The following is a 144,179-nucleotide window of genomic DNA, read 5'->3' as shown; positions in this document are numbered from 1 at the left end:
AGGTGCTTTGCACTCGGCAGAGATGATGCTAACTCTGAGCAGGTAAGGCGCCATTGAGAAAATCAGCAGCTCTAATTGGCTATGTGTGGGTGACAGCACGTTCTGACTGGCTGGCTGGTCACTGCTGTGGGATGACATACGAATGGAGTTTGCCCTTTGCAGCGTGCAACAGAACCTACACCCCAGACCGTGTGTCAACAAGGTCGCTTCAAGCACACTTCTTTTCAGACTTTCAACCACAAAGCGACTTTGCGCAGCCATAGGGTAATGTTTGAGGGAGCGGCTGGTGGAAAAAAAAAACAGGTTTTAGCAGGTACGGTGCTTTACCCCTTGTGGCGTTTAGGGCCTCATTTCAGTTACGGTATGACAAACCCCTTTAACCTTGGACAGGCATACCAGGGTGAAATTCACTCAATGATATTGCAACACTATATAATACAGATGGTTCCTTTATCCCCAGAACATTCTCTCTCTCAGTAGCTGCATTGTGTGTTGAGACTTGGTGTTCGGTCGGTGAGTGACGTTCTACACCTCGTTTACAATGTTTACAGTGGTCGTGTAATTTTCACCCAGCAATGCCTATTGTGTGAGTAGTATTTTTCACTTATGATTTTCTGATAAAAGAGGAGCTAGCAGCCTGTGTTTGGGAGGTTTTGAGGATGCACGCAAGGAGTTTTTACTCTTGTATATGAGTAGCTATCAACTCTCGAACTTTTTTTTTTTTTTTCAAAAATGATCTCAGGATTGTTTTTTACATTGCTACCTCTCATTAAATTTTCTTTAATACTTATATCAGTGTGAAGAAGAGAGGTTCTTCCACACTCATACCAAGTTTCACGAATAAATATTTATTATAACATTTTTATTTAATTTTCTTTCATGGCCGGGTGAATAATACCCAACTATGCCTGTGGTGTTACTAAATATATATATATATATATATATATATATATATATATATATATATATATATATATATATATATGCCTATCCAAGGTTACCTGAAGAAGGCAAAGGTCACTGCATCTAGCCTCTAGAATCAAATGTCTCCTAAGCTGCACATAGGAAGGCAATAAAGTCTTCTTCTTCTTCTTCTCCTTTCGGCTCTCCCCTTAGGGGTCGCCACAGCGGATCACCCGTCTCCATCTTACTCTGTCTTCTGCATCTTCTTCTCTTACACCTACCACACGCATGTCCTCCTTCACTACATCCATAAACCTTCCCTTTGGCCTTCCTCTCTTTCTCCTGCCTGGTAACTCCAATTCCAGCATCCCCTTCCCGACATACCCCTCATCCCTCCTCCGCACATGTCCAAACCATCTCAGTCTCGTCTCTCTAGCTTTGTCCCCAAACTGACTTACGTACGCTGTCCCTCTAATATGTTCATCTCTAATTTTGTCCAACCTCGTCACTCCTAGTGAAAAACGCAACATCTTCAATTCTGCTACCTCCAACTGTGCCTCCTGTCTTTGTGTCAATGGTACTGTCTCCATTCCGTACAACATGGCTGGCCTCATTACAGTCTTATAAACTTTCCCTTTCATTTCTGCAGAGACCCTTCTGTCACAGATCACTCCTGTCATCTTTCTCCACCCACTCCATCCCGCCTGCGTAGGACCCCGGGGCTTGGCATGTTGGTCCTGACATTTAAGATGAGAGTAACCAATCTCACTCATCTCTGAGTGGTATTACGTGAGCAATAAACCCCAACCACCCTTTGGATATAAACCTTCATTGGCTCAATCCGATTGGAGTGCCTTGATTACACACTAAACCATCAGGCACAAAAATATGGTTATATAGTTGCCACTCAGTGTAGTAAATGGGTTCCTGGTATACAGGAAACCATTTGGCTTGTCACTCAGTGTAGAGCCACCGTAGACAGAAGGAAGAGGAATGAAAGAAATAGAGACAGAGGAGGAAGGAAGGAAAGACGAAAGGAAGAGGAGAAAGAGCAGGCACCCGAGAACAACACTAACCTTTCATTTTTTTTTTTTGAGAAATATTTATTTGCTGAAGAGGGCTGCCCACTGTTATATGCATGATAATGCAGCTATTGTGTGGTGCAACGTTTCTGCAGCAGGGATTGAGCACCCCAGAATCATGAAGGGGAGGAGGCAGAGAGTCATGCTCTCCAAATATCGGTATTCAGTTTTTTTCTTGTACATTCAGACAAAACACAGAAACTGCATACCTAATTCTGAGATATGGACGCCGATTTCGTTGAAATCCATCTGCTTACCTTCCCCTAATTCTGATCATATTTATATATTTTTGGGAGAGGGTTGACCCCCCGAAGAATCACTGGGGGTTCACGCTATCCAAATATTGCATTACCGCTGGTTGTCCATCGCACAACATGCACTAAGATATCCACCCATCCATCCATCCATCATCCAATCCTACATTGCCCCATGAGGGGCGTAGGAGCCCGGGGCTAGACAGTTGGTCTCGACATTTAAGATGAGAGTGACCAGCCACACTCATCTCTGAGTGGCATTACATGAGCAATAAACCCCAACCACCCCTTGGATATAAACCTTCACCGGCTCAATCCGATTGGAGCGCAATAATTACCCACTAAACCACCAGGTGCCAAAATATGGCTATATGGTTACCACCCAGCGTAGTATATTGTTTCCTGGTGTACAGGAAACCATTTGGCTTGTCACTCTGCAGAATCACCTCCAGGCAGAAGGAAAAGGAAAAAATGAAGGAAAGACAGAGGAGGGAGTGTAAAGTCACTCGTAGGCAGAAGGACAAGGAAAGAATGAAGGAAAGAAAGACAGAAGAGGATGGAAGGAAAGAAGAATGGAAGAGAGGAGAGGGCAGACACCCGAGAGCAGCACTACATCCAGTGAGTGGATGGTGAGCGCCCCCACCTACCACAAACAACAGTCATATATTCAATCCTTTCACTGTTTCTGAGAATATTTTATTTGGTGAGTAGGACTGACTTCCTTAATGTCAGAGATGGAAAATTGTGTTTAGTGGAAAACCTTTGAATTAACGAGACGAACTCACCTGGGAAGTTTCTTTCACAGAATCTTCCCCTTTTCGGATCAGTTTTATTTTTAGGAGAGGGGAGTGATACCCCAAGAAATATTGGAGGTGGGGTCACTCTCCCCAAATATCGTTTTACGGATGAGTGTCCATTGTGGAACATGTACTAATGTATCAAAACCGTAACTGTAGTCCTATTTCGTACGGTATCCTTTATAAGTTTTGGTAGGGCTGAGCCCCCTGAAAGAATGGTCGAAACATATATATATTTTTTAAGATGTCTCGCTGAAATCCACCTGTTCACATTCCTGTATTTCTAATCGCTTTCATTTTTGGGACGGGGCTAACCCAGAAGGATTTAGGTTGGTCACGCTCCCCAAATATAATACTGATGCGAGTCCATGGTACGACATGTACTACGATATCAAAGCCATATCAGCTTTCCTTTTACCATTCCTGAGAATTTTATATTTGATTATGGGGGCTGCCTCCCCCTCCCCCCTAAAAATCATTATACAAATATTGTATATAGTGGAAAACCTTCCCAGGAACCCAACGAACTCACCTGGGAAGTTTCATCACAATCTATCAAATAGCCTAGGAGGAGCTAAATCATACACACACACACACACACACACACACACACACACACACACACACACACACACACACACACACACACACACACACACACACACACACACAGGCTGAATCTCGCGGAACGGTATAGGGCAAGTTGCCGAATATGACGCTCTCCAGTTTCACTGAATTGATTAAATAATGAAATAATAGCTATTGTTCTGGAAAAAAAAGCGTTTTTACAGAGGCACAACTGCAGTTGTGTAATACTTAAACTGTATGACAAAAAAGGGTTTTTACAGAGGCACAACTGCAGTTGTGTAATACTTAAACTGTATGACAGTTAAAAAAACCCAAGAAGTCAGCGGTTACGATTTACCAACCGGTGATTTGACAGCCCGTGTGGCACAGTGGTGGCGTGATTGCATCGCGATGTATTGTACCTGTGACCTTAGACTAGGCTGAAAACCCGAAACGTGGGGAAATGTAACGTGGATACCGGCAGTAAGTTCTTTCACAGACTTGCATATGCATGGACCCTATTGGTTCACTTCGATGTCATATTCCGTGACACACACAAATACAGCTAGGAAACAGAGAATGCAGATCTCCGCCATTGCCATTAAAAAAGGATCCAGATCCGCATCCGTGGAGATATTGTGTGGAATACATAAGATCCGGATCCGCCCGAAAATTTGTTTAAGTCTTTCTCGGTCCATGGCCCACCCTTCTACTAAATTTCATCGAAATTCATTGAGAATTTTTGGAGATATCATGTGAACAATTAAACATATGTGAATACATAACCTCCTCCAACTTCGTTGGCGGAGGTAACAAAAATTACATTTTCACGTGCACTGTTTTAATAACATACTGATGCCCAGTTCGTACTGGCTCGGATTCTGCCTTCAAAGAGAGGGTCCGCTCCCACAGTGGAACTCATGCGGACTGATTTGAAGAATCCAAGAGCACGTCATCTACTGTTTCAGCTGAACATGCAAATCTGGCAAATCCAGACGATATTTTTCAGCTGAGGAAAACTTACAACTGGTAAATGAACAGTCTTTGCTCAAAGAACAGTGAGGGACCACATACTGTACACACACCAGACCCTCCTATCCTTCACCTGACACAAAAAATCCGTGCCTCTCTCTCTCTCTCTCTCTTCCTGGAAAGGGAGATTATCATAAACTGCAAAACGTATCTTTAGCAATGAACGTACAATATAGCATGCATTCACGAGCTATATGGAGAGAAGGATCCTTTCATGAGAACTGTTTGTCAGTTGTTGGAAATCCGAACTCTGGGACTGTAGGGTATCCCTCATCAGTGCGAAAATATATGAATTACAACGCAATAGATGGATCTATCTAGCACGCGCGATGTCAGTGTGTATTGAAGTTCTACCTTTACCTTCTGAGATTATATATATATATATTGTTATGCTGGTGTTTTTATGGCGACTTCTCGTCGTAAAAACACTAGCTACTGAAGCGGGGTCCTCTTTCTACACCGGAAGTAAAGCACCAACAAAGGAACAGGACATAAAAACCAGGCAGTATACCTTAACACATCTATTACCTTAATTCTAACCGTAACAATACACGTAGAGTGATATTTGAGATACAGGGGAACAGAGACGCAGAGTTAATATTCAGCACCACAAAATAGAGTTACACTTAGCACACACTACAATGTTCATACAAGGAGATCTTGAATTATCTATGGTATTGTTTATGTGTCACTTTTAGGCAGGATATATATAGAATGATTCACAAAGGGAATAAACAAGATTGGGAGTCTGTATGGGAAGTATTACTATAAATGAGGTAGGGTGCGGATAGCGACACTTGACATCGTCACCTTGTCACGGCGACACTCACGCCTTTGACGGGCCCGCGCACCCTTACCTCAGGTGTTCACAGAAAGTTCTCTTATATGGGGGGACTTGGATAATTACAATAAAGTTCATTCTCTGCCATGCCAACACTGAGTTCTTGTGGGCTACTATCAACTACACTGTTCTTCACTTAGTCACTGTTCACTGTTCTTTTTCCCGACTTGTTCTTGACACGGGGGGGGGGGAGAGTCACTATTTTCCTATATCTCCTGGGTAACGTTCACTCTGGGTCACACTCCTAGGTGGGGTGCAGGGAGGCTCTCCCGTCTGGGGGCCTCGACCTGATAGGCGGCCCTCGTGCTGGGGCCGTGTTGGTGTGGTGCAGGGAGGCCCTCTGGTCTGGGGGCCTCGACCTGATAGGCGGCCCTCGGGACTGGGACCAAACAGCCGGAGTAGTCGGGCCTGTCATCTTTGGCTCCGTGGAGTGAAGGAGCCCAGATCGCCTTCGTCAGGAGCTGGAGAGTCTGGCCTGGGTGTCCTGGGACTGCGGGCACTAAGGGGGAGAGGCGCCATCAGGACTGGGCTGTGGCTTCGGGGCTCGGGCAGGAACAAGGAACTCCCGGGCGTGGGCGGTAAGTCCGATATTGGGCCTTGCCACCACTCTAGCGTCTCCTCCGGGGCTATATTCCCGGGTGGTGACGAAGGGCTTCCACAAGGGAAAGAGGCTGGAGAAGGACTCACGTCACTCGTGTCCTCTCTAGTACATCCTGAGGCCAGAGCCTTGGGTCGCCTTACCCTGGTACGTACTCTGGCTGTAGCCATGGCCTTGCCCGGCGTACGAGGAACAACTGAAGGGCATACAAGGCCGCTCCTTCCCCGCCACGTATATAGACCGTCGGCGCGGTGTTGCTCCCGAAGTAGGGGACAAGCCGGAGTGAGGGGCACAGAGGCCACACTCTCTCTAGTATGAACTGAAACTACCTTCAGGGGCTTCTCTACCCTGGTACGTGCCCCGGCCGGAGCCGAGTGCCTACCCGTTTTACCGAGAGCAACTGAAGGGCGTACGAGGCCGCTCCTTCCCTGCCACGTATATAGACCATCGGCGCGGTGTTGCTCCCGTAATAGGGAAGGGCTACACGTACGGTAGCAGGGGCTCTTTACCCTGGTCCGTACTCTGGCCGTAGCCGGAAGCTGATCTGTCCAATCAGGAACAACTGAAGGGCATACAAGGCCGCTTCTTCCCTGCCACGTATATAGACCGTCGGTGCGGTGTTGCTCCTGAAGGGGAGAACAGCAAGAGAGGGATGCACTGGGGTAACTCTCTCTCTCTGGTGTACTAAGGCCGGAGCCTTGGGTCGCCTTACCCTTTGTACACTTTGTTAGGCTGTAGCCTTGGGCCTCCTGCCCTTGGGCCTCCTGCCCTAGAGCGTGTAACAAAGCCGTCATTTCGGTGTTACCTGGGACTGAATCTTGTTCAGTCCCACCCCTATTCTGACGACCATTGCTCCGCCCGCAATGTAGTTTCCTTTCCCTGGTCACCTGGGGTTGGGGCAATTGCGGGGAACAAGGGCCCAGGATCGTGATGTCCTGGTGACCCTCTTGATCGGGGTCACTAACCCCACCGTTGTGTCCTCCTGGGGTGGTGGTGCTGTGGCGGCCGGGTGGGGGGGTGGGGGGTGGTGAGTTGGGAGGTCCGGCGGCGGGCACGGCGGGCATTTTATATATATATATATATATATATATATATATATATATATATATATATATATATATATATATATATATATATATATACCGCTTATTTTGGTGTTGGAGGTGAATATTTTCATGCGGTGGCATTGATATAGCTGTCTTACTGGATGTTTATACAAAAGTCCCTCATCCCCCTCCCTGTCCTTCGAAAGGTGGATGGAGAACTGCAAAGAGGAGGAGAATTTCAGCCTGCAGTCCACCGGGTTCACGTCCCTGTGAGCATAGGGTCATAAGAATAAAACAATTTATTCTTGAACCATAATCTACGAATCTTCATTAACAGCATCAAATTCTCTCGGTAAGGAGTTTTCAGAAAGGTTTTGCTGTTTTTTAATCAATATTTTGGTATACCTGAATCAGGAACAATTTATGCATATACTGTATAAAAAGTAAGAGCATCAAAATAATGATGAAGAAAGGGAGGTCTGACTCTCTTGACTATACCTCCATCTCGGAATCTCACTCTACTTCCACGTATTAATCCCACCATTTTTTTTTTATCCCCTGCAGAATCAATACGCTTATTACTTTTGTTTACAAGATTTCTTTAGTTACCTGGATTGTGATATGTGTTTCTCTTCCTGTGGAACCCGGCTGTCCGGGAAATCGGTTATTATGAACTGGCATTTCCCATATAGTCCGGATTAACTGGACTGTATTGTTTAAGTCTATATCTATATTTATGTGTGTGTGTGTGTGTGTGTGTGTGTGTGTGTGTGTGTGTGTGTAAAGGGAGAGGGGGGGGATATTTTTCATAGTTCATGTTTTGGGTCATTTCAGGGGCTACCGCGCGTATGGGATTGGGCGGGAGAACTGGTCCAGTTGAGTGTGCCTGGACGCCGTTTCGAGTTGCTGGCTCTGCTCAGTAACCCAGGAGACGAGACCGGGGGAAGACTGTTGCCGTCGTGTTTTCTGGCTGCAACCTCTTGCAAGTTAGGTATGAGTTTATCAGACCACCATATGCCTTTACTAAACTGTTGTTGCTTCCAAATCGAGATGTAATTTATGTCAGTGCCTGTTTAACACATTCTGAAGCAGTGGAAGCAATTAAGATTATATTTTGATTACCGCAGAATATTAATCGTTACATCGACTACCGCCAGACGATTGTGTTCAACCCCTGACTGGTATAGTGTCAGCGACCTGCAGCTAGCGTCATTAATTGGCCTGTCTTGACTTGCTCAGTATACAAGTAATTTCTGTGATTTGTTCTGCTGCGAACTGTTTGTGCACTTATAGTCACCGAATATTTTCGTTGTTTCCTCGTAAGTGTGTTTTAGTGTCCTGCGAGGCAAATATCATTTTCGGCAACTCAGCCTAAAACTTTGTGCGAGATTCAACCTGTATGTGTGTAAGTCTGTCTATCTGTGTATGTGCCTAAACTCAGCCTAGACTATTTGATGGATCGAATGAAACTTCACAGGTAAGTCTGCCTGGATACTCCGGCTTTCCATTATGCACAGATTTCCATTCATGGTGTTTAAGGGATCAGACTCCCCCCTTCAACAATTTACAAATTTTCAGAAACAGTAAAAGATCATATATGACTTTGATATCCAAGTACATGCTTTACAATGGACTTTCATATACGATATCTGAGGAGCGCGACCACCCTCATTGATTCTTGGGAAGGTCAGCTTTCTCTCAAAAATAAAAATTATCAGAAAAAAAGGGAAAGTAAAGACCTAGATTTCCACGAAGTTTCTCAGGTCAGTTCTCCTGTTCCTTGATATATCTTCCATTACATAAATTTTTCCACCATTATTTTTAGAGGGGTCAGCCCCCGTCAAATCTTATAAAGGACACAAAACAGGGGAGGGAGAACAGACATTGTTTTTATATCTAGTACATGTAGAATGAGTTACCATCTGCAAACTCCTCCTCCTCCTCCTCCCCCTCCTCCTCCTCCTACTGCTACTGCTACTACTTCCATTACTACTCACTGAGTGTATCCTGGATTATGGAATATCTCCCTTCACATATTGCCACAGCTTGTTGCCACCATTGCGATCATGTGGCTTTTTTTTACATTGGAGTATTGGCTTCTTTTTTGACGCAGAAATTGTATTTTGTGGTTCTTTCACATTAGCACACATATTGCATGACTGGGTATGCAGTTTCCATGTGCAGTGCATAGGAAGAAGCTGCGCGTCTATTTTATTATCAAAAGTAGGAGCTCGAATGTGTGGAAAAGGCACCCCATTACTAGACATATTCTGATGCTTGTGATGATAAAGTAACATGAGTGACGTTTCTGCGTCGTGGCTGACACCAAGCCGTAGTGTGAAATGCAGGTTGATCACAACTAACAGTGACAGGTGTTACATAAAAATGACCATCAGAATTTAAGATCATACATTTTCGCCCACTGTTTTAGTAATACCTCCATTTGTGTCTGAGACCTCTACTAGTACGTGCTTACTTAGTTAATAGCTGGTAATGGAATAACATAATCTATGGAGAGAGATGAAGTGCGCTTTAACCAATGACTAATAAAGAACGCATTTCCAAAAGTAATGAGTGCATTTATTCAGTAGCGGGGGGGGGGGGAGGTGGTGGCGACTGTCGATAGTGGGTGAAAAGGAAGTCACGATCGATAAGGTAAGATGGCCCAGGAAGTCTGATCTCCCCCCTCCTTCACCTTTATTCATTATCATGATCATCATCATCATGATCATCATTATCATCACTATCACCATCATCGTCATCATCATTCTGCCGCTTTTTTATTACCTTCGCATATGTTTTCCCTGCATCAACAATGAAAAAAAAAAAAAAAGAAAAACTTCAACACTTATCAAAAAATTCTTTATCGCGTGAAGTTGAGGCAGTTCATGAAGATGCATATTTTATGGTTGTAAAATAAACTCTGCAATTCTGAAGGGACCACGCGTATCAGGCCGTGAACCCAATGGACTGCAGGCTAAAGCTCTCCTCCTCCATGCAGTTCACCATTCTATTTTCGAGGAACAGAAAGACAGTTGAGGGACGATTATATAAATGGACAAAGAGACGCCAAGTTATACTGGTGACATCACGTGCAAATATCCCTACAACCCTAAAAAACATTTGTACACACAAGTGTAATGTGTCTCTCCAACATATATATATATATATATATATATATATATATATATATATATATATATATATATATATATATATATATATATATATATATATATTAAAATTACACTAGTATGTACGTACACTTGCGATCCAAAGAAAGTATCCAGGCCTTATCGATGCCGTGGCCAGGAAACCAACAATGGTCTGGTGCTCGGACATAGCTTGAAACCCCCTCCACTCCTCGTCCCTCCATTCACCCCAGTTACAACCACCTTCCTTGAACTCTTGATCGAGAGGTAGCTCACACCTTTGCTTCACGGTATGAAGCGCGCTCGCGCGCACGCACGCACGCACACACACAAACTGAAATGTGTGATAAAATAAGGAAAGAAGCAGGTCACGACGACCTTCACTCAATCCTGTTAAAAAATAATACCCGCTGCATCTGCGAGAGTTTCAGTAAGTAAAATTATCTGTAACGGGTGAAGCGTGTTCTACCCTAAGCTTAATAAAACAATCAGCCAGTAGCATGAATAAAACAGAAGTTTACTTCATGAATGAACTATTTGGAAAGTGTTATGTCTTCACATGCTTTACGACTTCCAGTCCGGGAAAGTCGTATTTTCACTTCAACTGAATAAAATTATCTGGCAGCAACAATATTGCAAGAGCAGTTAATGTGAACTAATATGTCCCAAACTATCTGCCTCACTTTCGTTTTTGTGTTTTTTACCTGTCTGTCTGTCTTTCACGTCTCCATCAACAGAAAGATATTATTCTCATTTATGCTGAATAAAATTGCCTGTTTTTAGCAGAAGTGAAGTAAGAATCCCTGTGAAATAATGACTGAGAGACTGTTTGCCTTCCCCCTTGTACGACTGCCCAATTGCCTATCACGTTTTCCTCAACAAGAAGGATCTGATTTTACTTAATCTGAATAAGGTCATCTGGTGATCTCAAGAATATATTGCAATAAATCAACGTAAATCAATAATCTAGAATCTGTGGCTGTCTGGTCATCTGTCTGTCTGCCATATTTAGGAGGCGATTTCTTTCCGAAGATGCATGTAAGTGTTTGTCTTCAGCAAGAATAAAAAAAAAATTATTCGTAATCTCAAATGGCGTGTCTCTGTGTCTTTCCTTTTCTTTGCGGGAACAGTTTATATTCAACCTGGCTTACTAAATGCGTTTGTTGATATTAAGGTTGGGTGGAAAGCTGATGACAGGGAGAGCTGGAGCTCCCGTTTCATCAGCCCTCAGGACTAGTTCTTGACCATCCCTCTGTGCTGAACTTTTTTAGTGTCTCAGTAACACAGAGAGTAGGCCAGCATGCTCTCCAATACAAATTTCTCTAACTGTCAGCACCAAACTACATGCACTGTACACACTACACTTTTTTTCCAAAATTAAAAATAAATAATGGACTCAGTTAACACAGACTCGGAGTCCCAAGGCGGGGGGGGGACCATAAATGCCCCCACCTTCCGCCCCTCTCCCAGTGACGACTCGAGCTGCCTGGAACCACTACCTGACTTACTTCTTCTTCATTTCTGCAACATTGGGGCCTTTCCTTTAACTTTCGCTTTGTTGAGCATCACCTCTCCTCCTCTAAACCTCACCTTCTTTTCCTAACTGAGACTCAGCTGTCTGAGGCAACTGACAGCAAACCGTTTCCTGTATCCTCCTGCTTTCTCAATACTCATTTCAAAGCCATAGGTGGCTGTTGTGTATATATATACGCAACGACTGATCTTGCTCTCGCGTTCCTGAACTTGATTCTTCTGAAATCTCTACACTCTTGTTTCGGCTTTCCTGTCATTCTCTGACTAAATATATCTGTGCTGCTTACTTATCTCCTAACTCTATTGACTATCAAAATTTCTTTGACTATCTTATTTCTACGATGGAACACATTCTATCCATTGCTTCTTTCTCTGAAATCTCCATTCTAGGAGATTTCAATGTTCACACCAGCTTTGGCTCTCCTATCCTTTCACTGATCCCCCTGGTGAACAAGCCTACATCTTTTCTATCCTTAATGACCTAGAGCAGCTTCTACAGCACCCTACCAGTATCCCTGACCGCCTAGGAGAGAGCTCCAACATACTTGACCTCCTCCTCACAACTATTCCTTCTGCTTACACTGTTAATCTTTTCTCTCCGTTGGGCTCCTCCGATCACAACCTTATTACCTTAACCTGTCCTATCGCTCCGGTACAGCCTGTGGACCCTCCAAAGGAACGTTGTCTGTGGCACTTTGGAGCTGCAGATTGGGAGGCCCTCAGGCAGTGCTTCTTTGATTATCCCTGGAATGGTTATTGCTTCCATGGTCGGGAGCCATCTGAGTGTGCCTTGCACATTACGGAGGTTATTCTCTTGGGCAAGGAAGCACATTCCTTTCTCATATCCTTTGACTAATGCAAGAAAGCCTTGGTTTACTCAAGCATGTTCTAATGCTGTCCGCAACAAGGAGAGGGCGTATAAAAGGTACCAGAGCCAACCCACCTCTGATCCACATCTTGTTTATGTTTCTGCCCGGAATCGTGCTAAGGCTGTTCTTCGCTCTGCTAAAAATAATTTCATCCGTTCTAAATGCTCTCAACTCTCCAACTCGAATTCTTCCCACTCCTTCTGGCACCTTGCCAAAAACCTTTCCGACAACTTTACTTCATCATCCTTCCCTCCTCTTTTCTACTCTGATGGTTCTATAGCTATTTCTTCTACTGATAAAGCAGATCTCTTCACTCAGACTTTTTCCTCCAACTCCACCTTAGACAATTCCGGTGCTGTCTCTCCATCACTTCCCCCCTCTGACTTCCTCATGGCTGACATAAAAATTTTTTCAGCTGAAGTATTTTCTGCCATCACAGGCCTCAATACTAGCAAGGCATATGAGCCTGATGGGGTCCCTCCTGTTGTCCTCAAGAACTGTGCTTCTGTGCTTACATCCTGCCTAGGTAAACTCTTTCTCCTTTGCCTATCAACTTGTACCGTTCCTTCTTGCTGGAAGTTTGCTCTCATTCAGCCATTCCCAAATAAGGGTGACCATTGCCAACCCTTTAACTATCGTCCAATTGCTTTAACATCCTGTATCCTAAAAGTTTTCGAGTCTATTCTTAATAGAAAAATTTTAAAGCATCTTACCTATCACAAACTTCTTTCTGATCGTCAGTATGGGTTCCATCAGGATCGCTCCACTGGCGATCATCTCACCTACCTTTCAGACTCCCGGTCATCCTCATTTCAGGACTTTGGCGAAAGCTTTCCCATTGCACTTGACATCTCAAAGGCTTTCAATCGAGTCTGGCATAAATCTTTAATTTCCAAACTGCCCTCTTAGGGTTTCTATCCTTCTATCTGTTCCTTCATCTATAGCTTCCTTTCTGGTCGTTCTATAGCCGCTGTTGTAGACGGCCATTGTTCTTCTCCTAGATCTATCAACAGTGGTGTTCCTCAGGGCTCTGTCCTATAACCAACTCTCTTCCTTTTATTCATCAGTGACCTTCTAAGCTGTACATCTAACCCTATCCACTCGTACGCTGATGATTCCACCCTTCAACTTTCCATTCGGTTCCCGCAACGTCCATCTCAGCAGTTACTTCAACAAACAAGGGATGAGGCTATGGCACACCTAATGTCTGACTTGGCTCGTATCTCTAACTGGGGTAAAAATAATCTGGATGTATTTAATGCCTCAAAGACTCAGTTCTTACACCTATCAACCCGACAAAACCTTCCACAGGTGTACCCACTAATGTTCAATAATATTCATCTTAATCCTGCATTATCCCCGAACATGCTTGGGGTTTCATTCACTCGGGACTTATCTTAGAAAGATCATATTACATCTCTTGTAAAATCTGCTTCCAAGAGATTAGGTGTGCTAAGCCGACTCCATTCCTTCTTTACCCCTCCACACTTGTTGACTTTATACACGGGTTTTATTCACCCCTGTATGGAGTACAACTCTCATGTGTGGGGAGGCTCCCCACATGCAGCTCTTCTCAACAGGGTGGAGTCAAAGGCTTTTTGTCTCATCAACTCTCCTCTTCTTACTGGCTCCCTTCAACCTCTGTCTCTTCACCACACTGTTACATCTTAATTTCTTTCCTATCGCTACTTCAATGGTCACTGTTTCTCTGAACTGTCTGCTTGCATTCCTCCACCTCTACAATGGGCGCATAGCACCCGTCTAGCGGCAAACTCTCATCTCTTTTCTATCCAGCTCTCTAATGCAAGAGTTAACCGTTACTCCCAGTCCTTCACTTATGCAACAGGTCAACTCTGGACCTGTCTCCCTCTGTCCGTATTTCCTGCTAGCTCTGATCTCCAGTCTTTCAAACGCAGTGTGTCCAGGCATCTCAAAATGATCGGATCTTAAATTTGGCTCTCTCTTGTATCTTGTTTTTTCTTGGAAGGAACAGTTTGCGGGATCGTGGCTTTTGGTTCCTTCTTCCTAGCATTAAAAAAAAAAAAAAATTCTAATATATTCAGCACTGCCGCCCATTCCATTCATTGCCAAGCAGCGTGCATCTGAGGACGTGTGCTTCTTGTTCGTCGCATTTTCGTTTTATGCCGCTATGACCGAGCATTTTGAAGAAAGTTATTAGATACATCAAATTCTGTCAAAAAAAAAAAAAAAAAAAAAAACTTGGTGGCATGCAGTCTGAATCCACCAGGAAGATTCAGCTGGATTATGACAATGACGCTATAGGTGTTACACAAGTTAAGGATAGGTACAATTGCTTCAAAACAAGCTGAACGTTAGTGGAGAGCAACAAGCGTTGCGGGATGCCTTCCACAAGCAGGAATCAGGTAGTGAATGAGAAATTACACACCTGATTGATGGAAAACCGCCGTATAACAATAATCTATCTATCTATATACCTAGGCTGCTTCCCCCAAGGAAAGTGAGGTAGCCGAGACAGGACAACACACTCCCCATTTACTCATTCATTCAAACACATCCATTCGCAACTTAGCCCCAAAGGGGAGAACGGACAGATCCTCACCGCACCACACTGCACAAGGGCCAACTGCGCAATACAATCAGTGACATCCGCAGCAGGGCCTGACAGCAGAGCTGGTTTACCCCTGCCACATCATAACGGACCCATCCCCTTACCCGCGCCTGACCTGACTAGCTGATCAGACCAAATGCGGGAGAATATCCCCTCAGGGCTGCGTCATCACTTATTCATTCACAATTTCTCTCCATTTATTTCTGTCACGCACAGCCACTCTTCCTTGCTTAACAGACATCCCTCTCGCATCCAGCACTCTCTTCACGCTGTCCATCCATCCTATTCGTGGTCTTCCTCTCAGCCTTACACCTTTCACATCAGATCTAGTTACCTTTTTCACCAATCGCTCATTATCCATTCTCTCCATATGCCCAAACCATCGCAACACCCTCTGCTCAAATCTACCAGCCATCTCCCGAACAACTCCAGTTCTCCTTCGCACTTCATCATTTCGCACTCAATCCATACGCGTCACTCCACACATATTCCTCAGACACCTCATCTCCATTACATTCAAACTTTTCCTCTCTGCTACACCCATATTCCATGTTTCAGCCCCATATAATGCAGTCGGTACCACAACACCCTCATACAGCCTTCTCTTTACATCCATTCTAAGCGAACGACATCTAAACACTTTATTCATTCCTCCCAGCACCTATCCTACTTCAATTATTCTAAACTTCTCTTCTGCATCTATTCTTCCATCCACAGCAACATGTGACCCTAGATATTTAAAACACTCTACCTCCTCAAGCAACTCGCCATTCAAAACTATATTCATCCCCCTACCATCTACCAACCTCGTACACTTCATCACTTTATTCTTATTCTCATTTGCTTTCAATTTCCTCGTTTCACACACCCTTCCAAACTCCTCTACCAACTGTCTAAATCTCTCCTCTGAATCGGCCACCAGTGCAGTATCATCTCCAAACAGCAGCTGCTTCAGATTCCACTCTCCACCATCAACATTCACCAGACTCAGACCTCCACCTAAAACTCTTGCATTCACCTCCCTTACAACACCATCCATGTAAATATTAAACAACCAAGGCGACATCACACATCCCTCTCGCAGCCCCACTCTCACAGGAAACCACTCACTCACAGCATTTCCCACTCTTACACACGCTCTACTATTTACATAAAAACTTTTCACCCTTTTTAGTAACCTACCATCAAGTCCATACAATCTTAAAACAGTCCACAAAGCCTCCCTATCATTTCTATCATACGCTTTCTCTAAATCCATGAATGCCCAAAACACATCCTTGCCTTTCGCTAAATACTTTTCACACACTTGTCTCACAGCAAACACCTGATCCACGCATCCCCTCCCTCTCCGAAAACCACACTGCTCATCACCAATCACTCCCTCTGTACCCTCTCTAACTCTCATGATTAACACTCTGCCATAAACCTTACCTACAACACTCAACAGACTTATACCCCTAAAGCTAGTACATTCATACTTATCACCCTTGCCTTTATACAACGGGACCACACAAGCACTTGCCCAGTCAATTGGCACCATACCTTTCACAAAGCACACATTCAACAATCTTACTAACCAGTCAACAATAGTCACTCCACCACCCTTCAGGCATTCCACAGCACACCCATCCATACCTGCAGCTTTCCCTGTTTCATCTCCTTTACTGCCTTCTCCACTTCCTCCTTCGTGATCAAAGAATCATTCAACTCTCCCAGCACATTTATTCCTCGCACCCTTCCATCTGCCACAATTTCAGCCACCCTTTCCTCCTCTACATTTAACAGTCTTTCAAAATACTCTGCCCATCTCTTCCTTACTGCATCCATCTCAATTAACATCCTTCCATCCTCTGCTTTTACTCGTTCTTCCTTCCCAGACTCCCCCTTTCGCACCCTTTTCACCTCCTTCCAAAACATTTTCTTATTCTGTTGAAAATTCTCTGTCAGCCGCCTACCCCACCTCTCATCTGCTGCCACTTTAGCATCACGCACAGCCCTTCTCGCCCTATTTTTCGTTTCCTTATACCTTTCATATGACATCTCATCCTTCCTCTGCAGCCACACTTCATGTGCACGTCTCTTCTCAGCCACAGCCATACTTACTTCCTCGCACCACCATTCACTTCCTTTTCTTACACCACCACCCACACGTCTCACACCACACACCTCTTCTGCATGCCCCACCACAGCACTCTTAAACAACTGTCATTCCTCCTCCACACTGCCATTATCCTGATCTTTCACTGCGTTCCACTCATCTTTCAGTTTCTCCTGATACTCTATCTTTTTCTCCCTTTTATCCAACTCACTTTCAAAACCTCCCTGCCACACCTAACCCTCCTAGCTCTCACCCATCTCTTACCTACTCTTAACTTTCCCTCCACCAGGTAGTGATGAGACATATCTCCACCCTCCCCTCTCAGAACTCTCACATCCAACAATCTTCCAATTACATTCCTAGGACTATCAACAACCCTTCCACCCTCCTGTCTCACCCATGTATACTTATAAATATTTTTCTTCTCAAACAGCGTATTTCCAATCACCATCTCTCGCTCAACACACATCGCTATCATTCGTTCCCCATTTTCTTTTCTTCCAGGCACACCATGCATACCAACTACACCTTCAACTGCTAAATTTCCCACTCTAGCATTCAGATCTCCCACCATTACCACATTAACATTCGCTCCAAAACTCTGCAGACACTCATCAACATCATTCCAGAAACACTCCCTCTCTTCTTCATCCCTTTCACTTCCAGGCCCATATGCACTCACAAACACCCACAACTCACGTTCAAATTTCGCTTTCACCCACATCAGTCTCGATGACACCTCCTTCCATTCAATCACACATTGTTGTACTTCCGGACTCCCTAACAAGGCCACACCTTCTCTTGCCCTTCCTCTATCAACACCTGACAATCTTCCATTCACACTTCCAAACATAGACTCACCCTTCCCTTTCATCTTCGTTTCACTCAAAGCTAACACATCCAACTTTCTTCTCACAAACATTCTCCCAATCTCCTCCCTTTTAGCCTCAATCGTACTACATCCACGCACATTCATAGACCCAATCTTCAGGGTACTGGGATAACTCCATCCCCCATCCCTTTCTCTGGCCTGTCCCTTTTTAGGAACTACAAAACAGAGGAGGGGGTCCCTAGTCCCCTCACCCCGCCCCTTTTAGTCGCCTTTTACGACTAAACAATATTTATTATAACAATAAACGAACTTGAAAATGAACTCAGCATTGGTTACAATTTGGCACAAGTAATCCTCTGACTAAAGATCTAGGCATATGCCAGGATGAGGGAAAATTTGTGACAAGGCTCCTGACACCCGAGCAGCAAAACCTCTGCCTTGATGTCGCATTAGATCAGGTTGAACGTTGGGTGAATAAAAACGACGGTTACGCAGAGATTCAAGGTGTTTTCTTATAGTCCTCAGTTCTCAAGGAAAATAATTTTAGCAATAGATACATCTCAGGTGATTAACATTTGTTTTTGATATAAAAGAAAATCGGAGAACAAATGAAATATATCTAATTAGTGATATAACTAAAAGCAGCCTGAACGTCCCCGATGGCGTGTTTACTGCCTATCCTGCCGAGGGACATGATGTCAGCACATCAAACAAACTCAAATGTATACAATTTAAAAACCATAAATAGCAGCGAAAGCCTAACTGGAATCGTTGGACTCTGAGAGGCTTCGCCCCCCCGACTCCCCCAATAATTATAAACTACCTCACAGCATCCAAACTAAAATGTGCATTAGGTAAAACTTGCGCCAAAACAGTATCGTGCGTTCTGAGTGTTCGTTAATCATGGCACGTTTGGCAAATCGTCACAGGACCATGCGACGGCGAAGGCAGGTGTGATAATAATGGAAGTCTTTGCATACATCACAGAGGAGATATCCATTAAAATATGATACAGGTTAGCAAAATAGCGCTCGATGTTTAAATTAAAACGCTCCATATTCCGTAAAATTTAAGATACAGGCAGTATGAAGTACATTAATGGACCCTCTAGTTTATAAACATTTTAATAAACCGATACTTTAAAAAAGCTAAATACATACACTAATCTGTAAAAAATAACAAAGGATTCTGTAAACATTTGTTTCCAAGAGGAAATTTGGAAATACCGCGTCACTCTCGTACATAATAAATAACATTTGCAATCAGACTCCAGATTTCATAAAGAAGACAATAACTGGCGATGAGTCCTGGATATATGACTATGACCTAGAAACGAGAGTTCAGCCGTCACAATGGAAGTCACCAGAATCTCCACGGGCTAAGATGGGACAACAGGTTTGAAGTAAGGGGAAGTTCATGCTGAGAGTATTTTTTTTCTTTTTCTTTACTAACACAAGGACGCTACTGAAGGCAAAACAATAAAGAGTACTACCTGGGAGTTCTCCATCGCTTGCGCAAGAGACGAACGTTGCGGGAGGCGGAAGGATGACAGCATCGCCGGGACAGAACGATTACTCAAGCCCACTCGTCCCATCTCATCCATGATTTTCTAGCCAACGAAGGATCACACAGGTCCAGTAGGCTTCCTAATCTCCTGATATGGCTCCCTGTGATTTTTTACTGTTTCCTAAACTGAACATGTCGGTAATGGGTTCGCGATTTGAGGACACAAAACAATGAGATAAAGATTAATGAGACAGAGATAATGGAGATCCCAAAAAGTGACTTTACAAAATGTTTCCAGCAATGGAAGGACCACTAAAGTATGTTAAGTCCCAAGGGGCATACGTAGAAGGAGATTAAAGACTGAATTCAGTAAACTTTTTTTTTTTTTTTCACCAGTTAATGGTCGCTTACTTATCGATCAGACCTCGTGTGTGTGTGTGTGTATGTGTGTGTGTGTGTGTGTGTGTGTGTGTGTGTGTGTGTGTGTGTGTTTATATAGATAGATACATACATACATACATACATCTATCTACCTATCACTTTAGCGATAGATAGATGGATAGATAGACAGACAGATAGATATATAGCTAGATAGATAGATACCGTAGATATTTACTTAAACATATTTGTCACAAATTCCGGGTCCTTCTCTATAGTGATGCAGGGTTTCCTTCATGGTGTGTGTGTGTGTATGTGTGTGTGTGTGTGTGGTCCCTTACTGTTATCGAAGGAGAATTTGTGTTAATAATTTCTCAGTTACATGCGTTCCTCAGCTGGAAAAAAAAAAAAAAAAACAGTATTAGGCACATGAGTATGTTCAGCTGAGAAAATTAGATGATGTGCTCTTGGAGTCTTTATATAGATCCACATGAGAGCCACTGTAGGACCAGACCTTCTCTTTGGAGGTAAAATCAGAGCCACAATTAACCATTCCTCCTGATGGCGAAGTACGAACTGGCATCAGTGTGTTATTAAAACAGTGCACTTGAAAATATATTTGTTTTATTTGAAGGTGTCACAACATATGTCATCGAGGTGAACCAGTAGGGTCCACGCACGTGCAAGCCTGTGAAAGGACTTACTGCCAGCACCCGCTTTAATTTTCTCCACGTTTCGGGATTTCACCCGAGTCTCAGGTCCCAAACACGCCATGATGCAATCACACCACCACCGTGCCACACTGGCTCCCAAGTCACTAGTTGGTAAACTCATAGCTGACATGGAAATTGGGTACCGCACAACTGCAACTTTACACAACTCGAAAGTTATTCCTTCGGCTGAATATATGTTTTTGTTATATTTCTTAATCTATTATAGCCCTTATTTTTATCACGAACTGCTTTCTTAACCTGATTTCATTCTCCACCTTGTATATAAGCCCTAATTTTTATCACGAACTGCTTTCTTAACCTTATTTCATTCTCCACCTTGTTCTCCCTCGTCACTCTGCTTGTTCCACTAGCTCGCGGTCAATATTTCAATGAAAATTCTAATGCTGTTAATGTTAAACTATGTCTTGCAGAAAGACGCTGATAATTACAATGTGTGATATCGTAACTAAATAATGAAGTGCCAAATTCCGTTTTGCACGAAAGCACAAATTCACCATTCCTCTCACCAGCTGAACCATGCACTGTCATCAGCACTGCGGCATTCACTTCCTTAGACCAGTAGTTGAAAAAAAAAAAAAAAAAAAAGGTATATTATCAAAATATATCGTAATGAGAAAGAAAAAACATTATTTGTGAACTCATTTAACTTTATTTGAAGTATATAGTAAAAATGAAACTTAGCCTCTGCCTGTTGCTGGTTGAGCAATATACGTGGAGGCAATCTAACCATTTTCTATCCTTGCAGGTGCGTCGTAATTGCCTTGACCACAGACTCCCAATAGTTGCCAATGTTCACCTGGTAAATCAGTTGAAGTCGGCCACCTCTTCCGGGCTCACTCAGTCACATACTTTCTATAATCCCTTCCATGATTATTATTAGGGAACTGTACATAAATTCCGCACTAATGCAATCATTAGTTATTATACCGGATTTCTAGACAGATTTACTAAGAAAAATAGTGCAGAACAATTACTAAAATACATAAAACAAGTGGTGCGATAGCATTCATCACATATTATGACAGGTCTCGCTGCATGTTTATTTTGAAAAGCCTATCACATAGTTTTCAAACAGATTAATGCTTCATCTGGCAAGTGCTGAAGTGAATGTACCGGATGTTACTTAAGAGAAAAGTATAATTTTCAAAACCGAAAACATGGGAAGACGAAACCGTTGTTCGAAATCGCGGGCACCAAATAAGCCTAACGCTTGGCGCGTGAGGTCGATGCAGACAGTCTATAGCTGGTCTGTACTAATATTTTGTGTTCAAACAGCTTTATATTACTCGTGTGTGTATATATATATATATATATATATATATATATATATGGTTGGGGGCGCCCATAATCCATCCACCTATTGTCGTGGTACCCTGTTTTTAGGGTGGCTCTACATCGAGTGGCAAGCCAAATGATTTCCTGCAAACCAGGAAATCATTTACAACGCTGGGTGGTAACCTCATAACCAACCGACACGTGTTCTCTACGTGACAGCAAGTGGGTTGGCGGAGGGTTAATGCCCCTCCCAGGAAAACAACGAACTAAAGTACGAACAAGAAGCCTCAGACCAGGACTGACCAAAAGATGACGACTAAGGACCGTACAAAGGACATGGTACGGATGGTGACCTGGAATGTAAGGGGTGCAAATGATGAGGTGTAAGAGAGAGAGAATGCCCATGTGATTGAGGGAGCGAAAGTGGATGTATGTGGATTAACTGAAACTAAATGGCAAGATGAGAGTGTGAGAGAATGGGAGTATGGATAGAGTGTACGTGCAGGAGTAGCTAAGAATGAGAGGGCAAAAGATGGAGTGCGTATTGTTGTAAAAGATGGAAGGAGAATATAACAGTGTATGGATCTGTTGGTTCAAGGATTGTGTGGATAAGCCTGAAAGTTGGACTACAAATGTGGGCAATTGTATGCGTGTATGCGCCAATGCAAGATCGTGCAAGCAGAGTGAGAGAAGAGTTCTGGACAAATGTGAAAGTGTGCATGGAAGTTTGGAAGGAATGAGAATGTTTTTGATTGGTGATATGAATGGTAAAGTAAGGAATGTGAAGGTGGATGGAGAAGTTAGTGAGTGGGGTGTGCCTGCTGAGATAGATGAGAACGGCAGTGCTTTAGTGGACATGTGCCAGGAGGGGGTTGGTGATAGACAATGCCCTCTTCAGGCAAAAAATGATCCACAAGTATACATGGCGAGTGATGAGAAGGGAGTATGGCGAACTGAATGAAAGGAAGGCAATGAAAGATTATGTGTGTGTAGATGAAACGATGCGAAGATGTGTAGTGGATGCAAGAGCATATAGAGGTTGGGGGAGTGGACTTTCTGACCACCACTTGGTGGTGGTCAGAATCAAGGTCCGAGTAAAATGGAGAAATAGAAGAAGCGAAGAACGGGTGGAAGAAGTAGATATAAGGAGAACGGGAAGGTTACAAGAGGATGAGAAAAAGGCAGATTATAAGAAAGAAGTGGAGGAACGATTGGGTAAATATGAGCTGCAGCAGATGGGGGACATGGAATGTGTGTGCAAGATATTCACAGAGGAAATATGTGCAGCATGTGAGGTGGTGTGTGGGGTGAAGAGAAGACGAAAGGGGGTGCAAGGAAAGCATGGTGGAATGAAGAGTTGAGACAGGCTGTGGCACAAAAGAAGAAAGCATATAATGAATGGATGAGAAATAGGGGCGTGAAAGAAGTTGAGGGAAGGAAGAGAGAGTTAAATGTAGAAAGGAAGAAAGAGGTGAAAAGATTAGGAAGAGAGAGTAAGAAGAGAGTGGATGAGGACTTTGGAAGGAATCTGAGTGTCAAGTGGAGGGAATGTAAGAAAGTGTTCTGGAAAGAGGTAAAGAGAGTCAGACAGGGTGGCAATGAAGTTAGTAGGGGAGTGAAAGATAAAAATGATAGATTACTAGTTCAGAAGGGCGAAAAAGTGAGCAGATGCAGAGAACACTTTAACGAATTGTTGAACATAGAGAATGAAAGTAAAGCAGCTGGGGAATGGCTGGGAGAAGGAGGGAAGTGAGAAGACAGGAAGAAATCAGTAGGATGGAAGTTGTGGAAGCAATGAAGAAAGTCAAAATGGGGAAAGCCCCAGGAATTGATGGAGTGTATGGTGAAATGCACAAGCATGGGGGATAGTAGCAGAATGGATGTGGAAGATGTGCAAATTGGCCTGGGAGGAAGGTGAAGTCCCGGATGATTGGAAGTCAGGTATAATTATTCCCTTGTACAAAGCCAAAGGGGAAAAAGAAGTGTGTGGTAATCAGAGGGGCATTTGTCTTCTCAGTGATTTAGGAAAAGTATACGGTAGGATACTTATTGAGAGTTAGGGAAATAACAGAGGAAGTAGTTGGAGAAGAACAGGGAGGCTTTAGGAAGGGAAGAGGTTGTGTAGATCAGATATTCATCCTTAGATCTTTAGTGGAAAAGTGTCTAGAGAAGAGAAAGAAGTTGTATGCGGCCTTCATGGATTTGGAGAAAGCAGATGATAGGGTGGATAGACAAGGATTGTGGAAAGTATTAAGAATATATATATGGAGTAGATGGGAAGTTGTTGACTGCTGTGAAGAGTATGTATGAGGGTGCTATGGCTGCAGTGTGTGTGGATAGTGAACTGAGTGAGTTTCTCTATTTGAAGGTTGGGTTGAAATAGGGAGGTGTCATGTCTCCATGGTTGTTCAATCTGTATGTGGATGGGGTTATAAAAGAGTTACAAGGTATGATGGAGTGGCCCTAATGAGAGAGGTCAGTGTTTGGAAACTCCCTGTACTGTTGTTTGCAGATGATACTGTGTTGTTAAGTGAAGACGAATGGGAGCTGCAAGGCTTGGTGGATGATTTTGGGAGAGTGTTTAAGAAACGGAATTTATAGGTGAATGTGGGGAAGAGTAAAGTTGTGGTCTTCGAGAGAGGTGACGCCAGTGAATGTACAGTACAGTGAGACTGGATGATGAGGAAATGGAAAATGTGAGTACGTTTAAGTACTTGGGTAGTGTGATGAGTAAGGATGGAAGTTATAGGGTGAAGTGCTTGAAAGGGTACAACAAGGAAAAAAGGTTGCTGGTTCCTTGAAGGCAGTGCTAAGAAACAGGGAAGTGAGCATGGAAGTGAAAAAGTTATTACATGACAGTATTGTGATACCAACTCTAACGTATGGAAGTGAAGCTTGGACCTCTTTGGAGGGACACAAGTCAAGAGTGAAAGCAGTGGAAATGAGTTATTTGAGAGGAGCCTGTGGAGTCACATGGAGAAACAGACTGACAAATGAGGAGGTGAAGGAGCGTTGTGGTGTGGATGTGGATGTGATAGGAAGCATTAGGAGAAACACACTGTGTTGGTTTGGCCATGTGGAGAGGATGGAGAGTGAGAGACTGACAAGGAGAGTGTGAGTAAGGTGGAGGAGGAGAGAGGGAGGGGAAGGCCAAGGATGAGATGGAGGGATGGAGTGGAGAGGTATATATATATATATATATATATATATATATACATACATAATGAGAGGGGGGGGTGAATCGGGAGCAGGGCAGTGAAATGGCGGGGGACAGGGTGACGTGGAAGCGATTTGTTTGTGGCCACCTCGCATAAGGAATTAAGGCGTCTGGCAATATAAATAAATATAAATATATATATATATATATATATATATATATATATATATATATATATATATATATATATGAATGGTAAATTCATCACATATTGAAATAGTTATGAGAGAGTATGAAACAGAGTAATTAATTGGTGTTTGGGCTAAGAAAAATGTTCGTCCTGGAAATGAGACGGTATGTTTATGTTTCATACCAACCTCGCCAGCTTGGTAGCAGACGACACTCTTAAAGGTATCCCATCACTCAATAGGATCTTCAACAGTGCTGAGCACCTCAAACTGATCTGAGACTGCCACTGCATACTCGTATGCACGCTCCTCAACCCTGAGTTTCTGAAGATGGAACCTTTTTTTGGTAGGATCTTGAGAATCTCTCAGTTTGATTTGTAGCCTTAGAGTAGCAACAACCACTCTGTGATCAGTAGCAAAGAACTATCACTCCTAAAAACCCTGCATTTCTGAAGGATCCTCCAGTGAGCACTAACAAGAATGTGATCAACCTCCTTAGCAACCCCTCCGGTATTGGGATACCTAGTCTGGCGGTGAAGATATGGCCACAAGAACCAGGATCCAGTCATTCTTAACTTCCCAGATTTTGCAAAATCCAGAAGGTAAGAACTATTGGAATTCCTGGCTCCAGAGCCATGGGGACCAATATAGTCCCTGAAGCCCTTCCTGTCAGTGCCAGTAACCGCATTAAAGTCACCCAAAACCACGAGTGTATCCTGCAAGGGGCATTGTTCCACAACAGAGTCAAATTTGGTGTAGAATAGCTCTCTCTCTTCAAGATCACTCATCTCAGTTGGAGCACATACTGCAATAAGATAGATGAAACCCAAGGAGAGCTTCAATCTCACCAGCATTATGCGCCCATCAACCGGAGTAACCCTGTCGATACAAGAGACAAAGTGAGCAGCAATTGCCACAACGACACCCCTAAGATGGGCACCATTGTTGCAGCCAGACCAGTAGTATGGGTCAACATCGCTACTGGTCTCACTATGCCCGGTTTGCCTCACTTCAGAGAGTGCACCTATGCTGACCCCCAATTTCTCCAACTCTCATGACAACAAAGGCAGTCCATCATCCTTTGAAAGGCTTAGAACATTCCAAGGCCTCACCTGCAATGCCTTATGAAGGTTAAACCAGCACTTGGAGCCCCAGGCTCGTGCATCCTCTGCACCACCACGATGCAAATCAAAAGGAGGGTCTGGACTGGGGGTCCACCCCCAACATTTGGTTGCTGGGATCCTGTAGTTACCCAGCAACCATCATGGTGCGTGCCACCATGATAGGGCCCCAAAAGCCCTGGCCTGGCATCCAAGGGAGAGTCCCTTGGAAAAACTAAGTCAGGGTCAGGCAACAAACACTGACCTCCAACCTTCTTCCTTCTCTCTTGTTATGTGCTTGGTTGTTTTTTTACAGAGAGGGGACGCAAACCCCACCCGAGCGTCCCACGGTAGGAGAGGGCTCATTACTAGCCTATGGACAGGGACGTGGACTTACTGACTATAGCTATGCAGGTTTTACCTTAGAATTTTCCTTCTTTGTGGATTACCAACCAAAGCCAATGAGCTCCACCTACCCTACTAGAAGGCCATTGGCATAAACTGCTAATAGATTGCTAATCCGCCCTTTGACACGTCTTGTTTTTCACCCTGCAGGGTGTCTTGTCACCCTTTTCACTGGCCTAGACCAGTGTGGGTGCCAGTGTAGTCGATGACAATCCGACCATGAAAGAGATAGTACTGGATTACAGGGTACAAGTAACAGAACAGTGTCTGACGTGTGTGTGTGTGTGTGTGTGTGTGTGTGTGTGTGTGTGTGTGTGTATGTGTTGAAACAAACTGTTTATTAAATCCGTCACTGCAAATGTGTCCACCAAAGCTGAACAAAATTGTCTGGGATGACCAGGAATGAATGAAAAATGATGTCCTTGACATAAAGAGGATAATGACTGTGCATTCTTCACCTACACACGTGCTGTGACGTGTGTGTGTGTGTGTGTGTGTGTGTGTGTGTGTGTGTGTGTGTGTGTGTGTGTGTGTGTGTGTGTGTGTGTTGGACGTGGTGAGTCAGTGAACATGTGAACGAGTGAATATGCCACTGCCTCATAATGATGTCATTTTAATGTTAATGATGCCACCATAAAGCTATTTCATGTAGGTTATGAGACCCCTTTAACTGAAAGAGGCAAAGGTCACTGCATCTAGCCTCTAGAATGAAATGTCTTCTAAGCTGAATGGAATGGTCTGCACATAGGAAGCTGATAACATAATGCCCCTAAAATGGTGTGCCAAATGGCCCCTAGTGGTTTAGTGAGTTATGGTGTTCCAGAGGGTTGAGGCTCGCATGGATCTAATTTCGCTGTAAGTCTGGGCTCCTTTGCTCAGGCAATGGCGCAAAGAGGCAAGCAACTGGTCACTGTTGCTCGTCCTGGAAATGTTTCATACCTACCTCGCCAGCTTGGTAGCAGACGACACTCTTAAAGGTATCCCATCACTCAATAGGATCTTCAACAGTGCTGAGCACCTCAAACTGATCTGAGACTGAGAAGGTAGCCCAGAGCCCCTGCACTGCTGCTGAGGCAGTGCTGGGTTTTATGATGAATGGATGGCCACTGTGTAAAAATAGCCAACAAGTGGTTTAGGGAAATGGCTGTAAATCATTTGCCAAGGAAAACATGTCACTAAATTAGGTAAAAATGGAACTTAAAATTGGAGAGTGTCTTTTCTTCAATGGGTGGTTCAATAAGCAGAGCAGTGATCTCTTTCTGGGAATGATCTATTTCAAATCCAGGTGAGAACAGTAAAATGCTGGCAGAACTTTCATGTAATGGAATCCAACATGGGACAAAGTAGAAGCTTTTATTTAAATAACAAAGTTAATCCTGGACACAACAAAAACAATATTAATGTCACTGAAATGACTGAGTCATTGTTGGTTTGAGGTGAGGAAACAATATGGAGCATGTGATTGATGAGGGATGTGAAAAGGGCTAGACAACACTTAACCCCTTCATTCCGATGCTTTATTTTTATACTATATGCCTTCTGCCACCGAATGATTTTGTTTAGCTTAGGAAAGATCCCTAAGTGAAGGAGTTAATGAATGCTGCTTTTAACTCTTCAAAATCGAAAAAAAGTTGAACAAAGTCTTCTGCTGGACACAAAAATAGAATACCAACTTACTGGTATACGAGTATATTTGGGTATTATAACAACTTCAGTAAATAGTCTTCCCACAGAAACAGTTTGCTCAATCCATATGATGAAAAGCTGCCATCGTTGGAATCCGGTTAGGGGTCAGTGCCTGTTACCTGACCCCTACTCAGTTTTGTCAGGAAGCCCTCCCTTGGGTGCCAGGGCAGGGCTTTTGGGACCCTTTCATGGTGGCACCTACCAAGATGATTGTTGAGTAAAGCCTACGGGACCCTAGCAACCGAATGATGGGGGACGGGACCGTTCGTCCAGACCCTCCTTTTGATTTGCGTCATGGTGGTGCAGAGGATGCACAAGGCTGCGGCTTCAAGCACCGGTTTAACCTTCATAAGGCATTGCAGGTGGGGCCTTGAAATGTTCTAAGCCTTTCAAAGGATGATAGACTGCCTTTGTTGTCATAAGAGTTAGGGAAACTGTGGGTCAGCATAGCTGCACTCTCTGACGTGAGGCGAGCCGTGCATAATGGGATTGGTAGCGATGGTTACACATACTACTGGTCTGGCTGCAACAATGGTGCCCATCTTAGGGGTGTTGCTGTGGCAATTGGTGCTCACTTTGTCTCTTGTATCGACAGGGTACTCCGGTTGATGAGCGTATAATGCTGGTGAGACTGAAGCTCTCCTTGGGTTTTATCTTACTGCAGTGTGTGCTCCAACTGAAATGAGTGATCTTGAAAAGAAAGAGCTATTCTACACCATACTTGAGTCTGTTGTGGAACAGTGCCCCTCGCAGGATACACTCATGGTCTTGGGTGACTTTAGTGCAGTTACTGGCACTGACAGAGAGGGCCTCAGGGATTATGTAGGTGTCCATGTCTCTGGAACCAGGAATTCCAACAGTTCTTACCTTCTTGATTTCATAAAATCCGGTAAGTTAAGAATTGCTGGATCCTGGTTCTTGTAGCCATATCTTCACCGCCAGACTAGGTATCCAATTAGTTGCAGCTTCTTAAATACGACGAAAAGAAATGTAAAAGTGTTAGGTTTTCAAATTTCCGGCTTCGTTTTCAGGTAAATAAACCAACGAGAACAATGTATTCTCCCCTGTTACATTTTTATGATATTTTTTCAATACGTCAGTAATGTATGATGGTCTTTTGCCACACATGTTCTCACGTCAACAGAGAAAAGTCACGGTAATTTAACACTTACTCAACGCGGACAAGCTGTTAATTGTGCTGGCCTCTAGCGATAGGCAGCTTCACAAGTTCCCCATTGCCTTGGACACAAACTCCCAAAAGTTGCCAGTAATCACCCGATAACTTAACTGAATACATTAAAAGTCGGTCAACTAAACTACTTTCTTTTATGTGCTTCAAATGTCAGTGTAGTCTCAAGTAAAATATTATTAACATACCTACTCACTACAGTGAGGAAAAGATGATCTGTTATAAAAAGTAAAAAATAAAACCAAACTACGTTAGCATACTTTCTCATTTCCGGGACCAGCCTCGTCCTTAGCTAAATCCATCGATGTTCATGCTCTCATTATTTGAATGAAATGAAAAATTCATATCCATATATCTACCGTATATATGAAACTAAGATAAAGTAATTTGATAACAAGACTGTTAGACCTCAGGTGAAAACCGTATGCAATGACTCTGTCGTCCTGCGAATGAGGGCAATGCCGTAGGGCGATTAAGCATCATATCATGGATTGTAGGGCCGTAGGGCGATTTTAGAGAAACAGAGCAAAACGTAGGGCGATTGTGAATTTTTGGTATGAGTTATATTATATTTACTTTCAACAAAAGATCATTTATATAAGCGGAATGGAAATCTGTTCTAAAAAGGTCTTAGTTTTTAATATTCTCTAATATCCTTAAAAAAAAAAAAAAAAACTGGTTAAATGATAACTAATAAGTGGATCTGGCAGCTGACAGCGCATCAGCTGCAGGGCCGCTGGTGTGACTGTAAAGTGAACAGGAATGGGACAGGATATGATCACATATGTATACATATACCTTGCTGACTTCCCCAAGACGGGGGTAGCCATGACAAGGCGCTCACACAATACTCACACTGATTACATATTAAAATAATTTTTAAAGGATGATAAGGTGTAGGTCTAGTCCTGCACTAAACAACAGAAACTATAATAGCCGTATGCCATTATATATATATATATATATATATATATATATATATATATATATATATATATATATATATATATATATATATATATATTGTTATGGGGTGTATATTACGGTGCACTCTTAACCCATAATTCAGCACCAAAAGGGATAAGATAAAGTTTAAGAAAACTAACTTAACTTTACTGTACACTATAACATACACAGCCAAAGAAGAAACCAGGGTTCGTTTTACAAAAGGGGAGGATTCTTATAGGCCTCAGAATATAAATATAAAACAAGTTATTTCTTACCTAACCAGTATACACTCAGTGGAAGCTAAGTGCTCACAAAGATCGAGGAAACATGGAGACTTTGAGGGTTAAATCCAGATATAAATCACACACTAGTGTAAATGGAGGAGTGAATAAAAAATGGGAAATTGTACACAAACAGTGTGTTTTGTAATTAAAGTCAAGTATTGTGTAGTGTTGGGGAAAAGTGCAACACAATGTGACAAAAGTGTAACGTGACAGTAAATGTGCACAAATGTATACAAATGACAAAATGTGTACAGGGATGCGTGTACAAAATGAGATAAAAATCTGTCTCTTCACACTTTTCTGGAGCTTATAAAGGTTACTTACTCCGCCTTTCTCAGCTAATTAGCCACTAGGCTGTCTTAAAAATAATCTCTGTCCATACAGAAACAATAGAGCCACCTGCTACCAATAAGGGGCCTCATACACTTCAGACAGAACCAATTGCATGCCATCAAGAACGTGACGAAAGCGCCATTTAGGCCTCTAATTGGCAAGCATCCCTATTTTGCTCCTCCCACACTATGTCACACCCACAGTTCAAGGACAAGGGGAACTTTCTGCGTAAATTGTGAGAAAAACAACTGGTGTCTTATCAGTTCAGAAGGCAAAAGTGACCCCTTGGGTTTACCCTTACAGGCGGGAAAACTGATAGGTAAAATGATTAACTGTTCTTGTGGTTCGTTTCTCTCTCCTTTCATTATCATCCTATTTCTATTTCACCCATTCGCTACTGGGGTAACTACGCCAGTGACACCTCCCTTCCTGAGAGAAGAAATTTCCCAAGGGGAAAATTCTGGATACTGTACAATCAAGTTCTGGACAGGTAATCTGCTAAAACATTACTAACACCTTTTACATGTCTTACATCAAGGGAGTATGCTTGCAAAAATAGGGTCCAGAGGGTCAATCTAAGATTTCTGTCCTTAAATCGGGACAAAAATTTCAGAGGATGGTGATCAGTGTACACTACAAGATCACCTGACCCTGGACCAACATATACAGAGAAGTATTGAAGGGCAAGTATGAGTGCAAGGAGTTCTTTCTCAATAGTTGAATAATTTCTCTGGGCCTTATTGAACCTTTTTGCTAAAACAGCACACAGGCATCTCAAAGCTTTCATCATTATCCTGAAGCAAAACTGCGCCGGCCCCTAGGCCACTGGCATCAACAGCTAATTTAAAGGTTTTATCAAAATTGGGGGCTTGAAACACTGGGTGACTTGACAGGATGGCTTTGACTTTGGAATAGGCTTCCTCACATTCTGGCTTCCACTCATACTTGACTCCTTTTCTTAACAAATCAGTGAGGGGAGCTACAAGATCAGAGAAGTTCAGGACAAAACGTCTGTAGTACCCTACCATACCCAAGAATCGTTGCAACTCTCTCTTATTTTTGGGTTGGGGGGAATTGACTATGGCCTGAACTCTAATATCAGGTGGACTCACTTTGCCTAAACCGACCACATAACCTAGATACTGCACTTGAGCCCTCACAAATTCACATTTAGCTAAATTAAGCACTAAATTAGCAGAGGACAGTCTCTGAAGCAAGGCATCTAGCTGGCTCAAGTGTTGTTCACAGGTGTTGCTAAAAATAACATCATCATCAACGTAAGTAACAACGCTCTCAACATCCTTGGTGAGATCATTCATCAGCCTTTGGAAGGTGGCAGGAGCATTCTTCATACCACAGGGCATGACCTTACATTTATAAGTCCTGCCACCAACCACAAAACAGGAAATTTCTTGGGCCCTTTCTGCGAGTGGGACTTGCCAATATCCCTTCATTAAATCTAATTTTGTGATAAACTTAGCACTGCCTATTGCGTCCACACAATCATCTACTCTAGGAGGTGGGTAAGTATCAGTCTTGGTAAGGGAGTTGACTTTACAGTAATCAATACAAAAGCGATGTGACCCATCGGGTTTTGGAACCACTATGACCGGGGAGCACCACTCACTTTGACAGGACTCGATTAACCCCTGCTGCAACATGTAGTTCAGCTCCTCTCGAATGATGGTCTGCTTCTGAGGACTAGCCCAGTAGGGGGGACTGCTTTACAGGGCTGGCATCTCCAACGTCCACATCGTGCTGTGCCACTTCCGTCTGTCCTGGGGAGTCCCGGAAGACATCAGGGAACTTCCTGAGAAGGGCAACAAGCTCAGCACACCGCTCTGCAGTCAAGTGGGAGAGTTTATCTGTCAGTGTACTCCAAGCTTCCTGGTTTTCTCTCCAACTGGTCATCTGGTCCAAAGTCAAAGGGCAGCTCTCGTCCTCCGCCAACTCGACAGCCGACACCACGCATGCAGCACAAGGGGGGTCCGCAAACTCGACAGCCGACACCACGCATGCAGCACTAGGGGGGTCCACGTCTCGCCTGTGGTACTCCTTCAACATATTTATATGGCACAATCTTCGTTCCTCCCTCCGGTCTGGGGTTAAAATGACATAATTTACTTCACCTACCCTCTTTTCCATTAGATAAGGGCCTGCAAAACTTGCCTGCAGAGGCTGACCATGAATGGGAAGCAAGACAAGAACTTGATCGCCTGGGTGAAACACTCTATGCCTAACTTTCTTGGAGTGGTCATACTACCTCTTCATCTTCTCCTGAGAGGACTCCAATTGTGCTTCCATACTATATGCCAGTCTTTCTCTAAATTTTGACACATAGTCTAGCAAGTTAATTTGGTCATCATCCTTGACCCATTGTTCTTTCAGGAGTTTAAGAGGACCTCTTACTTCATGGCCAAAGATTAACTGAAATGAGGAGTAGCCCAAGGACTCGCTCAGTGCCTCTCTGGATGCAAAAAGTAGGAAAGGCAAACACTTGTCCCATTCCTTTTCATCAACACATAGTTTTCTAAGCATACTCTTCAAAGTTTGGTGATACCTCTCTAATGCACCTTGACTCTGAGGATGATATGCTGAGGAAGTGATCTGTGAGATTCCTAACCCTTTAAGGGTTTGTCTGAACAGTTTGGAATTAAAATTACTGCCTTGGTCCGGCTGCACCTCCTTAGGGAGACCAAAACGGGTAACGAATGTTAGCATCTCCTTTACAACCAATTTAGCTGAAATATTTCTCAAGGGAATGGCTTCAGGATAGCTAGTGGCCATGTCTAACATTGTGAGGATGTACTGGTGGCCTGAAGAGGTTTTAGGCAAAGGGCCAACAATGTCCACAAGGACTCTAGTGAATGGGGCCTCAAACACAGGTAGAGGAATCAAAGGAGCCGCAGGGATGGACTTATTGCTCTTACCGACTAGCTGACAGGTGTGACATGATCTACAGAATCGGGAGACATCTGGACAGATTCCGGGCCAGTAAAAATGCTGCCAGATGCGGGAGAGAGTCTTCCTCACCCCTAAGTGACCTGCTAAAGAAGAGTCATGAGCAATGGACATAATTTTTTGCCTATAGGGTCTTGGAACCACCACCTGATGTACAGTCTTCCACTCGTTATCATAAGCAACACGAGGAGGTCTCCATCTTCTCATTAACATGTTATTTGGCCTTAAATAATAACACTCTGTCAGTTCAGACTCACATTCACTTTTCCTAACTGCTGAGTCAATTAAAGTGGCAATCTCTGGATCAGATCTTTGCATATCAGCTAACTTTGCACTTGCATCAGTTTGGGGAGATTCATCAACCTCTGAGTCATTTAACTGGGCAAAAAAGGTATCACCAAGCCCAATATCATCATCGACATTGCCGGTGCCATTACTGTCAACATTCTCATGGCTGGCATTTGCCATCATAGCTCTAGTTACAGCACATGCAGGAAACAATTTAGGACATGTATCTTCCAACTCTTTAGTCCTATCCTCACTCAGGGGAGTTTTTGACACGCAGGGAACAGCACTCACCTGTCCTCCCGCCAGGTCATTACCCAAAAGGAAAGTGACCCCTTGTACAGGAGGCTGGTCAACAACACCCACACGCACTGAGCCAGTAACTAACTCTGATTGGAGCTTCACCTCAACTAGGGGAACAGATACAAACTCAGCTATACCCTGCAACAAGACACATTCATTAGGGTCAGCTACATCAACAATCCCCTTCAACATTAGTGACTGTGAAGCTCCTGTGTCTCTAAGTATAGTGACTTCCTTACCACTTTTTCCATCAACTGAAACTAACCCCTTAGAAATAAATTTAGCAAATAAATGACCTGAGAAGGAGTCACTTTGAGTATTGCTTGGGGGAGGACACTCTGATGGAGTCTTATCACCACTCTCACCTGAACCTGACGGCTGCACTGCCCCAGTCTTACTAGTGTCTAACAATGGCTCTACAGGAGTCTGTCTATCCACCACTGACGACTCCACTCTGGCCTTATCAACAATATGCACCTGCTGAGGTTGTGTCTGACTACCGCTAACAATATCTCTGGGTGGCTCCTCTCTGTTGGTGTCAAAAGATCCCCAAGAGTTTATCAGAGTAATTGGTTTTACATTAGAACTTTTCACTCGTTTCTTCCAACACCAATCCTCCAAGTGCCCCGTTTTCTGGCAATACTGGCAAAACCTGACGCTTTTTCTTGACCCTCTGGCAACACTGTCCTCACTTCCTTTCGTAGAACTAACATGCTCTGGGGTTGCAGTGTTCCCACTAGTGTCACTTGACATTAACATGCCTTTACCAGAAGAAGGGTTCACAAAAAATGGTTGGTTCACTCTCCTACCCTTAACAAATACAGTAACTGCGGCTTACGTTCATGCTTATGAATTATACTATAGTTATCTGCTACAACAGCAGCCTCAGCTAGGGTATCTAAATCTTTTTCCACTAGGTATGTAGCCACATCCCTGTCTATCTTACCAGTGAAGTTCTCCAAGATCATTAATTCTTTAAGTTTATAGAAATCATCAACTTTCTTAGAACGCAACCATTGATCAAATAAGTCTGTGAGTACTCTAGCATATTCCACATGAGTCTGATCTTTCTGTTTAAAGGTGGATCTAAATTTAAGCCTATATGCCTCTGGCACGAGTTCATATGCTTTGAGAATGGCATCTTTTAAACAGATCAACAGATAAAGAAATATAAGCCTCTTGAGCCTTTCCTTTCAAAATACTCTGCAGCAGTACTGTCCAAGAGTCTTTTGGCCACGAGAGACGACCTGCTACCTTTTCAAACATATGGAAATACTTGGTGACATCTTGCTCATTAAAGGGAGGTACTACCTTAATGTTCCTAGCAACATCAAAAGATTCCTTGGCAGATGAACCACCAGCTCTAGGTAAACCATCAGGGTGCTTCAGTCTGAATTCGTGATCCATTTCCTTTTGTCTCATATGAGCCTGTAATTCTATTTCCCTCATTTTGGCATTCCATTCTTGTACTCTCATTTTTGCTTATACTTCATAACACCTAAACCTATATATGTATATGTAACCAGTACAGTTGACATTTATCAGCAAATTCCTTTAAACTGCTGACTTAAGCTAAGGTTCCCACGCCCACTGCTCGCTGAGAGTTAGTCAGGGGTTAGCCATCCTACAGAACACACCTATAGCAGTTCCTCATAAATAAACCTCCGTTTTTCATCACCTCAGGACTTTGAAATTATCCTGAGTGGGGAACAAGGGGGCTGAGAAACAATTTGGTAGCAGCGGTGTGTCGGACCTTATCTCGCCTCTACCGTGAATTAGTGCCACGAGTCGACATGAGTAATTACTACAGGTGCTTGTTCCTTCACCACCCCTACCATACCTGTCACACGCCTGCCTTTTACCTTCATTGTGTTTGGGACACCTACGTCTTCCTTGGTGAAAACTTCCAACAACTTCTGTGCAGTTTAAACTACCACCGACGTGCAGGTCACATCGCTTCTCATCGGCTGCTATACAACTGAAATTCAGTAAGGAACTATCGAGTGCCAGTTCTTACGCCCCTCCTGTTGTTTATAATTATAAAATTACCACCCCATCACACCCCCAACCACCCTCTCCAAATCCCACCTTCCAACTTGCTGGCAGAGCCAGGTGAGCAACACCGGCTCCATCCGCACCGCCAGGCAACCGCGGCCCTCCACTTCCTTGCCCAGGGTATATGTCTCTACGTCATCGCCGGCACTCTCCAATCAACGTCTCGCTGGTGATCATCTGACCCTCATCCGGCCTCCCATTCGCCGACCGAGCTTGTGACGTCATTACCCACTCCCCGCCGTCACCTCCGCAGCCGGGGAGAGATACTTAATTCAAGTAACGTCTCAACTTCTCTTCCGCCAAGCAAGACTTCACTTCATTCTCAAAGCTTCGGTATTCATTATATGTAAATATATAGTTTATTCTAGTAAGCTCAATCCTTTTCTTTCTATAGAGATTATTCTACGGATTTTCTCTACAGATTGTGCCTCATATTACCATTCATATGTCCTTTATTCCCTATCGTGCATCCCTTATATTTATCTTACTTCTCAGCCACACTAGCCACCTCGCTCACCTCTCACCTCATTTCTTTTCACCCGATTTATTTTTCCTTTTGCCTCCATTGTACATATTCACTCCCATTACCATTGTAAATAATATTCCCTCACATTACCATTGTAAATATTCCATATGCCCTCATTCTCACACTGTATATGAAACTTTTTCATTCTCATTACTATTTAATATTTCTCCCACTTCACTACATGTCATATTTTGCAAAAACTGAGCTCTCACCCGTTCGCCAGCGACAGGACACCGACAGTGAGCAGGTAGATCCCAATAATGACGGTTCCGTGACTTACCTTCGTAGCGGTCGGTCGTACCAAAATTATTCTTCATCTACCCAGACAACTCCTAAACCTGAACATTCTCATACAACTCTCATTACCATCACCACAGCTACTACTACCGCTACCACTACTACTACTCCTGCTCTAGAGAACCCAGATGTTTTTCTTTCAGATAAAATAAATCCAGATACACCTTCATCTTTAAATGACTCTCTAGGACTTCCTTAAACAGCCATGGAGACATCACACAACCCTGTTTCAGTCCCACATTTAGATCAAAGACCTCACTCGGCTCACCATCCACTCGCACCGTGGCCCTAGCTCCTTCGTACATACTCTTCACAGCACTCAACAATTTCCCGTCCACTCCATATATTCTTAACCCGCCCCATCCCAACGACGTATGGGTACGTTGCAACGATTTGCATTTGCCAGTCCCGGCGACGTACCAGTACGTCGTGCGATTGCAAGGTCGCTAATTTGCACAATTTTCAATTTTCGCACGTGATTTTTCGTATGTATACACGGGACACCTTTCTCTATTCCTGTACAAGATACCAAGCAGGGACAATGCCTTACACTGCATAACCTCCCCCCTCCCCCCCTCACGCCATTGTCTTGGCAAAGGACCTGTTACCAGTGACCTGGCTAGTAAAGTTATTCAGGGCCAGAGTGATTCCCCAATCGATGACAATGTGGAGGACAATGTTTACATAGCATTAGAAGAAGAAACAGCCAGAAATAATGATCAGGTAGTGTGGCAAAAATAGGTCAGGTATGGTGATTAGTTAGTGAGTGAAACAATGCTTATAATGCCTTTGTTACTGCTTGAAAACCAATATACTGTCATACTACATATACATTCGTACCAAGTAAATAAATAAATACCGTTTATGAGTGGATAAAATAGTTACCCTCCCATAGAACTCGTTTTCTTTGGTGCCAGCATGTTAGAAAACCCACTCAGGTAAGGAGGAACTCCTACCGGGATTGGGCACTTTAAACCTCAGGTCAGCGATTTCTCTATGAATTTTCGATGTTTCTCACCAAAAGCGAAGGTTTTAGCCCCCCCCAAAAAAAATCGAAAATACCTCGGGACTGGGGATGTCGGAGGTGCGGAAAACCTCGGGACGTGACGGGTTAATACCTTCCACATACCTTGCCAATCTATTCTGTCATAAGCTTTCTCCAAGTCCCTGAAGGCAGCATATACTTTCTTTCCCTTCTCTAGATACTTCTCCACTAAACATCTTAGAACAAATATCTGATCTACACACCCCCTTCTCTTCCTAAGTCCCCCTTGTTCTTCTCCAACTAGCTTCTCTGTTATATGCCTAACACTATCAATGAGTATTCTGTCATATATTTTTCCAGTCACACTAAGAAGACAAATACCCCTATGGTCACCACATACTTCTCTATCCCCTTTGCCTTTGTATAAAGGAACAGTTATACCTGATTTCCAGTCCTCCAGAACCTTCCCTCTTCCCAAGCTAATCTACACAAACTTCTATATCTACTCCACTACAATCTCACTCCCATATGTCAGCATTTCACCACACACTCCATCAATTCCTGGAGCCTTTCCCATCTTGATCATCTTCATTGCTTCCACTACTTCCGCCCTAGTGATCTCTTCCTCCCTCCTCTCATCTCTTCTTCTTCTAGCCATTCCCCGACCAAGTATACTCGCACTGCGCTCACACTCTACATTCAACAAATCCTCAAAATGCTCCTTCCATCTCCTCAATTTCTCTTCTCCATCAACAGTCTCTTATTCCTATCTTTCACTCCTCTACTGTTTCCCCTTTCACACTGCCTTACTTTACCTCCTTCCAAAACAATTTCTTACTCCCCCTCCATTTCACACTCAGATTCCTCCCGATTCATCAGCACTCGAGACTAGATCCCGACCATCCCCCTTTGCTGAACTTTTTCAGTGTCTCAGTAACACAGAGAGTAGGCCAGCATGCTTTCCAATACAAGTTTCTCTAAGTGTCAACACCAAACTACATGCACAGTACACACTACACTTTCTTTTCCAAAGTTAAAAAAAAAATTCATGGCAGCGCAACACGTGGCCTCGGAGTCCCCAGGGGGGGAACCATAAATGCCTCCACCATCTGCCCCTCTCCCGGTGACGACTCGAGCTGCCTGGAACCACTGTCTGACTCTCTTCTTCTTCATTCCAGCAACATTCACTGCCTTTCCTCTAATTTTCACTCAGTCGAGCACCACCTCTCCTTCTCTAAATGTCACCTTCTTATTCTGAGATTCAGGTGTCTGAGGCAACTGACAGCAGACCCTTTTCTGTATCCTCCTACTTTCTCTATTCTCATTTCAAAACGAAAGGTGGCTGTTGTGTATATATATGCAATGACTTATCTTGCTCTCGTGTTCCTGAACTTGATTCTTCTGAATTCTCTACAGTCTGGTTTCGGCTTTCCTGTCATTCTCTGACTAAATATATCTGCGCTGTTTACTTATCTCCTAATAGTACTGACTATCAAAAATTCTTTGACTATCTTACGTCTACGATGAAACACATTCTATCCATTTCTCCTTTCTCTGAAATCTCCATTCTAGGAGATTTCAATGTTCACCACCACCTTCGGCTCTCCTCTCCTTCCACTGATCCACCAGGTGAACAAGCCTACACCTTTTCTATCCTTAATGACCTAGAGCAGCTTGTACATCACCCTACCCGTATCCCTGACCGCCTTGGAGAGAACTCCAACATACTTGACCTCTTCCTTACAACTAATCCTACTGCTTACAATGTTAATCTTTTCTCTCCGTTGGGCTCCTCTGATCACAACCTTATCACCTTAACTTGTCCCATTGCTCCGGTATGGCCTGTGGACCCTGCAAAGAAACGTCGTCTGTGGCACTTTGGAGCTGCGGATTGGGAGGTCCTCAGCCAGTACTTCTTTGATTTTCCCTGGAATGATTGTTGCTTCCATGGTCGGGAGCCATATGAGTGTGCCTTGCGCATTACGGAGGTTATTCTCTCAGGCATGGAAACATACATTCCTTTCTCATATCCTTTGACTAATGCAAGAAAGCCTAGGTTTAACCACGCTTGTTCTTATGCTGTCTGCAACAAGGAGAGGGCCTATAAAAGGTACTGGAGCCAACCCACCCCTGAATCATATGTTTTATGCGTTTCTGCCCAGAATCATGCTAAGTCTGTTCTTCGCTCTGCTAAAAATATTTTCATCATACTGAATGCTCTCAACTCTCCAACTCGAATTCTTCCCACTCCTTCTGGCACCTTGCCAAAAACCTTTCTAATAACATTACCTAATCATCCTTCCCTCCTCTTTTCTACTCTGATGGCTCTGTAGCTATTTCTTCTACTGATAAAGCAGATCTCTTCTCTCAGACTTTCTCCTCCGATTCCACCTTAGACGATTCCGGTGCTGTTCCTCCATCACTTCCTCCCTCTGACTTCCTCATGATTGACATTAAAATTTCTTCAGCTGGTGTATTTTCTGCCATCACAGGCCACAATACTAGCAAGGCATATGGGCCTGATGGAGTCCCTCCTGTTGTCCTCAAGAACTGTGCTTCTGTGCTTACACCCTGTCTAGGCAAACCCTTTCACCTTTGCCTATCAACCTGTACCTTTCCGTCTTGCTAAAAGTTTGCTCTCATTCAGCCAGTCCCAAAGAAGGGTGACCATTCTCAACCCTTTAACTATCGTCCAATTGCTTTAACATCCTGTATCTTAAAAGTTTTTGAGTAAATTCTTAATAGGAAATTTTTTAAGAATCTTTCCTATCACAACCTTCTATCTGATCGTCAGTATGGGTTCCGTCAGGGATACCCCATAGGCGATCTTCTCACCTACCTTTCAGACTCCTGGTCATCCTCATTTCGGGACTTTGGCGAAATCTTTGCCATTGCACTTGACATCTCAAGGGCTTTCGATGGAGTCTGGCATAAATCTTTAACTTCCAAACTGCCCTTTTATGGTTTCTATCCTTCTATCTGTGCCTTCATCTCTAGCTTCCTTTCTGGTCGTTTTATAGCCGCTATTGTAGACGGCCATCGTTCTTCTCCTCGATCTATCAACAGCTTCCTTTTATTCATCAGTTATCTTCTAAGCTGTACATCTAACCCCATCCACTCATACGCTGATGACTCCACCCTTCACCTTTCTATTCGGTTCCCACAACGTCCATCTCAGCAGTTACTTCAACAAACAAGGGATGAGGCTATGGCACACCTAATGTCTGACTTGGCTCATATCTCTGACTGGAGTAAAAATAATCTTGTTTTTAATGCATCTAAGACTCAGTTTTTACACCTATCAACCCGACAAAATCTTCCACAGGTGTACCCACTAACATTTAATAATATTCAGCTTAAGTCTGCATCATCCTTGAACATGCCTGGGGTTTCATTTACTCAGGACTTATCTTGCAAAGATCATATTACATCTCTTGTAAAATCTGCTTCCAAGAGATTAGGTGTGCTAAGTCAACTCTGTTCCTTCTTTACCCCTGTACAATTGTTGACTCTATACAAGGGTTTTATCCGCCTCTGTGTGGAGTACAACTCTCCTGTGTGGGGAGGCTCCCCACATACAGGTCTTCTCAGTAGGGTGGAGTCAAAGGCTTTTCGTCTCATTAACTCTCCTCCTCTTACTGACTCCCTTCAACCTCTGTCTCTTTGCTGCACTGTTGCATCTTTATCTGTTTTCTGTTGCTACTTCTATGGTCACTGCTCCTCTGAACTGTCTGGATGCATTCCTCCACCTCTATGACAGGCGCGTAGCACCCATCTGGCAGCAAACTCTCATCCCTTTTCTGTCCAGCTCTCTAATGCAAGAGTTAACCGTTACTCTCAGTCCTTCATTTATGCAATAGGTCAACTCTGGAACTGCCTCCCTCTGTCTGTATTTCCTGCTTCCTATGATCTCCAGTCTTTCAAATGCAGTGTGTCCAGGCATCTCGAAATGATCGGATCTTGAATTTGGGTCTGTCTTGTATTTGTTTTTTCTCTTGGAAGGAACAAGAATTGCGGGCCTGTGGCCTTTGTTTCCTTCTTCTTCGCATAAAAAAAAAAAACTAAATTAATCCTCAAAGTGCTCCTTCCATTTCCTCAATTTCTCTCTCTTCTCCACCAACAATCTATATTCCTATCTTTCACTCCCCTACTATTTCCCCTTTCACACTGCCTTACTTTCTTTACCTCCTTCCAAAACAATTTCTTACTCTCCCTTCATTTCCTACTCAGATTCCTCCCATATTCTTCATTCACTTTCTTCACACTCTCCTTCACCAATCTCTTCACCTCCCTTCTTCTGCTCACATATACCTCTCTCTTCTCTCTCATCTTCTCTCTTCTCTCTACTCGCTAGACATTCACTATATGCCTTCTTTTGTTCCACAGCTCGTTTCACTTCATCATTCCACCATGCTGTCACTTGCACACCTCTGCATCTCCTCATTCCATAAACCACCTCACACGCTGTACCTATCTCTTCTGTGAATATCTTACATATGTCTTCCACCCCTACCATCTGCTCTAACTCATGCCTCCCCAATCTTTCTTCCACTATGTTCTTATACTCTGCCATTTTCTCACTATCTTGCAACTTTTCCACTCTTCTCACAGGAGCTGTTGCATCCCGCCTTCCCCTTACCTTGGCCATCACTAAGTAATGGTCCGAGAGTCCATTCCCCCACCCTCTCCACACTCTTGCATCCAACACTTGTCTTCTCATTCGCTCATCCACATACACGTAGTCTATCATTGCCTTTCGTTCAACAAGTTCACCATCCATCCTCCTCATGACTCTTCATGTATACCTGTGGATCATCTTATGCCGAAAGTAGGTGCTGGCTATTGCCAACCCCTTACTAGCACATCCCTGATGCATCATATAAGAAAGAATCCTGTGTGTGCAGACACACACATACTGACCGACAGTGCGAGTCATATCCTGTATTTTATTAATTATAAAAATATATATTTTTAATTCGATTATAGGAGACTTGTAGTTTGATACCTGAGGCGCAGCAGTACTCATACGAGCCAAACATCTTCAAATGTCACCACTTAGTCATAAATACCCACTGTTCATACTGGATACATAATAAGGGTGTCTAGTCCAGGATTACTGTTATGGTATTAGCGAGGTTTTTAATGACATGTCGGCGGGTCATGTACAAGATCAGTAACATTTGTTTTAAGGAAGCTTCATCTTGTCAAATTGTTCTAGGCACCAACGAGGGTCGAATTCGCATCTTTTCAAATAGCAGATCACTCTTCTTACCACTTGACAAACACTTGTTGAGCACATGGATTCTGCCAGGGACGCTCCGCTGGCGATCTTCTCATCTTTCTTTCAGGGTCCTGGTCAGCTTCCTTTCGGAACACTGGCGAAAGCTTTGCCATTGCACTTGACATCTGAAAGGCTTTCGACCGAATCTGGCATAAATCTTTAATTTCTATACTACCTTCATACAGTTTCTGTCCTTCTATCTGTGCCTTCATCTCAAGCTTCTTGTCTAGTCGTTCTATAGCCGCAGTTGTAGACGGCCATCGTTCTTCTCCTGGTGCTATCAATAGTGGTATTCCTCATAGCTCTCTCCTATCACCAACTCTCTTCTGTTCATCACTGACCTTCGAAGTTACGCATCTAACCCTATCTACTCATACGCTGATGAGTCCAACCTTCACCTTTCCATTCACTTTTCACAGTGACCACGTCAGCAGTTACTGCAACAAAATAAGGGGTGAGGTTTTGGCACACTAAATCTGACTTGGCTCATATCTCTGATTAGATAAAAGCAGTCTTGTTGTTTTTAATGCATCAAAATCTCAGTTCCTAAATCTTTCAATCTGTCAAAGTCTTCCGAAGGAGGATCCTCTAATTTTTAACATTATCTAGCTCAATCCTACATCATCTCTGAACATACTTGGAATATTGTTGTCTCTGGATTTTCCTTTGAAAGATCGAATTACCTTTTAACATATCGAAATGAAAGGACCTTGAATTTGGCTCACCGTTGTCTTGTTTTTCTTTTTTATTCTAGGAGGGAACAATCTTCCGGCCTTCTAGTCTTTGGTTCCATTTTCTTTACATAGAAAAAAATAATAATAATAATACAAATGGCAGGTGGGATTATGTCCATCTGTATAGCTATCTTTTGCCTAACGATGCTTCTTATGAGATGTATTCACGAATAAAGTACCTCCAGGCTATTCTGTCCCTAATCAGTGTCAATTCCTCTTCCCACGACACACCATCTTCCCTAACATACCTTACTCTTGCGCCCTTTTTCCACAATGTTGTTACATGTCTCCCTCTCTTCCTAACGTACTCTTGCACTTTGTTTTTCTATCTTGTTAAGGGTCTCGCTCTCTCCCTAACGTACTCTTTCACCTTGTCCCTCCATTTTGTTACAGAACTACGTCTCCTCCTCCCCGCTCTTACTCCTTCCACGTCAGTCTCTCATAGTCACTGTTCCATCAATATGGTCAAAGAATCTCAGAATGTTTCTTGTTACTTTTCCCACATCACCTACTACATCTGTGCTCCATCACTTAATTTAACTGCGATTGTGGATCAACATTGATATTTCTTAACCAGTTCAATTTTTCCTGCCATACTCAGGAGTTTAACTCATCTTAAAATGTTGGAGAGGAACGCCTCTATGTGGTGGCACTGATACAGCTCGGCGGTGGAGACGCCTGGTTATATAAATATCTCTCAACTCCCTCCCCATCCACCAGAAAGTAAGATAGTGGTCTGAAAGAGAAGGCTACTTCGGCCTGCAGTACAGCGCGTTAACATGAAGATGAGCCTGGGGTTGGAACTATTACTACTATTGCTACTAGTCTTCGGAGAGTACCTAAGTAGTGAAGAGGCTAGTGAATGCTGTGCTTAACCCCTCCAGTGCTGGTGGAGAGTAACATCATCTCGTGATGGTACCGATATAAGGGGTAGCTTCACTATCCGGTTATACAAACGTCCTTCACTTCCCTCTCTATCCCACAAAAGGAGGATGATGGATTGCGGACAGGACAGATTCAGCTTGAAGTTCACCAGGCTCACATCGAGATGAGCCAGAGAGCAAAACAACAACAATCCCTCTAGTCAGAAAAGTCTCCCAAACTGGGGCAAAATAGCCTGGAGACAGCAAGAATGAAACGAAGAAGATATCATCGTGTTGGACAGGTGAGGTATGGCTTTAGGATCGGATAAGTGAGATATGGATGTGGAACAGACAGGTGAATTATGGTTTTAGGATCGGATAAGCGAGATATGGTTGTGGAACGGGCAGGTGAGGTATGGCTTTAGGATCGGATACGTGAAGTATGGATGTGAGACGGGCAGGTGAGGTATGGTTTTAGGATCGGATAGGTGAGATATGGATGTGGAACGGGAAGGTGAGATATGAAGGCAACGACGGACAGGTGAGGTATGGATGACAGAAGTGTGTGTGGGGGGGGGGCGGGTGGATGGGTGGGGGTGTGCAGAATCTCTCGTGTCCTTTCTTCTTTCTGAAAAAAAAAAAAATCTTAGCAATGATGTAAAAAAAAAAAAAAAAAAAAAAAAAAGTAACTATCTAAGTCATGTTGAGAACCGCAGTCCCACCTGAGCGTCACATCCCCGGTTCACATATTGATTCCTCGAGAGTTTGGAGAGCGGTAGATCCCCCTTCGCCCCCGCTCTCTCTCTCTCTCTCTCTCTCTCTCTCTCTCTCTCTCTCTCAAGAATATGGGTCAAGGATATTTGCCTAGTGGAAACTCACCCCCTCCTCTCCCCTGCATTGATGAAGATGTGGCTACATTATACCTCAATACTTTATTACCTCCACTGTTACGTCACCAGCAAAGTATCAGGCCTTGGCGTTAGGGGGGGGGGTGAAAGACAAGTTTCCTAATTGCAGTCGTTTAAGCATTTTACCTTTTCCCGGACGATATTGGTAAGGTTTGATTATTCTCGAGAACTAAATTACGTTACTCTGGTTGGGAAAAAATGGATTTGATTAAGTTAGGTTCGGTTTACGAATAAAATATAGTAATAGGGATCATCCAAGAAAAAATACGTAGCGGGCAGTGCTGACATATCTAAAATTCACTATGGATAATACTTACGAACAGGAATCCCCGTATACATGCATACCTGTACATACATACGGTCATAAATATATAAACCTATACATATCCACCCCCTTATATATATATATATATATATATATATATATATATATATATATATATATATATATATATATGTATATATATATATATATATATATATATATATATATCATCATCAGCCGTTTTAGTTTCCACTGCAGGACCGGCCTATCCTGACCGAAGTCGGAACGATACAGCCAATGTATCTCTACCAAGTGGCTTAGGCTGTCTGGTAGAGATTGTATGTAGGGTGAGAAGTGCTTGTAAGTGTAATTGTAGTGCTGGAGTGGCTTTGGATGTGTGTGTAGTCTGAGAACCAGGTGTAATCGGCCCGCGCAAGCCGATTGTGTGCAAGCATACTTTATAGTATGCGACACTGGTTCAACCACAGCACCCCTTGTGTCCGCCAACGCATTACTTGGCCGTATGAACACTCCCAAAGTTTATTACCCTGTCGGGGCGCGAACCCTGGTTCACCCGTGTACGAAACGCACACTCTACCATTGTACCACAGAGGCTTATATATATATATATATATATATATATATATATATATATATATATATATATATATTGTATTATACGTACACACACACACACACACACACACACGTGTTAGGCTGTCGTGGGAAGGCTGCTGTTTACCACCTTTCCTCTGATGATTTATCAGGCACAGTCCACCTTTGAGCATGATTAAGTTTGCTATAGCGCGATACCGAGCCTGAAAAAAGTCCATAATCCCCTTTAATTCGGTTGATGGTCAGTCGTAGTCGAGTAGTCGATTTGTCCAGTAACCAAAATGACTCGTTTTTGCCTCATAACCAATGCTCGTCGAATATTATACGACCAGTACTTACTTGTTATCCAAGCTGTGGGGATGGGCCACTTGGGCCTGGTAGAAAAAAAAAAAAAAAAAAAAAAAAAAGATTACTGAATGTTGATTTTGGTTAGATTTGGTTCTTCTACTCTGCTGTTTTATGGACCAAATTATTTCATACTTAACCTAACCCATCCCATGCAGATCTAATCCATCCCACAAGTATAGTGTTATTTTGAGTAATTACGTTTAATAAACAGTAAGTACTTTTATCCTTTAATTTTTATTTACCATTTAGCAGAATTCCCAACATTCTGGGGAACGTTGTCTCCAAAGGCCAAACAGGAGAGGTGCGGTACACCAGCAGACTTTTCTGGGTTGAACATCTGGTGACAAATTCGATGCCCAGAGAGTGACACTTGTGATGTCGAAGAAGTTGCCACATAGTAATGTGTCTGGCAACTGTATTTGTGGAATGTTGGGCGGGAAGGTATGGGAGAGGAGGTAGGAGTTGGGGGTGATTGGTGCGCAGTTTGCGCGATTTGCAGCTGTTGCTTGAGGATGTTAATGACAAGTGGTAACAGATTGCATTGCCGTTCAGACGAGCTTGTGGTGCAAGAACGACGCATGTTCTGGTTCTCTTCCTTCCCCTAATGCCCGCCTCTCTCTAACTACCTTGCTGGTTATGCCAGCTACAGTAGATGCAAGTGTTGGGCAAATCAAAGCTAGACAGACACTCGTTAAAATTCTCTTCCCGGTTTACTTGTGGAACAGATACTCTTTTGTAAGAGGGGCCTACATCATTCCATGAGTATCAACTTATGAGACTGTAATGAGAGACACCAGATCTGAAACTGCCTGTGCTCACGAATCCAGAGTAGGCTGGAAGTGACTTGAGGTGCCACAAGCACATTATTCACCTTGAGTTAAACTTGCAAAAGAAAACAAACACCGATGCTGTTTGAGCTAATTCATAACTCTTACAAACTCTCACGAAGACAAATGTGTGTGTGTGTGTGTGTGTGTGTGTGTGTGTGTGTGTGTGTGTGTGTGTGTGTGTGTGTGTGTGTAATTCATCGGGTCGGTCAGGATCACGTGATGGTTTTGATCATCAGCTTTATACCCTCCCGGAAGAGAGCTGAGAGCTCATATAGTCCAGTCTAAGGGCAAAGCCTTGACCTTCACACACGCACACCCTCATCCCCTTGCGCAAGGGGGACAGTGACCACCCGTTTCGTCAGTGAAGCTTTTCGAATCCCGAGCAAGGTGCGAACCCCCGTCTTAGCAGATGCTAGGCGAGAGCAATACCACTGTGCCGGCGAGCGGTGTGTGTGTGTGTGTGTGTGTGTGTGTGTGTGTGTGTGTGTGTGTGTGTGTGTGTGTGTGTGTGTGTGTGTGTGTGTGTGTGTGTGTGTGTGTGTGTGTGTGTGTGTGTGTGTGTGTGTGTGTGTGTGTGTGTGTGTGTGTGTGTGTGTGTGTGTGTGTGTGTGTGTGTGTGTGTGTGTGTGTGTGTGTGTGTGTGTGTGTGTGTGTGTGTGTGTGTGTGTGTGTGTGTGTGTGTGTGTGTGTGTGTGTGTGTGTGTGTGTGTGTGTGTGTGTGTGTGTGTGTGTGTGTGTGTGTGTGTGTGTGTGTGTGTGTGTGTGTGTGTGTGTGTGTGTGTGTGTGTGTGTGTGTGTGTGTGTGTGTGTGTGTGTGTGTGTGTGTGTGTGTGTGTGTGTGTGTGTGTGTGTGTGTGTGTGTGTGTGTGTGTGTGTGTGTGTGTGTGTGTGTGTGTGTGTGTGTGTGTGTGTGTGTGTGTGTGTGTGTGTGTGTGTGTGTGTGTGTGTGTGTGTGTGTGTGTGTGTGTGTGTGTGTGTGTGTGTGTGAACTTATTCATAACACTGACAAACGCCAAATTAAGTACTATATATGCGGGGTCGGATTGCGAGATATAGGCAAAATGGGTTACTGCTTACCAAGCCACGGCCTGTCACAGGCCATCCAGACTTCCAGAGCTGAATAAATATACGTTTTGGGCATCCAAATAGGTGCCATCACCCATCAGGCCATCAAAAAAGGCCATTATAGGTCATGCCAAAATTTCACTTGAAATAACGGAAAAAAGAGACCTGTATGTTGCAGGCCAACTGTCGGCGTTGCCTACCAAGCCACAGCAGGGTTAAGCTTGCCCCGCATATATGCCACATATGCGTATCTTTAGCCATCTATACATAAACTTTTAATATTGCTGCACACTTGATTGATGGTTTGCATAACCACAGTAGTATTATGTGTGATCCTTTTAATGGGATAATTCTCTTACTTAGTCATACACTGCATTATATTGCTGCAAAACCATAATATCTAAGCTGTTACTATGCACTTAACAGCGGTGCAACGAAATATTGAATCGGCAGTCATTTGCCGGAGCGGCACCGAATCGGCACTTTTTAAAGTGGAGAGGTATATGAGAGAGGGGTGTGTGAATTGGGAGCAGGGCAGTGAAATGGCAGGGTGACGTCGAGGAGATTTGTTTGTGGCCACCCCGTATAAGGGATTAAGGCGTCTGGCAGTAGAGAGATAAATAGGATTCAAGGCAAAAATGTGTTAAAGTCATCGGTTTTTCTCCTTTATATCACCAACACGGCTTGACAGACGTCTGTTTTGCATTAATATTAATTTACAGTGCAAATAAATATACCTGCATATTAAATAAGCATTTGTACAAAGTAGAAGTCTATCGAGGCGAGTTGTCAAGCTTCAACTAACCTTAGGAAGTTTTTGCTGTAAATCATGATCTTTTTTTAACAGTAAAAAAAAAAAGAAAAAAAAAAAAATTCAGATAATTAGGTGTGTATGAACCCATGTTATGATAAATATCATAAGAAGCCTACTTTCCAATTAAAAGCGCCGATTCTGTGCCGATTCGGTAATTGACCGCCGATTCGGTATTTCGTCGCACCCCTTGACAGCTTATTATTAGCTTGCCACTCCATCACCTCTTACCGTCTTCTCCACCCTTCTGCCAACCCGTCCACCCCCAACTCAACAAACAGTTGCCACACAAATGATCCCCTGGCAGCAACTCCTAATGTAACAAATCTTTCTCTCAGGGCTTCGAATGTACAACTGTTTAACGTGGAAATTTCCGGGGGTGTACATGAGCGCAAAGGGATACTCATACTGAGTATTGTTACAGACACAGAATTGAAACACGATATTGCATAAACAAGAGTAAACAAACGCAGTCCGTCTTTTATATTTTATAGTATGTGCTATATCTACTAAATGCATGCTGCTAGCTCTCTTTTGCTGAAGGGGTGTGTGTCAAGACGCACCACCTCTTTTTGCTGTTCACTGTATGCACAGATTTGTAACCACTGGCTGTGTAGAGCTGCGTTTTGCTGAAAGTGTTTTGTGGTTATGACCCGCCACCTTCATTTTGTTGTACTGTATACAGTAATTATGTACTCTGTATACCTTAACAATACATTTTTTTTTTAAGTTCTTGATTTACCATTCAGTACAAGCCCCAATAATCTTGGGAACATCGTTCTTGCAGGACAAGCAGGTAGGGGTGCATGAGAGAGAGAGAGAGAGAGAGAGAGAGAGAGAGAGAGAGAGAGAGAAAAGGGCATAAAAAGTTTGGAAGTAAATATCATTACAAGCACAATAATGAAGCAAGTCATTCAATGACACATACATGGCACAATATCGCTATAGTAATTATCATTAAATGTTTTGAGATGAGCAAAGTGGTATATAGATACACACGTATAGACATACAGTACGTATGCGGCGAGAGGCACATATGCACACATACATATATGTATATATCTATGCATATACAGTGTGTATATTTTCACGCACATGTAGCCATAGACACACTGCATGTACTGGATAGGTACGCATGTACAAAGATACGGGTATGTGTACAATTGGGTTGTAACTTTTTTTTTTTTTTTTTTCAGATAAAAGGTAGCCTATATCATAAATTGATGAACTTTTGTTTAAAAACAAAGAAAAAAACCTTATTCCTCTGTTTAAAAAAAAAAGTCATCCCCAAATCAAAAAATGGATTACCATATATTTAACGTTACCACACGCAAGTTTTATCACTTTCTTAATCTTTATATAGGTATTTTATAACTTTATAGACTTGCACAGAAGTTGTTCTAGAACTGTTTAGAACTTTCTAAAACTGTTTGTAACGTTCTAGTATGGTTTAACATTGTTTAGAACATTCTAGAATAAACTAAATATTATAAAACGGGACGCAGTTTTCAGCATCTAACAGTTTGCAGTTTGCAGGTGTACAGCCAGCAAAATGATTGCTTAGTGTGTTACTGTTATATATATATATATATATATATATATATATATATATATATATATATATATATATATACTGTATATATATATATTCAGATAGGCATGATGTCGCACAAAAGAAGTGAAACTATAGTACAGAAGAACAAGGATGTCTGGGCCAAATTTGGTGCGGTTCCAGCAGTCACACAGAAGAGGAATTGTGCCTTTAGAAGAATCTTCATTAGACGAAGAATGCAGAATGCCAAACCAAATGCAAGTTGTTGGACGTTATCGGTTTCTTGGAGCAAAAATCGAATTAAGAAAAGAACGAATAGTCGAAATTTCCAAAGAAGTTACAAAATTAAGGGAGAATAAATTGAACTTTCCACATGTGACAGATCAAGCAATACAAGCAAAGCTTGACAAAGTGCTAAAATTTTACGATAAATGTGTCAACAAGGGAAAATATGATGCCCTAAATAAACTTTATGACATAACAAAAGTAAATGTTCAGTGGTTATCCACTGAAGATAAACAACTCTACCACCAAGGCTACAAGTGCAAAGCAAAGGAGTAGTGGGGTGCCCAGTAGGTCAAGTTGCAAGAAGGAAACCATTCAGCCTTCAAAAAAACGAAAACTGCCTAATGAACCTATATTACCATCAACATCTTACGATCTTTCATCTAGTGGTAGTTGCACTGAATCTGTGACAGCGAATATAAGGATGAAAATGAGATTAAGCATCCAGCAACCAGAAAACACAACAGAAGTTGCAACTAACTTGGTGACATCTGCTGGAGTATCGACAAATAAAGCTGCTAAAATATGCAAACAATATCACATGATTGTGTGCAGAACGTGCAATCAAAGTGATGCTAGAACTTAATTCATGCTGCCTGCAGAAACATAGCCAAACTGCAACTTTGATTTATTCTAGGTAATAAACACTGAATTTAAGTATTAATGCTTTTGTAAAAGGTCTTATTATTATTATTATTATTATACATGTAAATATACACAAAAAAATATCGATTTTTTTTTTTTATTTCGGGGTGACCACTTTTTCAAACTGAGAGGAATAATGGCTTTTTTATTTGTTTTTAAGCAAAGGTTCATCGACTGGAGGTACAGGAACCAGTGTTATAGGTCTCGAGACCGGTCTTGGTCTTGATCTTGGTCCCGCTTGACGTGGTCTTGGTCTTGATCTTGGTTTCGAAGTTTCTGGTCTCGGAGTCGTGGCTCGAGACCAGGTCGAGACCAGCATTACAAAGTGCATCGCGGCGTGGGGAAGGTCGGAATTTATGATCATACATGGAGAAAAATCATGACTGATTCGATTCACGGCGCGCCACACAGCGTCTGTAGGTACTGCCTGGCTAGCGCTACGGTGATGATGCATGAGCTGAGCCCTGCGAGCGCCGATAGAGTGCGTGCGAGTCGAGAGAGCATGCATGACGTGGCCATTCTCGCAGCGATAAACTCCGTTTGCAAACACGCATGTTTGAAGCTCTGTTCACCTCCGTGTACTTCATATACGTGTATGGTGTATGCAATCACCGCTTCCTTCATACACATACACCACAGGTTTCGCTAGTTCGCTCAGAAAAGTAACCACAAAAATTTCTATTTTCCTGCGTTTATTTCTTCATGCCAATGAAGCAATGAAAGCAGAAATATTTTACCTAGATGTTCAGTTGTTCACATATATTAAATTTGGTAAATTTATTTCCTCCCTTACAGGGGCTTGCCAGGATTTTGGAGAGATGGGGGCCAAGTCAGACATCAGTGGCTTCCAACCATTCAAATTGTGACCCCTCAGAGCTTCCAAAGGCTATCACGGAGGCATGGAGTGACTTCTGTGACCTTTTTAGAAGAAATCAGAATATTTTCTAGTGTTTCACAGCCACCCTCGTATTTCATACAGCTTATTCACATATGAGCGGGGGGCCATGGCCATGTGGCCCAGTGGCGTTTGTAGTCCCACTAATGTGGGGGGGGGGGCTGATAAATCATCTGTAGTGGCAAGAAGGGCAGTAAGCAGACTCGAATGAGGGCCCCTTTCAAGGGAGAAAGTTAGTGAAAACTGTTCTCTTAAATAAATAGTGGGTACGACCGTAAGGTATTTGGAGCACTTTTGGAAGTAAAATACATACTTTATACTTATGAAAATTTTTTGCTTCCCACCTCTGTATCCCGAAACCCCTTCGGTCTTTTGTGTAATTATCCAGAAAAATAGGTAGTTCCCCTCGACTGTTCACGAGAAACGACAGATGAATATGTTGTGTATGGAACGTTTGGGAATGGGTAAAGCTCGGAGACAAGTGTGAAAATTAGTCTTCCGAAAACCAGCTTTCGCATGAGGAAGATACAGCTATCCATGAGTACGATGGCACTGACAAATTATGCAACACCATACATTGTAACTTCAAAACTGTACTTTCAAAAGTTTAAAAACTTAAAAAACTTTCAAAAGCCGTAACATCGGTGTGCAGGGCTGTAGAGAGCTATGACCGCGCCTTGGGGTGCATGGAAAACGATTGACACGGGCCAGAAAAAGAAGCAAAATTGTCACAGTCCTGGTGTTGGCCCTGGTCCCTCCATACTCTTGAGTTTTGGACCCGGGAATTATCCCCATTGCCCTCTTCTCTCTTTCATTCTTCTTAGTAATTGTCTTCCCAGAAACTCGACCTCATTCAGCTCATGTTCGATAATCAAATTCGTTTAAAAGGTGTTGAGTATCGTATCGATACATAATCTGCAACTGGGTGATTGGGGCACTAGTGCACTCATTCGAGGGGCCGAGACGCCCGTGACAACTGACTAGCAGTGCAGCACCTGCAGGCTGCAGCTACTTTTCATTCATTCAACAGATACATAAATTCTTGGTCTTGGTCTCGGAGGGTCTGGTCTTGGTCTTGGTCTTGGTCTCGGAGGATCCGGTCCTGGTCTTGCTCTTGGTCTCGGAGGGTCTGGTCTTGGTCTTGGTCTCGAGGTGTCTGATCTTGACTACAACACTAACAGGAACATAAGGTTGTAAAAAGTTATAACCCAAGGCGTGCATACATAATATACATTATGCTACATGCACATATATGATGTATTCATATATACCTAGACAGGGAGACATATATATATATATACATATGCACCCTAAATAGATACATATACATAGTCACAGACACAGGTAGATAGCTAGAATTTCAATAGATCAATCACACAAGTTAGCCATGCGGCAGTCATAGAAAACTGAGCCACACCCTGACAACATAGAAAATACCGACCCAGTCATGGTAAATTTTAGTATTTTATAGCTGGTGGTTCTCAAATTTTGCACCTTACCTTCACATTAGTTATTGTTCATTAGTCTACGATCCAGTCCACCATTGCTTTATATTTAACCATGAATATGTAGAAAGAGCCCGCCGCCTCCTTTATTCCCCCCCCCCCTCTCTCTCTTGTATCTTTTCCTGCGGCTCGAATGACTTCTCTGAGGTATCCCTCTGTTCAAACCTTGTCATGCATCGATCCTCATCTCGGCATCATTTTGACATTTCCTTGGTATCCTTCAGTTTAAAAATTTGCACTGAAAAAAGTTATACTAATGTGAGCCACACAAACCAAACCTAATGGAAACTAATTGATCCAACAACGAGGAATCGAAAAACGAACCTCATCTGTTACTATGGCTCCCATTTTCCTCTTTGCCTCTGCGTTTAAATTGTAGGTCCTTAACAGAGTAAATAAATAATCCCACATAAGTGCATATTGTTACTCAATTTTATTTGTTCTGAAACAGGCCTCTCATCAGTGGTGTAGCTAGAGCAGTGTGGCTATGGGGAAGCGTGTGTGGGGCTGAGTGGGTGAGGCGTGAGGTCAATGTGGCGTGTCCATATATATATATATATATATATATATATATATATATATATATATATATATATATATATATATATATATATATATATATATATATATATATATATATATATATATATATATATATAACCAGTAAAGTGCGTTTTGTGAGCACTTGAGAGAGCGAGGGTTTGTACATAGCCTACACCTGTCATCAAAATTTCATATTGGTGTAAACTTTTAACATTTCTGGTGAGGTAGTTGGACAATACCAGAATAATAACTGAGCTAAATTATTTGCTTTCTCACGTTTTATCTATGGATGTGCATATAGCGAGGAGTCGTAGCATTTATCACATGCGCAATGTTCAGGCCGGTATGCACAAAACTCCGTCGGATGGCAGCCTTAAGGCTGACCTTGTAGAGTTCCGCTTTTTGGACGTCCGTCCCGCTTTTTTAATTGTGACTAGAATGTCCCGCTTTTTTAGCAAATTATCTTAATTATCCCGCTTTTAGAAACTTACTACTGTATTGTATTAGATATAACATGACCTTCTTTTATGAAATTAGGATGAATTAGAAAAATTATACATAATCCTAACCAAATGAAATACCGATTAATAAAAAATCTGTAATGCTCACTAGCTGGCAACTTTGGTCGACCCATTCACTACCGTACGGTATGTTCGGAGTTCGTAGGAGACGTTAGTGTTTGATTAGCAGCCTCAGGTTGAGGTGTAGCGCAGCAACGGTCGCTGTCACATTAGTCAATATCTATCTGTCCATCTATATATCTATCTATATCTGTCTGTCTGTTTATTTGTCTATCTACCTACCCATCTATCTATCTATCTATATCTATCTATCTATCTATCTATCTATCTATCTATATATATATATATATATATATATATATATATATATATATATATAGACACACACACACACACACACACGCGCAGGCGCGCGCGCGTCCCTCTTTTAGCTCCAATAAATCACCTTAGCCTTGTATGAAATATTAAAGGCGGCCCTACGGCTGCCTCTAAGGCCCATGCACGACGACCCCTTGCCTTGTCTTAAGGCTGACTTATGTTTCGTGCATTGGCCTTAGATAAGGCTAGCCTTAACTGTAGGGAAAGTTTTTGGGGAAATCTCGTGCGTCAGCTGCGATCCTGCCGACCAATCAGACGGCAGAACACAGAAACACTGGGGCAATCACAGACCTTCATGAATCAGCTGGGGGTGAGAGGCGAGAGCGAGTGTTTTATGTTACCGCCAAAGTGGGAAACCGTCATTGTATAGAATGCCTAGGTAAACTGTGTAATGCCTAAAACTTCAAGACAAGGTATAAGATAAAATCTTTTGTACACATTTCCTTGGTATTGTGTAGATACCGAGTTTGTTCTAGGCAAAGTGAGACACGACCAAACTGCAGCAAACTGGCAAACTGTGAAATCATTTCATTTACGTCAGGTTAATTTAGGCTGCTGCGGTTAGGTTAGGCTGGGATAGTTCGATGAGTGTACATTAGGTTAGGTTAATTTAGGTAAACGCTTAATATAGCGTTCTTCTAAATTAACCTAACCTAACCTAGCCTAACCTAACTGAAACTTAACCTAGATTATCCCAGCTTAACCCCCTGTTGTTTGTTATTATACTTTGGCATAAAATGCTAGACATTCTACAGAATACCTAGGCATTCTATTGAAATCCCTAGGTAAAATATATAAAGTCAGAATGAAATAAGCTTAATTCATACTTTGCCCCCCAAATGCTAGACATTCCGTAGAGTACCTATGCATTCTGTACAATACCTGATTTTCACACATTGCCGCTAACATTTACACAGCAGTCAAGGATAAGCAAGTGAAGTACCGGTAATTAATTGAAAACACTGTCGGGTGCAATGAAAAGACGTCCCAATATTAGTGATGAAGAGCATTACACCCACACAGCCTTTAAAACTTTAGTAAGATGAGAGGGTTTAGGATTAAAAAAACAAAACAGCAGTATGAATGGGAACTTATTATGTTTGCCATTTTTTACCTAACCATTGTCTGACTTACACAAAGTAATCAGCAACCACAGTTACCTAGCAGAAAACTGTCACCATAGACACCTTGGTTCAAATCTCTAGTAGAAGTTACAATTAGCCCAGGTATAAGCAGCGTGAGTGCTGCCAGGATATTTATAATTAAAGCTCATTATCATTTAGTTGCTGTCATGAACAACTTGCTCATCCGGTGAATGGAACCTTTTGCAACTGATAAATAAATGTTCTTTGTGAACGGGGGCCTTAACTGGTATCAGGGTTCAATCTATTGCTCCAAGCACGTTAGGAAGTTAGGAATAATGACGAATTATCACCAACTCATAATATGGCTGCATGGCAAAGTAAAAGGAGAGGGAAAATAGACCATAGTAAACACACAAACATAAAGAAATGGAGTAGGACAGAAGAGGACAATAAAGAAAGAAATACTGGAGACAAAACGGCCCCTCTTATTGCCTCTTACAAGCAGGGATACTGGGGATGTATGCTTTCCCTTCCTCCCCAAGCACTTAAGGATATATATATTTTTTATTCTGTGGAAACCCTCTAGTCTCTGCCCTTCTCAGCAAACCACTGGGCGGCTTATTTTTTCTGAGTCCTTTTCTGTTTAGCACCTGTCACATGTGATATCACTTTGGATACACTTGACTGATGACTACCACTGGAATCTCCAACAACACTCTGATGGAGTCCCTCCTGTTGTTCTCAAGAACTGTGCTTCTGTGCTTACACCGTGCCTATGCAAAATCTTTCGCCTTTGTCTATCAACTTGTACCTTTCCTTCTTGCTGAAAGTTTGCTCTCATTTAGCCAGTCTCAAAGAAGGGTGACCATTGCCAACCCTCTAACTATCGTCCAATTGCTTTAACATCCTGTATATCAAAAGTTTTCGAGTCAATTCTTAATAAAAAATTTTAAAGCATCTTTCCTATCACAACATTCTTTCTGACAGTCAGTATGGGTTCCGTCAGGGACGCTTCACTGGTGATCTTCTCACCTACCTTCCAGACTCCTTGTCATCCCCTTTTCGGGACTTTGGCGAAAGCTTTGCCATTGCACTTGACATCTCAAAGGCTTTCGATCAAGTCTGGCATAAATCTTTAATTTCCAAACTGCCCTGTTACGGTTTCTATCCTTCTATCTGTGCCTTCATCTCTAGCTTCCTTTCTGGTCGTTCTATAGCCGCTGTTGTAGACAGCCATCGTTCTTCTCCTAGATCTATCAACAGTGGTGTTCCTCAGGGCTCTGTCCTATCACCAACTCTCTTCCTTTTATTCATCAATGACCTTCTAAGCTGTACGTCTAACCCTATCCACTCATACGCTGATGACTCCACCCTTCATCTTTCCATTCAGTTCCCGCAACGTCCATCTCAGCAGTTATTTCAACAAACAAGGGATGAGGCTATGGCACAACTAATGTCTGACTTGGCTCGTATCTCTGATTGGGGTAAAAATAATCTTGTTGCTTTTAATGCATCTAAGACTCAGTTTTTACACCTATCAACCCGACAAAATCTTCCACAAATATACCCACTAATGTTTAATATTCATCTTAATCCTGCATCATCCTTGAACATGCTTGGGGTTTCATTTACTCGGGACTTATCTTGGAAAGATCATATTATATCTCTTGTAAAATCTGCTTCCAAAAGATTAGATGTGCTAAGCTGACTCCGTTCCTTCTTTACCCCTGCACAGTTGTTGACTCTATACAGAGGTTTTATCCGCCCCTGTGTGGAGTACAACTCCCATGATTGGGGAGGCTCCCCACATACAGCTCTTCTCAATAGGGTGGAGTCAAAGGCCTTTCGTCTCATTAACTCTCCTCCTCTTACTGACTCCCTTCAATCTCTGTCTCTTCGTCGCACTGTTGCATCTTTATCTCTTTTCTATCGCTACTTCAATGGTCACTGTTCCTCTGAACTGTCTGCATGCATTCCTCCACCTCTACGACGGGCGAGTAGCACCGATCTAGCAGCAAACTCTCATCCCTTTTCTGTCCAGCTCTCTAATGCAAGAGTTAACCGTTACTCCCAGTCCTTCATTTATGCAACAGGTCAGCTCTGGAACTGTCTCCCTCTGTCTGTATTTCCTGCTTCCTATGATCTCCAGGCTTTCAAATGCAGTGTGTCCAGGCATCTCGAAATGATCGGATCTTGAATTTGGCTCTCTCTTGTATTTTGTTTTTATCTTGGAAGGAACAATAATTGCGGGCTTGCGGCCTTTGGTTCCTTCTTCCTCGCATAAAAAAAAAAATGGGGAGGCAGTGGCTGAATCGGTACAGAGGTGGCCTGCATTCCAAATGGAACCAGGTTCGAATCCCGGCTGGGGCAGGGAGAAGTTTAACGATCTGAATTTCATTAAGTACACTTTACTGATCTGCCAGAAGACCAATCGATATGTAAAAATACCCCCGCTAACAGCAATATACCAGTTCTGTATGACCAGCCATAGCATGTATTCAACATGGACGGTGGGTGTTAGCGCCGAAATGGTGACATATGGAGGTGTATGGTATGTAAGAGGACTACTTGGGAACAGACTCTGAACCCTATGCCTGGAGTCGGACACACACACACACACACACACACACACAACTAAGAGAACCCGATGGTACTGAAGACACTAAAGAAGGCTGTATCTAACCACTCTAGTACGAGAACTGTCATAAGGAAAATAAACTCATAAGGAGACAGAAAAAATAAATTACAGGGTGGTCCATACAGCATATAACATACCACTTCTATTCCGTCGGGCCATTTCTCGTGTGTTGTGGGAACGGCTCAGTTTCATCAGCTTCTACATTGAAGCATTTATTAATTTCCGACTAGAGCTGCCACACCCACGCCCATACTAGCAGAATGAGGTGTCCCTACAACGCATATGAATAATATACTGCACTTGAGTTGACTGAAGGGAATGTTTCCTTCTGTCCGAATGACGCATTTTCTAATTTATTTTTTTTTGCACTTCACAGTTTTTTTTTTTTTTTAATAATTTTTGGGTGGGTTTTCGAACATGAAAGGTCAGATATAGCTTTCACTAACGTCCGTCATATGGAGCTCTCTTAAAAAAAAAAAAAATCATTGGACGATCACAAAAATATTACCTATATAAATTACGTAACTGAAATGAAAGGGTTAATCTAAGAAGAAAGAGAGGATTAACAACAATCAATTGGCCGTTTTTATAAAAGATCTGTACCAATAATCTTGTGATAAACAAGTCTCAATAAATTTACATTATTATCAGACAAAACGTTTGTATGATCGTACTTTTGACTTAAAAATTCGCCCAAGTTTGGTTGTGAAGTGACTGCTGAATACGAGTGAAGACAATCGTATAAGCCAACGTTCGTAAACACAGCTTAAGATTCAAAAAGTAATAAAAGACATTTATGACTATGACCTCTGAAGTGGTGCTGGTGTAGCTGGGAATTCGCCGTTAGGTTTGGTAATATCCATCAAGGCAGGTGTTGAGAGTTAGTCTCCATGATACCTTATCTTTGGTGTACTTATAACCATAAGTTCGCCTACACTTTTCTGCCGGCTATAACAATGAAAATGTGTTTACATGAACTAATTTTATGTGATAACAGTATGAGGCACACAACAAGAGTATGCGATGGAAGAATACTCTCTGTTGTTTGCGGAGGAATAAGTAACATGGATGATGGGACACAATGCTGGCAGGGGATTGTCGGCGAACTTTTGCTCATGGCTATGCATCCTCTCCCTCCTCATCCCGGTTATTATACACAAATCATAGGCCTACTGTGTTCAAAGGTTTTCCGTCTTTATCATATTTTCTTAGTCACTCAGTTTTACAGTAGCTACCTGACCACTAGAATCCGGGTGAAGTAATTTGTAGATTCTTGCTGGTACCAGGCGATGTTACTGAACTTAGGAAAATCTTCTCGTATGGACAGGGTTTATCAAGTCAATACGTAACCTGTCCACATAGAATAACCTATTCCGAGACGAAAATAATCAAAAGGAGATGGTCAGAAAGAAAGATATCCTAGGGTATATGGGGTTAATATGGGTCATCCAGTTTACTGTCGTTACCTTTTCTCTAATGTCCTTATGTAACAAAACTACACATAATATACCATATTACATACTCATTTCACAGACTCATTTGCCATATAATTGTGTGAATAAACGAGGTGTGAAGGTTGATTTTTTTTGTTTTTTTTATGTGTCCGACTCTGGGCATAGGCTTCACAGCCTACTTTCAAGGCCCAGTAGTCCTCCTTCATCCTATACACCTCTACATGTCACCACTTCGGCGCTAACACCCACCGTCCATACTGAATACATGCTAGGGCTGTCTCATACAGGACTGGTGTGTTGGTATTAGCGGGGGTATTTTTACGACATGTCGGCGGGTCTTCTGGTAGATCAGTAAAGTCTGTTTTTATTAAATTCAGATCCTTAAACTGTTCCCTGCCCCAGTGAGGATTTGAACCTAGGTCCGGTAAGACCGCAAACCACCTCTCTACCGACTGAGCTACCGCCTCCACCTATGGAGCTAGAGGCTTGACAATGGATCGAGCTGGCTGGAAAAGTTTGAAAATCATGATTTGTAATGTAATGTAATGTAATGACAACAAGTTACTTGTAGCCAATCACCTTTTGTATAAAAAGAAATTGCTGGGAAGAAATCTGTCATTCCGATGGTCGAGGTGATAAGAAATTGATCTATGTTTTGTTAAGTAGAGTTTTGTTAACGTGACTGAGGATGTCAGTGTATGCCAGGATATTAAAGGATTGACTACGCTTCGCCGGCAGTAGCTCATAACATGTAGGACTGTCATGTTTTATCCCCATCCCTCCTTGCAGAATATGCGAGTAACTTGAGTCAGTCATACTACAGGTTAACGGCGAATCATCACGTACAAAAAGAGCCAGCTTACAGTGAAATAAATGTGGAGTTTAGTGCTAGGAGGTCACAACATTCACCACTCAACCTTGATGTAATGGACCAAGATCATATTTCAAACAGTTACTGTGGGATGTAATACCATGGATGCTACAGCTGGAGAGTGTATTAGAAGAACTAGCAATCAAGGTGAAGGGTGGCATGTTGCACAATCTCGCTGGAAATCTATCTATCTATCTATTGCCAGACGCCTCAATCCCGTTTGGGGTGGCCACAAACACATCGCCTCCAAGTCGCCCTGTCCCCCGCCATTTCACTGCCCTGCTCCCAACTCACACCCCCCTCTCTCATATACCTCTCCACCCCATCCCTCCATCTCATCCTCGGCCTCCCCCTCCCTCTTCCCCCCTCCACCTCACTCACATACACTCTCTTCGTCAGTCTTTCACCCTCCATCCTCTCCACATGGCCAAACCACCTCAGTGTGTGTGCTGGAAATCCTAGAGGAAAATGATTCAAAGCGAACTTGGAAAGCAATAGATTGGAAAGGTGGAGTAAATAGTTGTAATGTTCATCAGCAAGAATGCCAACAATTTAAAGTACATTTTGAGGAGCTGTTAAACTGTGGATACTGAGATGAGGAAGATGAGGACCCAGCTGATACTGTGTCCATTCACTCAGTCCTGGTATTAGATGAACCCTTCACTCCTCGTGAACTGGATGAGGCAATTAAATCAATGAAGAGAAATGAAAGTTAGTCTGGAATTTGCCCGGGACCACTGGCCAGACATGTGGTATCGTGGTTCTTCTTCTGTTTGGGCGTGTTCAATGCGGTGTTTCAAAAGACTTGTTACTCTGTAATATAGTATTGCAATAGGCAGATTATCTTGTTTATGCCAGGAGACAGAATGACACGTGGAAAATACAGAGGTATTAGCATTATGGACACATTAGCCAAGATATATGATTTACTGATTTTGAATAGACTGCAACTTAGGAGTAACACTGACAAATTTCAGGCTGGGCTACAAAGAAAAGAGGATACTAGAATAGATAATGCCATTTAGGTTGTTGTGTTACAATGCCATTTATATGAAATCAAAATTGTTGCGTTTATTGATTATGCAAGGCCTATGATCGAGTTCCTAGAAATAAATGTTTCGAGCACTTAAAGGCATTAAGATGTGGGAAAGTTATGTTAATAGCAATAAAAAATATGTATTTGTGTACAAGAATATTCTGTTAAAAGCTGCTCCGGTAGTAACCACAGGAGTCAAGCATTCAGCGTGCGCCTTCCAGCTGTTTGCTTTTCGTTACATACATAAACAAAATGGTTCAGATGCTGAAACAAGCAATTACATCAGATGGTTTTCTAGGTGCTCTGCATGTGCTCCTACTGTCATTTTTGCGACATCATGGGAGACGTGTATGAAAAAGTTAGATGTGTTGAGTTATTGTTACTAATGAGTATGGAATAAAATTAAGTGAAAAGAAAACGATTTTCTTTTCCATAAATCACCACGAGAAAGATACAGCTAAGTTGTCGATCCCATGTCATGTAATACGTTACTGTCAAAGATATTTGTACTTGGATGCTTGATTTATCGATAAAAGGAAAGTTGATGATGTGGTGAGGCTGCATGAAGCGTTAGAGGAAACTTTAATAAATATGCAGTGTTTTGTTCTGCTAATACAAATATGACTTACTGTTATAAGCGAAATGTTATCGATGTAACTGTGACATCAGTACTGCTCTACAGTACTGAGACCTGTTTAACAAATAAATATGTACACATAACAAGTCAATAAATTAGAGTGAGAAACAATATAAGAATTAGCCTGTGTTTATGATAGCAGGAGTAGGAAACGTTTCTTGGTGTCTAAACTTCGGGTAAATGATTTTGAAGAACTATTTCATATTATTTTCAATTTCTGTCGAGAAGCAAATACACAAGGATATTGCTTTATGCATAGGGTATTATAGATTGATACTAACATTAACCCGTTGGCTAGAATAACTGAGTGAACGAAAAAAAGCCAATCATGTCTAGAAAGTATACCACATATAAATCAAAATTAAATTCCTGACTGTGTGTGCAGGAGGTATATTCCGACAATAAGTACATTCCAGATTACGCACAACAAACGTTCACAAGGATACGTTTGACGTCTCATAATTTAAAGATTGAAGCAGGCAGATGAAATCACACGCCACGAGAACAGCGACTGTCAGAGTAATAGCGGTCGTATGCAGACAGAGCGTCATGTGCCACTGGAATTTCTGCTGTCTGCGAGCTTGCGTGATAGATTTGTGCAGCTTGATGTAAACAGCTTAGGCAACATATCTGTTGTTATATATATATATATATATATATATATATATATATATATATATATATATATATATATATATATATATATATATATATATATACGAAGTTTTTAAACTGGATAAACTAGAAGCTTAGCAAATAATAAACCAGTAATATAAAGCTGTGCTATAATATTTGTATTGCGGAAGATTACTATACCGCTCTGAATATAATTTACTTTATTGGTAGGTTATTATTTATATGGCTTCCAAGGTAAAACAAAAAAATTGTATTGGACCGATTGTATATGAGTTATGTACTGTGAATATTTGTAATGTCAAGCACATGAGGAATATATACCGATGAGGTCAAGTTAGGAGCAGTGGGGAAAGTACAGTGGAGTCTCTTTTATCCGAAAATCATGCACTTTAAAAATTTCGTTTAATCGATTTTTTCGGATAAAAGGTACTGTAATAATATGTAGGAAACAAGAGAAGAATATTGTACTCACCCATCACCCATTTCTGGCGACGTCTAGCCCACCACCACCACCAGCATCCCAAAAGCCACTCAACCATCACCAAAACATAAAATACACTGTAGTAACTACGTATGTAACTGCACTTTTGTAACTGTAATAGAAACTGTCAACTTAAATAAATCTTCACTCAAACAAACTTAAATAAACCTTCACCAATTACGTAATTCACTGTTAACAATTCGAACAAATAAAGTCTTAAACGTAATCGTTTTTTCATATCTTCTGTTTCCTTATTCAGTCATTTCCACATCATCCACATCATCTACCACATCATCCAAATCTTCCAGGTGGTGGATGCAGGTGAGGGAGTGGGCAACTCGGTCGCTCTAGTGACTAGCAGAGCAACCGCAAACTAACGCTAGTGGCGAGAAACAAACCCGCCCTGTTTAAATTTTCGGATAGATTTCAGATTTTTGCGGTTAATCGATATACGAACGTTTTAGTAAAACTTACGGTTAATGGCATATTACGGTTAAAAGAATTTCGGATAAAAGAGACTTCACTGTATATTATTGCTCTCTCGAGACAACTAAATTCAGCTCAAGAGAGCCTTTTGGTAATGGAGGGGTTAGATACATTAAATACAACTGTCATCAACTCGTTCAGTGCAGAGGATCAGCAGTCGAATATAATCATCTGTCTGTAACAAGAAAACAGTGAAAGCAGACGTCACCAAAGCTAACGATATAATTTCCACCTTTAACTTTTCTTCTATGTATTTTATTTTAAACATCGACATAGTTTGCATTAGTAAATGTACCAGTAAAGTGTGCTTTGTGAGCGGGTGACGTTTGTACAGTTGCGGACATATCAAATAGAAACACCCCGCCACCAGCAAGGTGGTGTTATGCCCTCGGCATCTGGTAACACTGGTAGGTAAGGAACTTCACCAGGTTCCATTCGGTCGCTAGAACGAACCGAACGCTGTGGTCATTGCCGCTGTGCACAGTTGCTGGTGGTAATATACAATAATATATGAGCAATGTCCCGCCAGAAAATGTACTAACAATAGCATGTCATGATCAAGGTAAGTTTATAAAACTGTAACACAATACACCCTCAACATAATGGCAGTTATTATGAATGACATGGATTTCATGAGTGGTTTAGTTTTGAGTCATGTACCAGGCAACAGTTAACATATTATCATATACATCATAGTTATCAGCTTCCCCATAGCTATCAATGAACAGAGAATTATCGTGACGCCCATCCTCCCTATAGTGAACCTGACACTGGTAGACTTCTGAAATCGAAGCAGGTTAACTAAATACAGGAGGTGGCGCAAGAGGAGGCGGCAGGGTGGGGGTGGGGGACCTGGGAGACAGGGGTAGGGAGGTGGGTGAGGAAGGGGGCAATTATGGTTGAATTGGGGCAAGAGGAGAAGGGTGATGGGGTAGGGGGCGGTGGACTTTGGTAGACGACAGGAGCTACAGTAGAAGGGAGTGATTACAATATGATGACTGGGCCAAATCATTGTTTCATGGAGAATATGGAATTTTACAGGCAGCCCATGAAACGTTATGTTGACGTTACCAGGTGTTGTAACTGATCGTCATGGTTTGTAACAATTCACGACACACTTTCCACTGGTTGGCTCAGTACTCCTGTATTATGAGCATGGTGACTATTTGTTAATGTGCAAATATATGACGTCCCTACAGTTTGTAAGTTGTTACAGCTGTTGTCATAGTGATTGGGAATTACTCTTGTAGCCTGTTACGTAGAATCATCATGGATGATACTACTGATATCGCAGACAGAGTAGGGATAGGCTTATGTAGGTTTTACCTTTATTACCAACAAATATGAATAGTCTGACAGGATTGATGGTCGCTATGGTTCTCATTAAATCGGTATGGCACCGATGTAAAATAATGGTGGATTTACTTAACACAGGTTTGTTACCGTTTTCTGTATGTCATGCTTGGCTGTTGATTTTACACATCGCCAGTGGTTATCAGTTACATTTAGGTTCATATTGGGCAACTGTCGTGTGCCCCAAGCATTCCTACACAAATCCTCGAGCCAATAATGGTGGAACAAGGTTGCAATGTCAGCAAATATCCAGTCTGAGCACATGCATATTGCATCAACTATGCCATTAGTTCCAGAAATCGCTTGTAGTAAATGAAAACACACTTTATCGGGAGTGTGTTTTGTTATGAGCCACACAACTCAGCAGTGTCCGAACATGGAGCTGTTGCCTTGGCTGAGCAACGATGAACATTGCAATCCACTACAGAAGACAAGTGAACCACTGTCTTTGATGTATAAACATGTGATCCGCTGTTCATGATGTAGCAGTCACCATCTCCCCTCCCAGTCAGTACCCGTGTCTAAGTGCAAGTAGTTGTGGGGAAGAGGGAGGGATGGACAGTAAACTGGATACTGAGGCTGTGATTCAGACTGCTGAACAAATACACGTCCTTCATGCCACGATTTACTCCGTCATTATAGGGTTTACAGTAATCCGACATAAAGATCATGTAATACAGCTGGTAAGGCAAACCACCTATTAGTCCACCCCAGTATTGCCACCTAGGTTCTGGGACCAAGTCCATCCTCCTCTAGTAAATCACGTTTTCGTTTACATCGGAGCCATACAGATATTAACGAGAACCTTAGGCACGAATCACTCTTGTTAGCTATTACTTTTTGTGGCACGAGAAAATTCCTCCCCCCCCCCCGTCTCCTCTGCTTTCGATATCACAGTCGTCATCCATGATGTTACTACGTAAACGCAATAATTGCTCCCACTCGCTATGACAATAGGTGTGACATCAGACAAACATTCTGGGGATGTTTCATACATCACCATGTGATGACACAGTCGTCATCATACGCTGATAATGCAGGGTTTGTGTGGTGTGTCACCCCGTGGGAAGTGTCGTCCTATAGTCGATATAACAAAACATGTTGGTAGACTGGGTGACGTGCCAGTCTGCATAACGTTTAACAGCCTGATTATCAAATTCCATAATCAACGTTAAACTATGGTTGATTTGGCACCATGTCACCAGCGCATTATTTATCCATCCAATCCCTGTTAAAGTCCACTCTCCCCCACCCCATCATTCGTGTCCTGTGGAGCTCCCCTACCCCATCACTCGTCTCCTGTGGAACTCCCCTACCCCATCACTTGTCTCCTGTAGAGCTCCCCCACCCCATCATTCGTCTCCTGTGGAGCTCCTCTACCCCATCACTCGTCTCCTGTGGAGCTCACCTACCCCATCACTCGTCTCTTGCAGAGCCCCCCTCCCACCAGCCAGATCATTATTGCCCCCTCCTCACCCACCTCCCTCCTCCTGTCTCCCAGAAGCCTCATCCTGCCTTCTCCTGCTGTGCTACCTCTTAGGAAATTGCGTCAGTTAAAGAGGTCTACCAGTTTCATGTTCACGATCAGGGAGGAGGGGGGTCACGGTAATTTTGTGATTATAATGAAAGGTGTGGGAATGCAGATAATGTTATAATGGCTTAAGTGCTGGCCGTCGGTTAATGTTGTATGGTTCGTGATGTTTGTCGAAAGTCACTTACGAAACATGGATGTTTCATGTGAACAAAATACGAATGTCTAGTGTGAAATAATTTGATTGTCATATTCACAAAACATTGTTATTTTCAATAAATTGTCAGGCGGGACATTGTTTATATTCCACCAACAACTGTGCACAGCAGCAATCACCACCGCATTCGGTTTGCCCTAGCGACCGAACCAGACCTGGTGAAGTTCCATACCAATCAGTGTTACCAGATGCGGAGAGCATTACATCACCTCGCTGGTGGCGGGGTGTTTCTGTTTGATACGTCCGCAACTGTACATACGCAAATCAAAATTTCAGCTTGGTGTAAAGTTTCATCATTTCTGGTAAGGTAGTTGAACGATAACAGGAGAATAACTGAGTTAAAATGTTTGCTTTCTCACTTTTTCTTTCCCTCACGTTTTCTCTCTGGATGTGCATATTCCAAAGCGCTGCAGCACTTATCACACAGGCAATGTTCAATTGTCTGCTCCCGACTTGCCGTGTCAACGAACTGCGTCGGTAAACGTATGGCTATTGATCGAATGATTTACTTCAAAATGGAGCGATTACCCTTGGTGATTTCATCCCCTAAACATAGACAAATATATATATATATATATATATATATATATATATATATATATATATATATATATATATATATATATATATATATATATATATATATATATAAAATTATCAATGCAATATCCGACATTTAACTGTAAGAATTCATGTGAGAAAACATAATATTACAACAGGAAATCTTTTTTAATTCGATTTCATAGTGGACAGTCTCAACTGAAGTTCTCAGTACAGTCGTCAGCATAAATTCGCTGCAAGTCTACTCGTGTGATGTGAGTCCTTTTGTCTGGCAACAGTGTAAGGGGACTAGTTGCCAAGTAGCCTTTTATACACTTTAACGATGTGTTTTTTAAAAATGGTACTAGAGGCTGGCTAGAGTACAATATTATGTATACCGTATTTAATCAGTATAAAAAAAAGTGCAAAAGCTGACAGAATGTTATGAAACGACATACGAGCGTAATACTCTGACATTCCTCATAAACGTGTCTAAACTCCCTTCCCCTCTCTCCCCCTTTCTCCTCCCGATGTCCCCCCACCCCTCCTTCCCCCTCCTACTCCCCACTCACGTTCATGCCTCTCCACTTTCTCCTCTCCTCACTCTCTCTACCTTCATTCATTTATCCACGGCATTAACCCGACTGGTGCATCACAATTCTCTCGACTGTTTACCAAACCAATATTGTCCTGTTCTCGATTGCTCGAAAAGCTTTAATAAAATGTATCCAAGGCTAATTACCAATATTCCTTCCTGTTCTAATCCCATTCTCCCCCTCCCCCTCTGATTCCCACTCTTTTTATTCCAGTTGTCATTCTTTTCTCCATCCTTTGTCACTACCAACTCTCTTCCTTTTATGCATCAATGACCTTCTAAGCTGTACATCTAACCCTATCCACTTCTACGCTGATAACTCCACCCTTCACCTTTCCATTCGGTTCCCGCAACGTCCATTTCAGCAGTTACTTCAACAAACAAGGGATGAGGCTATGGCACACCTAATGTCTGACTTGGCTTGTATCTCTGACTGGGTTAAAAATAATCTTGTTGCTTTAAATGCATCAAAGACTCAGTTCTTACGCCTATCAACCCGACAAAATCTTCCACAGGTGTACCCACTAATGTTTAATAATACTCGGCTTAATCCTGCATCATCCTTGAACATGCTTGGGGTTTCATTCACCTGGGTCTTATCTTGGAAAGATCATATTACATCTCTTGTAAAATCTGCTTCCAAGAGATTAGGTGTGCTAAGCCGACTCCATTCCTTTTTTTACCCCTGCACAATTGTTGACTCTATACAGGGGTTTTATCCGCCCCTTTGTGGAGTACAACTCGCATGTGTGGGGAGGTTCTCCACATACAGCTCTTCTCAGTAGGGTGGAGTGAAAGGTCTTTCATCTCATTAACTCTCCTCCTCTTACTGACTCCCTTCAACCTCTGTCTCTTCGCCACACTGTTGCATCTTTATCTCTTTTCTACCACTACTTCAATGGTCGCTGCTCCTCTGAACTGTCTGCATGCATTCCTCCACCTTTACGACGGGCGCGTAGCACCTGTCAAGCAGCAAACTCTCATCACTTTTCTGTCCAACTTTCTAATGCAAGAGTTAACCGTTACTCCCAGTCCTTCATTTATGCAACAGGTCAACTCTGGAACTATCTCCCTCTGTCTGTATTTCCTGCTTCCTATGATCTCCAGGCTTTCAAATGCAGTGTGTCCAGGCATCTCGAAATGATCGGATCTTGAATTTGGCTCTCTCTAGCATTTTGTTCTCTTGGAAGGGACAGTTTTTGCGGGCTTGTGGCCTTTGGTTCCTTCTTCCTAGCATAAAAAAAAAAAGTTATTAGCCTCTAATAACAGCCGTGGTCAGGCCGCGTCGTGTCGGACCAGGCTGGGTAGTGTCAGGCCGTTCATTTCTCAGTTCAGCGTAAAGTATATATCACTTCACTCGCAGCGCTCGCTCGCTTGTAATAAGAGGATAATCAGGGTTTCATGTGCAAAATATATCGATAAAGACAAGGGGTAAAGAAACGTCCAACGTCGGCTTTCATATATATATATATATATATATATATATAATCTATCTATCTATATATATATATATATATATATATATATATATATATATATATATATATATATATATATATATATATATATATATATATATATATATATAATAAGCAATTGATGAAAAAGATAACTAGATCTGATGTGAGAGGTGTAAGGCTGAGAGGAAGACCACGAATAGGATGGATGGACAGTGTGAAGAGAGCACTGGATGCGAGAGGGATGTTTGTTGAGCAAGGAAGAGTGGCTGTGCGTGACAGAAATAAATGGAGAGAAATTGTGAATGAATAAGTGATGATGCAGCTCTGAGGGGATATTCTCCCACATTTGGTCTGATCAGCTAGTCAGGTCAGGTGCGGGTAAGGGGATGAATCTGTTATGATGTGGCAGGGGTAAATCAGCTCTGCTGTCGGGCCCTGCTGCGGATGTCACTGATTGCATTGCACAGTTGACCCTTGTGCGGTGTGGTGCGGTGAGGATCTGTCCATTCTGCCCTTGGGGCTAAGATGCTAATGAATGTGTTTGAATGGATGAGTAAATGGGGAGTGTGTCGTCCTGTCTCAGCTACCTCCCTTTCCTTGGGGGAAGCAGCCTAGGTATATATATATATATCTATATATCTCTATATATATATATATATATATATATATATATATATATCCCATTGGAGCTCAGTGTCCTCAATATAGGACAGAACTGGGAATTTCCAACAGTTAAGAAAGTAGGGAACCCCCGGGTAGGGACCTATGAGCTAAGCAACTATGAACCGATGGGCCGAGGGCGGTACACTTAGTACCCTGCCAGCACATACCCTCGCCCAAGAACTCTGGGAGTCAATGGGATATACTGTATATATATATATATCATCAGCCATTGAGGTCCACTGCAGGACCGGCCTATCCCTACCGAAGCTGGGACGATACAGCCAACGTATCTCTACCCAGTGGCTTAGGCTGTCTGGTAGAGACTGTATGTAGGGTGAGAAGTGCTTGTGAGTGATTGTAGTGTTGTAGTGGCTTTGGATGTGTATGTAGTCTGTGAACCAAGTGTAATCGGCCCACCTTAACCAGCAGCGTCCCGTCGACGTGTATTAACGTCCACATGTTTTGTCACTGCTAATCCTGTCGACGTACATAAACGCGAATCAATTGCAAGGTCCCTAATTTGCACAATTTTCAATTTTTGTGAGTGATTTTTGGCATGTATACACGAGACACCTTCCTCTACGAGATGCCAGGCAGGGACAATGCCTTACCCAGCATGACCACCTCCCCCCACTGCATGCCCTTTTCTCAGCAATTCATCTGTTATCAGTGACCTGGCCAGTAAAGCCATGTCATGCCACGGTACGAAATTCAGGGCCAGAGTGATTCCCCAATCGATGACAATGTGAAGGACAAACATTAGAGGAAGAAACAGTCAGAAATGATGATCAGGTAATGTGGCAAAACAAGGTCAGGAATGGTGATGGGTTAGTGAGTGAAACAATGCTTATAATGCCTATATTACCATTTGAAAACCAATATACTCTCGCACTACATATAAATTCGTACCAAATAAATAAATAAATACCGTTTATGACTGGTGTGGAATAGTTATCCTCCCATAGAACTCGTTTTCTTTGCAGCCAGCCTGATAGAAAACCCTGTAAGGTGAGGAGGTACTCCTACCTGGACCCAGTATTTTAAACCTCAGGTGAGCGATTTCTCTATGAATTTTCGATGTTTCTCACCAAAAGCGGAGGTTTGAACCCCCCCCAAAAAAAATCCAAAAATGGTCGGGATTGGGGGAGTCAGTGGTGGAAATGTGGTCGGGATAGGGCGGGTTAAGCTGATTGGGTGCAAGCATACTATAGTCATGGCGCGCAACTCTGAGGTTGTTATTATCGTGCCCTGGCAACCTACCATTCAAAAGTGCGTCTGATTTCGTGTATAATACGAGATGCATGTGATTCATGTATAATATGTTCGTGTATAATAACTCCTGGGGGTAGGGTTTGTTTTCAAGAATACTCCCCCAGTATCCCTGCTTGTCGTAAAAGGCGACTAAAAGGGTTGGCAGAGGGTTAGTGCCCCTCCCCAGAAAACAACTAACTAAAAAGACAAACAATAAGCCTCGGACAAGGAATGATCAAAAGATGACGACCAAGGACCAGACAAAAGACACTAATCGGAACGTGGAATGTAAGGGGAGCAAATGATGAGGTGAAAGAGAGATTGTCAAGGTGCTTGAGGGTACGAAAGTTGATGTATGCAGAATAACTGAAACGAAATGGAGAGGTGAGAGTGTGAGAGAATGGAGGTATGGATGGGGTATATGTGCAGGAGTAGGTGAGAATGAGAGGTCAAAAGAAGGAGTATGTATATGTCACGAATCAATTCGCGACATTTCCTTTTTGTGAGAAGCCACGAACTATTAGTGGAAAACTCACTGTGTATCGCTCAGCTAACCGTTTCTCCCTCCATTACGGAGTATACTTTCAAATCATTCGTCACCGTTTTCAAAAAGGTGACCGATTTAATGCACGTCACTAAGTGCTGTACTGAGCGATACTATTGTTTTTTATTGTTCGCCCCTGCTCATTCGACCGTTAAAAAATGCGGCCGAGTGCTCCGCTTTCCCACGACTTACTCAGTCTTGTGTTTGTTGTGACGGAGGAAGGTCCTGTGCCGCAGTGTGAGAGGTCAGCTAGTACCCAAACTCCACTTCACAGTTAGTCCAGTCTTCCCCACCCATCTGGTGATACGCAGCATTCATCGACTATAGTATTTCTTTTGTGTATTCTCTAGTTATAAGAGTTTAATTAAGGTGTTTTTTTTAGACGTAAGTATTTAGCTCGTGTGAGAGTGAGTGAGTGCGTCTCATTGATTTGAAATGTAACGATTAAATTTATTTTTTGGGATTAATAAATTTAACAGTTCTATTTCTTGAGCTTCAATGTAAAGTACAATCTTGTGTCATTTAATCCAAATTAAGCTTATTTTCATATAGCTCCTAGCTTGCATAAACGTTTGCTTTCATAACTGGTACTTAGACCAGTCTTGTATTAACTTAATATCCGTTGTGCCATCTGGGAGTTAAGCATCGGCAAGAACCTGATGTTAGTATTAGTTATTTATTGTCAGGGGTGATGTAACTTTCTCCAGAGGCTAACAGTACAGTAATTCAGCAATTGTGAGTAATTAGTCTCTGCTGTGTACTGTTGAGAAAGTTTATAAATTCTCGTTCTCAGAGAATCGTGCTAAGCCAGCGTAAAGTAATCGTTGCTTGATGTAGCAAGACAATCATTGTCTCTGCTCTTCAATATTATTGAATATTATTATCAATTTAAATAATATTTAACCATTTATATCTAAATTACCCGGATATCATAAAAACCCCGTGACAATTGGCGACCTCATTCCAGGATATTAACTCCTAGCTCTAAAGCTATTCACGAGATAGTGCTCACTCATTCATATTTAGGTATTTATCATTAAAGTTTATAGGCACAAGCTTACTGGTGTTTACCGTTAATTTAGCAAGTGAATTTTGCTTTATCAATCCATAGAGTACTTAACTCTAGTTTATTTTGGTAACGCCAGACAATTTTATTCGCTTCTGGGAAGTCGCCGTACCCATTGTGTTTATTATTGAGTCTTCCCAGTCATTTACACTTTTGATTTATTCTTTGCCAGTTAACTGGATAAGACTGGTCACCACTAGCTTGTGTCTGTACTCTTTACTTGTGGTTATTAGCATTCGTTTGCGAAGCAGCAATCAGTACTGAGTCGCTAGTTATTTAGATTGAGTTAGCGACATGGCTACCACCGTATTTTACAGGAAGCCAAAGATATGGGCCTTACGGACCCAACTGAAATCAAAGAATACATACTCTCACGGTTCAATTACGAGCAAGAACGAGAAAGATGCTCGTGAAGAGCGTTAGAATTCAGCGCGATTACGAGCAGCGAGAACAGCGTGAACACGAGCAAAAACAGCGCGAACTCGACTTGGAACACGGGCGAGAACAGCGCGAACAGCGTGAAGAAGGCGTGCATATGAACAAGAGCAGCGTGAGAAAGAGCGCGAATACGAGCGTGAACAACGAGACAGAGAAACGAGAACACGAACGTGCCGAAGCGAGAAGCACGAGAAAAACATGAACTTGAAGTGCTGAAGCTCAAGCGAGATTCCTTGGCTTCAGACACATCTGGTGCAGTTGGTTCAAGCTCCACGAGCGCTCTCCCTGCACATGTTATGGCGACCCCACACATCAAGCTTCCCCCATACAAAGATGGCGAGAAGCGAATCAGGCCATACATAGCTCGATTTGAAGACATGGCTCAGCTTTACCAGCTCGATGATGCAGCTAAGCGGCTTCAGTTTCTTAGCCTGTTTGAGGGCCCTGCCCTCGATATTCTCCACAAGAATTCGTGGAGACAATCTCACGTATGAAGTGATGAAAGCTGCACTCATTAGGGCGTATGGTCTCACAGTAGGCGAGCGCGCCAAAGCTCAGTTCATGCGAGCTCGTCTCCAAGACAAGGAGACAGCTGTTCAGTTCCTCGACCGTCTCACTGCTTACCTAGGTGAGTGGATGGAAAAGATGAAACTCCTTCCACGCGTGAGGGGATAATTGACCTTATGCTGCGTACACAGCTAGAGAGGTCGTGGCCTGCTGAGCTCATAGCACAGCTTAAGATCTGCCAGGTGAAAGATGCCAGCCAAATGGTAGAAGGCTGACGCATTCTTTACTGCATACGGGTATCAAGCTCGTAAGCAAAACACCTGGAGCAGAAAAGATACTGCCAAGTCTGGGAAGCCGTCTCAGACTGAATCCCAGCACCAAGGCCGTTCTCAGAGTAATGGCCAAGGTCCAAAACCGCAGTGGAAGGACCAGGGGCAAAACACTCAGAAACCTGAGTGGAAGAGGTACAACAAGTACCCTAACCAGCAGCAGTATCAGCCACGCAACCGACCGTCGGGACAAACTTTTCCACCACCTGCTCAAAAGAGGCAGGAAGCGAATGCAGCCTTCATTCCTCAGCAGCAGCACGGTGGTCACGTCCCTACCAGTGTGGGTACTTCCCCACAGTTCACTAGTTCCACAGTGACAGTGAACCCCCCTCCACAGATGGCCAATGTTCCATCTTCCCAATATAACCCTCAAGGCACAATGTTTGCCACATCAATTCAGCAGCCTCATGAGTGGCTAGCTGCTTCCTCCACAGGCCCTCCCACAGGTGACAGTACCTTCCTTGTACAGCCAGGGTTTGTGGGAGGCATTCCTGTGAAGGTCCTGAGAGACAATGGTTCCTCAGGTTGCTCTGTCAAGCAGAGTTTAGTTCGGCCTGAGCAGTATACAGGTCGACAGATCCATGCAAGCCTTATTGATGGATCAGTGAGATTGTTCCCTGAGGCATGTATCAGGTGGCATCTCCATTTTATACTGGTACGACACTTGCAGTTGTCATGCCAGAGCCTCTATTTGACTTTATAGTAGGCAATATTAATGGAGTCAAGGATAGTTGCTCCGATGGCCTTCTCAGACTTCGGCTGCTGCGGTAACACGAGCCATGGTTGAGGCTCCAGATTGTGTCACCCCAGTGATCATTGAATCGCCGCAAGATCTGATGTGTAGTCAACTTGTTGTGCAAGAACAACATTCTGACCCGACACTTGCTGCCGTGCGGAACAAACAAAAGGGTCGAGTGATAAAGTATTCACGGGAGGTCAAGCCAAGTTCCTTCGTAAACAGGACGGCTCCTACCGTGAGTCACGAACACCCGAGGGCGAGGTTCGATTGCAGTTTGTCGTTCCCGCCAAGTACCGCCTAGCAGTGTTACAATGGGGTCATTGTTCAGCCTCAGGAGGTCACATGGGCAAAAGGAAGACCCAGGGCCGTATCCGAGCTGACTTTTTCTGGCCAGGGATGGGACGGGACATAAATAGTTTTGTCCGTTCCTGCAGTGTGTGTCAAAGTAACACCACTAATCAGGGACATGTCCTTCCTGTGCCATTTGAAACCACACCTGTAATCTCTGAGTCAGTTGAGAGACAGGGTAGTGGTAATGTGGGTGTAGACCTGATGTCTCACCTACTAGCTGCTTACTAACTAGCAACTGTTGTATGTTGGGTTCCGTAATAGGCATCCTAAGCGATTTGAGTAATCCAAGGACCAGCCTGGTTCCCAGTTAAAAGTGTAGACCAGACGTCTCACTCGTTGGCCCTACAGGACACAGTATATCCAGGGCTTGTACATACATGTATACCATAAGTTAAGGGGAAGTTTGAGAACCTTGCAGAGACAGTCCGAGGCTGTGTATGAATTACCTTGTGGAATGTCTCGAGCTGTGGGCCTCTCTGAGGATTCCCGGAGAATGCACATTACCCACATGAGTGTTCACACCCATGGTGGGTGTTAAAACGTGACCTGCCGAGATTGCGTAGCGATTTTCAGCTTCCTGTATTACTCGTAAGTGTAGAGTTAGGTTAACCAGTAAACTGCCCGTTCTAAGCAATTTGTGAATTCAAGAACTGGCACGTTTCCTGGTTAATAATGTTAGGTTAACCAGTAAACTGCCCATTCTAAGCAATTTGTGAATTCAAGAACTGGCACGTTTCCTGGTTAATAATGAAAGCGTTAACCAGTAAGCTATAAGGGTTCTAAGCAATTTGTGAATTCAAGAATTACGTTTCCTGGTTAATAATGACAAGTACTGATTGCTAGGCAGAGAGAGAGAGAGAGAGACAGAAATAACAGTTTTGATGCTCCACCTTAATTCTTTTTCGCAGGTGTAGCTGGTGGGTGCAACATTGCCGTGCAGATCAGCTGGCCGTTCCTGTTGCATGCTGCCGCCCCTTCTCTTCTGCCTCGTCATCATTATTTTACTATAAATTTGTATTACTGTGTCATTTTACACGTAGGTACAGTTACACTACAACTGTCACACCTACACCGTGTATTACATACACAACACTACATAACAATTAGTTGTTAATGTAAATGCGAACTTTTCGCTCAGTTTGACCTGAGTACAGGATTTTCACAGTCGTCACGGAGTTTTCCCTCAAGCTTGTTTCTATTAACGTAAATACGAGGTTTTCGCTCACTGGCGACTGCGACTTTCTCCTGTAGCAGGATGGCACACACACCACAGTGTGAATCTCGTGCGAATGACTTAGGATGTGTACACATATATATATATATCCACAAATTTTTTCCCATAAGGAAAAAATTTAACATTCTAAGGGCGTAATGTCACGAATCAATTCGCGACATTTCCTTTTTGTGAGAAGCCACGAACTATTAGTGGAAAACTCACTGTGTATCGCTCAGCTAACCGTTTCTCCCTCCATTACGGAGTATACTTTCAAATCATTCGTCACCGTTTTCAAAAAGGTGACCGATTTAATGCACTGCGTCACCCTAAGTGCTGTACTGAACGATACTATTGTTTTTTATTGTTCGCCCCTGCTCATTCGACCGTTAAAAAATGCGGCCGAGTGCTCCGCTTTCCCCGACTTACTCAGTCTTGTGTTTGTTGTGACGGAGGAAGGTCCTGTGCCGCAGTGTGAGAGAGTCAGCTAGTACCCAAACTCCACTTCACAGTTAGTCCAGTCTTCCCACCCATCTGGTGATACGCAGCATTCATCGACTATAGTATTTCTTTTGTGTATTCTCTAGTTATAAGAGTTTAATTAAGGTGTTTTTTTTTTTAGACGTAAGTATTTAGCTCGTGTGAGAGTGAGTGAGTGCGTCTCATTGATTTGAAATGTAACGTTAAATTTATTTTTTGGGATTAATAAATTTAACAGTTCTATTTCTTGAGCTTCAATGTAAAGTAAAATCTTGTTTCATTTAATCCAAATTAAGCTTATTTTTCATATAGCTCCTAGCTTGCATAAACGTTTGCTTTCATAACTGGTACTTAGACCAGTCTTGTATTAACTTAATATCCGTTGTGCCATCTGGGAGTTAAGCATCGGCAAGAACCTGATGTTAGTATTAGTTATTTATTGTCAGGGGTGATGTAACTTTCTCCAGAGGCTAACAGTACAGTAATTCAGCAATTGTGAGTAATTAGTCTCTGCTGTGTACTGTTGAGAAAGTTTATAAATTCTCGTTCTCAGAGAATCGTGCTAAGCCAGCGTAAAGTAATCGTTGCTTGATATAGCAAGACAATCATTGTCTCTGCTCTTCAATATTATTGAATATTATTATCAATTTAAATAATATTTAACCATTTATATCTAAATTACCCGGATATCATAAAAACCCCGTGACAGTATAGTTGTGAGTAAAAGATGGAAGAAGAGCATAAGAGAGTATGGATCAGTTGGGTCAAGGATTGTGTGGGTAAGATTGAAAGCCGGAATACAAATGTGGGCGATTGTGTGTGTGTATGCGCCAACGCAAGATCGTGCAAGCAGAGTGAGAGAAGAGTTTTGGACGAATGTGGAAGTGTGCATGGAAAAGTTTGGAAGGAATGAGAGAGTGTTTTTGATTGGTGATATGAATGGTAAAGTAGGGAATGTGAAGTTGGATGGAATAGTTGGTGAGTCGGGTGTGCCTGCTGAGATAGATGAAAGTGGCAGTGCGTTAGTGGACATTTGTGCTGGGAGGGGGTTGGTGATAGCCAATACCCTCTTCAGGCACAAAATGATTCAGAGGTATACATGGTGAGTGATTACAAGGGTGGGTGGTGAACTGAATGGAAGGAAGGCAATGATTATGTGTGTGTGGATGAAAGGATGCGAAAATGTGTAATGGATTCAAGAGCTTATAGAGGTTGGGGGAATGGACTTTCTGACCACCACTTGGTGGTGGACAGAATCAAGGTCCAATTAGGATGGAGAAATAGAAGAAGGGAAGGACGGGAAGAAGGAGTATTTGTAAGGAGAGTGGAAAGGTTACAAGAGGATGAGAAAAAGGCAGAGTATAAGAGAGAAGTGGAGGAACGATTGGAAAAATATGAATTGGAGCAAATGGGGGACATGGAAGGTGTGTGCAGGATATTTACGGAAGAAATATGTGCAGCATGTGACGTGGTGTGTGGGATGAAGAGAAGACGGAAGGGTGTGCAAGGAACAGCGTGGTGGACTGAAGAGGTGAGACAGGCTGTGGCACAAAAGAAGAAAGCATACAGTGAACAGATGAGAAATAGGGGCGTGAAAGAAATTGAGAGGCAGAAGAGAGAGTTATATGTAGAAAGAGAGAGGTGAAAAGATTAGTAATAGAGAGTAAGAAGAGAGCGGATGAGGAATTTGAAAGGAACTTGAGTGTAAAGTGGAGGGACTCTAAGAAAATGTTCTGGAAAGAGGTGAAAAGAGTAAGACAGGGTGGAAGTGAAGTTAGCAGGGAAGTGAAAAACAAAAATGGTAGATTACTAGTGGAGAACGGGGAAAAAGTGAGCAGATGGAGAGAATACTTTAAGGAATTGTTGAAAATAGAGGATGGAAGTAATGCAAGTATAAGTGGCTGGGGAATGGCTGGGAGAAGGAGGGAGGTGAGAAGACAGGAAGAAATCAGTAGGATAGAAGTTGTGGAAACAATGAAGAGAGTTAAATTGGGGAAAGCCCCAGGAATTGATGGAGTGTGTGGTGAAATGCTGAAGTATGGGGGAGAGATGGTAGTAGAATGGATGTGGAAAATGTGTAGATTGGCCTGGAAGGAAGGTAGAGTCCCGGAGGATTGGAAGTCAGGTATAATTATTCCCTTGTACAAAGGAAAAGGGGAAAAAGAAGTGTGTGGTAATCATAGGGGCATCTGTCTTCTTAGTATAATAGGAAAAGTGTATGGTAGGATACATATTGACAGAGTTAGAGAAAGAACAGAGGAGAAGAACAGGGAGGCTTTAGGAAGGGAAGAGGTTGTGTAGATCAGATATTCATTCTTAGGTCTTTTGTGGAAAAGTTTCTTGAGAAGGGGAAGAAGTTGTATGCGGCTTTCATGGATTTGGAGAAAGCATATGACAGGGTGGATAGACAAGGATTGTGGAAAGTATTAAGAATTTATGGAGTAGATGGGAAGTTGTTGAATGCTGTGAAGAGTATGTATGATGTTGTTAAGGCTGCAGTGCGTGTGGAGGGTGAACTGAGTGAATTTTTCTCTTTGAAGGTTGGGTTGAAACAGGGATGTGTCATGTCTCCATGGTTGTTCAATATGTACATGGATGGGGTAATAAAAGATGTACAAGGTAGGGTAGTGGATGTTGGAGTGGCCCTGGTGAGAGAGGTTAGTGTATGGAAACTCCCTGTATTGTTGTTTGCATATGATACTGTGTTGTTGAGTGAAGACGAAGGAGAGCTTCAAGGCTTGGTGGATGAGTTTGGGAGAGTGTGTAAGAAACGGAATCTAAATGTGAATGTAGGGAAGAGTAAAGTGATGGTCTTTGAGAGAGGCGAAGTCCGTGAATGTACAGCGAGGTTGGATGGTGAGGAATTGGAAAATGTGAGTACGTTTAAGTACCTGGGTAATGTGATCATTAAGGATGGAGGTTTGGAGGGTGAAGTGCTTGAAAGGGTACATCAGGGAAGAAAGGTTGCTGGTTCCTTGAAAGCAGTGATAAGATGCAGGGAAGTGAGCATGGAAGTGAAAAAGTTACTACATGACAGTATTGTGATACCAACTCTAACGTATGGAAGTGAAACTTGAACGTTGCTGAAAGAACACAAGTCAAGAGTGAGAGCAGTGGAAATGAGTTATTTAAGAGGAGCCTGTGGAGTCACATGGAGAGACAGACTGACAAATGAGGATATAAAGGAGCGTTGTGGTGTGGATGTGGATGTGATAGGAAATGTTAGGAGGAATACACTGAGGTGGTTTGGCCACGTGGAGAGGTTGGAGGGGGAAAGATTGACGAAGAGAGTGTATGTGATTGAGGTGGAGGGGGGAAGAGGGAGGGGGAGGCCGAGGATGAGATGGAGGGATTGGGTGGAGAGGTATATGAGAGAGGGGGGTGTGAGTTGGGAGAGGGGCAGTGAAATGGTGGGGGACAGGGCGACGGTGAGGCGATTTGTTTGTGGCCACCCCGAACGGGATTGAGGCGTCTGGCTTTAGAAAGATAGATAATAATATTCGTGCATAATATATTCATGCATAATAATATGATTTGTGTATAATATGATATGAAATCGGACGCACATTTTGAATGATAGGTTGCGAGGGTACGATACTGACAACCTCAGAGTCGTGCGCCGCGACTATAGTATGCGACACTGGGTCAACCACAGCACCCTTTGTGTTCGCCAAAGTAGCAAGTGGGTTGATGAATGCTTCCCAAAGTTTTTACAACTCTGGCGGGAGGCGAACCCGCGCTCACCAGCTTGCGAAGCACACTCTACCACAGAGTCTCTCTCTCTCTCTCTCTCTCTCTCTCTCTCTCGAGAGAGAGAGAGAGAGAGAGAGAGAGAATGTCTCAATCTCCTAAGGGGTAACCAAAAAAAAAAAAAATCACCTCCATATCGCCTGACCCCCGCCATTGCCATTTCGCTGCCCTCCCCTCCCCTGCCATTTCGCTGCCCTCCCCTAAGTCACACCCTACTCTTTCATGTACTTCTCCACTCCATCCCTCCATGTCGTCCTCAATCTTCCCCTCCCTCTCCCTCCTGCACCTCACTCACATACACTATCCTAGTTAGTCTTTTCACTCTCCTTCTCTACACTGCCGAACCACCTCAGTGTATTTCTCCTAATGCTTTCTATCACACCCACATCCACACCACAATGCTACTTCACTTCCTCATTCGCCAGTCTGTCCCTCAATGAAATTTCACATACTCCCCTCAAATGTCTCATTTTCACTACTCTCACTCTTGACTTGTGTCCTTCCAACATGGTCAAAGTGACACTTCCATACGTTTTAGAGTGGGGATCACAACATTGTCATGCAGCAACTTTTTTTTTTTTTTCATGTTCTTCCCTATTTTCCATCACTGTTTTGAATGAAACAGCAACTTTCTTCCTTGCTGCACCCTTTCAAGTAGTTCATCTTCCACACCTCCATCTATACTCATCACACCACCCTTGTATTTAAAAGCACTCACGTTCACTTTCCCACTCCAACCTCATTGTGTATTCACTGATTAACTTTCTGTCTACCTGTGTATCTATTGCCCGACGCCTCAATCCCGTAAGAGGTGGCCACAAACATATCCCCTCCACATCGTCCTGTCCCCTGCCATTTTATTGCCCTGGGGTACCTCTGTACTCCATCCCTCCATCTTATCCTTGGCCTCCCCCTCCCTCTCCCCCCTTCGACCTCACTCACATTCACTCTCCTCGTCAGTCTCTCACTCTCCATCCTCTCCACATGTCCAAACCACCTCAATGTGTTTATCATAACGCTACCTGTCACATCCACATCGACACCACAGCACTCCTTCACATCCTCTTTTCTCAGTCTGTCTCTCCATGTGACTCCACAGGGTCCTCTCAAATAACTCACTTCCACTGCTCTCACTCTTGACTTCTGTCCCTCCAACAAGGCCCAAGCTTCACTTCCATACGTTAGAGTTGGTGTCACAATACTGTCCTGTAGTAGTTTTTTCACTTCCATGCTCACTTCCCTGTTTCTTATCAACTTCCCTGTTTCTTTTCACTGCTTTCAAGGAACCAGCAACCTTTCTTCCCTGCACCTTTCTTCCCTGTTGTACCCCTTCAAGCACTTCACCCTCTAAACTTCCGTCCTTACTCATCACACAACCCAAGTACTTAAATGCACTCACATTTTCCATTTCCTCCTCATCCAACTTCACTGTACATTCACAGACTTCATTTCTCTCGAGGACCATAATTTTACTCTTCCCGACATTCACATTTAGATTCCGTTTCTTACACACTCTCCCAGACTCATTCACGAAGCTTTGCAGCTCCCCTTCGTCTTCACTTAACAACACAGTATCATCTGCAAACAACAGTACAGGTAGTTTCCAAACACTGCCCTCTCGCAGTAGGGCCTTTCCAACATCCACTGTCTACCTTGTATTTTTATATCCCCACCCATATACGGACTGAACAACCATGGACACATGACACATCCCTGTTTCAATCCAACCTTCAAATAGAAAAATTCAGTCTGTTCACTATCCACACGCACTGCAGCCTTAGCACCCTCATACATACTCTTCACGGCATCCAGCAACTTCCCATCTACTCCATATATTCTCAATACTTTCCACAATCTTTGTTTATCCACCCTGTCATATGCATTTTCCATATCCATGAAGGCTGCATACAACTTTTTTTCCATCTCTAGAAACTTTTCCACTAAAGATATAAGAATAAATATCTGGTCTACACAATCTCTTCTCTTCCTAAAACCTCCCTGTTCATCTCCAACTATTTCCTCTGTTATTTCCCTAACACTGTCAGTTAGTATCCTACCATATACTTTTCCTATTACACTAAGGAGACAAATGCCCCTATGATTACCACACACATCTTTTTCCCCTTTTCCTTTGTAGAGGGGGATAATCATACCTGGCTTCCAATCCTCCGGGACTCTACCTTCCTACCAGCCCAATCTGCATATATTCCACATTCATTCTCTCGATGACCAAAATTTTGCATTTTTCCTAGAGTCACCTTTAAGTTCCGTTTCTTACATACTTTCCTTAACTCATTCACCAATCCTTGCAGTTCCCATTCATCTTCACTTAACAATACAGTATCAACTGCAAACAACTGAACATGCAGTTTTTAAATGTTCCCCTCCCTCAATAAGGTCATTCCAACATCAGCTGCCCTACCTTGTATCTCTTTTATAACTCCATCATTACAAAAAATGAACGGAAATAAAGACCTGATACATCCCTGTTTCAATCCAACATTCAGATGAAAATTTTCCCTCAGTTCACCATCCACACGTACTGCAGCCCAAGAGCCCTCATCTATATTCTTCACGACATTCAACAGCTTCCCGTTTACACAGCATATTTTTGGTATTTTCTAAATTCCTTGTCTATCCACTCTGTCATGGGCTCCCTGCAAATCCATGAAGGCAGCATACAACTTCCTTTTCTTTTTTAGAAATTTTCCTTAAACACATTATGATGCATATCTGATTTACACAGCCTCTTCCCTTCCTGAAACCTTCCTGTTCTTCTCCAACTAATTTCTCTATTACTTCCCTAACTCGGTCACTAAGGATCCTACGATATATGTTTCCAATTACACTAAGAAGACGAATGCCCCTATGATTACCACACACTTCTTTATCCCCTTCCTCCTTTGCAGATGGTAGAAATTATGCCTGCCTTCCAATCCTCCGGGACTCTACCTTCCTCACAGGCCAATCTGCACATCCTCCATATTATTCTGCTACTATCTCTCCTCCGTGCTTTAGCATTTCACCGCACACTTCATCAATTCCTGCTGTTTTGCACACTTTGACTTGTGTCATTGTTTCCACTACTTTTCGTCCTACTGATCTCTTTCTCCCTTCTCATCTCTCTCCTTTTCTCAGCCATTCCCCTGCCATTTATTCTTGCCTTAATTTCATTTTCTATGTTTAACAGTTCCTTAAAGTGTACTCTCCATCTGCTTACCTTTTCTCCCTTCTTTACCAGCAATCTTCTATTATTATCTATCACTCTTTTACTACCTTCTTTATTACCCTGTCTTTCTCTCTTAACCTCCTTCCAGAACATTTTCTTACATTGCCTCCACTTTACATTCAGACTCCTTCCAAACTCCTCATCCACTCTCTTTTTGCTCTCTCTTGTTGGTCTTTTCACCTCTCTCCTCTTCCCTACGCATAGCTGTCTTCCGTCTCTCAACTTCCTCCATGCCTCTGCTTCCCATCCATTCGCTATATGCATTCTTCCTTTGCGCCACAGCTTGTCTCACCTCCTCATTACACCTTCCTGTTCCTTGCACCCGCTTTCGTCTTCTCTTCACTCCGCACACCACCTCATATGCTGCACAGATTTGGAGAGGTGAGAGAATGAGAATATGGACTGGGTATATGTGAGGGAGTAGGTGTGAATGGGAGGGCAAAGGAGGTTGTATGTATTGTTGTGTGCAAGAGATGAGAGAAGAATCCAAAAAAGTAAGGGTCAGTTGCTTCAAGGATTGTGTGGGTAAGATTGAAAGTGGGAGTACAAGCATGGGCGATTGTGTGCATATATGCACAGAAGACCGTGCTAGCAGAAAGAAGAGTTTTGGGCAAATGTGGATGCATGCATGGAAAAGTTGGGAGGAGAGAGAAAGTGTTTCTGATTGGAGATATGAATGGGAAGGTAGGGGATATGAAGATGTGTGGAGTAGTTGGTGAGTGGGGTGTGCCTGTATATGTGGATGAGATTGGTTGTGCTCTAGTGGATGTTTGTGTGGGGATCGAGTTGGTGATAGCCAATACCCTCTGTAGGCACAGAATGATCCACAGGCATACACGGCGAGGGATGAGAAGGGAGGATAATGAGCTGAATGAACGGAAGGCAATGATTGACTATATGTGTGTGGATGAGTGAATGTGAAAATATATGCTGAATGCTAGAACATACAGAGGTTGGGTATATGGACTCAGTGACCACCACTTGCGTGCGGTTAGTCAAGGTACAGTGCGATGGATGATAAGAAAGAAAGAATGACAGGAGGAAGCAATCAGTACGAGGGTAGACAGGTTGCAGGAGGATTTTTTTGAACGGGCAGGATGGTGTGTGGTATAGGGGATGTCTGCTGGGCCTCAGGAAAAGGGTTGCTAAGACTATGCTCTGACTGGGATGCATAAAAAAAAAAATACAGCTTTCATTAACCCTTTTTGTTATGCGGATACTCTCCTAATCCTCACTTCTTCAATCCAAGAGCGTTATTTTCAGAGTAATCGTATTCTTTTTTATATCAAAGTAATTTGATTCATATTATTTGAGGCATTTCTAATTTAAGCTATATACAGCTTAACTCCATTACCAATGCAGATCCTTCCTAAATTAAACAACATCATGTTCATGCAGCATAAATGAAAAGAGCCTAATTGTACTGACGGCGTTAATAAAATCGAATTGTAGCAGTCAGAATAACCCACAGATGCCGTCCTTCCATCCCTCCCTTCAGGAAGTGGCCATTGCCCTCAATTACCGCCTATTTTTCCCGCGCCCGCACTCCCTCTTGCCTCATCGCCTGGTATTCGCCTCCGCTTATATGACTTTATAACATCATTTTCTTTATGAATTATCCATAGTAGCATCCTTCTCTTCTCATTTGTTTTATATAAATCTTCATCTTTCTATTTCCTTCTATAATATTATTATTTAGGGAGTAAAAGCAGAGGATGGAAGGATGTTAACTGAGATGGATGTAGTAAGGAAGAGATGGGCAGAGTATTTTGAAAGATTGTTAAATATAGAGGAGGAAAGGGTGGCTGAGATTGTAGCGGATGGAAGGGTGCAAGGAATAAATGTGTTGGGAGAGTTGAATGATTCTTTGATCACGAAGGAGGAAGTGGAGAAGGCAGTAAAGGAGATGAAAACAGGGAAAGCTGCAGGTATGGATGGGTGTGCTGTGGAATGCCTGAAGGGTGGTGGAGTGACTATTGTTGACTGGTTAGTAAGATTGTTGAATGTGTGCTTTGTGAAAGGTATGGTGCCAATTGACTGGGCAAGTGCTTGTGTGGTCCCGTTGTATAAAAGCAAGGGTGATAAGTATGAATGTACTAGCTTTAGGGATATAAGTCTGTTGAGTGTTGTAGGTAAGATGTATGGTAGAGTGTTAATTATGAGAGTTAGAGAGGGTACAGAGGGAGTGATTGGTGATGAGCAGTGTGGCTTTAGGAGAGGGAGGGGATGCGTGGATCAGGTGTTCGCCGTGAGACAAGTGTGTGAAAAGTATTTACCGAAAGGCAAGGATGTGTTTTGGGCATTCATGGATATAGAAAAAGTGTATGATAGAATTGATAGGGAGGCTTTGTGGACTGTTTTAAGATTGTATGGACTTGATGGTAGGTTACTAAAAGGGGTGAAAAGTTTTTATGTAAAGAGTAGAGCGTGTGTAAGAGTGGGAAATGCTGTGAGTGACTGGTTTCCCGTGAGAGTGAGGCTGCGACAGGGATGTGTGATGTCGCCTTGGTTGTTTAATATTTATATGGATGGTGTTGTAAGGGAGGTGAATGCAAAAGTGTTAGGTGGAGGTCTGAGTCAGGTGAATGTTGATGGTGGAGAGTGGAATCTGAAGCAGCTGCTGTTTGCAGACGATACTGCACTGGTGGCTGATTCAGAGGAGAGATTGAGACAGTTGGTAGAGGAAGGGTGTGTGAAAGGAGGAAATTGAAAGTAAATCAGAATAAGAGTAAAGTGATGAAGTGTACGAGGTTGGTAGATGGTAGGTGGATGAATGTAGTTTTGAATGGTTAGTTGCTTGGAGGTAGAGTGTTTTAAATATTTAGGGTCACGTGTTGCTGTGAATGGAAGAATAGATGCAGGAGTGAAGTTTAGAATGAATGAAGTAGGTAAGGTGCTGGGAGTAATGAAAAAAGTGTTTAGTTGTCGTTCGCTTGGAATGGATGTAAAGAGAAGGCTGTTTGAGGGTGTTGTGGTACCGACTGCATTATATGTGGCTGAAACATGGAATATGGGCGTAGCAGAGAGGAAAAGTTTGAATGTAATGGAGATTAGGTGTCTGAGGAGTATGTGTGGAGTGACGCATATGGATCGAGTGCGAAATGATGAAGTGCAAAGGAGAACTGGAGTTGTTCGGGAGATGACTGGTAGAGTTGAGCAGAGGGTGTTGCGCTAGTTTGGGCATATGGAGAGAATGGATAATGAGTGACTGGTGAAAAAGATAACTAGATCTGATGTGAGAGGTGTAAGGCTGAGAGGGAGACCACGAATAGGATGGATGGACAGTGTGAAGAGAGCCCTGGATGCGAGAGGGATGTCTGTTGAGCAAGGGAGAGTGGCTGTGCGTGACAGAAATAAATGGAGAGAAATTGTGAATGAATAAATGATGACGCAGCCCTGAGGGGATATTTTCCCGCATTTGGTCTGATCAGCTAATCAGGTCTGGTGCGGGTAAGGGGATGGGTCTATTATGATGTGGCAGGGGTTAACCAGCTCTGCTGTCGGGCCCTGCTACGGATGTCACTGATTGCACTGTGCAGTTGACCCTTGTGCAGTGTGATGCGAATGAATGTGTTTGAATGGATGAGTAAATGGGGAGTGTGTCGTCCTGTCTCGGCTACCTCCCTTTCCTTGGGGGAAGCAGCCTAGGTATATAGATAGAATAGAGATCTTTTTTTTTTTTTGCTTCTGTCCTATTTAGGTGTTCATCTTTCTGTTCTATTCTATCTTACTTAAGTCATCTTTCTCTTCTTTTTTGTTTTGCTAAAGTCAGCATCTTTCTGTTCTCTTCTTTCTTATCAATATCTTGCTCTTTCTGTTGTGTATCCTATTTGGGCCTTTAATTACTGACATGGTGGTGAAGAGGGACGTCTTCATGTGGTGGCACTGATATAACCAGGTCGTTCAAATGGGTGAAAATACAAATGATCCGTCAACTGCTTCCCTGTCACCTAATGGAAAGTGGTGCTCTGCAACAGAGGATCAGCTCAAGCCAGCAGTCCACTGCATTCATGCTTCAGATGAATATGAAGCTGCACCTACTACTACATTATTGCCATAATTTGTACAAACAACATTCATACAAGACAATATTAATACGCCCATTGCAGAAATAAACTGGCCGGGATGAGGAGCTAAAGAGCATCCTTGACCGACATGGCTAGGGGCCTTTATACAGGTGGCCAAAGAAGTGATGGGCAGAGTCTCCAGAAGTTTTCGGTCAGTGATACGGTTGATACTCTTCCTTATGTCTTTACAGGATGAAACCTACTTTGTAAAACTGTAACAGAAAACAATAAGTAAATGACAAAGTACCAATACATTTCAAGATTGTAGGGAGTAATTCGTTGGTTACGATAATACAAAATTCTAAAAGGAGCTAATTGAAATTTCAGAACTATCGCTCACAGACAGTCAGGAATAATTTGCATGGTTTAAATCTAGGTAAGAAACTATTTTGTAACAGAGTTAGGCAAATGAAAATGGTGTCAAGAATCAGTTAGAATCGATTAACTAATATTTATGAAAAAATTTCTGTTAGAAATGCAGTGAAGAATTTAAAATCATTCATCTCCACTTCTGTTGTCTTCATGGACAATGAAAGAAAGCAGGAAAGTGGAGTGAGTTAGCAGGCTGTATTAACCCTTAAGTGTCGGCTGACGTGTATAGCCTCATGATTCAGGGCATGGAGTGCCACTGGATGGTGGGATATACTGCAGGCACCTTCCCGCCAACCTTTGAACTAGCAACCATTTTCTATGACACCCAATGGGTAGATAGGACCCCCAGGTGCCCCACGGATGCGTGGTTCTGTCTATACACGGCACTGGTAGCATGAGGAGTCATGTCTTCTTCTTTGTCATCATCCATTTCCATACCACTACGCGCAGGGCCGATAGCCTCATCGACCCCCATGAAAGTTCTGCCCTTAGTGCTGGGGAAAGGGCTCAGTGATAGTGCCATCAGTCGTGCCTTGGATGACACCGTGTCCTCACGGACACTTAGTGAAAGCACATCCTCGCAGGAGAGAAGGAGCTATCATGTCGAGAGTGACCTCTCTCGCCCTCCAACCCCTGCCCACATTCAGACACCAGAGAAAGCTCTCAAACCCCTACATGAGGAGGGCAGGGCCTTTGACAGTGACGAGTTCCTTGAGGAGGAGGTAGATGACTCAGCACACCGAGCAGGTGAACATGGAGTTGGCGGTGATCAGTGGAATAAAAGCCAACGAGCAGTTTCACCATCATGCTCGCTGCCTGCTCGCCAACGTCTCGCCCTTGAACCTTCACCTTCACCTCAGCCGAGCACCTCAAGGGCAGAATCACCACAATTGGACCCTTCAGGAAGGAATTTTCCACATCGGCCCCACGTGGTGTTGCACAGCACCAAATGTATCCCCAGGGAAGGCTGGTGTCAAGTTATCAACCGCTTCTCCCCCACATCCCACACCTCTCTCCTTCCTCCTCACCTCTGCCCAATGGGCGTGCACGCACGCCGAAAGAACGTCCTGCACATGGCAGACGGGTCGCTTTACCAGGTGTGGGTAGAGTGGATACCATTGTCTGGGAGGATGAAGCAGGATCTGAGGCACCTGTGTTGGTGTTCAACGAGGAAGGAGCAGGTGTTCAGGAGGATGAGCTTCCCCCCATCCCCTGGACTATTAGCTGTCTATTCAGGGCTATTATCATGACTGCTATTATGCAATACCTGGTGGAAGAAATTAATTTCCACCAGGCTATATGTGTGAGGTGGCTGGACATGGCAGCCAGTGAAAGCATGCACATGAGGGGCTGGATACATGTGGAGGTGGGGGAGTTGTTTGTGTGGCTAGCCCTTACCATGTTGATGGCACAAGTACGGAAACATGTGCTCCATGATTCTTGGTAGGTAGATGTACTCGTGGGCACTCCTGTCTTTGGTAAGTATATGGCCCTTGACAGGTACACCCGAAAGCACTAATCTCTCACCCCCTTAGTAGCCGGAGTTGTGGCCAGTGAGCGACCAGGCGATTGAACACCCCACATCCATCGCCCCTCTCCCAATCCCAGTGTAAGCATTGTTGGACAGATGTGGAATGGCCCAAGCTGGTGATGATACAGTGTGTCATGATCGTTTTTATAGACAATCAGAACCAGTAGGGGTAAGTATATAAAGGCATTAAATGGGTATTGCTGTGCTGTTATCCACAACATATGAGAAAGGGATGAAGATAAAAGAAGACCTACAATGTATTATATGTTATTGTCTATTTACTTATGTTCTGTATTATAATGTTACAAATATGTGTAGTATAGTGAACAACATCTATTGAAAGAAATGATGTTGTATCTCATACATTCTCGTTCCCACCCCGACTACTCGTCTCTCTGGGTTGCTGTCTCCACCAAGCGCCTCTCATACCCTCCTGTCCCCCACTCCTACCCGTTGTTAACCAACATAAGAAAAGATAATGATGATCCATCAGGTATTGATCATATTGATATTTTCATACATCTTTGTATTAAGCAACTCAGTAACATACAATACTCCGGTATACCTGCCAACAATTTTATCACGTTGTAAGCTGTTACATGATATACAGACTGCAAGTTGGACCCTGTGTTACAAAGACATACTGTTGTCTATCGTCTACAGTTGTATGGTTTCGGACGTCCATTAATCCGTATGAATGTGGCATTTTAAGCCTTACATTATAAACACGTATGGTTAATGTTCCTGTCATTATTGGATGAATAAAACGAATCAGGGATCGGCTGTGACGAACCACAAACTCTCTGCTTTACTGAAAATATTCCGACCTCTTTTCACAACAGTGACACAGTGTCATTATGTATACGACTGAATGTGGGTCAGTCGTATACATACTGACATTGTGTCACTGTTGTTTCAGGTCAGCATATTTTCCTTTAAGCAGAGTTTGTAGTTCATCAGAGCCGATCCCTGATTTGTTTTGTTCATCCAATAATGACAGGAACATTAACCTTATGTGTTTATGATGTAAGGCTTAAATTGCCATGTTCAAATCAATTAATGGACATCCAAAACCACACAACCTGTGTCAAAGATAGACAGCAATATGTCCTTGTAACGCAAGGTCCAACTTGCAATGCATATGTCATGTAACAGCTTACAACAGGATGAAATAATATTGTTGGCAGGTATACCGGAGTACTATATGTTATTGATTTATTGGTGCTTAACCCCTCGACCCACGATGACACGCTTGTCGTCATTTGGGCGTGTCTGCGACTATACTCGATGACGCATTTGTCGTCATAAAAGCATAAAAACCTTCGTCAGAGAAAAAGTTTTCGGCCGCTATACCAGTAGTGCCTGTGTTTACTTTTTAGGCACTATTGTGATTAGATTTGATGTTTGCAGTAGGGAATTAGGTTTTTGTGAATCATTCCTGGCAGTTATCAACCGTTGGCCCAACAAAGGTTGTGCTAGGCCTACTCTGTTTTTCTGTGTGTCCCAACAACTACACTACCTCTACCCTGCACCCAATGTGAGTATTCAACCATTAAATAATAGTGACAGTGAATAAGGTGAATATACTGTAGTGTGCAATAGCTAGAGAGGAAGAACATGATGAAACATTTAGCAGAGGGAGGTGGGAAACCACCTGATGACATGGCATTATCTTGAATGGAACAGTTGGCAAGGTGTTGATGAAGTCCTTGTTTTATGCTGATATATGGTGGATAGTGTTATTGTCCAATAGATAGGAGTATAGTGCAACGAGTGTATGTGATGAAATATTGGCTAGGGCAGGAGTCACGTACGCCTTACAGCCAAGGCACGCCGTTCTCAGGAGGGGATAATATAGGGATATTTGATTTTATCATATTGTTATATTTATTCTGTATGCTTTCTGTGTGAAATAAAGCATGAGTGTTATTGCTATGTTAATCATATGCTTGTGTGGATGAATGTAAACACTGCACCATGTACTCGTCGGAAAATATCGTCTGTGATACCTTAGGTATGGCAGATGTGACATACAGAGCACGTTCAGGTACTGTTGTGGTGAAATATACTGTATCTCTCATAAAATGATGGATTTGATAATGTGTATTGTGAAATAAAATCGTAAACACTGCAGCGTCTTCAGGTAAGGGAAACATCATCTGCTATACCTTAGAGGACAGGTAAGGGCCATGTACTTGTACTTGTTGTGGTGTAATATAATGTTTATCTCATATACTGATAGATTTGGTTATGTTTTATGTGAAAGACAGTAAATGACTGATCCAATTGCTCATAGGAATGAGTGCGTCCCGTACATCTGAGTTAGCACAAAAGGTAGCAACATGCAACATGAGGTTAGGAACAAGTGCGTTTACATTTAATTGGTGAAATTTACTGTGTATCTCATACAGTGATATATTTTGTTATTTGTTTATACGAAAAGAAAGTGAAAGTGAACCACGTGCTTCTCTAGAAATCATCGTCTGTTACACCTTACCGTCCAGGTATGGGCCACGTAATTGACCTACGTAGGATGTGCATTTACATTTTATTGGTGAAATATACTGTGTATCTCATATAATGATAGATTAGGCTATGTATTATGTGGAATAACGTGAAAGACTAAGCCACGTGCTCCTAATGAAGAGTGTGTGTCGTACACCTGAACTAGCGCAAAGGTAGCGAAATGCAACACGAGATACGTAATTGTAGATGGTGGATATACTGCTCCTAATACACTGATATGTCTTGTTATTTGTTTATGTGAAAAGAAAGTGAAAGTGAACCACGTGGTCCTCTAGAAATCATCGTCTGCTACACCTTACCGCCCAGGTATGGGCCACATAATTGACTTATGTGGGATGTGCATTTACATTTTATTGGTGAAATATACTGTGTATCTCATATATTGATAGATTAGGTTACGTATTATGTGGAAATAACGTGAAAGACTGAGCCACGTGCTCATAATGAAGAGCATGAGTCGTACACCTGAGCTAGCACAAAGGTAGTGAAGTGCAACACGACATTAGGAACACGTGCATTTTTTTTTTTTGGTGAAATATACTGTGTATTCCATGTATTAATATGTTTGGCTACGTTTTATGTGAAAACACAGTGATAAAAATGACCTACGTGCTCGTAATGAAGAGTGTGTCGTACACCTGAGCTTGCACAAAGGTAGTGAAATGCAATGCTAGGTTAGGAACACGTGCATTTACATTTTTTGGGGGGGTGAAATATACTGTGTATCCCATGTATTGATATATCTGACTATGTTTTATGTGAAAAGACGGTGAAAAACTTACCCACTGCAGCGTGTTCTCGTAAGGGAAACACCGTCTGCTACACCTTAGTGCACAGGTAACGGCCTACGGAACACGTCCATTTACATATTACCGGTGAAATGTACTGTGTATCCCATAAAAATTATAGATTTGGTAATGTGTAATGTGCAAAGAAAATGAAAGAGGTAACCACGTGCTACTGGCCCCTACCTGTGCTCAAAGTCAGGTTTAGGAGAAGATGTTTTTCAAGGACATTCACATATACCATGAACCCTTGAGTTGTGCCAGTGTTGAGCTACACTCTTGGCTGGCTGTGAATAAAATATCTTGACTCATACAAAGTGATAGAATGGGTTATGTTTTATGTGTAAAGACAATGAAAGACTGACCTACTGCAGTTGTTCTCGTAAGGGAAACACCATCTGCCACACCTTACTGCACGGGTAACGGCCTATGGAACACGTCCATTTATGTGTTACTGGTGAAATATACTGTGTATCTCATAAAAATGATAGATTTGGTTATGTGTAATGTGCAAAGAAAATGAAAGAGGTAACCACGTGCTAGTGGCCCCTACTGCACATCATGAACCCTTGCATTGTGCCAGTGTTGAGCCAAGTTCTTGGCTGGCTGTGAATAAATTATCTTGACTCCTTTATTTCAGTTCACATTCCTACCACAGCATTGGACTGCCACAGGGTCCACAATCCCACAGACAACAATTTGTTCTCCAGTTGGCTTGCAACTACAGCAGTCTTGCAAAGATGAAACGTGGGTTGGCACCACATGAGAGGCATCAGATCCTCGATGAGGTAGAGTTGGAGAGCGACATTGAGAGCGACTGTTCTGGGGTGGAGGAGGTTGAGCTGCCACCATCTGGTCAGCAAGTGGAGCTTCGCTACTGGCTTCCATCGCGGGAGACCACACAACCATCGTTGGTCGGCTTCGCCGGAGAACCCACCCCGCTGTAGGACCTGCCGATCCCACTGCTCTCTTCGTCGGCTCCCAATCTCCAGAGCCCTCTGCCCCCCTTGGCGAGCCAGTGTCACCGGAAGCCGGGCCATCGTTCATTGTGATGGCCCCTCCACCTGCATCTGCCGTGCAGGATGCTACAGTGACATCCTCGCTGGCCAGGCCGAGAAGACTGGTGTCCCCAGAGCCCTCTGTCTTGTCCTCGTCCTTATCCGAGGCGTCCCCTCCCAGACGAGGGCGCCGTAGTCCGCTGCCTGGACACGGGGGATGTCCATGGGGTCAGAGGGCAGGCTGAAGGGTGTTGACAGGCTGACCCACTGCCACTGCCACCACCACCGTTGAAGAGGATCCTGGGTGGAGTAGTGGCCCGTTCACACTGAACCATGGGCCATTCACTGGCTCCTCAGCGATCCAGGTGGATATTCCAGCAACTCCCCTGCAGTTCTTCCAGCTCTTTTTCACGTGGGAATTGTTGTCATACCTCACCATGGAAACTAACCGGTATGCCACATTCCTGGGGACTCAGCTGGATGCCTGGTTCTCGTACAATGAAGAGAAGATGGCCAAGTTCCTGGGGTTATACCTTTTCATGGGGGTCGTGCACATGCTGACCATCAGGCACTACTGCCGGAGCTCCAAGCTGCATGACTACCCTATGGTTCGGTGGGCGATGAAAGGAAGGCACTTCACCGCCATCCTGAAGCACCTTCCAGGCCTTCAACTTGCTCGCCATTCCCCGGGACAACCAAGATTAGCTCGTCCACGTTCGCACGGTCATGGAGTACCTCCTTCAGCAGTTCCAGTCAGCGTACCTACCCAAGGAGCAGCTCAGCCTGGATGAGGGTTCTCTGGGGTGGAAGGGCTGGCTGTCCTTCCGTGTGTATAACCCCCAGAAGCCCACCAAGTATGCCATCAAGATGTACATGCTGGCTGAGTCGTCCTCAGGCTACATCTGGAACCTCGAGGTCTACACGGGGGTGCAGCATACCCTCCAGAATACCGTGTTGGGCCTCGTGGAACCAAGGCTACAAGTTGTTCATGGACAACCATTACAATTCTGTAGCCCTGTGTGAACGACTCTTCACTGCAGGATTTTATGTGTGTGGGACCCTACGGCTGGCTAGAGGAGTGCCACGCCAGCTGCAGGCCATCACCAGGACTGAAAGCCTGCCCGAGGGGGGCATGGCGTACAGGTACAAGGACAATGTGCTAGTCCTGCTGTGGAGGGATAAGCGCATTGTGAACATGGTGTCCACCTTCCACACTGTGGACACCATTCCGAAGAGGGTTTGAGGAAAGGTGTGAGGTAATGACGGGCGGACAACCTACTTGGAGAAGGTCGTTCACAAGCCCATCGTTGTGGAGGAGTACAACAGGTACATGGGTGGGGTGGATCATTTTGATCAGATGGTCCAGTACTACCCCATCCAACACCGAATTGTCAAATGGACGAAGAAGATCACATTCTACTTCGTCCACATAGCACTGTTCAACGCTTTTGCCTTGTATAAGAAGTACAGACGCGTGCAAGTAACTCTCCTTGAAATTGTGGAGCAGATCATCTGTGATCTTCTGCATTTCCATGAAGACGACTGGCCGGCATCTGGACACACACTCCACCATGCCCCAGACCTACCTACCCGGCGGCCAGCACCAGCAACACCTGGCACTCAGCATGCACAACCACCAGCGCCAGGATGGGCCCAGCCACTACCAGGACTAACACAGCCTGCAGGACACCCACCACCAGCACCACCAGAAGTGGGACCATCACAGGTGCCACCATCACTACCAGCACCACCTACAGGAGGCCCATCAGGGGTGCCAGCACCGCCCTCACCACCAGTTGCTGGTCTGTCGGAAGAACCTGTACCTGGGCCTGCAGCTCCCACGTGACAGGACCACAGAGCACGAGGGTATCCAAGCAAGCGTCAACGGGTGATTGATGACGACATGAGGTTGGATTGCACTCTGGGCCACCACCGGGTGAGGGTCCCTGACAAGAAGAGGGTCAGGTGTACCTTGTGCTTCAAGTTGGGGGTGAGGAAGGACACAAGGAACATGTGTCCAGTATGTGATGTGTCGCTTTGCATAGATGATTGTTTTGACCGGTACTATACCAAGCGATACCTTCACTAGTGGAGCACACACACACACACACACACACACACACACACACACACACACACATACACAGTACAAAACTCATCACCTCCCAACCGATCTGGTCCTGCGGGATCATCACCACTGGAGAAGTATGTGATATTCTTTTTTTATTTATCTGTTTACCCCTGTTTATGTCAGTATATTTACATATACATATATATTGTTATTTACCTCAACACAAATGTCAGGGAAATAAGTACAGCTTCAGTTTCAGTTGCTAGCAACAGGTTTAATGTTCATGTGTGGTTTCTGAGAGGACTAGAAGCAAAACAAAAGTAATTATATAAAATAGTTGTTGGTATAAGTTCAAAGAATGCATAGCTAGCAAGCATAAAAGTGTTAGCGTGCTATGGGAATATAACGTAAGTGAGCGCAGCTGATGGTGAGCCAGTGCATGGCAAAATACACCATACTTTTTTGCATTTTTCTTGAAAACTATGAGGCCTAGGATCACCGTTCTTTAATGAGATGAAAGGGAATGAAATTGTGCATAGGATGATGAAATAAAAACATAATGGTGGTAAGAAAAGTTCTTCACAAAGGCTCCCCGAATAAAAAAAAGTTGTTGTCTGTCGAAAATGGGTTCTACTTTTTCGCTTATTACTCGAAGACCATACCTCATATCAAACTGGGACCCAACCCATTCGAAAGCTAATAAAATTAACTTTCGATTGATGGTATAAGATATAGAGACTGATTAGTAAACACTCAGACTTATGATGTTGGGAAGTGAAATCTATGATCCCGAATGTTTATTCCGAAGGCCCTAACGTACGTATAGTGTGTTTTTCAGTGTTTTTTTTTTTTTTGCTTATCACATAGAGCAAACATTGACGAAAAGGAATATGTGGGTTTTGTGGCAAAATAAATATGTTTGGGTGGTGAAAATAAGCCGAGAATACACATTTTTGGAGCGCGCAGCGGCCGGGGGAGAAGGGGAGAAAAGCCCGCACGTCATATCCCAGAAAACTTAAAAACTTATCAGCACACAAAAGGGTTAATACAAAGGTGTATGATAATATAAATATGATCAATACCTGACGGATCACTTCAGCATTATCTTTGTTTATGTTGGTTAACAATGGGTGGGAATGGGGGACGAGAGGGTATGAGAGGCGTTTGATGGAGACAGCAACCCAGAGAAAAGGGTGGTGGGAGTGGGAGTGAGAATGTATGGGTATCGACATTACATCTTTCAACAGCTGTTGTTTACTATACTATACATATCTGTAACATTATAATACAAGATGTAAGTATATAGACAATAACATATAATACATTGTAGGTCTTCTTTCATTTTCGTGTCTTTCTCATGTGCTGTGGATAACAGCACAGAATAACACATTAAATGCCTTTATTACTTACCCCTGCTGGTTCTAATTGTCTATAAAAATGATCATGACACACTGTAACATCACCAGCTTTGGCCGTTCCACATCTATCCTATTGGGGGAGGCGGTGGCTCGATCGGCGGAGAGGTGACCTGCAGTCCTACCGGACCCAGGTTCAAATCCCTGCTGGGGCAGGGAACAGTTTAATGATTTGAATTTCATTACAAGCAGACTTTACTGATCCACCAGATGACCCGCCGACACGTCATGAAAATACCCCCACTAATGCCAATACACCAGTCCTGTATGAGACAACCCTAGCATGTATTCAATATGGACGGTGAGTGTTAGCGCCGACGTGGTGACATGTAGAGGTGTATGGTATGTATGAGGACTTCTGGGCCTTGAGAGCAGGCTGTGAAGCCTATGCCCAGAGTCAGACACATAAAAAAAAAAAAAAATGCTTACACTGAGGTTGGGGGCAGCAGATGTTGGGTGTTCGATCACCTGGTCGCTCACTGGCTGCAACTTCTGCTACTAGGGGTGGAAAGATTAGTGTTTTTGAGTGTACCTGGCCATCCTAAGGTTCCTCCATTTCAATAGAAATTATGGGTCTGGACCGAGTGATAGGTTGTGGAAAGTTAGACTCATCCTAACAATGCTCAAGGAGTAATTTTCAAGGGATTTTCGTCCGTTTCAGAAAGCCGTAATTGACCAGTCACAGGTGTTACTCAGGGGCAGGCTGACATTTTTTCAGTATGTGCCGTTCAAGCAGCCTGAAATTCTTTGTCTTTTGCAAATGCAAAACTGGATATGTGCTTGATGTGATAGTTTATTCAGCAACAGATGTTGATATACAGTACCTAGTGATGATCCTCACGGTTTCTCGGCATCAGTCATGAAAGTGCTGATGGAAAGGTATTTCCACAGGCACCACATTCTGTACACTGATAATTATTACACTGCCCCGGCATTGATCAAGGATTTCCTTGAACAAGGGACTGCGTCCTGTGGAATTGTTAGGACAAACGAAAAGAATTTCCCTGTATTCCAGAATATACTGAGAAAGGAGCCCTCCTTACCAAGAAATGTGGCAACATGTTAGCCCCTCTCTGGCATGACAAGAGACGGGCTAAAATGTTGTCAACAGTACATAAGGGTGTGTTTGAGGAAACTGGAAAAACAGACTACAGGACCAGGGAGCCTGTGTTGAAGCCAGATGATGCCAATGATTATAATATCAACATGCGGGTTGTTGATAAATCGAACAAGCAAAATGGTGAGGTAGACTGCCTATGTAAGTCCTGCAGGTGGCACAAGAAGGAGTTTTTACACCTTCTTGATATTGCTGTCCTGAACAGTTTCATGCTGTTCAAGTAGCTCATCAGGAAACCTCTCTCTCTGTGAAAGTTTGAGAGGGAGCTTGCAGGTGAACTCCTTGAAGAATATTCAACTGCATAGGTGCCAGGCGGGGGTCAGCGGCTACAGTGGACAGGCTAGGCTGTGCAGAGTATTTTTGCTGGCACAGGCTGGTAGAGATTGGCCGTACTACAGCGGGTCATCAGGCCTACAGGCAGTGCCACATCTGTAACATGACCAAACGCCGTTCCCCAGCACGAAAAGAGACAGCCTACGAATGTACAGAGTGCAAGGTCCCCCTATGCCCTAAATGTTTTTACAAGTATCACTCCGAGCATGATTACTAAGCAGGTGTGTGGAAAAGTGGAAATGGTATGTAGGTGTGCACAGGTGTGTGTTTTTTTTTTTTGTAAAAGTTATGCCACGTACCCAGAAATCAATTTCTTGCCCTCTGAGTGTGTGGGTCTCATATTGGGTTCTTTCTAAGACCGGGTCCAGAGCATGCAACCAAAGGAACAGGGCTTAAAAACACAGCCTAACCATTCTTATGTGTATAGTACCCAAAAAGAATACAGTGACTTGACACAATACAATATGAAAAATTACACACACTATATGAATTACAAGGATCTGAGTCTGGGACTAATGGGCTGGTAGGATAACTGCAGGTGGCACCCAGCTGTGGGAGGTGTCTCATCAGGTGTGCCCTCTCTGAAGGGGCGCAGGACCACTATTTTACTCTTCATCATTGGGTGAGGGCTGCTGGGTGGTGTAGAAGGAGGCTTTTCGCTGGAGGGGCCTCAGTCGGAGTGTCAGCCCTTGGGGCTGGAGCCAAACAGGTCTAGTATTCGCGCTTCCTTGCACCTACCCCTGGTGGAGGAGGGTTCGCCGGCCTATCTAGGGAGGTCTCGGCTGGGAGTTCTGGGGGCGTCCCTCTTCACCTGGTGTCTGAGGTCTCGCCTTCGTCAGGAGTCCGACAGGGGCTACCTGCAGTCTCTCCTTTCCAGGGAGCCCATCAGAGGTTTCCTGCGGTTTCGCCTCCTTCAGGAGTCCGACAGTGACCGGTGACTTAGGGGTGTTGGCTGTAATGAGTGTACCCCAGGACTCACTATAGGGCCACTCCAGACCTCTTCCAGCAGTGACTCCGCTGGGGGGCCTGCTCTGCCCCTATGGTGCGGGAAGAGCAAGAGGGACGTTCTGCTCGGCCTCTGGAGGAGTAAGGCGAGCAAGGGGAGTGACGCGCTTGTCCTCTGGAGGAGTGAGGTGTGCAAGGGTCGTGACCCTCTATAAGTGCATAAGGTTCAGCAAATGAGGCTGCACGGTGGGCGGGGCCTCCCCAGTGGACACCACCGTGGTTCTGCCTGTAGGGTGGTGTGCTCAAAGGGCACGTCCTTTCCTTGAACCTTCCCCTGCTGTCCTAGACCTCACAGGTGAGGTCTGTACGGTGGATGGTGCCTCCCCGACCGGCACGGTGGGCGCAGCCACGGTTCTGCTAAGCAATGGGACTGCAGGCAAGAGAAGCATGGTGGGCGTCCTCTCCCCTGTGAGCACAGTGGGTGTCGCTGCGGTCCTACTCAGGATGGGGGCTGCAGGTGAGGGAAGCACGGTGGGCATTCTCTTCCCGATGAGCTCCTACTCCTGGTAGTACTTTTACCACTATGCCTGGCCAGGGATTCTACAAGTACTCCCGAGTGAGGCGGGAGGAAAGTCTAGGGATTATGTTGACTACATTGATGCCACCCCAGACCTGATCATTACATATGGCAGGTACAGGTTGGGGACAGTAGAACCATTCGAGGAGGTAAGGTGGGATGAGAGTCAGGAAAATGAGCAAGTCCAAGTAACTAGTGTTACACAGGGAGAAAAAAGATTACCGAAACTTTTTCTAGAAGTAAATGAGTTGTGTTCACCTAACACAATGAACAATGCTCTCACACGTCTAATGCAAAAGCATCCTCATGTGTTTGCCTTGCCTGATGAACCACTGAACATTACATCTTATTTCCTTCAACATTTCTGTGCAACAGGACCGGTCGTAACCCGCTGTCCTTATAAAATACCAGTTAAATATCATAAAACTCTCAGGCAACAGTTAAATGAGTTAAGGGAACAACATTTAATACGTCCCTCTATATCACCCTACTGTTCACCCTTGGTCCTGGTGGCCAAGAAAGGTGGTGGACTGTGGATCTGTCTCAGTTTTCGTCACTTGAACAAGCAGATAGTATCAGACCTCTTCCCACTGCCAAACATTGCACACATTCTTTCCCAGTAAGGAGAAAATACCGTATTCAGGAGTTTGGATTTGAGGCAGGGATACCATCAGATCCCGCCAGACGAAGCGTCATGACCGCTGACAGCATTTTCCTCGCCAGACGGTCATTAGGAATATAATAGCTTACCCTTTGGCTTAAAAGATGCCCCTGCCGCGTCCCAGAGGATCGTTAACGAAGTCCTGACAGGACTGACAGAACGTATCAGTAATATATACCTGGATGACATAATCATATAAGGTAAGGGTTTTGAATCACATGTACAAAATTTGGATAAAATTGTTCAAAGACGTAAAGAAGCCCAGTTTACTCAAGTTAGAGAAGTGCAGTTTTTTCGAGGATGATGTGTCTTATTTAGGACACATAATTTCTGCCAAGGGACTGCGACCCCAGCTGGATAAAGTCCGAGCCATAAAGGAAATTGCAGTTCCCAAGACATCGAAGGAGCTCCAGTCTTTCAAAGGATGAGTTAATTATTACCACACATTCACAAATGATTAAGCTAAGATTGCTTTGCCTCTCACAAAGCTGACTTGTGGAAAAAAAGGAAGTAAAAAAAAAAAAAAAATCGAGTGGAATGACGAGGCAGATTAGGCTTTCAAGAGTTTAATAAATCTCACTGATGATATCGTACTCAAGTTCCCCTCTTTTGATAAGCCTTTCTAACTAACAACTGATGCGAGCAGCACAGCGATAGGTGGGGTACTACAACAGAAAGGTAAGAATGGGTTCCACAGACCACTGACATATTTTCGTAGAGCATTAAACAGAGCCGTGCTTCATTATACCACTATCGAGAGATAGTGGCATAGAGAACAAGACGGTAATGTAGAACTCATAGATGTCACGAGGGGCGTGACTGATACTGATACTGTTAGCTGGACTCTTGACGAACTGCAAAAGCAGGAAGATGCGCATCTGGTCTGGGGATCGTTGGAATGGTATCTTCGCGAAGTCCCTCAGGCCCCCAGACTGGCTGCTCTAGTTGAACAGTTCTGCCTCACACATATTTAACGGTCCTATAATATCCATATGGACCCGATACCATGGCGCCCGCACATCTGGATACCTCATAAGTAGAGCCAGGGCATCCCCCGACCGCGTAGAAGTAATGCAACGTGTGCTGTGCCAACACAAATTAGCAATATCCTTGACCATAGTTGGCCAATATGCAAATCTCTTGGCGCACGCAATACTGACCTTGGCCCCACCATGTCCTGACGATGACAGATGATGGACCAAATATATTGCTGCTGGCACACTTTGTTCAGGTACAACCACCTGATATGTTGCTGTTCTCGTACGCACAAGTCTTTGTCTTGTACAACAGACCATCCTGGTCGAGGCAGGACAAATACGTTCTTATGGTAGTGGATACGCTAACCAGATTTCTTGTTGCTGAGCCACTGAAAACAAAAACAATGGAGGAGGTAGCTCGCGTGCTTGTGAAGCGAGTTGTATTTGTTCACGAAACTCCACAACATTTGGTCACGGACCAAGGAACAGAATTAATGAATGCTACCTTACGCAGGATTGCAGACATACTGAAGTTAAAGCACGTCACTAGGACACCATATCACCCTTCTGCGACCAGACTAGTAGAATGAGTGAACGGAACTGTGATTCTGATCTTGCGTACGATGATTGAAAGAAACGCCAACCGTTGCCACCGGATTGATACATTTGTCATGCACGTCTTACAGTTCAGGATAGTATACTGTAGGTCAGTCAGGGACTCGCCCTTTTTCCTGTTATATCTGAGGGATCCACAAGTGCCCTATCAAACGAATCATGAAACTCAGCCTCAGTACAGTGTCGATGGTGCTAAGTAAATGCTAGCAGCCATGGCAACTAAGGTATTTCAAAGATGTCAATTGTACTTGGACCGAGGTAGTAGCCTACCGAGAATGAGAAGAGACGAGTTTCTAATTCTGGGTAAACATGGCATGTGCACTCTGCCATGTACAGTACTTAGAAGCTTTCGGTACAGTACATGTATTTTTTGATTTACTTCATCAGTTGCACTGATCAAGACGTGATAACTTTAATTTCTTGCGGCTGAAAGGAAGCAGCCTCCATATTGGCGACGACGTCATTATTCATGCTGCAGACGACGCTCCAGTCCACCACACAATACCAGTAACAGCGATAATAGTTGTCAAGATATTTACCGACATGGCTACCGTAGATCCAATCGACTCCCTTCAGATATCTTGTGAAGGAATACTTTTCATGCTGTAAATGAGTGGTACCTGTTAGGTAAGTTAATTGCAGTAAGTTAATTAGCAGTAGCTAACAGATACACCATCCTCGAGCGGTGCTCGTAGCTCAAAAGGTGGAAAGTGTTTAATGTGTGGAGTACAATATCAGTTGTATGAGTTTATAGTGGTGTTATGCTCATGAATGTTTAATATTTGACCTCTTCATTATTAGTTTTCCGAAAGAACAGTTTCAGTGAGTGACTCTGAACTTGAAGAAGTACCTTCAGGACGATGCAACGAAATAACAAATCGACATTTACCGAATTATCACCGAATTGGCACTTTTATTTGGTAAATATTATAGATTTTATCACCAGATAGGTTCATACACACCTAATTATCTGTAATCCGGTCAAGTTTGTGTGCTTAATTGTTAATTAAATAATCAGGATTCGGAGCAAGAACATGCTAAAGTTAGCGGAAATGTTTCTTGCTCAACAACTGGCCTTGGCAGACCTCTACATTGTATAAATATTAATTCAACATGCAAATACATTTATTTGCACTTTAAATCAGCATCTGTACAAAACAGAAGTCTGCCAAGGTGTGTTGGCGATCTAAAGCAGCAATACCCGCTACATTTAGCATGTTTTCTGTTCGAATCCTATATTTCTATTAATAGTTAAAAATTAAGCACAATTCTTCGACCGTATTTCAAATAATTAGGTGTGTATGAACCAATATAATGAAGAAAATATTTTCACAAGTTCCCAGCAGTGGGAACTCCGACGAGCAGCCAGCCACAACTGCTTTCGTTTATACTTATTGGCTGGTACACAGGGGAATAATTTCCCAGGTTTGCTTTTGTCTGTGCTCTTGCACATTGGAACGAAACACTAGCGATTATTCCTCTTGTCTTTGGGCATTCTTGGAGGTCAGAAATAAGCACAGTGTAGCAGGCTAGACGTAAACAAAGTCGTCTATGCTGCCTCAGTGTGTGTAGTGACGTCACGACCAATCATAGACCGTTTCAGTCACGTGATTTTTCAGCTACTTTATCTATTATATCATCATGTATTTGCAAATTTTTAGGAAAAAATGGTTGGCATAGTATATTTTCTGCGTATTTTTTACCTATACAAAAAAAAAAAAAAAAAAAAAAAAAAAAAAAAAAAGGATACTCGTCTGTTGTAAAGCTAAAAAAAAGCAGTAGTGAAACTACGCCGTGTAGGAGACAGAATGTATGTGAGTACGATTCCTAAACAGGGAGTTACTAGGAAGCTACAGCCTCTCTGCGCGGGACCATGCAGAGTCACGGAACGTGTTAATGATGCTGTAATTGAAGTGTGACGTGTGAAGGATGGAGCCGTCTCCACCCTTCATGTTGATCATGTGCTAGTGGTCCCCGAGTCTTGCCTCACCATTACAGATAATAAGAATGTTCGTCGGGCCTACCCAGGATATGAAACAGATGATGATGATGATGATGACGATGATGGTGATGGTGGTTGTGGTGACGGTGACGATAACTTATTTGAATTTGCCTCCATTCCGGTATACATATAGCCGCGGTGTTCGGCAGTCATCCAACTTGCCAGACAATCAAAGCTCTGTGGGTAGAATTTATGATACCAACCCAGTTTAGCAGTGGGAACGAAAGTGAATGTGAGGAAAGAGGCGAAATGGAAAACGGAGAGAGCGATCACGAGGCGAGTGGTGATGGGGAGTCCCCGAGTATAGTGGTCGGCCCAGCGCCAGATCGTTTCTCCTCTGCTAGCAGCCTCAGCACCGCGTAGGCTAAGGTCACACACAGCAATAGAATATTTACCTCTCGTTATGGACAGGTCAGTAGAACAAACTGATAGGAAGACAAGAAGAGATTAGAGAAAAGTTATACTAGCTATGTTATCTTATTTTTGTTTCATGTTATGCTGCTCGAGTTGTAGTGTCAAGAAAGACTAGGCACACTGATCCCCACACTGAAAAAACATACTCCAACAGGCCTCATCTATTCTCCAGACTCCAAACTTACCGGCAGTCAGTACTCAGAAAACCAGCAATATTACTTTGACGAGTACGTCCCTGGTCGTGGAAGTACTAATTAAGTAGTAGAATTAACTTAGTGTAAGACTTTGTAATATTTAAGTGAACATTAATTACTTAACGGATGAGTTATCTAGTCAAGCGACTAAGTTGCACTTAAGTCGTACATAATTATCAAGTTAAGTAACCGAGTTTTTAAGTCGTAACTAAGTGGTTGAGATTTCCCTTGTATCGAGTTGAGACTTGGTATTGTAAGTGGTTTGCCATATTCGTATTAACGTAACTGACTTGTATACCTGTCTGTAAAGTAGTGTAAATAATCTGTATACAGTTGTTATGATTAAAATAAAAATCGTTTCCGTGTTTTACAACCTTAGTGTGTAAACAGTTATTTTTGGTATTCTGGGAGGGAGTCTGGGGCACAAAAGTATAGTTACTACTGTATCTTGTTGTCCTAACCTAAGAGGCTGTAGTCCCCCTCTGGGCTGGTCTCCTCACTCTTCGCTGCTACTGTTAAACGCTACCAACTACGAATTAGTGGCAGCCGTTCACCGTGCTCGGCAAGACTGAGTGCGAAGCATACCAAGGGTTATGCAGGGAGTCTTGGGCTCGACAATTATCTCACTTTCTCTTCCATTTACGTGGGGAGGGAGGAATCCAGGAATAAAAGAGGAACACACAAAAGCTGGAGAATTATCAACAGAGTGGTTAGTAAAAATCGGCTAAACATCCAATCACTCGTCAGTCACTTCTTGGAAAGTCTTGAGTTCCGGACAGGATTGTTAGTACCTTGCCAGTCAAACCGGTCGAGCCTATAGGTTTGCGCTGTTCCGTCAGTACGTCCTCCAGTCCTTCTGCAATTTCGTATCCACATGCATGGACAGATTCTGATATAACTTCACACAGTTGTTCCCCATACCATGACGGTGTGTCGCGCGCAACAACCAGCTATCTACTCTGAAGGTCAAGGTCACACTTAGGGCTCAGACAAGATCGGGTGCTGTCATGCTTAAAGCCCCAGTCACACTGCAGGTACGACTTGTTGCAAACCTGAAAATCGCGAAACCAGTCCCCGACCACGGAGGTCTCCGAGCAGTCGTGCCACCGATCGGCTACTGGTGGTCATCCAGTGTCCGTCCAGCATCCGTCCAGTGGGCGGCCGAACGGCGACCATGGCCAGGTACATACAGGTCAAGACACCAATGGATGGCTGGCCAGTCGCTGGCAGGCCACCGACAAACGGCGGCCGGTCCGCGTCCTGTCACAGTTTAGACCGCGACCACTAGACCGACACCAGCCGCGGATTGGCCGGCGGCTAGCCTCGGTCCAGCCCACCACCTGTCGCTCGACCAGTCGCCGGCTGGATGGCGGCCGGACTTCAACCACCACCCCATATAGGAGGCTTGTGGACGGCGGCCGCCGCAGTCCAGTCGTCGCCTTGATGGAGTGCAGACGGCCACCGCACAGAGCGGGCGGCAACAGGCCTCCGTCCGGATGGCAATCACCGCTTAAAAATCAGGTGTCGCCGAACAGTCGCAGTCCGTAAGCCAGCCAGACGCAATCCAGCCGCCCACCGGACGGCTTCCGTGCAACGACATCAGTGGTCGTGGGGAGGTTTTTCGTGCAGCACGAAAAACCTCACGACGAGTTTTTGGTCGCCATGGTGGCCTGCGGCTAGACCGAGACATATGAAGACCTGTCGTAAACCTCACCAAAACCACCCACGACTTGCAGGTTGCGGGTGGTTTGCGATAAATCGTACCTTCAGTGTGACTGGGGCCTTACAGCCATACCTACATTCGTGTCCGCTCTGTGTGCTGTCTTGGGAGACCACTGAATGGCTGAACATACGTATTGCTATCATACCCACATTATATACAGTACACAGTACATATGTATGTATGGTTATCGTACGGTGGTGTATTTTGTACTGCATGGCAATACTTGGCAGCTATTCAGTGTCATGCTACCTTCAGATGACGCCATACTGGATTACAAGGTAAATGGTTTCCTGTAGCCCCGGAAACCATTTAGCCTACTAATTATTATTTATTATTTATTAGTTATGGCTTAATGGCCATCACCCATTAGTAAGGGCATTAGGCCAAACAAGACAGTCTATACAAATACATCGTCAAATAAACAACAAGACACTAGGGCACAAAGGGGAATGAGGGACACAGACAAGCACTGGAGGGACTTAAGAAAATGACTTGTGGAAGATAGACGAAGGGCTACACTGTACTGCAAGTGGAAGCAGAGTCCGAATCTGACTTTGGCTGCAAATTCCTAAGGGTGCTGTGGAGGATCCTCACCTCCTCGGTGTCTGTAATGGCTTTAAGGGACCCCCGTCGCAGCTTGTTAAAGGAGAGCATGGCCTTCCGGAACTCCCTTTTGCTGTATGCCTTTGCACTGCCGATCTCTGGTGCAGTGTCCTCGTATGACTGCAAGCAGTGCACAAACGAATCCAGCTCTGAACCATCGAGGGAGGCAAAGTCCGACCAGGCGAGGCAACGACTCAGGGGCAAAGGCTTCTGACTCGCCGAGTCCTGCCCCTCAGATGGGAGAGAGTCCACCTCGCCAGGCTCCACAGGAGAAACAGGGTCGGCAGGGACATCAGCCATAGGAGAAACAGGGTCAGCAGGGGTGTCAGCCACAGGAGAAACAGGGTCAGCAGAAATGTCAGCCACTGGAGAAATAGGGTCAGCAGGGACATCAGCCACATGTGGCAAAAAAGGAGCCGCATCCCCAGTCTCCATGGGCACTTCGGGAGGTGGCAAAGAAGCAGACTGGCGGGAGACGGAACGACCCGGCAACTGGAGCCTTGTAGGTGGAGTGGAGGGCTGCAGCTGTAGCACCCGTGGGACCATAGTGGCGGGGGTCACGTGGGGCCCAGATCGACGTTGAAGGGCTCGCCTCCAAGGCTTCCTCTGCACCACAGAAGAAGAGAAGGACTCGGGGATCAGTATGACAGGGAGCCCATTGGCCTGGAAGATGGTGGGCAGGCGCTGGGCGAGAACTGCCATATCTCCCCCCGAGAAAGCCTTGGCCACCTCAACACACATTGTGATGATGGTCGAGGTAGATGAAGCAGGGAACGAGGCAGTAGAGGCAGCTGGAGTTTGACGACTGCGCTGACGACGGGGGAAGGCATGGGGAGAGCCCCGCACCACCTGGCCTGTAGGGCCGGTGACAGAGGTAGCTGCAGGACCTTTGGTACCCTCTTCCACGAGGAACTCCACCACCTCACCAGCAGCAACAGAAGGCACGGGGTGGGAAGGGTTGGGGGCCACGATGGAAGAACGGTGAAGGAAAACATCACTTCCTGTGTCCCGGCGAGTCAGGAAACCGTACCCCTTGCGGACATGGTACCACTTCACCTGGCCCACGACCTTAGCTGCCATACTGGTGAGACTGCGCTGGTTTCCGTCCTCTGCTCGATCATGCGATTCGTCGACTCCCCTGTTGGTTTCTCAGCCTACTAAGTTCTTGGGTGGTAACCTTATAAGCAAATGAACACCTGGTGATCAAGTGAGGCGCTCGAACCGGATGTGGTCTATGAGAGTTTATATCCGAGGAATAGTTGAGGCTTATTGCTGTCACACTACCACTCTGGAATTAGTACCTGGTCGGTCCCGTCCTACATATTGGGATTGAAATGCCCAATTCCAGGCTTCCTCGCTGATGATGGGAGAAAAAAAAAAAATTGTTAGAACAGACTGTAAACTCCTATGAAGACTTCCATCTCATGCAAACTAATTTTTTTTTTTTCTTAATACGTCTGACTCTGGGCATAAGCTTAACAGCCCTTTCCCTTAGGCCCAGCAGTCCTTCTACGTACCATGCACTTCCACGTGTCACCACTTCGGCGCTAATACCCACCATCCATATTGAACACATGCTAGGGCTAATGCAGGGGGAAGGGGTGTTTTTTCGACATGTCGAGGGTCTTACGGTAGATCAGGAAAGTCTGCCTTTTTAACGAAATTCAAATCCTTAAACTGTTCCCTGCCCTAGCCGGGATTCGAACCTGCGTCCACTGGAACAGCAGACAACCACTCTACCGACTCGATACCTGAAAAGAAAATTTCAGTGCAGTATGTGCTCTGTGAAGTGGAGGAAGGATGCTGGGGGTCTGATCGGTGTGTAAAGGAGGGTCTGGCCCAGTTCACTGGGCATGCTGTTGACAGTTCTCCCTGTCTCATGATTTCATTCCTTGTTTTCTGCACATAATCTCACCAGTTTCTAGGTGAAAAAAAAAAAAAATGTCATGATAATGACGGAGATGGAAAATTTAACATCTGGCATCTTCTAATCTAGCGGTTCTCAACCTGGAGGGTGAAAGGACTCAGAGAAAAAAAATACAGTGGATTAATGTGTGTGTGTGTGTGTGTATACATATATATATATATATATAATGGGAGACCAGCATTCATGAAGAATCATACTCTTCACTACGATGACACTTTCGTTTTAATCCCTTCATATATTAGCGACGCCGAATGCGTGGCGATTGTTAATGAGTCCGTTTTTATATGTCCGTGTATCTGTGTATGCATGCTAAAAAATCTTAATAACGCTAAACATGAATAGGATAAAAACAGGCACACACACAGTGTATTCGTCTGAGGAGGGTAGCTTTGACTGTGATGCAGCTCAGTCGAAGGTCATGGTCAAGGGTCAGGGTCAAATTTCAGGGTGAGACATTATGTTATGAAAGCCTGATCCGACTTGGAGCAAGTTTACCACACTACTTATGTGGGAAGACGGGAAGAACTTACTTGGTTTTAGTGCAATTCTAGCAAAGGTCAGGGTCACAGTAAAGGTTACATTTCGTGTGTGGCATCACTTTGTTTTCTTTGCACTTTTGATTTAGTTTCATTGTTCCCGCCAACGAAAGTTGGAGAAGGTTATGTATCCACCCTTGTTAGTTTGTATGTTAGTTCACAAACCATCTCAAAAACTTATCAACAGATTTCAGTGAAATTTTGTGGATGTGTGGATCACGGGCTAAGGAATAGCTGATTAAAGTTTGCTGGTGATCTGAGTTCGTGTCGTGGCTCACGTTAATTATTACTGGTGATCTGAGTTCGAGTCCCGGTTCAAGGATATACCAAAAAGTTGTTGGTGGATGTCAGTGAAATTTTGTGGGCATGTGAGTCATCGGTCAAGGACGAGATGATAAAATTTGGTGGTGATATATCTGATATTCCTTTAGGTTTTTGATTGAAGTATGCGCCTTCTAAGTATTATCATTCTTATTCTTGCTGTTATCAGGTTCTTATACTCGGTAAAAGAATACTACCTTCCAGTGAAAGAATCAGTGAAGGCTATATCTAATCACAAGTTCAACGATGAGGAGATACAGGCTACCCTTTTCACCCTGGCTTGGCACAAATTTTTTTCCTTTTGTATTTTTTTTTTCTAAAATTGTTTTGTTTTCCCTTCCTCTGTTCGTCTTCTTGAGAAAGTTCATTTGCAGAAAATTTCAATAATATGACTCAACATGCTGTCCAATGCACATTCTTGACCAGCATCATACTATGGTGTTATTCTTAGTTACAAGTGACCATTGAAGATGGGAAGATGGCAATTTTATTCTAAGTTAGTGTAAATGGTGTATAGTTGGAAGCATTATTTTACTATATGAGCAACAGTTCAAGATGACAATTTTGGTGGTATTCTAAGTGGTATCGGAGGCTTCGTTGCACCTCGTTGTAAGAAATTTGATGTGCAATTTATACTTGAACATTTCTGTGCCGTACTGCGAGTACATGTTGCATTGTTGGCTTCTCAGCCTCCTTTTTAGTAGCAGTTTATTATGCATAATGCACCTCAACATTCTCTTGCATGTTTTCTGTATCATATCAATATCGACATAAGTTGAATCATTAACATCTAAGAGGAAGTCCAGGTGTGTTATGAAGAATAAATAACCGAGGAAAAACTGTTACGAAATCTGCAAAAGTCACTTGTAATACGATTTGCTACTTGTGCAGTCTAACAGAGTTTCGAACTACCAACAATAGGTACAACGTGAGTAAAAGTTCGCCGACAATACTCAGTCAGTACTGTCCTGTCCTCCGTATGTCTCATTCTCCCGGATGTGACAGAGTATCTTTCCTTTTCATATTCTTTTGCTGCGTATTTCATACGAGTATAAGTATGACAAAAATTAGTTTGCAAAACATTTTTCATTGCCACAGTGTGCACAGAAGGTAACGAACTTTTGCTCATGGTTGTACTTCGTTCTGTGTGAAACAATAGGACCTGATTTCAGCTAGGGAGAGGAACAAAGGGTGGACAGTCGCCACGCCTCACGACTGAGTTTAGCGTGATTAGGAAGGCCGACATCCTCATTTCACTGACCTAAGTCCTTTGTTGTCCTCGCCACTTACTTATGGTGCCTTGCTGCCCGTTAACCTGATGAATCCCTTGACGTCATTATTACTTTGTTCCTTCCAGCACCATTGCATCCTCATTAACCCTTCTGTTTGAAGATGTGAATTTTCATGTATTATTCCTCGCCACATCTCGACGTTTTCTTTAGTTAACGGATGTCCTTTAGCTGTGCAGGGGGAGGGGATAATCAAGATTATAGTCAACCGCTCGTCTGAAAAAAAAAAAAAAAAAAGTGAATAAAATCGTCCTAAGGTTCGAAAAGTCACAACCAAGCTGTATATATCTGTCTGCAGATAACAAGAGTGAAAAAAAAAAAAAAAAAAGGAAGTGCATCACCACACTAAAGAGACCGACCCCTTGAATCTGGTGATGCTGTTACTTCATTCTTGCCACCACAGGTGATGTTACTAAATTCAGGAGTTGCAAACACAGCCTTCTTATTAAAATTAAGTGTTACAAACATGATCTTATTAAATTTAGGCAAGTCAATAGCCATTATTTAATTTAAGAATGCAAAAAATGGTCTTATTATTTATTTTTAGGAACGTCAAACGTGGTCTCCTTATTAAACTTATAAGTGTCAAACATGGTCATAAGTAACTCCCACAACTACAATACGTCCTACTGAATGTGAAGAAAAGATTGGTGTTGCCTGAGCGAACTGCATATCATTCGTAGTGAGGGGTTTTACTATTCTGAATCCGACGAAGTCGTTTTTATTTAAATCAAACTACCAACAGGCAGTTTTACCAAACAGCTTTATTTAACCGCAGTGGTGAAGGAATTAAATAAGGCTACAGTAAACACCCCCACCCCCCCACCCTTTGTTTCCTTAAAGCTTCACCTAAGTGACTAAAATTGTGTGGAGATAGCATGAATATGGTATGAAATACGTGCTTTCTACTCGTGTTGGACAGTCTGCTAGCTGATACAATGAACTTTTTTTTGCAAGTTGCACTCCGCTGAAAAACAATCTCGTTGTTCGCTGTTGATCCACGATTCTTTTACGTCTGTTTCATCGTTGTCTTCAGGAAGATCATAAGCCTCAAAATCAGACATTTATTCCGCTTTCTACTTACATTTGCGAGAGGAGGCCTGATGTCCAAGCCTTCATTAGTCTATCCACATTTCATGACGTCTACATTGACTCGTCTGTAGGTTTCACGTTTTTTTTTTTTTTTCCCAAAGAAAAGGTACTGTATCATCCTAGAGACGACCAAGACGAGCAAAGCCAACCGAGTTTAAGTGGAGAGCATCATGTGCAAATATAGCCCGCTGCTTCTTCATATATGTGATTCCAGGCGTCAACGAACTCGATACCTTCCTGCAAACAAAGTGACCATATACTGTACAGTTATTCGGTGTAAAAGCCTTGCCGTTGAATACGCTGCTTGCAGCAAATCTCGGGAGAACATCTGAAATAAGAATTTTATTAGTTATTTCCTTGTATCTCTGCATCAACTTGAACTTCCATATGAGCGCTTCAGATTGGGTTCACACTACATCATTTGCTCATACGTGAATAATTACCAAACTCTCATTAGTTGTACCCTCTGAAGCAGTCTTCTGCCTGAATTTTACCGTCAAGTCCGGCATCTGGAATACAATTCTACTTTCTTTTACTTGGTACTCTGCTGCAAAACTCCACAAGCAGTCCACGGATGATTGAATCTCCCACCAGTCAAGCCTTATCAGTCTCGTCTTCAGCTCCGGCTAATATCTAATAATAAATTTATTGTAAGTGGTGGCTGATACGATTAATCGCGTCTTTGTCACCCTTGCACCATTCTTAGTGGTTGGAAATTGTCTTGTTCAGGTGGAAGTTGATTAGTATCAGCAGGAGGAGAGGGGACAACGTCAGTTTCACCTTGAGCATCATTGATTCTTGACCGAAGTGTTCTTCTCCATCACACTGTTCCCGACGTTGCTAACAACAAATTCCTTCCAACATATCAATTCTGCGAGCAATGATATTCATTTTATCAGTTTATCCTCAACCTTATGGCAGAGTTTGCATATTCTGCAAACATGAGAACGGTCAATGAACAAAGACTGAGTAAAACAACCAGAGCAGGTTGTGCACGTTCTGTTCTGGGTCATATTGAAACTTGGGGTTTGCTGAGAAAACATTTAAGACAAAAAATTAATAATCAAATAACCTAAGACATAGTTACTGTTAATATCGTACAAGTATCTGACAGGGATTATAGCTTATCAGTACCACAAAGCAAAAATTTTACCAACTGGCTCTTTGCAAGAGGATGGAAAAAAGGCAGAATACAAGAGGGAAGTGGAGGAGTGACTAGGTACAGTAAATATGATTTGGAGCAGATTGGGGACGTGGAAGATGTGTGCAAGATATTCACAGAAGAAATATGTACAGCATGTGAGGTGGTGTGTGGTGTGAAGAGAAGACGAGAGTGCAAGGAACAGCATTGTGGAATGAAGAGATGAAACAGTCTGTGCCGCAAAAGAAGAAAGCATATAGTGAGTGGATGAGAAACAAGGATGTGGAGGAAGTTGAGACACAGAAGACAGAGTTATATGTAAAGAGGAAGAAAGAAGTGAAAAAATTAGTAAGCGAGAGTAACAAGAGAGTGGATGAGGAATCTGGAAGGAATCTGAGTGTTAAGTGGAGGGAATGTAGGGAAATGTTCTGGAAAGAGGTAAAGAGAGTTAGATAGGGTTATAAAGAAGCAATTCTGGGAATGAAAGATAAAAATGATATATTGCTAGTGTAGAAAGAAGAAAAAGTGAGCAGATGGAAAAAAAAAAAACTTTAAGGAATCGTTGAACATAGAGGATGGAAGTAATGCGAGTATAAGTGGCTGGGGAATGGCTGGGAGGAGGAGGGAGGTGAGAAGACAGGAAGAAAATCAGTAGGATAGAAGCTGTGGAAGCAATGAAGAAAGTTAAACTTGGGAAAGCCCCAGGAATGGATGGAGTCTGTGAAATGCTGAAGTATGGGGGAGAGATAGTAGTAGAATGGATGTGGAAAATGTGCAGATTTGCCTGGGAAGAAAGTAGAGTCCCGGAGGATTGGAAGTCAGGTATAATTATTCCCTTGTACAAAGGAAAAGAGGAAAAAGAAGTGTGTGGTAATCATACGGGCATCTGTCTTCTTCGTATGATAGGAAAAGTGTATGGTAGGATACATATTGACAGAATTAGAGAAATAACAGAGGAATTAGTTGGAGAAGAACAGGGAGGCTTTAGGAAGGGAAGAGGTTGTGTAGATCAGATATTCATTCATAGATCTTTAGTGGAAAAGTTTCTAGAGAAGGGAAAGAAGTTGTATGCGGCTTCATGGATTTGGAGAAAGCGTATGACAGGATGGATAGACAAGGTCTGTGGAAAGTATTAAGAATTTATGGAGTAGATGGGAAGTTGTTGAATGCTGTGAAGAGTATGTATGATGGTGCTAAGGCTGCAGTGCGTGTGGATGGTGAACTGAGTGAATTTTTCTCTCTGAAGGTTGGGTTGAAACAGGGATGTGTCAAGTCTCCATGGTTGTTCAATCTGTACATGGATGGGATAATAAAAGAGGTACAAGGTAGGGTAGTGGATGTTGGAGTGGCCCTGGTGAGAGAGGGTAGTGTATGGAAACTCCCTGTACTGTTGTTTGCAGATGATACTGAGTTGTTGAGTGAAGACGAAGGGGAGCTGCAAGGCTTGGTGGATGAGTTTGGGAGAGTGTGTAAGAAACGGAATCTAAAGGTGAATGTAGGGAAGAGTAAAGTGATGATCTTTGAGAGAGGTGAAGTCAGTGAATGTACAGCGAGGTTGGATGGTGAGGAATTGGAAAATGTGAGTACGTTTAAGTACTTGGGTAGTGTGATGAGTAAGGATGGAGGTTTGGAGGATGAAGTGCTTGAAAGGGTACAGCAGGGAAGAAAGGTTGCTGGTTCCTTGAAAGCAGTGATAAGAAGCAGGGAAGTGAGCATGGAAGTGAAAAAGTTACTACATGAAAATATTGTGATATCAACTTTAACATATGGAAGTGAAGCTTGGACGTTGCTGGAAGGACACAAGTCAAGAGTGAGACCAGTGGAAATGAGTTATTTAAGAGGAGCCTGTGGAGTCACATGGAGAAACAGGCTGACAAATGAGGATATAAAGGAGCGTTGTGGTGTGGATGTGAATGTGATAGGAAGCGTTAGGAGGAATGCACTGAGGTGGTTTGGCCATGTGGAAAGGATGGAAGGGGAAAGACTGACGAAGAGAGTGTATGTGATTGAGGTGGAGGGGGGAAGAGGGAGGGGGAGGCCGAGGATGAGATGGAGGGATTGGGTGGAGAGGTATATGAGAGAGGGGGGTGTGAGTTGGGAGCGGGGCAGTGAAATGGCGGGGGACAGGGCGACGTGGAGGCGATTTGTTTGTGGCCATCCTGAAAGGGATTGAGGTGTCTGGCAATAGATAGATAGATAGACTATTCTGATAATAAAAGCGTACTAGTTAACAGGGAAATATTTAACTAAATTAGTGTACAAACAAGAGAACAAAAATTTGTTCAGTTAATAATATGGTGGGCTAAGCAAATAATTATGAATCAGGTAAAAACAAGCTTAGTGAATATAAAAAAAATATCAGACGTATAAAATACTAACATACGTTTTAGTGAAGCTTAATAAAACTAAACTAATATAATAGCTTTGCTATACAGGATATGCAATGGTATCGCTGGAGAATAAGATTTCGCATTAACTAAACAGTGTTTACAAAATTAGTTGGATGTCCACATGTCTTCACATAAATCAACACTGCATAGTTGAGGTGGAGTGGACAGTTGCACAGTTGGTAGTTGTCTCTGAGCAATGGGTAGTGGGCCGTCATATTCCTCCTCAAATTTCTGTAACGTCAGGGTCAGTCAGGATCACGTGATGGTTGTGATCATCAGCATTTTACCCTCCCGGAAGAGAGCCTAAAGCTCATACAGTCCGATCTAAGGGCAAAGCTTTGACCTTCACACACGCACACACCCATCCTTTTGCTCAAGGAGGACAGTAACCACCCACTTCGTCAGTGAAACTTTTCGCATTCCGAGCAAGACGCGAACCCCTGTCTTAGCAGATGCTAAGCGAGATCGTGTGTGCATAAACGTGGTACCCACGGCCAACCAACTGGGCCTATTGCTACCATAAGGGGGACATAAGGCAAACTGAACCAGCACACGAAAATGTCCACCGTCTTTTTGAGCTTCAGCCTCCTGAAATTCGTCTATGCACTACAACGGTAACCCACGGTCATGTATGTGACAGAGATGTGATCAGGAAAAAGAGTAATCAGGCATTATCATCTTCCCTCATCAATGCACATGAGGCAGAGATATGGTCAGATTAGCATGTGATTTAGCACTCACACGGTCCTACACCCATGCATATGTGGTTGAGATGTGGCCAGGCTAGCTGTCGCTTGGCCTGTGAGACATCCCCTCAACCCACGCGTATGTAGAAGAAATGTGGCCAGTCTAGCGATTGCTTTGGCACTGACACATCTCTTCAGCCCATGCATATGTGGTAGAGATATGGCAAGGCTAGCGTTCGCTATGGCACTGACACATCTTCTCAACCCATGCATAAAGGGTAGAGATGTAGACAGGCTAGAGTTCGCTTTGACACTGACATACCTCCCCAACCCACGCATATGTGGTAGAGATGTGGCCAGGCTAGCGTTCGCACTGGCAGTGGCACATCTTCACCCAAGGATATGACGTAAGGATGTGGACAAGCTAGCGTTTACTCTAGCACTGACACATCCCTTCACTCACAGATATGTGGTAGGCTACAAAGGAGAAATTATTGATAAGGATACTAATCTGGGCAGACAAACTTAGCTCTTGGGCTTCAAGCTATGGGGTCACAGTCCACGACGGAGACTGCAGCCTCCGAATTCAGTTATCTCCACAGTCATCGGACACTGAAATTACAGTATATCGCGAAGAACAAGCATAATCGACGAATTTTGGGGACTGAGATGATAAAGGTAGTGTTTGCATTAGAATGCAACTCAGACAGTGATACGTGACCTAGCTACTGTAAAAATTCTTCTTAATTGTACTGCATGATCATTATGGCTCCAACAGTCTATCTATCTATATATCTAGGCTGCTTCCCCCAAGGAAAGGGAGGTAGCTGAGACAGGACGACACACTCCCATTTTGCTCATCCATTCAAACACATTCATTCGCATCTTAGCCCCAAAGGGAAGAAGGAACAGATCCTCACCGCATCACACCGCACAAGGGTCAACTGCACAGTGCAATCAGTGACATCCGCAGCAGGGCCCAAAAGCAGAGCTGGTTTACCCCTGCCACATCATAATAGACCCATCCCCTTACCCGCACCTAACCTGATTAGCTGATCAGACCAAATGCGGGAGAATATCCTCTCAGGGCTGCGTCATCATTTAATCACTCACAATTTCTCTCCATTTCTTTCTGTCACGCACAGCCACTCTTCCTTGCTCAACAGACATCCCTCTCGCATCCAGCACTCTCCTCACACTGTCCGTCCATCCTATTCATGGTCTCCCTCTCAGCCTTACACCTCTCACATCAGATCTAGTTATATTTTTCACCAATCGCTCATTATCCATTCCCTCCATATGCCTAAACCATCGCAACACCCTCTGCTCAACTCTACCAGCCATCTCCCGAACAACTCCAGTTCTCCTTCGCACTTCATCATTTCGCACTCGATCCATACGTGTCACTCCACAAATACTCCTCAGATGCTCATCTCCATTACATTCAAACTTTTCCTCTCTGCTACACCCATATTCCACGTTTCAGCCCCATATAATGCAGTCGGTACCACAACACCCTCATACAGCCTACTCTTTATATCCATTCTAAGCGAACGACATCTAAACACTTTTTTCATTCTTCCCAGCACCTTACCTGCTTCATTCATTCTAAACTTTACTTCTGCATCTATTCTTCCATCCACAGCAACATGTGACCCCAAATATTTAAAACACTCTACCTCCTCAAGCAACTCACCGTTCAAAACTATATTCATCCTCCTATCATCTACCAACCTCGTACACTTCATCACTTTGCTCTTATTCTCATTTACTTTCAATTTCCTCCTTTCACACACCCTTCCAAACTCCTCTACCAACTGTCTAAATCTCTCCTCTGAATCAGCCACCAGTGCAGTATCGTCTGCAAACAGCAGCTGCTTCAGATTCCACTCTCTACCATCAACATTCACCAGACTCAGACCTCCAGCTAACACTGTTGCATTCACCTCCCTTCCAACACCATCCATATAAATATTGAACAACCAAGGCGACATCACACATCCCTGTCGCAGCCCCACTCTCACAGGAAACCAGTCACTCACAGCAATTCCCACTCTTACACACGCTCTACTATTTACATAAAAACTTTTCACCCCTTTTAGTAACCTACCATCAAGTCCATACAATCTCAAAGCAGTCCACAAAGCCTCACTATCAATTCTATCATACGCTTTCTCTAAATCCATGAATGCCCAAAACACATCCTTGCCTTTCGCTAAATACTATTCACACACTTGTCTCACAGCAAACACCTGATCCACGCATCCCCTCCCTCTTATAAAGCCACACTGCTCATCACCAATCACTCCCTCTGTACCCTCTCTCTCATAATTAACACTCTACCATACACCTTACCTACAACACTCAACAGACTTATACCCCTAAAGCTAGTACATTCATACTTATCACCCTTGCCTTTATACAACGGGACCACACAAGCTCTTGCCCAGTCAATTGGCACCATACCTTTCACAAAGCACACATTCAACAATCTTACTAACCAGTCAACAATAGTCACTCCACCACCCTTCAGGCATTCCACAGCACACCCATCCATACCTGCAGCTTTCCCTGTTTTCATCTCCTTTACTGCCTTCTCCACTTCCTCCTTCGTGATCAAAGAATCATTCAACTCTCCCAACACATTTATTCCTTGCACCCTTCCATCCGCCACAATCTCAGTCACCCTTTCCTCCTCTACATTTAACAATCTTTCAAAATACTCTGCCGATCTCTCCCTTACTGCATCCATCTCAATTAACATCCTTCCATCCTCTGCTTTTGCTCGCTCTTCCTTCCCAGACTCTACTTTTCGCACCCTTTCACCTCCTTCTAGAACATTTTCTTATTCTGTTGAAAATTCTCAGTCAATTGTCTACCCCACCTTTCATCTGCTGCCACTTTAGCATCAAGCACAGCACTTCTCGCCCTATTCCTCATTTCCTTATACCTCTTATATGACACCTCATCCTTCCTCTGCAGCCACACTTCATATGCACGTCTCTTCTCAGCCACAGCCATACTTACTTCCTCGCACCACTATTCACTTTCTTTTCTTACACCACTACCCACACGTCTCACACCACACACCTCTTCTGCATACCGCACCACAGCACTCTTAAACAACTGCCATTCCTCCTCCACACTGCCATTTTCCTGATCTTTCACTGCGTTCCACTCATCTTTCAATTTCTCCTGATACTCTATCATTTTCTCTCTTTTATCCAACTCACTCACTTTCAAAACCTCCCTGCCACATCTAACCCTCCAGGCTCTCACCCATCTCTTACCTACTCTTACCTTTCCCTCCACCAGGTAGTGGTCAGACATACCTCTACCCTCCCCTCTCAGAACTCTCACATCCAACAATCTTCCTATTACATTCCTAGACACAACCACATAGTCCATCAATGCTGTATCCACAACCATTCCACCTTCCTGTCTCACCCATGTATACTTATAAATATCTTTCTTCTCGAACAGCGTATTTCCAATCACCATCTCTCGCTCAACACACATCCCTATCATTCGTTCCCCATTTTCATTTCTTCCAAGTCCAACGGTGACTTGCCAAAATTTCGTGTAAGATATTAAAAGGATGCATTATAAGGCTTATTACACAGAAACGTAACACTGATGTAGTTACACATTTCATGTCATATTATTATCTGTAGAAACATGAAATACCTAACCATAAACGGGGGAAAAAATCAATAAACGAACGATGATGAAGAAGTTCATATTCTGTGAAAATGTCACAAGGCACGTAATGCAGTGTTTCTACAGAAGTGATCTGGAACTCAAAGCCTAACAGAAGTATATGTTTCATCTTTATTTGACCAGGAACCTGCTGTTTTAGTTATAATAGCATCATTCCCACGGTAATATATTTATCTATTAATGCGTCAGAAATCGTATGTGGATTATGCATCGAAGAAAGTTTTTTCTGACGAGGTCATCGAGATCGCAGTTATTTTTCAAACCTCGTCAGAACAATGAAACCATAATAACGTCAAAGAGGTGTCCCTCTTACACATCATGAAGACATACCGCCTTTAAAGTTAAGCAGTTTCATGTGAATGACCATTTTTTTTTTTTACCTTAAGATGTTTAGAATGTGGGGGTCAGTACAATAAAAATTATTGGTCATTCGGGGACGTGTACCGACATAGAAACTCCAAGTTGGTTTATGTGACATTAAACTTCTAAACGTAACGTCACAGGTTAGGTTGCACGGTGAAGGTTATAATAATCACTTCATCGGAATGCTTTGAACTGTGTGGGAAATATCTGCAAATCTCTGGCAGATACGACATCGTATTGTTTTTGTGCATCCACTCATCATGCTTTAATGAGAATGATAGGAGCTAGATTATGAGAGAGTTCAACATTAGAATATCTACTGAGGACAAATGATTTGCCGCCTTCACTATGGTGTGATTATTTAATATACAAAGCAACATTATGAGGAGCATTTTCGCCACGGCATAGCTACATTAGTTCATCAGGAAGTGAAACCAAACTCGAGCCGGAATTCACACAGGCATAGTATCTCAAAACCTAACTCGAATCTCCTGAAGTTGTAAAGGATACAGTGTTACCGGTACCAGACTAAACGCGGAGGGCTTGGCTAGCGAGGTATCACTTCTTTTATGAGTGACTGTACATGGTCTTTCTGGAGTAGAAGGATTGAACTTTAATAAATAGGATTAGTGTGTTCGCCTTTTTGACCCGGGCAACGCCGGGTACCCCTGCTAGAGTGTGTGTGTGTGTGTGTGTGTGTACATATATATATATATATATATATATATATATATATATATATATATATATATATATATATATATATATATATATATATATATATGGATAGATAGATATAGAGATAGATATAGAAATAGATAAATAGATAGATATAGATATTCTAGGGATTGTGTAGGCATCATTCTGTGTCTGGTAGAGCTTTTCCCCACCATAGGTGGCAACTTTTACAAGGAGGTATCCTGATACCACCAACAGCCTCCCGCGCCCCGGTTACGTCATTACGTCGGCGAAAGGCTGGTGGTTTGGCAGTGGCGTTGGGCAGCTGGCTGGTTAGTCGCTCCTCAACTCTCCCAAGGTAAGGAGATCGTTCGTTGTGTTCTCTGAGGACAGTATGCTTTTCAGTTTAGGAGGTTGTGTAATACCTTTTCCTTTATCCTAACACCATAGGACAGGGTGACCTTGAGGCGATTAGTCTATTGTCACCAAATTAAGGCGTATGGCTATAGATAGACGTTATTTATGCAATCTGATGTACAGTCATTAACAGGGTAATCTGTCACCAGAGGTCAAGGTAATCGCACACGTCCACCCCCCAACTCCCCTTCCTTACCCCCACCAAACCGCTGATATGTTAGGCGGATGGAACAGAGATTTGAGGCATCGGCTACTCTCAAGTCTTGTCGCATTTAATGTTACTTTCATTAACCCTACTATTAGGTGTATTATTACCTGCATAGATCCACCTACAGTTCCATGAGAAGTACTTTATCGAAGTTTTGGCAGATTTCGATGGAATGACCGTAATGTATTGAGTTTGGTTTCGAAATATTTATCCAACGTCTTCTAAACGATAAACAAAAATCCAGGTCACAACGACAAGCCATTATGATTACAACCCAAATAAGTCCCACTCCTGCCTTGTCATCTGGAGAGCCACATATCCATCCACGCACTCATCCACCTATTCATTCAACCCATCCAACACAACCCAGCGATCTCACCCCAGCCACTCACCCTGCCCAATCACCCGGGCGACTCACGTAGCCCACCGATTCTGGCCATCTACCTTGCCTCCCCAAGAATACCACCCACGAAGCAAATCTAATAATGCCACTCAGCACAGTCGCCACACACCTACCCACCCTGAACCCATGCAGTCACTCAACCCACCAACCCAACCAGCCATCCAAAGCACCCCCGCCACTCAGTCTTATCAGTCACCCAGGCGACCACCGTGCTCACTCGTCCTGACGACCCACTCTGCCCACCCATTCCGACGACCCACCTGGCCCACCGACATCAGCCATCCGCTCTCCCCACCCATTAATTCCAGACACACTGCTCACCCAACAGCGCCATCCATCACATCCACTCATACTACCCTCTTCGCCCATCTCTCTCTGAACACTCACCCTGCCCATCCACCTACCGTGGGAACCCACCCATCCTATCCACCCACTCCTCCTACCGACCCACCCGCCCATCCACATGCCCAACCACCCTTCTTACCCAGCCCCATTCATCCCTCCGTCCCATTCATCCATTAAACCCCACTCATCCATCAAACTCATCCCATCCAAACATAGCTTTCCGACCCCTAACCGACCTACCACCGATCCAGCCCCTCACACACCCAGCCCACTCCACCTATCCACACTACAACCCACCCCAAGCCGACCAACAACCCTCCCCACCCTTACCAAACATCCAGCCTACCCACTTTGGTGATGCACCGAACCACCACACCCACCAATCCAATCTCATTCACCCCACTCACCCATCCAACTGACTCCAACACACACACACACACACACACACACACACACACACACACACAGACGTATGCAAACATCGCAAAAAGTAATATTTCGTTCGCGCTTTCGTATGTGTATGGGAGCATTTCGTAAAGGGATATCACGGGCGTATGATTAAAGGTGGGGAGTTGTGTTCAGCACCTTAGTGCGGGGAAAAGGGAAAACAGCTCGTGTGGTCAGTGCTACAGGTTGTAGTCAAGTGTGTGCTTGATTGCATCCATACTGAACAATATTTTGAAGGAATTAGCCTCAGAGATCCTTTAAATATCTGCTGACATGCCATGTTTTATACAGTGCAGGGATAGTTTCGCACTACGATGAGTCGACGGGCAGGTCATACAGATTTACCAAAATTTATGCTAATATTTGATTACACTTATACAAGGTGTCGAAACTAGTAATACGAAAATCCTATGTCCCAAGGAGTGATCGGTGTGTGACGCGTAAGACTGCTAGGCTCCAGGCAAGAAGTTGTTTGGTCTCCGCACAAAGCCTGACGTTTAAGATAATATCCACTTTTAAACAGAAGCATCCAAAACAGGGCATATATCGCCATAAATGTCAGTGATTGATTGCATATTAAACTGTTGCTTGCCTATGTAAGACAGGAATGGAAACTCGAAAGTATTTAAAGCGAGTGAAGATATTCTTTATGAAGATCTGAGACGGGCATTATTACCGTATGAAGCCAGCATGGTGCGGCGGAGGGGTGGGAAAGAAGGGAGGGAGAGGAGTGGGGATTTGTGGACGGTGTAGCGGGAGGATGAGATGTTCAGTGTATTGTTCTAACAGCAGCTTTCACAGTATTATTCTCGGATTTTCCTTAAACAGCCTTTATTGTAGCTATGTGATGAAAGAATTTACATTAGGATTCTAAGATATTCTGTCCGATTGGCAGTAGTATTAATGAACGATTAGTTCGGTAAAATATGAAATATAATAACTATACTAGTTTCATTATTTCTTACTCTCCATGCTGTTGAATGAATATTCAGTTAGGACAACCTATCTTCCTTGGGGAAAACAAGCATAGAGGATAATCAGTGAGTGAAATCATTGCGAACTACTGTGTGTGTGTGTGTGTGTGTGTGTGTGTGGAGAGAGAGAGAGAGAGAGAGAGAGAGAGAGAGAGAGAGAGAGAGAGAGAGAGAGAGAAACTGTACAAAACGCGCATACACACACAGGCTACAGATGCACACACATATAGATCTGCACACACACAAGGAAACATCTACACTAGGACCCACAGACATACGCAAGCACAGACACGCACACACAGACACACGCACACAGACACAGCCATACGCACACGTCGAGGAAAGTAATACTTCGTTCCCGCTTTCGTTCGTATATATGGAAGTATACTATAGATGAATATCACGAGCATATGATTAAAGGTGGTGGTGAGTTGTGTTTGCTGCTTTAGTGTGGGGGAGAGGGAAATGGGATGAGTTAGTGAGGACAGTGCAACAGGTTAGTGTCAAATGTGTACTTGACTGCAACCATACTGAACAGAATTTAGAGGTAATTAGCCTTATATATTCTTGAATTAATTTCTGATCAGCCATTTCCTAAACCATGCAGGGATGCTTTCGCATTCCTATGAGTCGACAGGCAGGTCATACATCGTAGTTTAATATTAATTAATATATTATTTAACTTACAAAAGATGTCCAAACTTGTATTACTAAAATCCTAAGTCATAAACATTGATCAGTGGTGACACGTAAAACTGCTGGGCCGAAGGCAAGAGGCTGTTAGGTCTATCCACAAAGTCTATTCATAAAGTCGGATTGGGGAAAGTATAAGTGATATAAGGTAAATCAACATATCTGATTGCATACAACACTTATTTCCCTAAGTAATTCAAGAATGCATATTTGATAGTATTTTAAACATGTGAAGACATTCTAAGGGAAGAGCTGAGACAGGCAGATGGAGCCGGCAAAGGAAGGCAGAGAAGTGAGAAAGGAAGGAGAGGGGCGGAGGAGGTTGGGACAGTGAAGGAGCAGGGTGAGAGGTGGTGGTATGGAGTATTGTTCTAATAGTGTTTTATACAGTGTTGCCTCCCTTCTCCTCGGCAAATATCCTTTATCGCGGCAAGGTTATGGATGTATTCCATAAGATTCTAAGATATCCTATCCAGTAGCCAATACCGTAATATTAGTGAACGAATAATACGATAAAATATTAAGTATCATAATTACCATAGTTTCATTACTACTCACTCTTCATACTTCTAAATGACCGTAGAATCAACAGTCAAAGAGTAAGACCAATTTTCCTCGGGGAATGTCAAACATAGTGGACGATTGGTGGCCGAAGTACTTTTGAACTCTCTCTCTCTCTCTCTCTCTCTCTCTTTGTGTGTGTGTGTGTGTGTGTGTGTGTGTGTGTGTGTGTGTGTGTGTGTGTGTGTGTGTGTCTCGACTGCAACGCAACGAATTAAGCGAATAAATGTTGAAACGAAAAACAAATTGGGGTAGTGTCAATCAAACAATGTTTGGTGAGCTATATTCATATCTGATGTCATCATGCCTGTCTACACATTATTCTGCTTATAAAGATATTTCATCACCTCCCTTTCTACGCTGCTTCACTCTAAATATATTAGATGAGATCAGACTCGATCCGAATCCTAACTATTATCTCTCTCTCTCTCTCTCTCTCACACACACACACACACACACACACATACACACCCACCACACACATCCCTGCCTAATGCCGTGTGAAGTGAAAGCAGCAAACATTTGCTGTCTATCTATCTATCTACCTGTCCACCTGTCTATAACCACAACACTCAATCTCAAATCAGGGGTGGGGAACCTCTCTCCTATTAAGGGCCATTAGGATATTTTTAATATTCTTGGGCCATACAAAATTATCAACTTAAAATCAAGTGTAGCCCAGTACATAATATTATATATATATATATATATATATATATATATATATATATATATATATATATATATATATATATATACAGTATATACAGTACAGTATATGAGGCCGCTGTACCAAGCGACGTTTAAAAAAACAAAACAAATCGCGTTTAAAGTTTGCGAATATTGAAACGATTATAACTCCGTTGTTTTTAAAGCTAGAGACTTCATTCAAAGACCAAAATGAAGGGTAAAATATGCCGAATATGCCCATGTTGTTAGTCACTGAAAATAGTATAAGCAAATATACGAAATTATATTTTTTTCGAAATGTCGATAATCGGTGATTTTTAGTGTACAACTTCAACGAAGTATTACTCTGTTATTAATAAAACTAGAGACTCTATTAAAAAACCATAGTAAAGAGAAATGGATGCAGATTATGAATGTATAAACAGATTTCGGATAAACCAATTAGTGCAGTAGAAAAAACCTGTTTTCCAAGTCCGACAGAATTTTCACTCAAGGTTCATGATCACAAAACCATTCAGTAAATAGTTGTTAATGGACATAAAGACATCAAATTATAGCATAATATAGTGCACAGATTAAAGGCAGGGAAAAGTCACTTGGAGTAGCTTTCGTCCGACGAGAATTACGCACAAGGCAAAACTGGGCCTTCACATTACCACCAACAGCAAGTGCTGGAGACGCTGAAAATAGCATGTAGCCACAAGAGTTTATGGGTTAATGAGAAACAATATTGACCTTATTTAACATGTCAGAGTATTGACCAAATTTACTTAATAGTCTGGTACATAAAGTAAAATTATATTCACAACGATTGTTAGATGCTAACAATAGCCAATAATGTATATAGCAAGTGGATTGGCGGTGACTCACTGCGTCGGTGTCACTTGGTACAAACTCGCCGACGCTGGCTGGCTGTCACCCACCCTTACCTCACAAATCGATTTTAGTGTTGTATTTTGGAGGACTTTCAACCTTATGTCTAGTTCGAAATTGTACCAAGCAACATACCTGGGATATAAAAGAAGGGTTAAAATAGTGATATAACATGAAAACTCATGATTGGCTTGAGTGGCGCTTGGTACAAACTCGCACGCAGATCCTCATATATATATATATATATATATATATATATATATATATATATATATATATATATATATATAAAAGGAGCCACAGTGGTAAAGTGTGCGTTTTCGCGCACTGGAGAGCTAGGGTTCGCGCCACGCCAGGGTAATAAACTTTGGAAGCGTTCTCCCGGCCATGTACTTCTTTGGCGGACACCAGGGGTGTTGTGGTTGAACCAGTGTCACATACTGTAAAGTATGTTTGCACCCAGTCGGCTTGCGCAGGCCGATTACACTTGGTTCACAGACTACACAAACATCCAAAGCCACTACAACACTAGCCACTACACTTACTAGCACTTATCCTACATACAATCTCCACCAGACAGCCTAAGCCACTTGGAAGAGATACATTGGCTGTATCGTCCCGACCTCGGTCGGGATAGGCCGGTCCTGCAGTGGATACTTAAACGGCTAATGATGGTGATGATATATATATATATATATATATATATATATATATATATATATATATATATATATATATATATATATATATATATTCGTTCATGAGTTTATGAAATTGCATCTATGAATTGCCTCGTGGGCCTGTTCAAATGGTCTTGCAGGCCTTATACGGCCCGGAGGCCGGACGTTCCCCACCTCTGCTGCAAATGGTGACCACAAACAAATCGCCTCTTTGTCGTTTTTCCTCAGTCATTTTGCTGCCCTCTCTCCAACTAACACATTCCTCTCTCCTATATCTCAACTCAGTCTCTCTAGCTCATCCTTAGTCTCTCCGTTCTCCTCTCCCCGTCAGTGACGTACACTCCTCTAGATAGGTTTTCATTCTCCATCCTCTCTTCATGACCACCCCACGTCAAAGTGTTTATCTTGACGCTTTCAGTGACGCTCACTTCACCATCACACCTCTCTTTCACTTCCTGATTTGTTTTTATGTCTGTCCCTCCACGTAACGTCACATGTTCCTTGCAAATAACTCATTTACCGTGCAGGCATTTAATTAGCTATTTCAAACCTGCCGTAACTGGGAATCCCTATAAATCTGTACTGGATGTACTAATAATAATTATATATGTATGTATGTATGTGTGTCTGTGTGTGTGTGTGTGTGTACCGGCCTTTCTGTCTGTCTGTCCGTCTGTATCTATCTATCTGTCTGTCGGCCTGTCTGTCTATCTACCTGTCTGTGTTTTGTGTGCGTGGTGTGTGTGTGTGTGTGTGTGTGTGTGTGTGTGTGTGTGTGTGTGTGTGTGTGTGTGTGTGTGATGCAAATTTCATAAACGTTTTGATCAGATTTCGACCATTCTTAGTGGAAGGGTTGAAGGTCAGTCAGGGGAGCTGACATAATGATTTTGAAAACAGTAAATCAACGTTTAAGGTCACACAGAATGGCTGACATATACTGTATAGTTTTACATCCTTTAGATCGGAGATGGTGGAAGAGCTCAGAGTAATGAAAGAATGAAGGGCCATGATTTTGTTAACAATCAAAGATCAAGATCATATTGAAATTTCAAATTGTTCAGACCTCTGGCAAGGTCAGTTTACAGATTTGTGTTAGGATTTAGTCCACCATCGTGGCAAGGATTGGGGTAATACAAGGACGATGGGATTAAAACTAAAGAAAAATCCGTCAAAAGTCAGGAATCATTGCAGTGTCACCCAATACTTTTTTGTCATTGTTGTTTTTTCTGAATTGAGCCAAAGTCACTGGAAAGAATGAGAGTCGGTTAGGAATGAGGTAGGCCGATCTGTGAACAATCAGTTGAAAGTCAAGGTCACCGGGCATATGGCTTCAGCAAATGAAGATACACGCACCAGTTGACGTGCATTGCTGTCACAAATTTGGGTGCGGAGCAACACCAGTTGACGTGTATAGCTGCAAGTGTCTTCCTGCCACCCTTTGAACTTTAACTTATCCTTACTCATCGACGGGACCACCTGGAGACGTGGGAATACTTTCATTTCAAAGAGGAAGAGTTGTTGAGTCTTATGTATCTTTAATTTTTTCTCTGGCTGATATAATTTGGCAGACATTAGTGTTTGAAGTAAGGGTATTTTTTCCAAAATCATGAAGTCCCTTGGAGGTAGGAGCATGTGATATCGGCAAAACCCTGGCGTGTAGGGGTTAATGGAGGCCACATTACTATTATATCAAGTCAGTTGCAGTGAATGAATGGATTTTTTTTTTTTCTGCACGAAATACAGAGTGACCCAGAAAAACCTCCCACATTTCAAAAGTAAATGAAAGAAAAATGGTGAAAGATAATCAAAATATTATTTGCACACATGAAACTTCATTCAATACAGTTTTCTTCATCATGTTTTAAAGTTGACATCCTCCAAATGGTGGCCATCATTGTCTATACACGCTTGGAGGCGAGTTCTGAAGGCTGCCATGGCTCGACAGGTCATGTCGGGTGGAACAGCGGCTATCTCCTGCTGAATAGCAACCTTAAGGGCTTCAAGAGTTTGAGGTCGATGAGTATACACTCGTGAGTTAAGGTAGCCCCACAGAAAAAAATCACAAGGGGCGAGGTCAGGGGAACGGACTGGCCACCCAACATCGTCTCACAACGAGGTACAATGCATATACCGTTATGATGAGCAACATTTGTGTTCAGTTGTTGTTCCTCTGGTAAAAATGACAGCGTCCAGTTTCTTGGAGACCACGATGACATCTGTTTTGATGTTGATGGTGACTAATGAGTCATCTTTCTTAGAAGGAAAACGATGGATTTGATAGACTGTGAAATTTGTCGTAGTTAACTGTTGTTCATCGCTGCCAACAGTCTCAATGAGCATAGCCATAGGTACGTGTAAGGAGATAGGGAGGTCGATAGTAGGTCGCTGAAGCACTGCCAGAATAAAGTCATGAGACGTAGTATGGCTTGATTTTGTCGCTGCTTATTAAAATGGTGTGTCGTCAGCTAGAGTGAATAGGTACTGTAGTTCTCTCTCTCTCTCTCTCTCTCTCTCTCTCTCTCTCTCCTTCCCCTTTTGTGTTCCAGTGAGGTGAATTAGAGAGCAACTCTTGGGTTATGGAGTTTATTGTACAGTTATATCGAATTGTGATTTACAGCATGACGTAGCATGACGGCAAAGCCTCCTAGCTGACCCTCATGTTATACTTAACATATGGGGAAGCATCAGCAAGAGGACACTGTAAAAAACGGCATAAGAAGAGAGGTGATAAAGACGTGAGGAAATTCAGTTTCCCAAACAGAGCAATTGATCAGTGGAATGCAATACCGAATGAAACAGTGTGTGCCAAAACAATTCACAAATTTAAGGATTTGTATGATAAATATGATTTAAGACACGGGACAGTACGAGCTTGACTCATACCTGTAAAGATACAATTAGGTAAGAACAATTAGGTAAGGTAAGAAAACACACACACAGGTGGCTAAAACATAGTACCCCCCTCTCGGTTTACAAACGTAGAATTGGTCTAAAACTGGGACCTATTAATCTTGAATGCTGAGTTGTGATAGGAAATCAATTCGACAGTATGATTCTACTGTAGTTATTAGGAAGTGGCATGGAGTGGATATTAAGTTATAACAGAGAGCCAAATTCAAGATCCATTCATTTCTACATGCGTGGACACACTGCCTTTGAAAGACTGGAGATCGTTGGCAAGAGGAAAGACAGACAGAGGGAGACAGTTCCAGAGTTGACCTGTTGCATACACGAAGGGCTGGGAGTAGTGGTTAACTCTTGCAATAGAGAGTTGGACAAAAAAGGGATGAGAGTTTGTTGCTAGACGGGTGCTTTGTGTCCGCCGCAGTAGTGGAGGGATGCAGCAGACAGTTCAGAGGGGCGGTGAACACTGAAGTAGTGGTAGAAATGAGTTAAAGATGGAAAAGTGTGGCGAAGAGACAGAGGCTGAAGGGAGCCAGTAAGAGGAGAGTTAATGAGACGAAAAACCTTTAACTCTACCTTCTTCAGAATATCCGTGTGTGGGGAGCCTCCCCACACATGAGAGTTGTACTCTACACAGGTTCGACCAAAACCCGTGTATGAAGTCAACAATTGTGCAGGGGTAAAGAAGACTCGGAGTCGGCTTAGCGCACCCAATCTCTCGGAAACTAATTTACAAGGTGATATGTTCTTTCCAAAATAAATCCAGAGTGAACGAAACCCCAAGTATGTTTAAAGATGATACAGAATTGAGCTTGTTAGAAGGTACTCCTCTGGAAGATTTTGTCGGGTTGATATATGTTGGAAAATTTTGTCTGGTTGATAGATGTAAGAACTGAGTTTCTGATGCACTAAAAACAACAAGGTTATTTTTACCCCAGTCAGAGATATGAACCAAGTCAGACGTTTGGTCTGAAACAAGTCAGACTAAGTTGTAGTGATGGCAGAGCTCCCAAAACCATCGAAACAAAGTAGAGGCAGTTAAATCTAACCTAATCCCATTCCAACATATTATTTTAATAACAGTACGTTTCATTATGGTGTTGCAGAATTATTCCCGAAAAGTATCATGATATTGGTATAAGTACAGTATTAACCAACCATGCAGTACACAAAAATATGCCAATATTTTGTGTATTGCATGGTTGGTTAATAATAATAATTATATATATATACTGTATATATATATATATATATATATATATATATATATATATATATATATATATATATATAAAGAAGGGATTACATGTAGTTTTACTGGATAAGCCTCTTTCCGGTGGCATTGGCACACTGCTATGTCTATATCTTTATACATTGTATTAAGTTTTTATGCTCGTTTTTCTTAAGTTTTACAGTCTTTATGTAAGAGAGACTCTTGTAAGTTATTCAACTTTGAGAATCATAGTAATGAAAGGATTAATGATGGCTCTATCAAACCCACTCCCTTTCGAAAAGACTCCAGAGATTTCAATTTTCTGGAGAAGATAACGAGAAGGAGCACTGAGGGAGCACAAGATCCACGCCTTGCAATAAATCTGTAACCGAGCTTTTGATTTAACTTTGTGATCTTGACCTATGACCGATGTTTTCAAATTTGAAATATTTAATTGTTGCACGAGCATGAAACCCGCCACCAAGTTTGTTTGGAAATGGGTAAAAAAAAAAATCTTTTAGCTGAACTTGACCTGTGACCTTGTCGTTTGTCCCATTATCATAACTGAACAATTTAATCTGTGTTTGACCTGAAACCCTTCCACGAAGTTTAATCCAAACCAAATAAATCCTAGATAAAAGGCTGAAAATCTGAGTGTCGTGAGACCGTCAAACACTTTACCCATTCCCTTCTGCCGTGTTTTGTCTAAATCAGATCAAAACTGAAAACGTTGGCCTAATCACGACCTATTACATTTGACCTTTTCCGGGCAACATCTACCGTGCTTCTGATCCAATAGAGAATGAAACTCCTCCGTGGAAAAGGAAGTGATTGGTTTTGCCATTTTACAGCTAGTCAAAGAAAGAAGGAAAATATGGAGAAATGGGGATTTATGTTGATTATATTTTAGCTGTCAGCGTTATTTTTTAGCTACTTTAGGTGGTATTTTTGGTATAATAGACATGAAAATTAAGACTAGATGCTTAGGAATAAGTTTATATATGTTCGAGTTACAAAGGATTATATATATTTTATGACCTGTGCGCGTTTACCAACACTTTGATTCGTATTCTGCCGTTGAGTTGCTTGACATCGAATTCCGAATTATGAAATGGTACTTTTCATGGTGAACAAACTTGAATTAGAATGGGATTACAGAGAAATAACATACCAAAATATTTCCCAATAGGACTGTAATTGGAGCCCAATACAGGTCATTAAAACAGTGCATAATTTTTTGAACCATCATAAGAATAGCAGTAAAATTGGCTGGCACGTTTCGATCGAAGCTGAAAGTAATTTTTGTCTTAAGAACAGACGGCAATATTAAGACTCGATTGAACCATATTGACTTTCAGAGATTTAAAAAAATACCTGAACATAGTTATGTTTTCCTACAAGGGTAGTTGAGTAAGGTAAAGGGGTACACACGATAAAAATAGTATCGGTGTGCATTTGGCCCGAAAGTTTGACGCTACGGACGATGGACTCTAGAATTGTTTGATGATTTCCCCCCTTGTTATCAATCATGCTTACATAAGTATGTTATAGATAGGTTTCTTATGACAATTTATGTTTGATATTGTTAATGGATGCATATTCAGATGATAATAATCATCCGTGTACTACACAAGGCTATATTCATCAAGTCTGATATCGCACCTCTCCTGCGCCATAATTTTTTTTTTTTTTTTTTTTTTACCGTGTGTACCTCAGACCTGATTCATTACATCTAGTACAGATTTATAATAACTGTCTTGGTCGGGGTATTTCTACCATTAGTGTAGGTTTAGCTATTTGTATCTTTAGTCATTAGCATAGGTTAGCGATTTGTCTGTTAGGTTATTAGTTTTAGGGTTTCTAGATTAGTTTTTTTTTTCTAATAAATAGTTATTCAAAAAAGAAAAAAATAATAAAATTTAAAATAGATAAAATTAAAAAAAACAACAAAATATATTCACGTGTGTATGTATGTTTTTTTTTTTTTATGCGAGGAAGAAGGAACCAAAGGCCATGAGCCCGCAGTAACAGTTCCCTCCAAGAGAAAAACAAAACACAATAGAGAGCCAAATTCAAGATCCGATCATTTGGAGATGCCTGGACACACTGCGCTTGAAAGACTGGAGATCATAGGCAGCAGGAAATACAGATAGAGGGAGACAGTTCCACAGCTGACCTGTTGCATAAATGAAAGACTGGGAGTAACGGTTAACTCTTGCATTAGAGAGTTGGACAGAAAAGGGATGAGAGTTTGCTGCCAGACGGGTGCTACGCGCCCGTCGTAGAGGTGGAGGAATGCAAGCAGACAGTTCAGAGGAGCAGTGTCCATTAAAGTAGCGATAGAAAAGAGATAAAGATGCAACAGTGCGGCGAAGAGACAGAGGTTGAAGGGAGTCAGTAAGAGGAGGAGAGTTAATGAGACGAAAAGCCTTTGACTCCACCCTATTGAGAAGAGCTGTATGTGGGGAGCCTCCCCACACATGAGAGTTGTACTCCACACAGAGGCGGATAAAACCCCTGTATAGAGTCAACAATTGTGCAGGGGTAAAGAAAGAGCGGAGACGGCTTAGCACACCCAATCTCTTGGAAGCAGATTTTACAAGAGATGTAATATGATCTTTCCAAGATAAGTCCCGAGTAAATGAAACCCCAAGCATGTTCAAGGATGATGCAGGATTAAGCTGAATATTATTAAACATTAATGGGTATACCTGTGGAAGATTTTGTCAGGTTGATAGGTGTAAGAACTGAGTCTTAGATGCATTAAAGACAACCATATTATTTTTACCCCAGTCAGAGATACGAGCCAAGTCAGACATTAGGTGTGCCATAGCCTCATCCCTTGTTTCTTGAAGTAACTGTTGAGATGGGCGTTGCGGGAACCGAATGGAAAGGTGAAGGGTGGAGTCATCAGCGTATGAGTGGATAGGGTTAGATGTACAGCTTAGAAGATCATTGATGAATAAAAGGAAGAGAGTTGATGATAGGACAGAGCCCTGAGGAACACCACTGTTGATAGATCTATGAGAAGAACGGTGGCCGTCTACAACAGCGGCTATAGAACGACCAGAAAGGAAGCTAGTGATGAAGGCACAGATAGAAGGATAGAAACCGTAGGAGGGCAGTTTGGAAATTAAAGATTTATGCCAGACTCGATCGAAAGCCTTTGAGATGTCAATTGCAATGGCAAAGCTTTCGCCAAAGTTCCGAAAGGAGGATGACCAGGAGTCTGAAAGGTAGGTGAGAAGATCGCCAGTGGAGCGTCCCTGACGGAACCCATACTGACGATCGGAAAGAAGGTTGTGATAGGAAAGATGCCTTAAAATTTTTCTATTAAGAATTGACTCGAAAACTTTTGAAATACAGGACGTTAAAGCAATTGGACGATAGTTGGAGGGTTGGGAGTGGTCACCCTTCTTTGGGACTGGCTGAATGAGAGCAAACTTCCAGCAAGAAGGAAAGGTACAAGTTGACAGACAAAGGCGAAAGAGTTTGCCTAGGCAGGGTGTAAGCACAGAAGCACAGTTCTTGAGAACAACAGGAGGGACCCCATCAGGCCCATATGCCTTGTTAGTACTGAGGCCAGAGATGGCAGAAAATACATCAACTGAAGAAATTTTAATGTCAGCCATGAGGAAGTCAGAGGGGGGAAGTGATGGAGGAACAACACCGGAATCGTCTAAGGTGGAATTGGAGGAGAAAGTTCAGGCGAAGAGATCTGCTTTATCAGTAGAAGAAATAGCTACAGAACCATCAGAGTAGAAAAGAGGAGGGAAGGATGATGAGGTAAAGTTGTTAGAAAGATTTTTGGCAAGGTGCCAGAAGGAGCGGGAAGAATTCGAGTTGGAGAGTTGAGAGCATTTAGTATGGATGAAATTATTTTTAGTAGAGCGAAGAACAGACTTAGCACGATTCCGGGCAGAAACGTAAAGATGATGTGATTCAGGGGTGGGTTGGCTCCGGTACCTTTTGTAGGCCTTCTCCTTGTTGCGGACAGCATTAGAACAAGCGTGATTAAACCAAGGCTTTCTTGCATTAGTCAAAGGATATGAGAAAGGAATGTATGCTTCCATGCCCGAGAGAATAACCTCCATTATGCGCAAGGCACACTCAGATGGCTCACGGCCATGGAAGCAATAATCATTCCAGGGAAAATCAAAGAAGTACTGCCTGAGGGCCTCCCAGTCTGCGGCTCCAAAATGCCACAGACGACGTTTCCCTGGAGGGTCCACAGGCCGTACCGGAGTGATAGGACAGGTTAAGGTAATAAGGTTGTGATCGGAGGAGCCCAACGGAGAGAAAAGATTAACAGAGTAAGCAGAAGGATTAGTTGTGAGGAAGAGGTCAAGTATGTTGGAGCTCTCTTCAAGGCAGTCAGGGATACGGGTACGGTGCTGTACAAGCTGCTCTAGGTCATTAAGGATAGAAAAGATGTAGGCTTGTTCACCAGGTGGATCCGTGAAAGAAGAGGAGAGCCAAAGGTGGTGGTGAACATTGAAATCTCCAAGAATGGAGATTTCAGAGAAAGGAGAAATGGACAGAATGTGTTCCATCGTAGAAGTAAGATAGTCGAAGAATTTTTGATAGTTAGTAGAATTAGGGGATAAGTAAACAACACAGATATATTTAGTCAGAGAATGACAGGAAAGCCGAAGCCAGAGTGTGGAGAATTCAGAAGAATCAAGTTCAGGAACACGAGAGCAAGATAGGTCGTTGCGTATATATACACAACAGCCACCTTTGGCTTTGAAATGAGTATAGAGAAAGTAGGAGGATACAGAAAAGGGTTTGCTGTCGGTTGCCTCAGACAGCTGAGTCTCCGTTAGAAAAAGAAGGTGAGGTTTAGAGGAGGAGAGGTGGTGTTCGACAGAGCGAAAGTTAGATGAAAGGCCGCGAATGTTGCAGAAATGAAGAAGAGAGTCAGTGGTCCCAGGCACCTCGAGTCGTCACCGGGAGAGGGGCAGATGGCGGGGGCATTTATGGTCCCCCCCCCCTGGGGACTCCGAGGCTTGATTAATCGACGCCATTTTGGTAATTTTGAATAGGAAGTGTAGTGTGTACTGTGCATGTAGTTTGGTGAAGATAGAGAAATTTGTACTGGAGAGCATGCTGGCCTACTCTCTGTGTAACTGAGACACTGAAAAAGTTCAGCAAAGGGGGATGATCAGGAACTAGTCCTGAGGGCTGATGAAACGGGAGCTCCAGCACTCCCTGTCATCAGCTTTCCATCCACCTCGGGAGTACTGCCCTGCTCGACTGGTGCTACAGTGTGTATGACTGTGGGTATATATGCATGGATGTTTGTGTATATACAGTCATAAGAAAATCTATCGTTACCCTTCAGAGCTATGCACTATGACACTACGACGAAGTGTTGTGGAATCACGGGACAGGAAAGTCTGTACCTCAAACGCGTCAATGTCGGTTATGTGAGACAGGTATTAGAATTTGTGCTAGAGGTAATAAAAACTAATTAGATCGTTTGGACTCTGCGCATAGAAAATATACGCTTTATTATCCAGCGCCGAATTCATTAAATAAAAATATAACCGAATGGTCTGAAGTCGGCAACACACATGCAGACGGGCAATGAGTATGTGCACCCATGCCAGACGTATGATAGTACTTCAACCGATACAAGTTAGTAAATTTCAGTGTAATAATGATATGTATTGCTATCTACATATAATAAACGTTGAGTAGAAGGAACATAATAAATGTTTAGTCTCACTGCTGTAATATTTTGTATCCCCACCCCCTGCATCCAAAACAGCCTCTTGACGTCTGATGCATCCATCTGAAGCATTTAACCACCCATTTCAAGCAAACAAATGAACTCGTGTACCCCTGCTAGACTACCATAAAAATAAAAAAAAATAGTCGATGCCTATGATTAAATACCCGCCAAAATAATTTATTTGTTGTATTCTATAGATAATAAGTGTTGAATAGTAGGAAAATAATAAACCTACCGAGTTTCATTATTAATCCCCGGCGGGGCACTTAGGGTAACGCAAACACGTCCTGTATATTTCCCCGCCATATGGCTCATTCTTGCTTATTATTCCAACTCTTGTAATGGGATTGTGATATGGCAACACTAGATAGGGAAGGGGCGAACAGCAAGGACCCTCCCACATAATCCAGCTAACGTTCGTTTAGCATCGAACATTCCTGGGGTAACGATACTTTTTCTTATGACTTTACATTCTCTCTCTCTCTCTCCTCAATGACCATGGTCTTCGGCCCCAATGGTAGATAGGCCAATAATAATAATAATAATAATAATAATTCTGGGTCGGTGGGGGTTCTCACCATCCACTCACTCGATGTAGTGCTGCTCTCGGGTATATGCGTTTTCCTCTTCTCCATCCTTCTTCCCTTCCATCCCAATATGTCTACTTTCCTTCATTCTTTCCTTGTCCTTCTGTCTACGGGTGACTTTACACTCCCTCTTCCATCTTTCCTTCCTTCATTCTTTCCTCTTCCTTCTACCTGTAGATGACTCTACACTGAGTGACAAGCCAAATGGTTTCCTGTACACCAGGGAACCATTTACTACGCTGGGTGGTAACCAAATAACCAAATTTTGGCGCCTGGTGGTTTAGTGGGTAATTATTGCGCTCCAACCGGATTGAGCCGGTGAAGGTTTATATCCAAGGGATGGTTGGGGTTTATTGCTCACTTAATGCCACTCAGGGATGAGTGAGGCTGGTCACTCTCATCTTAAATGTCAGGACCAACTGCCTAGCCCCGGGCTTCTACGCTCCTCATGGGGCTACGTAGGATTGGATGATGGATGGATGGATGGATGGATGAATAATAATAATAATAATAATAATAATAATAAATAATAATAATAATACTTACTCCTACAATGTACGGAATTCCTAGTTACGGCAGGTTTGAAATAGTAGCTAAATACCTGCACGGCAAATTTGATATTTGAGAGGAACACCTGACGTTACGTGGAGAGAGAAAGAAAAACAAATGAGGAAGTGAAGGAGCGTTGTGATGGTGAGGTGGGTGTCACTGAAAGTGGTAGGATAAACATTTTGAGGTGGGGTGGTCATGAAGAGAGGATGGAGAATGAAAAACTTTCTAGAAGACGTTACGTGGAGAGAGAAAGAAAAACAAATGAGGAAGTGAAGGAGCGTTGTGATGGTGAGGTGGGTGTCACTGAAAGTGGCAGGATAAACATTTTGAGGTGGGGTGGTCATGAAGAGAGGATGGAGAATGAAAAACTTTCTAGAAGACGTTACGTGGAGAGAGAAAGAAAAACAAATGAGGAAGTGAAGGAGCGTTGTGATGGTGAGGTGGGTGTCACTGAAAGTGGTAGGATAAACATTTTTAGGTGGGGTGGTCATGAAGAGAGGATGGAGAATGAAAAACTTTCTAGAAGAATGTATGTCACTGACGGTGAGAGGGGGAGGAGACAAAGAATGAGATGGAGGGAATGAGTGGAGATATGAGAGAGGAAGGTGTGGGTTGGAGAGAGGGCAGCCAAATGGCTGAGGAAAAGCGACAATGAGGTGATTTATTTGTGGCCATCATTTACGGGATTGATTGTTCTGGTTACAGATACGCGGACATATAGATAAAGAGAAAGACGGCAGGTGATTGCTGCCTTCACCTCACATGGCAGTGGGAAGGGATGTGGTGAGAGAGAGAGAGAGAGAGAGAGAGAGAGAGAGAGAGAGAGAGAGAGAGAGAGATTAGGTAGGATTCGGATCGAGTTTTAGATCTCATCTAAGAGACTTATTGTGAAGCAGCGTAAACGGGGAAGTGATGAAATTTCATTTTAAGCAGAATAATGGACAGACAGGACTGGTGACATCAATTCTGAATATAGCCCATCATTGTTAAATTACACTACCCCAATTTGTTTTTCTTTTCAACATTTCTTCGTATAATTCTTTGCGTTGCAGTCAACACACACACACACACACACACACACACACACACACACACACTGAAACAAAATTAACACCAAGGATATCAAATGACATCCTAAACTTTGAGGAATACAATATATGGAGAAGAGATAGGAACTTTAAAAAAGGAGGAGAAATTATATTAACAAAGAAAAATCTAAAAGTCAAAGAAATAGAACTAGATATATCCTCACAAGTAGAACTGATTGCAGTAGAGATCAATGCATCTGAAGGGAAAGTAATTGTAGCCACTATGTACATGTCACCCAGATCAAACATGGGAAAGAGACGAATATGAGGATCTGGTAGAGAGTACAATTCAGAGTTTAAGAGCATTACTACATAGAATGGAAGAGAAATCGGAAAGAATTATACTAACTGGAGATTTTAATGCAAATATCAATTGGAATACTCTAGATATAATAAGCCAAGAAAGCTGTTGGGACCAAAAGCTCCTGGATCTCGTGAAGGAGTTTTCCCTAACGGAACATTTAAGGGAAAGCACCAGAAAAAGAGGACTCGATGTACCGTAAATGCTAGATCTTATATTTACTAGGCAAGAAAACGATATTGACTATTAAATATAGCACCCTCCATTTGGCAATAGCGACCATGCAGTACTAAATTGCAACTTCAGGATTGCATATGGCATACTGTAGTTAACAGCAATGAAAGTTACAAAAGGAGCCTAAACTATAAAAAGGGAAACTATCATGAACTAAAAGATTACTTCTTAGAAATTGATTGGGAAAAGGAGCTTAGAGGACAAGATTTAAATGCTATATATAAAAAAGTCTGTGAACTTTACGAAATAGGAGTCCAGAAGTACATTCGACGGCACAAAGAAGCAGAAAAAATAAATGGTTCAATACAGAACGTAAAAAATCAAAAGAAAAAAGAGATTTGTTGTGGAATAGATACAGAAGACACAATAGTGAAAGAGCATATAACAACTATAAACAGGTAAGAAACGATTATACAAGAATAAGGAGGGAAGCCCAAAAACAGTTTGAGGAGGATATAAATAAAAGTAGTGATCAACCGAAGCTATTTTACAGATACATCAGAAGCAAAACCAAAGTAAAAGATAAAATACAATCCATTACGGATGAAGGAATCACCTTTACACAAGAGAAGGATATTTGTGAAGCACTAAATAAGAAATTCCAATCAGTTTTTACAGAAGAAGAAAAAAATTAGAGGGATTATGTGGAACATGCATGCCCACACATACTACCAGATATACAAATATCAAAAAAAGTAATACAGGAGGAGTTAAGTAAATTAGACAGAGGAAAAGCAAATAGTCCTGATGAAATTTCATGTTGGGTGCTACATGAATCTGCAAAGGAGCT

The sequence above is a fragment of the Coenobita brevimanus genome, chromosome 100 (genome assembly GCF_032717465.1).
Source record: "Coenobita brevimanus isolate Jiangsu-jjx chromosome 100, ASM3271746v2, whole genome shotgun sequence".
NCBI classification, from domain to species: Eukaryota; Metazoa; Arthropoda; class Malacostraca; order Decapoda; family Coenobitidae; genus Coenobita; species Coenobita brevimanus.
The sequence above is the reverse complement of the archived record's forward strand: the minus strand, read 5'-3'. Positions refer to the sequence as shown.